Consider the following 144179-nt stretch of genomic DNA (forward strand, 5'->3'; position numbering starts at 1 on the left):
GGCAAATGATGTTCCTCCATATGAAGTGCTCTATGTCCGTTTGAGTTGTGGTCGTCTTGGGCTCTGCTCTTACCCATTTGGTGAAGTAGTTGGTTGTCACGATTATCATGCCTCTGCCCCTAGTAGCAGGCGGCATAAGTCCTACCAGGTCGATTGCCTACTGTATGAATGGCCAAAGACTCGTATGCGGGTGTAGCTTGCTGGCAGGCAGTGCTGATATAGGCTTGTAGCGCTGGCAGCAGTCGCACTTTTGTACTAACTTTTTAGGATTTTGGTGCATGGTAAGGAGTCATGGAGCTGCGTCCATGTTGCACGTAGCAGGAGATGCTCAGCTGCCGGTATTGGACCATTCTAGAGTTAAATTATGGAGCAAGGGTCGGCTAGGGCCATGTGACGCGCATCAGGAGGTAGTAGCTTAACTGTCGGTACATGTTGCTCCTATGTAGAATCTTTTGGGGCGACGAGGACAAAGCTTGCTTCCGAGTGTGTCTTTCCAGTGTTCGTCTGCCCTTGGCGTGTCTTTTGGGCCAAGTTGTTGCGTTCGTCAGAAAACTTTGCATCCACCAGGGTCTACGCCTTTATCGTCGCACGTTTGGATTGGGTGGAATAATGCGTCATGAGGATGATTGCGTGCGTTTGAAGGTAAAACTTAAGCTTTCGGGTTGCAACTATCACCAAAGTTAGCTTTTGAATTTCTAATAGCATCGATGAGAGCTTTTCAATTATGAAATACAGGTAGTTGGGCCTCCAGCTCTTCTCGTATGATGGTAGAGCTTATTATTGCTTCAAATACCATCAAACATGTGAATTAGTCCTCCTCTGCTTCCGGTTTGGATAGTAGGGTGGTGATGTCGGGTACTTCTTCAAGTCCTTGAATGTGCATTGGCAAGCCTCGTCCCAAAGTGCATGCTTCTCTGATAAAGCAAAAGAGTCTGCTAGAGTTAGATCTTCTTTCATGATTAATTTTCTGAATAGCGGATGGTCTGTCGGAAGTCCTTTTTGGAAGGCTGCTTTAGCTATCAAGTCGTTGCATCCGAATATCCTTGCATTCTCTACTTTGAACCTCTTCACATCGTCACAAAACTACTCTTTTGGGTTCTTCTTGACGTTAAACAAATGGTCGGACTTCTTTTTGATTGAGTGGTATGATCAATATTCTTTGGTGAAAACCAACGAAAGTTCGTAGAAACTTCGGATGGATTGTGGCGGCAGGGTGTAAAACCAATCTTGCGCCTCGTCTTGTAGAGTGATGGCGAATATCTTGCACATGAGATCATCATTGTCTCAATAGAGGATCATTGCACCTCGGTAGGTCTTTAAATGTCTCTCTAGGTCTTCATCCCCTTTGAAAGATGTGAAATATGGCACGTTGAACTCACGTGGAGACTCTGCATACTCGATCTTATCCGTGAAGGGCGACCTACTTATGTTGGTCATGTTCCGTCGTAGTGCCTCGTCTGTGACCTCTTTGCATTGGAAATCACACAATCGCTTAGTCAAGAGTCTCTCTACTTCTTCTAGGACTTGTCTTTGTTGGGTAGTGAAGCTCTCGGCTGCCCTCGGCCGTGACTTGCTAGTCTAGGTTGCTCTCTCATATGTTTGGCTCGTTTATGCTGCGGATGCAATGAGTGTGGTATGTTCCTAGTAGGCAAGCAAGTTCTTCGCAGGTTGCCGATTGAACTTGAGCCGGATTGAGTGACTGTTTCTCTCCGTCCGTCATTCTGCTTACTCCGATGTGAAGTGGAAGATGCTTTATGTGGGCTTAGTCGCGAATAAACATTTCCACTGGAAGGCTGCTCATGTTGACTATTGGAGTGTGACCCTAACCATGAATGTATTATCATCCGTGGGCCTAGACGAAAGTGCACGCTCCTCCGCGCGCTAAGACGAGAGTTTACGCTATCTCGGGGGCCTAACCGGGAGTGTACATTGCTCGAAAGCTCGGTTCGTGGCTGGTCGAGTGGCTGCTTGCCGGGACGCTGTTGGAGAAGTTCTTCGTCTGCCCTTGTCCTACTTTGGGACACCTCGTCTGGGGCACGTTGTATCTCGGTGCGCTGCAAGAGCTGTTTCACCAAGGTCGTCTGCTATGCAAGGGCGCTCGTCAACTCTATGACTTGTCGAGACAAGTGTTGTTTTCCATTTGGGTTGGAAGAGTTTGGAAAAAATGTATCTCCTTGAGCAGTGGAAATGTGGCAGACTCCGGGCACGAGATTTGAGTTGGGAAATGTCAAATTCATAGAAAAATGTGGTGAAAACGCTCCTGGCTCGATCATCGGTTCGAAAATTTGGAGCAAGGGCGGTTGAACTAATCTTAGACCGATTTGGGCTGCTAGGAAGGCCACGGGAGCAGGCTGGGCCACGAGAGTGGGTTGCTCAGCAGGAGTAGGCTGTGCCACGAGAGCAGGCTACTTGGTGGGAGCAGGCTGCTCGATGTGTGGCGCACAGTGAATGCGAGGCTCGGGCTCGGGCCCGTGCAAGCTTGGATGGCATGGCTTGGGCCATGGTGAAACCTCGTAGTAGTGGTGCCACTTCGCCTATGACCACATTTAGCCTCGTGGATCGCCGCGGTCCCATTTCTTAAGTATTGGAATTGTCACTTGTGGAATTTTCTCTAAATTTCTAGCCATTATATTCCTCTTTTATGTTTTACCAAAGAATCTTTGCAAATAAAAAAAATTTCTAATAATAAGAACGTATGAAAAATACAAAAGGACTAGAAAATAGAAAAAAAATAGAGAAAAAACCTTTTTACGCGAGAGTCTTCTACGAGTATGGATATCAGCTCTCAATGAAATCACCAATTTGTGGATGCAAATTTCTTCCTCCTTGATCTTGGACAAAATTGCACTTACAAAACAAATAACACCTTAGGTCAAGGCCAAAAGCCTCACGCGCCCGCGATGAATTGGGGGGGGGGGGCTTAGGACAAAGAACCTCCGATGCCAAAGTTAGAATTTAGAGAGAAAAGTGTTTGAGAGTTTTAGAGAATTTTAGCAAGAGTGTGGAATCCTCTTTTGGTGAAAATGGGAGCCTATTTATAGGGATAGGCCGGTCCTCTTTGGAGAAAAAGTGGCCGACCATTAGGTGGGTTTTTGGGTTTAATTTTGGTTTAATTAGCCAATTTCAATAGGTATTAATTGGCTAATTAAACATAAGGGGAATGTTTTGGTGATTATAGAATATTTAGAATAAATGGATAATTAGGTTATGTAATAATTAGCTAATTGATTTAGCTAAAAAAGGGAAATTAGGTAAAAGATATATGGGGTGAAATAAATTTTAGGGATTACCTTGTAGAAGGATTTGATGAGATGAATTTTTGAATTGTTACCTATTTTGGGCATTTTTTACTTGGTTGAGGATGATTGCCCGCTACTCGGGCGTACGAATCCTGATATGCCTCAAGGGTATTTTTGTCTTCTTCATCAAAAAATCCACATGTCGCCTTGTGAATATTTTTGGCTCCACACCAGCCACCTCACTTGCTTACTAGAATAATCTAGAACATTCATCATGGGCTGGACCATATACCAACAATCTCTCATTCCAGTCCATGAGGGAGGAATTCCAATCATGACTCCAAGTTACTTGGAGTCCAACGCTAGCAACCTTAATGCAGAATTCCAACTTTGATTTTGTGACTACCTCTGTCAACATGTCTAAGGAATTATTATCGATATAAGTCTTCTTCAGCTGTAGCAACTTGTTCTCAATAGCATCTCTAACCATTGATAACGAATATCAATGTGCTTGGTGCATGAATGATATGTAGTGTTCTTGCTCAAATCCAGAGCACTCTGATTATCACAATAAACGCCATAATCACTTTGCTTCAAACTGAACTCTTGGAGAAACCGCTTCAGCTACATCAATTCCTTGCATGCTTCTATAGCGGCTATGTATTCAACCTCGGTTGTGGACAAAGCAACACACTTTTACAGCTTGGATTGCCATGAGACGGCTCCCCTTGCAAAAGTAAACAAGTACCCAGACGTAGATTTTCTACCATCCAAGTCACCTCCCATGTTAACATCTGTAAATCCTTCCAAGATTGGTTTGGAACAGCCAGAGCATAAGAACATCTTAGAAGCCCCCTTCAAATATTTGAGAATCCACTTAACAACTTCCGAGTGATCATTCCCTAAATTAGAGAAAAACCTGATCACCACACCTACTGCATAAGCAATATCTGGCCGTATGCACACCATTGCATACATGATACTTCCTACTACTGAAGAGTAGGGAGCAACTGCCATTTTCTCCTTTTCTTCATATGTTTTTAGACACGACTATTTGCTCAACTTGATATGATTGGCTAAAGGTGAGCTTACCGGTTTGGCTGATTTCATGTTAAACTTGTCAAGCACCTACTCAACATACTTTTCTTGTGACAGCCACAGCTTCTTGGATTTTATGTCACGAATTATCTCCATGCCCAAAATCTACTTGGCTAGGCCCTAAGTCCTTCATGTCAAATGACTTAGATAACTCTTCTTTGAGCTTTTAATCATAGAAGCATCTTGACTAACAATCAACATATCATTAACATAAAGCAATAAAATGATGAACTTACCTCCAGAAAATTGTTTGATATAGACACAAGAGTCAGCATAAGTTCTCTTGTACCCATTACTCACTATGAATGAGTTGAAATTCTTATTCAACTGTCTCGGAGCCTGTTTAAGACCATATAAGCTTTTCTTGAGCTTGCACACCAAATTTTCTTTACCTTTGACTTCAAAGGCTTTGGGTTGCTTCAAGTATATCTCTTCTTCTAAATTGCCATGGAGAAATGCAGTTTTAACGTCTAACTGCTCGAGCTCAAGATCCATACTTGCTACCATACCAAGGATAACTCGAATAGACGTCATCTTCACCACCGGTGAGAAAATCTCATCAAAGTCAACTCATTTCTTTTGACCAAAACCTTTGACAACCAAACGAGCCTTGTACTGTGTCATGTTGTCGTCTCTTTTCAACGAACACCCATTTGTTTTTCAATGCTTTTCTGCCCTTTGGAAGCTCCACCACCTTATAGGTATCATTCTTTAATAAGGAATCCATCTCTGACTTCATTGCTTTCATCCATCTGTCACTGTCGTTATGAGCTCTGGCCTCCTCATAAGTTTCGGGTTCTCAATAATTAGTTAACATGATATACTCTGCTGGATCTTTTGAACTGGTCTTCATTCTCTTGAAGGGCTAGAGGCTCCCTTGATTGGGTTCCCCTTGAATCTACTCTTCAGGCTCCCTTTGATTAGCAATTTCATGGTCTGGCTCATCTTGATCAAGCTCCTCCTGATCAACATTATCTGGTTCTACATGCACTTTATTGGTAGCTGCTTCAGGGATGTCACCGTGACTTTCTTCATCTGAAGTTAATAGATCAAATGCTCTGACTGCGCCATCTAGCTGTGCTTCTTTATCCGAATCCCCAATTATTTGATCTTCATAAAAGATTACATCTCTGCTTCTGATAAACTTCTTCTGGTATGGGTCCCATAATCTGTAACCAAAATCTTCACCGCCATAACCAAGAAAGATGCACAATGTAGCTTTGTAGTCTAACTTCGATCTCTGCTCTTTGGGCACATGCACAAAAGCTTTGCAACCAAACACCTTCAGATGATAGTACGATACATCATTACCAGTCCATACTCTCTCCAAAATATCAAGACCTAATGGTACTGATGGAGATCGGTTGATCAAATTGCAGGCTGTCCTTATAGCTTCACCCTAGAACTTCTTAGATAACTTTGCAGTCCTTAGCTTACACCTGACTTTCTCCATGATGGTTCGGTTCATTCTTTCAGTAACACCGTTATGTTGTGGAGTTCCAGAAACTGTCTTCTCATGACGTATGCCATGTTTCACACAATACTCTCTAAACTGGTGAGATGTGTACTCGCCACCGTTGTCGCTACGAAGGCACTTGAAAGGTTTCCTAGTTTCCCTCTCCACCATGGCATGAAACTCCTGGAATGTCTGAAACATCTGGTCTTTGGATTTCAACAAAAACACCCAGACCCTTCGTGAAGCATCATCAATATATAAGTAACAAAATATTTATTTCTTCCAAGTGACTCGACTTCCATGGGACCACACACATCTGAATAAACAAGATCTAACAAATTTCCTTTCTTTGTAGATGGAACAGAAAAACTAACTCTTCTTTGTTTACCAAATGAACAGTGCTCACAAGAGTTTAACAACATACCCTTGGCCTAGCCTCTTATGCCACAAGTGTAGAGATGAGTCCTTCACAACATTCAACTCACCTTTCAAAATCTTGGCATTTGACCGGTACAACGTACAACAAAGTCATGCTCTTCCTACCACCATTAAGCCTTTAGTAAGCTTCAATTTTCCTTCGCCAATATGGTGATAATAACCTTGTCGATCAATGGTACCAATGGATATCAGATTGAGACGTATATTAGGAATATGTCTCACATCTTTCAACATCAACTAGCAACCGAGATTAGTTCTTAGGCAAATATAACCAATTCTAAGAATTTTGGAATAGCCTTCATTCCCCATCTTCACTATTCCAAAGTCACATTCTTTGTATGTATTGAAGAACTCCCGTTTGGATGTAGCATGGAAGGAAGCTACATTGTCAAAGATCCATTCAATGTGTCTGTCAGAATCACCCATATGCAGACATTCACCAACAAACAATATTTTTGGTACATCACCACATAGGACTGCAGTGGTATTACTAGTATCATCTTTCTTTTTATTATTTCCTTCCTATTGCTCTCTCTTCCAAACTCGACAATATTTCTTTATATGGCCTTTTTTGCCACAATGATGGCATGCACCCCTGAACCTTGACTTGGATTGGCTAGGACTCCTGCCATGACACTAGGTCCTCTACTCTTGCTTCTTTCGCGATTCTCTGTGACAAATACTTGGTTGTTATCTATGCCAGAAGACTTTCTCCTTGTTTCTTCATTAAGCATGTTATTTTTAACATTATCAAGAATAAGAACACCATTAGGAGCAGAGTTACTTACACTTACCACAAAGGTCTCCCAACTGTCTGGCAAGGATCCAAGTAACAAGAATGCTTGCAGCTCGCCCTTAATTGGCATGTTTATAGTAGCCAACTGGTTGATGATATTTTGGAAATTGTTTAAGTGCTCTGCTATACTTAAACCATCCTTGTACTTCACATTGATGAGCTCTTTGATCAAGAAGACTTTATTGGCTGGGGTCTTCTTCTCGAACAAGGACTCAAGCTTCGTCCAAAACTCGCGGGCATTGGTTTCATTAGACCCATGGTGAAAAACACTATCGTCCACCCATTGTCTAATTGTGCCAATTGCCTTGTGATTCATCTTCTTCCACTTGGCATCGGACATGCTCTCGGGCTTAGCGGCATCTCTGCAATAGAGAATGTCCTCCATCCTTGGCTTCCATGTTACCCCATTGGAGTTAGTGAGTTTGACCATAGTGCCACTTCCTTCCATCTCGTAGTATGAGCCAATGGGGTTCTGATATCACTTGTTCGGAATGTTGGTACTACAAGATAGAGAATGCACAAAGTAAAGTAGAAAATGGACACCAAAAATTTATATGGTTCGGTAATTTTATGCCTATGTCCACGAAACAAGGATTAATCTTCACTATATGAAAAAGATGCGTACAACAACAGTAGTCTTACCAAGCCAAAAACAAGGCTTGATGGATACAAGAAAGTATAACACACACTTTCTATCACTCTAAACTTCACTCACACAATGTGTAGTGGAACACTCTCACTCTCACTCTTGGAATGGAACTCTAGCTTTGGACTTGATCCTTTTCTACTCACTTCTTTCTTGATTGGTTACATCACTACAACATCACACCCATATTTATAGGTGAGGGCTTGGCATTCTACTAGTTTCTAATTCCTTCTACAAACTAGAACTAGTTTCTAGTTTCTAGTATATTCTACAAGCTTCTAGCTTAGATAATTCTAGACTAGCCACAAAATTATGGCTTCTAGATCTTTCCATTTGCAACCAAGGAAACTAGTACTTTCTAGCTTTTTTCCACCAACTTAATAACTTGCTAGAATTGTCTAGCATGCTCCAACCACCTCACTTGCTTACTAGAATAATCTAGAACATTCATCATGGGCTGGACCATATACCAACATTAGCTTCTGGGAACTCGGCAATCCACCCATCGGTTGCCAAAGCACAATCTAATCGTTGTTGAATTGGCCCCTCATCCTGCCAATTCCTCAATGTATAAGGGTACCCTACAAAGCCCAAATTGAACAGCCCACTATTAACCACAAAGTTTCCAAAGTCTCTTCTACTAGCCGTTGAACTATAGTTACCACCCTCATTTTTTGAGTCATCCAAAATATCATTAAAATCCCCAATCACTAGACAATACTCCCGTGACATAAGTATACGTTGAGATAAGATCTGCCATTATTCCTTTCAAGTTTTGTCATCCGTACTAGCATACTCCCCGAAAAGCCACCAATTTTTATCCTTCCATCAGTTATAAATTCCAACCTCAATGAAAAAGTTTGCATATTCCACTAACATCACCTGGTGATAGTTTTTCAAAAACACATTATTCTCCTCCAATTCCTTTTGGTTCTACTGCATGCATAAATTCCATACCTAGTTATCCCTTCAAGTAGGCATACCGATGGCTCCGGTTTTTAGTTGCCAAGAGCATCACTATGTTAGGGGTATGGAGCCTATTCTGCTCCAATAAATTATCAACTGTTAGACCACCCCTAATCCCCTGACAATCTAGTAGATCATCTTCATGGCGCTCTGGGAAACCCCTCAAGGCTGGTCTTCTCCTCCTCATAGAAAAGTGAAACATCATTTGCACGAATACTCCGTGCATCCTCTGAAACCTTGCTAGGTGCCTACTCAACATCTTGGAAAAGTCTCTTCTTCTGCTTTCATGGCTTGGAAAGTGTTTGATGCGAGAATTATACGCGCACAAATTAACCCTCTTGTTGTCAAATTGTAGTAAGTATGTAAGTAGGGATCGTTCTTAACCGGGGATTAGGAGGGATTGCAAATCACTTGGAAACTGACTCAAAAACGTAAAATAAAGTTTAAAACACTAAACTAGACTCAAAGAATGCGAAACTAAACGCTTAAAATACTAAAACAAACCAAAAGACTCAAACATCACCCAAAACACTCAAAACTGCCTTAAAAACACTTTCTGGGCAGTTTTGAGCACCTTGGTGAATTTGGACGAATTTGTGCAACAAATTGAATCAAAACACTTATAAACACAAACTAAGACACTTTCTAACTAATTTGGACAATAAAGTAAAGGGGGATTGGTTTTGGATGAATTTGAAATTAAAACAGAAACTTGGAAACAAAACAGATTGTAAAACGAATTTGATGGAATAGAATGGATGGGATGGCTAGCTAAGGGGTTCATCTCCACACATGTTACACTTGCATATAAAACGATTTCCAATTGCTTTTCAATAAACCATGATGCTCAACACCCCAAGTTAACCGTGATGCACTAATTAACTCTCAAATTTTTCTTATGTTATTGAATTGGATGATGCATGCGACAATTCAAATCATTCTCCAATGGTTCTCAACATGAATGCATAGAAGAGATACAATGAGAGATCATTATGCTCTATGAAAATTATAAGTGTTGACGAGGCAATTGTAACTATGAATGCATGATACTCTTGCCAAGAATTCATTTAACGCGATTGTTTATAAGCAACCTCCACTACTTGTGAATATAAGTTCATAACTATTAGGTGAAACTCACTTATATTCTAGCGTCATATTCATGCATGAAAATTAAGTGTGCACTCTCAATAAACATATATAAATAAGTTATCAATCAAACAGTTAAACAAATTGAATTCACAACTTATGAAACGTAATTAGAAGTAATCAAATCATATTGCAAGCATAAACATATATTTCGAATCCCCCCCTAGCCAAGGGGGGGTTTAGTTCCTCATACGCACAAAACAAAGAGAATTGAAATTAAACGTTGAAATCAAGGAAAAGAAACACCTAAAAATTCCAACAACTCAAACTTGAATTGTATGAACGTTTAGGCCCTTCTCCTCCTCTTTGTTGCGGCACAAGGTCTAAGGATAGGTTTTAGGGGTTATGGATGGTGTAGAATGATGTGTTTAGGATAGGGATGGATGTAAGGGACTTCAAGGCTTATTTTTGGACAGAAATTATGAAGAATGGTGAAGTATGGATGTGTTATAGAGAGGGGATGAATTTCTGGCGTGAATGGTGAATGAATGGGAATCGTTTGTATGAATGCATTGCATGGTTTTATAGGGAGAGAAAGGGGTGAATGTGCATGTGGCTGCAAGGTGTGAATGATTATGGGTGCATGTGGTTGAAATAATTAAGGGAATGCATGTGCAAAACAGCTAGGAAAAGTTCTTTTGCTGATGATTGTGTTGGTGATGAATGTGGAGTGGCTGGAATGATGAAAGAATAAAGGGTGCATGTTTGAATGATTAAAGGGGCATGTGGGTTGGAAATGCATGTGGAGTGGCTGGAACAAAGGGGGAAGCATGGCACAAAGGTGGAATGACAGCTAGGTTATGATGATGAATGCATGTGGATTAGGTTGGAATTGCATGTGGAATGGCTTAAAGGATGGAAGTGCATGTGGCTCTAATGTAGCCTTCTAGAAATCAGGTTTTTAGGCCCCCTTGCAACTCCCTAACTGAATTCAAGCCTTTCAAATTCGTCCATCCTCATGCCTCCATGCTTGCACTATCCAATCTTGGCCCAAAAATGCTCTAGAATGCTCCAAATTGCTTCTTTTTGCATACTTTGACACTAAAACTTGAAATTGCACGAAAATAACTTTAAACACTATAATTAACATAGTTTAGCTAATTAAATGCAAGAAAACAAGCTAACTAAGTCGTATAAATATGCTCCTATCAAATTCCCCCACACTTAGCTTTTGCTAGTCCTCGAGCAAAACAAAACAAAAGAAACCAAAAACAAAACAAAACGAACAAAACACAACCTACACCTTCCAACATTTGCCTCAGGGATTTCCAATGCACATGACATGTTAAAAATCATCATTCCCACAGATTTTAGTCATCTTCACACTTAAATACATTCTTAATCATAGTCACCACATACTAGTTCACAATTAAGCATTTAAAACCATGTTTTGAATGTAGTAACATGCCTTAGAGAATTTGCTCAATTCCTTACAAGATATGCACTCAATTTTCACTCAGATTTTCTAACTACACACCCTAATCTAGTTACATGTGAGAAGATTGATGTAAACATGAAAACGAACACTCACATATATGTATCACAAAGAAAGCAATTTCTGGAGTTAATAAGCATGTTTAGGTATGATCTCATGAATGGAATGCTACTACTTAGATGCGAGAACCAGTGACACCATATGCTCATACCAAGTTCAAACTCCGCAAATTGAAACACATAACACTCAAGATTGAAGTCACGGGTTGTAACCGGGCTTGGGGTGTGTGGATAACAAAGAAGGGATATGGAAAACAAAGGTTCTTAAAGAAATAGTGAGCAAAGCACTTGAATCAACTTAGAATTCCTTTTGAATGAAAACTCAACTTTTGAACAAAAAGGGAGAACAAGCTCTTTTCCTTTCTTTCTTTCTTTCTTTTCTTTTCCGTTTTTCTTTTTCATATGTTTTTCACAAATTTTTTTTTTCTTTTCTTTTGAATCTCAAAACATACATATAAACTTAAGAACAAACTTTCCCTCCCCCACACTCATTTTCTTGCATAATGTAACTCAAAAGGAATTCATTTAAGTCATGCTCACTATCTTTTAAGAACAAGGGTGTGAATTGTCCTAAACTAGGCTAGGTGAGGAAAATGTGGGTTAACAAAGAATAAAGGCTAAACAAAGCTCAACGGGGTTAAAACTTACAACATATACAAAATATGGGACGTAAGGCTATTTGGTTATGGTGGCAACTACACAACTTCATCTTGATATATGTTATGCAATTCAATGTCATGCTTTGAATGAAACGGATATAAGTTCTAGCATTTAGTTCTATCATGATACAATTGCATTCTAAGTAGCAACCAAGCAAGGAATAATGAGATCATGCAACAACTTTAGAAAACAAAGAATCACAGATTATAACTCTCCAAAGAAGGTAATGGCTCGAGTCTCACAGGGTTGTAGCGTTTGTTTGAGTTCCTTCCTTCAAACATGTTACAAAAACGAATTTTTCTTTTATGATTGCATGTGAAGTCATACATTATAACCATAACCAAGCATATACCAAGAGTAAATCAAACTTTTCTCTATGTTTATAACTCTTTTTAACAGTCATGCAATTACAAACCAAATCCTTATCATTGTGTTGGAAGGTACCCTAAGACACAAACACACAAAAACGACTCAAAACACTCTTTTTAGGCTTTTCAAAACATGTTTTTCAAATTTTTATGTGATTTTCGGAGTTATAAAACAAAACATACTAAAACACTCTAAAACATCTTAAAAACACCTTAAAATAGCAAGGAACAACATTTGAAGTTATGGGTGATAAAATCCCACGAATTTGTATCAAATATACTTAGTTACACCCCCCCCCCCCCACACTTAAATCAAACATTGTCCTCAATGTTTTAAGCATAGATTCACACAAAACATAAGTAAACACACAAACAGCACTTAAACATACTAAACATGGCAGAATGTATCTAACAAAGAGAAGAGTTTAGGGATGCAAATCTGGTTATGGAGTGTAAATTCCATCTTCTCCTTGGTGATTGCATTGAGGCTTGATCGTGAGTTTTTCCACAGGCTAATCTTGAACTGGGCTGGAGGATTCTGACACATGGCAGGCAAGCACGAGGTGGAGGTGATGACCTGTTTCTTTGTTCAATCTTTCCAATTCGTATTGAAGAGGGTTAGAGGATAACTCAGCATATGCAGTTGTTACGTTTGCTGACTATCCACAAGATTGATGTTTCCTCGTCACTCGTCTTAGCTGTTCTCCAAGCAGATGTGGTCCCTTCTCTGGAAGTGTATCAACCGTTGAAGATGACTACTCGAGAGCAACGCTAGGTAAGCAACCAGGGAATAGATTCCAGGTAGTTGGTTCCAGATCGGAAGACTGACTCCAAGTGCCGGCTGATTGCTTCTTTCACTTTGCCATACAAGTAATAACAAAGACAAAGGAAAAGACAGGGAAAGAGCATGATATGAGATACTTTTGCTTTTGACCTTGATGATATGAGATACCTTTGCTTTTGAAGAAGCGGTGAATGAATCAGCACATGTATTTGTTGTGCTTGTCTCTATATGCTTCGATCTACCGTTTCCTCCTGGCTCATCTGTGCTCCAGGCATCTGGTACCTTCTTTGGGGGATACATCAATGGTTGAATTTGTGATCTCAAGGGAAGAAGAAAGCATGTTGAGAGGGTTGGTTGCATTTACATTTTCGGCCGAGAAGAAGAGTTATGCGTTTGTGGGTGTATGCCTTGCCATGAATGTTGTTGTATATAGGAATTGTAATGGCAAGTGGCAGTGCGGATGCGGCAATGTCCTCCACCCGTCTTCTGAAAAGCCGGGAGCTTTTGACAAAGTTGCACACGTTTTCTGAAAAGCAGGGAGCTTTTGACAAAGCTGCACACGCTTGTCGGCAAAAGTGTGCAGCTGCTTTCTCGCCCTCCACGCGTCTTCTGAAAAGCCGGGAGCTTTTGACAAAGTTGCACACTTTATCTGAAAAGCCGGGATTGCGTCTGAAGAGCTAGCGATCTTTACGCCGGAAAATCCGGCTTTGAAGAGTGGTGTCTCTTCATTTCTGAATCGGTGAACGCCTCTCCTTTAATAGAGGTGATCGATCACCTCTAGCATGCACACTTTGAAGATTGCCCAAAAATCGTCTCCGGCCCGTCAAGATTTTACTCCATCCAATCCTTCTCTTTTAACTTCTTGAACAATGGCTAGCACATCTAACCCATCTAACCTTTGCTTAGATTTGAGTCTCAGCAGTGATCCGGTTGCGCCTCGTCAGGGTAAGGTATGGTGCCCGTCTTTCTTATCTTCTCATGGCCCTCTTACAGGTGAAGACTCTGTGATGACGGATGCAACAACAGCTACGATAGTAGCTCGGAACCTTCAAGTGCTTTTCACACCCAAAAAGATATTCTCAAAAAGCGTTTTTAGTTATTTTAAAAGTACATCGAAATGAGCCCTAAATCGTTGGAACTCTATGCGCTCTTGATTTCCCTCACATGAAAATGTGGGAAAAGTAATCACAATGTCAGTAATCCGGAAGCATATATGGTATACGAGTAATTTGATTTCAGAAGATTAGACTTGTTGTAAACTCAATGTCTTTTATTTCACATGAAAGGGAGTTTGCCCCCAAAATTCTCCATGGAAGGCTGGGAATTTACATGAACATGAATTTAGAAATTGCAAGAATGCCACTTAGGAAAAAAAAAAGGGAACCCGATTTAAGCTACGAATGCAAATTTGTTTGATGAAGGAAATGTTTACTCGGTTGGGGTTTTAAGCAATTTGATTGATTGAGAGATCCTTATCGTTTAGCCTTTGCCTTTCTTATATAGGGATCAAACCCTAAGGAAATGAACATGTTGAACGATGCAGTTCCACCGGCCATACTCTAGGGTTTATGAATGAGATAATATTAACTATCTTGAGTAGCAAAAAATTATCTTGATGATACCAACCAATAACGAGTAAATTTTAGACAAATTTAGGCTCAAAGATAGGGAATCCATTGAGAATGACAAAAAGATACAACCAGCGGTGTGGTCCGTGTTGGACAGAAGTCCACATGTACCCTGAAAACACAAAACATTTGAACAGCTGTTGAGGATGACCTCCGGCCGCCAACAGTGCAAGGCAGGAATTCAATCTCCAGTGTTTCATTTGCTTCATATGTCATACAACATCTTGGAGAATGATTTCATGTGCTCAGGTTGCAGAGTAATAACCAGCGATAAACTCTGATAATTTGTTGCACTTGGTAGTATGAAAGAAATTCCCTCAAATGGCATTGTGCCAGGTCCCATGTAAATAGGTCGTCCCCAACCAAAAATCAGCATCGTGAATCGGCAGCCTAATCCAACTATTTAAATCAAGATTCGGGCACCATATAGACGAAAACCCAGTGACAAGTTCACAAAGACGAGGACGATTAAGCTCAAGGTAGTTAATAATTGATCTAAGATAATCGTTGTCCACGTGCACCAAAGCATCATGCATACAGCTTGCAGCATACCATGTCGGTTTTGATAGCAGATCCCCTGCTGCAGCAATTGGTGTGGTTCTGAAAACAGCATTGCTAAAGTAAGCAGGTGGGAGCGGGGGTTGCAATCTAGACCTTCCATCAGTTGTAATATGAAGTTTGGTGTCTTGATCGTCAGGAAGTTGACGTGCCTTGCATTCACATCTCCAAATATTCTCCCAACATCTCAAATGAGCAATACCTTATTGTATTCCCGCCATCTTCTGTAGACTTGGCCTTCAAGATGTTGAGCTGCTCCCGCGTAAATCTGAAAATGGAGGTTGTATTATCAGTAATACTTATGCTCTGTGGATGAGGGGTTTTCATTTGGGTAGAAGGTTGGCATTCGACATGAGGGAATGCAGGCTGAGGTGGGTCTCGAGAACGAAGTAATGTCCTGTCCATGAATGGTGGAACTGTAAGATCCAGACCACGAGCCATATCAGGCCATGTATTTATAAAGAAGAGACCTGAAACTCCATTTGCTATGAGGTGTTCCATGCCAACACCAAGCGACACTCCGCCGCATTTGAAGTGTTTGACCTGCATGCATATCAAGAGACTCAATTTCAGAACCATACTTTGTAAACACAAGGTCTCGCTCGGTACACAACGAGTTGCTCTCAAAATATTGTGGTAGAAGATATTAGGTCAAACACAAATTCATAGTGTTAATTAGGTGTGTAGATTAGGGGTGGGTTCAAAAAACCGAAAACCAAACCGAACCGAGGTCGAAAAAAATCGAACCGAAAAAAAAACCAAACCGAAACTACCAAACCGAACCGAACCGAATTGAACCGAACCGAAAAAAAAAAATTATATATAAATACTAAAAAATACATGTTACCGTCGGGGTTTGAACCCTTTCCCTACGGGTTAGATTGGTTGTTGCAAGCCAACTTGACTGTAGGCTTTGTGTTGTTATAATTGTACCAGTAATTTATTTATAGGTTTCTTATGTTTAATGCTTTATAAAATTTCTTAACTTTACAAACCCTAGCTGTCTCACTCCCATTTCATTTCAGATCTCAAACACCTCTCTGTTCCGTCCGCTGCTTCCTCTTTGCCTTTGCTTCCTCTCTTTCTCTCTCTCTCTCTCTCTCCCTCCCTCTCCCTCTCCTTCCTCTCTTCCTGCAAATCACTCTCTCTCCAATCTTCTCCTGTCCTCCTCGCGGATTCCTTCTTCCAAACCATGCTTTTCCCTCGCCCTTTTCTAGATCCGACAAAAAGAGGAATTGAAAGAACTTGCGACGATCATGGCTATATCGCTGCAACAAAGGTTGTGGTTTTATTTATTTGTCAGTTCATAGGTTTTTAATTGTATGGTTACCCATTTGAAATTTATGTAATTTAAGGTGAAAAAGTTTGTATTTTTCTCTAAATATGTTTTGGAATTTTCTAGATCTATTGTGGACTTGACTATGAATTTGAATGTGGGCATTGGGCACGCGCTATTGAAGTCCGATTATGGTATTTAGAAGAACCCAATTGCTTTTTTTTTCTTTTCGATTTGCATCGATCAGTTAATTTGTTGAGTTATTTCATGATTTTGTAAATTTTAAAGTTTTTGAATTTTGAATCCTGGCGATGTACATTTCCTTGAAGAATATATGTTTATGTATTTGCTTAACTTTTGAAAATTTGAATTCGTTCTGCTTGATCACAAGTAGTTGAATTACTTGAATATATTCAGGATTTTGAGGCTCTCAATTCTCTGATATATGAGAACTGGGATGTTGATAGGTAGGTTCCTTCCATTTACATCATTTAAAAATAAAAATAAAAAACCGAAAAAAAACCGAAACCGAAAAAAACCGAACCGAAAAAAAACCGAAAAAAAAATGAACCGAACCGAACCAAACCGAAATTTCGGTTTGGTTTCGATTTTGGCAAAAAACCGAACCGTTTTGAACCGAACCCACCCCTAGTGTAGATCCTCGAGTAAATTTGCAATCCAATTGGGGGACAAAATTTAGTAACACGTTTAGTATTATTTGTTAGAATAGATTTGGTTAATTCGGAATCTTCTCCGTATAGTCCATATTGGAATGTAATTATCTATAATTATTTAGAATTCCTTTCACATATGATTTTTATCAAACTCTGTTTGCTCCCTAAATTCGCCATAGGCCTTGCGGGCATGCCAGGAATTTACTTAAACATGAAATTGGTGGGTGCACGCATGCCACTAGTAGACGGGATCTGAATGATTGAGGTTGCGCCTGAATTTGACTTCAAACTAATAGATTGTGTCATTGAGTGCGAGTGGCTCAAATCAAGGTTCTTTGTTTGCCTTAAAGATAAGGACTTTACTTATAGGGAGTGATGGAACAATATGTAAATGGCAAGGTTGCTGGAAATCTAACTGACAGAGGAAAGTAAATGATTGGTATTGTAGATTGCTTGTAATTTAAATGATTGAAAATGGGTTGTACATGAACTATAAATGAGATCGATACTACTAGTGAGTAGCAGAGCTATTAAACAAGGAAACCAATGGATGCTTGGCTAAAGCTAAATGTCTAGAAGGAAGCTGATGAGCTGATTTGAGTAGAGTTGATTGATTGGTTGTTTGAGTGTCCATAATCCTTCTGCCTCTACTTTTTTATATAGAGATCTGAAAGAGCCCCATTGCTGAGAACAATGATCTTGCCCAAAAGAAGCTTGGCCCGCTTGCATTGTGAAATAATATTAAAAGGGGAACTTGCACTTCCACCACATGTTTTCATCACATGTCTCCACCATTTGCAATAAACTAATAATTAAAAGAAGCAAGCTGGCTTCTTTCACATGACATCTGTCAGAATGTCTGTGTCTTCCCATCCACTTGCATTAGGAAAACATGCAATTGTTGTTTAAACAAAGCTATTGGCAAACCTCCACCACCCAAACAATAAGGAAAAACATTATTATAATATCAAACTATCCCACTTGCAGCCAAATATCTTTCCAAGTTCAATGTATTTGTCCCATCATCCTCCAAAAGCCATATTTGCCACGTTTAGCCCTGAATGGCACATTTTAGGTGCAAACAAACTCTACATATATATTAACTTATGACTTCGTGGATTGAGAGGGATTCGAACCCTCGGTATTCCTATCAATACTTCGGTTTTCAAGACCGACTCTTTCAACCACTCAAACATCCATCCTCTTCGTGCTTCCTTGCCCTATCTATCCGCACGCTGCTAGGTAAGGGCTTATCTATGTGATTCACTATGCTTGCTTGCACATATCGACGGACTCTATTACCTGCCGGTTAGCGAAACTTTTCTGGTAGTATGAATCACTACGCTTCGCTTGTTTCTATATGATATTATGCACCTTGGTTGCTACGCTCCTCGCAGGTAATATAAGGAGAGTGAAGAACGAATGATCCTCCAAACAAAAAAGTGATTTGAGTTCGACTTAAGTGAGTTAGTGAAAGGCATGGCAAGAGAGCGAGTTCAACTCGCGAATGATCGGCAAGAGTATATGTATGTGTGTGTGTGTGTGTGTGTGTGTATCTACACACACACACACACATTATTATAAACATTGTATCTAATTAATTCAAAGAGTCATATTTCTACGACGCATGAAATCTAAAATTGAGTCTCTTGATATGAATAGCGCACCCATTAATTTTGTTTTATGTAATCCATCCTTGATCACTATTTCTTTTTCAGATTTCCTGTCTTCCCTTACCATAATAACCATCGCTACTTTCTTGTTGTGAGGATATCACATCCCATGCTTTGATGGATTTTCTTTTATGAAGATAAATCTATTTCTCAATTCAGATTTCCTTTCTTCAACCCCCACAATCTATCAATAATTGGGATTGTGAAGATATAGCTACTTTCTTCAAAAATCAATTGGCATTAAGAGAGTATCTCAATTCTTAGAAGCACATGTAAGTTTCCAAAAAGTTTGGATGTGGGACAACATTCCGCATTCTCAAACGCCCCTCTGTGTGGAGACACTTTAGTCAAAAACATGAATAACATTTGATGTGGGACAACACTCCATATCTTCAGAAGCCCTCTCATGTTTGGCAACACTCAAACCAAACACGTGAATCATGTTGGAAACTGAAATTCTACTGTAAAATCAATTAGCAATAAGAAGAGTAGCCTAATTCCTTATGATCGCATTCAAGTCCCTTAATTCTTCAGTGTGAAAACAAAATTAAACAATTTGATTATGAAACTTTTATGAGTATTATAATATTTGATTTCAGTACACCAGCAACTACCTTCACAAAATATTCTTATGGAGGAAAATCAGATCAAATACAAATCCTTTAGTGTTAGGTACACAATAATCATCAAAGTGTAATAAATCATCAACTATCCTAATTAATTTTCAATTTAAAACATCCAAAATAAAAAATAAATAAAATTAGAATAATATGTAACCATTAATTTAAAAAAAAAAAAAGATTTTCAATTTTTTAATCTTAAATGTACCTGTTAATATAATATTTCAAATTTTTTAAATCTTCAATGTACTCATTCTTAAATATACCAATTTGTTATATGTAAAATGTAACATTTTTGTGATATAAAATGCACCTTTATATATATATATATATAATGATATATATCTATATCAAAATTTTCTATATCTAAACCCTATATATATAATCCATTCAAATTTTTTATTATCCATTTTTAAACTTATATGGGTATATTCTGTTTCGTTGATTTGAGAATATATCCATATCAATTTTTTTGGTACAATAATTTTTCAGTCAATTTTGATGAATGTACCCACAATATATTAGAGAGTATAATTTATTATTAATATTTTTAATCTCATGAATTACGGATTTTTATTTAAAATCTCATAAATATAATCAACTACAAATTTCAATTTTTAATTTAAAATATAATAACTACATAGAAATGCATTATTACATTAATATTAGGGAATTCCATAAAAACTAAAAACCAACAAGTTTCCAGTCAAATAACATTGATAGCTAAGAAGCGCATCCAAATTCTCCCTGAAACAATTGATATAAAGTGCATAAATTTTGAAAGTGTTAATAACAGCTTTCTTTTTTAATATATACCTGTAATACCAAAATAGAATATGAGGATATCCCAGCAGAGTAATGATCGGTACGAATGAGCTTTAGGAAGTCAGGAGTGGGCGTAAAATCGCCAAAATCATCCAGGACGGAGCTGTTCTCTGCCACAACAAAGAGCACTCCCTCCGCGTTGCAATCAACCTCGATACGACCATTCTCACCATTGAGCTTGAAGCCTGCTCTCTACCACAACAAAGAGCACTCCCTCCGCGTTGCAACCAACCTCGATCCGACCATTCTCGCTGTTGAGCTTGAAGCGGCCTTCCAATGGGTAGCAGGGCACAAGGGTCTTCCCGAGTGCTTTCTTGAGCAAACCCAGGTCAAAGAAGTTGTCTGCATCACTGGGTCTATAGAAGTAGACACTGGACGTGTGAAAAGACGACAATCCCCGGTCGGAGTTCGAGAGCCATAGTGTATGTAATCTTCATTTAGTCAGTTAATACAAATCCTATTTCTCTCTATAATCTCTTTTGTTTCTCTCTATCATCTTCCTATTCCTATGTACCAATTCTTTATCTTTTACAATGTAGTTAACATGGTATCAGAGCCACCAGGCTCACGCTATGGATTTTGGTGGTTTCTTTTTGTAGTAGTATACATTTTTTTTTCTTAGTTTAGTTTCTCTTCAATTTCCAATAGATTTTTGGTGCTTCCGCAATTGTTTGTGGGTTGATTTTTTGATGTTTTCCGGTTGATTGTTCTCGTTGAAGGAAGATTTGTGAAAAACATGTTCATTTAAGCAACATCAATAGCATGCAATTAACAATTAAAGGCGGAATCATGCTTGTATGCACTTAAAACAAAACATTTACCCATGAAATTCAAAGCCTAGTAGATAGGTGAACCAAGACTCAACTCAAAACAAAGTGAGTTGAGAAATCAATACCTTTGTAGATTCCTCTTTGCATAAGCAAAGGCTAATCACCCAAAGAGAGGGCCTTCATTCCTTGCATCTTAGATCCATGGATTTGGATGGATGAAAAGGTTTCTCCAAGTTCCCAAAATTGAGAACCTCTAAGTCTCCACACCAAGGTAAGATTGAAGAAGAAATGAGTGACCTTGAGGAAGTAAGATTGCTAGATGTTTTCCTCAAGGATGGCCGAAATTTTAGAGAGAAAAGAGAGCTTGTGTTCTCATCCTTTCCCCCAAAAATAACCCTTGGTAAATTTTAGGCTATAAAGTCCTTTATATAGTCCCTTCAAATAAGTGACCTAATGGACCAAAAGCCCTATTCTTTTAACATGGCCGGCCTATAGGTTTATTGGGCTTTCAAGCCCTTTGTTATTCAAGTTGTCATACAACTTGAGTTAATGGGCTTGACATTCAAATCCCATTGGGCCTTGCGGCCCAAAACTAACCCGAGCTCTTTAACGAACTTATTCGTTTGATTAATTAACATATTAATTAATCCTAGCCTTAGATAAATAATTAAACCATTTAATTATTCTTACTCATCTCCGTTGTTTCTTCAAACTCTACCTTACTCGGTGAACGATCCATTAGGTTCCTTTTAGCGAGGCAGTGGGCGATTAAAACTCTTTCTAATCAATTGTGAATTGAAACTTACTTTCAATTCTCCCGTTAGTGATAATACACTTTTAGGGCTTCCACAAACCATGGTTGACGCCTAGCAGCATGTCATGGTTACCCAAGCTAATCAGAAGAGGTGGAGAACCTATTCAGTTTTAGGATTACAAATGCAATACGGTCTTTCTCTAATACAGTACTCTTGACCACATTGTTTGGTTTGATAGTTTATTCATGTCTACTATCCAATGTGAGTCTTGTGCTTATATGATTACCTTGAATGTGATTTGGAACACATTCCTAAATCTCATTCATACTTTGGCCAAAGATTCTTAATCATATCATAGAGTAATCTCCCTCAAACAGTTTGAAGGTTAGAGATCCCTTGTTGCGCATTCACTTGCCTCCATGGCTAAGTGGCTTAACCCCGACGATGCCGTGGACACCCTGATAGAGTGACTTTGACATAATCAAAGATCAAGTACCTAACCACAAGACAGCTGTGATGCCTCAGGTCAAAGGACTACTTTGCATTATCCCAACCATGAGTTCTCATGTGACATGAATATGAGAACTCCTCGTTAATCGTGTTCAGTGAACTCATTCTCTATTGAGCACCTACATGCTTGTCTTGGTGTCACTCACACCAATGACTCGAGACTAGTCACTCTCCCTGAGAGAAGACACAGCACGTACTGATCTTAACGGACTGTCAATGCCCAATTGGCAATCCTATGATCAGGAACGTTTAGGATGTGTCTACGAAAGAATGGTCTCATGAATCTAACTTCTTTAGATCGCATTCTCCCAATCACATATTCCTTGGACTTTATCGTTTAAGCATATAACATTTATATGAGACGGCTCAAACAATAATGTTTGCCCTTAATATTAAACTAGATTAGTTTAACATGTGAAATGTCCATAAAGTATCATCATATGATTGGTTTTAGGGCATATTTCCAACACTCGTTGGGTTGATTGTTCTTGGGGAAACCGAGTAGCGGCCTTGTTGATGACAGACTTGCCATAAAAAAATTGAGATCTGTTGGTTCCTGGACCAGTGTTGGCCATGGTTCGTACGCGGCGGAGTCCAATGAGTACTAGGCAGTTGCTATCAGTGTCTAAGCATAAGGAATACAGAACGACAAAGAATTGAAGGACGGCAAGCGGAAGAAGAAGTTCAAGATCATGCCGAGGAAGACGAAGGACCAGAATGTGAGCTTGGTAAGCAAGCCGTGCCGGCAGAGGTGGTGAATGTACGGCGACAAGTAAGCTCCTTTCAGCTGTTTCTTGGAGAAATGGGTTGTTTGGATTTCTGGGAAATAGGTCGATGCAAGACTAATTCTTTGCACTGTTGATTGAGATCTTGGATTTTTGAATTCTATTTTCTGCAATTTTGATCCATGCTCTGTTCTCTAGTATGGAAGAACGTTTAGACCTATGTGCAGCCCAAGTGTTTGACGAAATGTCCAGCTCATAATTTTTATGTGAAGATTGGTGCAAAGTTTGTTTCAAATCGGAGTTGTTCGAGATGGTAGTGTTTGTTGGTGCTGGAGATTCTTTCTTCTTCGCGTTTCTTGGGGCTTTGCGATTTTTTTCCTTCAAGATGGGTATTTGAAAAAAATCTGGTTCAAAGGTCTCCTTTCTTTCCCTAAAGATGTTATTTCTTGAAGCAATGGTTATGCGTTTGGAAGCTATAGACAATCGTGAAATCAGGTCATTTCTTTTCGATTCTCAATAAAATTAATCAGTTCTTGAGGTTAAAATTTGGGCACAAAGCCACTTCCAATCTCTGTAGTTGTTGAAAAATGTTGAATTGTTTGGAAAATTGTTGAGGCACAAAACCATATGTTTCTTGCCTATGAAAATTGTTGATATGTGGAGTTATTCAATTGATATGGAGTCATTCATTTTCTGGGTTCTTCCAGTTGGTTGTGATATTTGCTTTGTAGATTCTTTATTTCAAGATCAGTGTTTGTGATATTTGGGATATTACAAGTGACAGAGTTACGAATTCTATAGCATGAACCTATGCCTCGTTCTCGTGTCTGTTGGGGCATGCCTTGTCGTGCTGCAATGGCTTCTTGGGCATATAGGGGAGCAGCAGGTTCTTGAAACTGAGTGGACTCTCAGAGGCTCAGGATTGGTGACAGGTGATCAAGAGGTACATAATTCCCATATGACCAACCTAGTCCAAGTTCATGTTGTTGTTGTTCATGCATTCCTTGTGTTGTATCCTTTCTTATTGCAACATATAATTTCAAAGTCTAACCAACTCAATTGTTAGCATGAATCTACAGTAAGTTCGATTATATGATGAAGTTTGAAGAAGTTGTAAACGGTAAATCTCACGAAGGGTAATTCCATGATGTGAATAGGTAAATCCCACAAAGGGTAGAAGAAGTTGTTAACTGTAAATCCCACGAAGGGTAATCCTACATAGATGTTGATTTTCAGTTGTTGAAATTGTGAAGGCCGATGCCATTGTTCAAAGAAGGTGTTTTTTTTGTAAAATCCACAAAGGGTGATCCTGTGGTGCTATAGTTAAGGCCAACGCCATATTATAGTTTGTTAATTTTCTGTTTTTGTAAATATTAAAGGCCGGAGCCAAGTTGAATGAGGTTATTGACGGTAAATCCCGCGAAGGGTAAACCCGCAAGAAATTATTATAACTGGCATGAGGGTGTGTTACAACTTTACAAAAGGCTATTATTTGATTGAAGCTCCTGCACAAGGCAGAGGAATATTAGACTTTTGGATGTGCTTCCTATTGAGCTTGCAGATTGAGTTTGTTGTAGTGAGTCAGTGAATATATTTGGGGCAGATTGATGTTCACTGCTGCTCCGAAGCTTGTATATGTCATAAAAGGTTCTTGTTGATATAACACTCGTGTCTTTGCTCTACAGCTATAACAAACTCTTTATTCATAAAAGGTTCGAGAGAATTTCTGTATTTGCAGAATCAAGGTTGTAGTTGGTTCAAGCTGTTCTATTTTTCTGGGTTTCATAGTAGTGATTGCAGATGTTCGTCCAATCTCAAACTGGGTTTCCCCAGTTGAGATTGAGGGGGAGTATTAAGGGTAAAAGAGTAATATAGTTCGTAAGGTTGTGAGGATTTCTTTTATAAAAACAGTGTGTAATCTTCATTTAGTTAGTTAATACAAATCATATTTCTCTCTCTAAACTCCCTCTATAATCTCTTTTGTTTCTCTCTATCATCTTCCTCTTCCTCTGTACCAATTCTTTATCTTTTACAATGTAGTTAACATTTAGGATTAGAGAGGGAGAGGGCCGGCGGCAAAAAAGAGAAGAAAGAGAGATGATATAGTAGTAGGATTTATTTAGTTCTAGTGACCAAGTGTTCTTTTTTTTTTTTTTTTTTTGTTTATTTCTCGTTAAGTTGTGTAATTCCCTCTTTTGCTCATGTACCCAAAGACGAAGACGTGAATCCCTCTTTTACTCAGAATTATTTCTGTTTTTCCCTTGTTATTACTCTCTGATTTCCCTTCCTTTTCAGTTATTGTTGCCGGTGTTGGTTTTTTTCTTTTTCCAACTGTGGTTTTTTTTTTTTTACATTTCTCACTCACACATGTTTTAAAACCAAATTATTTCTCCGAAGATGGAATAAAATGCCTATAAGGATGAGCTAATTTAAGCTAAGCCACACAATAAAATCATTTTGCTCTAGCCCGTCCTTCATGGGATTCAAACCTATTTAAAAAACTCAATATCTTTAATTTCAAGAAAACATGGAGGCAACTCAGACAAGAAGTTCGCCACAAGAATACAATACCAATGAAGACACAAACATGTCATTTTATTTTCAGGCTGATGAACGAATTCTTCACGCATTTGATTTCCTCATATGTCATACAACAACTTGGCAAATGCTTTCATATGGTCAGACTGCAGGGAGATGGCCACTGATAAACTCCCATCATTTGTTGGACTTGGTAACACAAAAGCCAACCCCTCGTATCCAATTCCACCAGGACCCATGAAAATAGGTCGACCCCAACCAAAATCTGCATCGTAGATCGGCAGCCTAGCCCAACTAGTTATCCCAAGTTTCGGGCACCGAAAAGTATGAGCTCCGCGAACAAGGGCCGACAGATCAGGTTGAACCTCAAGAAAATCAAGAGCTGATCTAAGGTAATCGTTGTTCATGCGCACCACAACATCATGTATACGGCCCGCAGCATACCATGTTGGTTTCGATTTGAGATCCCCCGCTGTTGCAAATGGTGCGCCTGCGAAAACCACATTGCCAAAGAAACCAGGTGGGAGTGGGGGTTGCAGTCTGGACCGTCCATCAACCGCAACATGCAGTTTGGTCACTTGATCATCGGGAAGATTACGTGTCTTGGTTGCACATCTCCAAACATGGCCTGCCAACATCTCATATGTGCTGTAGTTGATTGAGTTCCCTTCTTCCTTAGACTTGGCTTTCAAGACGCTTAGTTGCTCCCGCGTCAATCTGAAAATGGAGACTGTTGTGCTCTCAGCATCACCATCTTTTGTGCTCGGCGGAGGAGTTTTTAAGGGCGGATCAGGTTGGTATTCTACGTGGTCGAATGTTGTCTGAGGTGGGTCTCGGGCACGAAGTAATGCCCGGTCGATGAAAGGTGGGATTGTAAGGTCAAGTCCGCGAGCGATATCAGACCATGTATTTACAAAGTGGAGACCTGAGCACCCATCTGCCACCCGATGTTCCAGGCCGACGCCAAGTGACACTCCACCGCATTTGAAGTATGTGACCTGCAAACAGTGTAAATGGAGAGAAATATATTGTTAGAGTAACCCATGTTCAAAAGAAAGTTAGGCAAAAGTTGGTTTTACATGTAAAATTTAGTGATGAATTTGTTTCAAACTAATCTCGCACAATTATATACGCATTAATGGTATGAAGTTATCAGTCGATTTACTTTTACTTTAGGAAACTTAGTTGAAGACCTTCAGACGCTTGCAGAAATTGCATTTGAGCGTGAAAGTCTGAGACTAACTGATCACCGACATTCACGCTCTAGCTCATCATGGTACAGAAATTATTATTTTGACTTCGAATAAAAAAACAAGAGTGTCCTTTCAGAATAGCATGTGACATGGTCCATCTTCAAGGAGCCCACAACTTTTAGTTATATATAATTCCAAAAAAAAAATATTTCTAATATATGCATAACTGATTACGTACAAATTAAAAAAATATCCAAGATATTTTTCGCTTTGTATAATACCGTATTTTTTATATGCTTACATTTTTCTTGCGTAAAATTGTTATTTCTTTGACATATATCTTCCTTTAAATTCTTCTATATTTATTGTTAGATGATATTAATTTTCATACAAAAATTGTACTCATAAATATATCATAGAGAAATATACTTTCAATATAAACAATAATATTGTGCATAAAAGAACCGCATTTGAGAAATGCTAAGAAGATTTCTTTCAAGTAAAATTCTCTATCATCTTATAATTTAAAATTCAATTTCGTATTAACATTGAAACATTATACTAAAAACACGATCAGATAAAAGTGAGAAAGTCGGAGTCTCTGTAGCGTTTCTCGTGTGGTTGTAATCTTAAAAAGCGCTCGTGGTATCTAAAGACGTGCTCTCACGGCCACCTGCATTTTTACATTGAAAGCCTGAAAAGAATGCAGACCCACACATGCTGCTGCCTCAATTGATGACCAACTGTATTCTCATCAATGACAAGTGGACAAGTAGGTAGGCAATTTTCCTACCGACATTCTATGTTGGCGACCAAAAGACTTTTCTGTTTTTTTTTTTTTGTTTGTTACTTTTGTTTTTAACTTTGGTTAACGAGTCCACCATCAAATTAAACTTCTTAAAAACATGTTAATGCAAGGCCAAGATTTTTTCTGTTCTTTTTTTTACTTTTAATTTTACTCTGGTTAACGACTGGTCCGTCTAATTAGACTACTTTAAGCATTGTACATCACATGCTCTGGTGCACAGTTGAACGTTTAGAGCGATTCTTAAATTGAGTTACGAGGTTTTAAACTTTTCGAACTGGACTTTTAAGTTCTAGAAAATTGTTTTTAATTCATACATTTTGTCCAACAGATTATTCACATCTTCATTAAATTAATGGTATGATGAGTGCGTAATTTGTAATTCGATCGATGTGTTGTTATATGGATGAACACCAACGGGTTGAACGAGTTCAAAAAAATAAGAAAAAAAATTAAAGGTATAAAAATACAGAGGTATATTAGAACTTTCAACTTAAAACTTCAAAAAAAAAAAAAAAAACAAAAAACAAAAACAAAAACTTAAAAAATAAATGAAAATTATTAATGAAATCTATAACTTAAAACAAAATGAAATCTGAAGTATAAAAATACTAAATAAAATTGATTGAACTTTGGAAACTTGTAAATATTAGCTAGGCAATGCTATTTGAAAGTTGGTATGAGATCAAACTGTGACCGGACTTAAACAATTAACAAATCACATATTAAATTACAGGAAAAAAAATTTATGTATTCCTTTTTTTAGAAAATAAGAAATATGATTTTCTTAGGTCTTCTTTTTCTCTCATTTTTAATTTTATTTTGATTGATGTGTAATGAAATTCTTAATATACCTTAATTTTAATGAAAAATTAGACAACGTTAGCGAAAATGATCAAGATACAACATATTGTTAAGTCTGAAAACTAAAGAAACTAACACACACACACACGAGAGTTTATTAACTAAAGTAAAACTATAAGTAAAGTTCAATAATTAATATATATATATATATGAGAGAGTTTATTAACTAAAGTAAAACTATAAGTAAAGTTCAATAATTATTGCTACAATTAACTCTTAAGTTATGAGATTGTTCACTGCCTCAAGTGATGATGATGCTCATCATCCTATTTTTTATTGTTGGATGAATTTAAATTTTAAGATCTGTACAGTAAATAAACACAAATCTCAAAATTTAAAACAATCCAATTATAATAAATACAGGTTAGTATTATCACCACCTGACGCGGAAGCAAAGATGCACTAGATCAACATATACATACCTGCACCACCAAGAGGGGATATGTGGAAATCCCAGCAGAATAATCAACGACGGGGATGAGCTTCCGGAACTCAGGAGTCGGCGCAAAATCGCCAAAATCCTCGAGGACGGAAGCGGTCTCCGCCACAACAAACAGCACCCCCTCCCCATTGCAGTTGATTTCGGAACGGCCGGTTTCGTTCTGCTGGAGGCGACCCGCCAATGGGTAGAAGGGCACGAGGGCCTTGGCGAGGGCGCGCTTGAGCACCGCCGGGTCGAAGAACGAGTTGCCATGATGGCTGCCGGTTTGGCTTCGCCGGTAGAAATATACACTGGGGGTGTGCTTGCCCAGAATTACCAAGTCCAAGTTGGACATCCACAGAACCTCCTTCGGCGTCTCCTCCGTCGGCTTGACGATTGTTGACTCCCTCACGCTAACGTTTACCGCCATGTTTTAGTAAATTGGTGAAGGCCAGAGATTATTATGCTGTTAGCTTCATGCAATGAGCGCGTCTTATATAGCTGATAACATACTGGTAATGGTATATTTACTATAATTTTATATCATATTTCTTTACCATTTTAGATAATATATGAGTTGTGCATAGGTCTTCAGTTTTAGCGAGAATTTAACCATATTATTGCTAGCCCATTGTGACTCTAAGCCTACCTCCTCCCTTAGTGTAGATAATATCATTCAATCAAAAAAAAATCTATGGTTTCCCCACAATTTGTGACTCAACCAACTCCGCCGAGGGAAAATTCTAAGCCCCAAAGGAAGACAACTGGATGTACACATTTTGGTGACCCCAAGCATAACGGTGATATGTGCTTCATGTGCTTCAAACTTCATGATGATGGGATGATCATAATGCAAGGGTAAAGGGGAGAAAAACCTCCAGTTTGACCTGCCTTCGCATCTCTTGCAATTCCTTGGTAACTTAACCGTTAAAGGATGGTTTAGGCAAGCCACTGGAATCGGCCCAATGGTAAGGGGCGTAGGGTAATGGATAAGAGTAGGCTAGCTTCAGGGTTTAAAACCCGTCATTGTGTCCGAAAAAAGATTGTATAGATGACCACATGAGCAACATGGTTTTGTTAAAAAATAAATAAAAATAAATAAAACAAGGACCAACTTCATGGGCATTATCATCTCATGAGAATAAGATTTAATTCGCATTTTTATGATAAAATAAAGCGTTTTTTTGTGAGATTTAAGTGTTGTTGGGATAAACGTAAAACAGTACAAGAGAGGAAAAACAAAAGCCAAACCGGTATTTCCCTCTTTTTCCACGAAAGGCAGGATCCGCTTAGCAACAGAAGAAAGAGCTTCATATATTTGGGGGTGGCCAAATCTTCTCAAAGAACTCCTCAACGCGATTTGCTTGATTAGCATAACCGTCCAGTCCACTAGCCAGAAGTTCCACGGCCGCAGGTCCCACAGATGATGCAAAGCTTAATTGATCCCACTTGGTAAGCTGGACACAAGGAAAAGATTAGTTAATAAACGCAAAACTAAACGAACTTTGATAGTCTGTTCAGATTATATTTTCCACCAGAGAGGCATCTAACTGATATAGATTATTCAAAACCCATTCCAGAACTTAAATTCTAATAACAGAAACCAGAATTTTGTTGAGCATTGAGAAATTATTCTTGAAAGTATGAGAAGCTTCTTATTCACCACTTTGCACTTTTTCAGAAAGGCTATAACAAGAAATGTGTCCATGCAAGCTGATCTAAGCTTAAGCAATCCAATCAACGATAATTACCTTCTACGTGAAAGCAGAAAGCATGCACCACACATATTGTCTTCAGCACAACTATGGTGGTGCTACTAAAGGGTCATCTGTATTCGATGGTAACGTAGAAAACAAAGACATAGAATAAAAAACATATGTTGAAGTCGTTCCAGTGGCAAAAGCGGTTTTAGTAACGAGTGACCAGCCGGTGACAGAAATAGTGGTCTGCCTGGTGGCAAACATGGATAATATAGAAGAAATTTCTCCACATCATTTTTGTACCAAAAGGATATGATGAGAACACCAGTTGGTGCACTCAAAATATTTTCATTTGCTCACTTGTTCCCTATTAAAGGAGGAGAACACCAAGAGGAATGGAACCAAGAAGTAGAATCCAAAGAGTGAAGAGAATCACCAAACACAACACCCACATGCAGAATCCTTCAACACCAAAGCTGAAGATTACTCACCACTTGACACTTCTCTCGGTCTTGAAGTGTTCAAGGTCATCGCTTGACAGCCATTGGCCATACCCCAATTCCAATTCAAGAACAAGTGCTTGCCACCCTTGAATCAAACTCAAAACCGGAGATCACAAATCTGGCACGCCTGGCGGGACAGCTCTGCCTCTTTTCTCTTCCTCCAGTTCAAAATTGATGGGTCCCAAGAAAAGTCAAGCCATTCCCTCGACCATGGACAGGAACATGAGTGCCTCCACCACGACCAGAGACTATGATGGTGTTATCACTCATAACAAGGCAAAGGCATCATCCTCAGTTCAACATATCAACTCCTCGCCAATTCGGCCTGAGTCATAAAGCATGGACCAAAAGCACAGACCAGTCATCCATTGAGCTTTGTAGGGGGCAGATAGCATGCCTTTGAAAGGAACTGGATGAGTTTCCATGAAATTAAGAAGGGTTTAAAGAACTCAACGCACCGATCACTCTCACCGATTTCAGAATCCAGACTTAAGCACAGGGCCATACCATGAATCACTGACTGATGACCAAATTAGGGAGTTTCCCTTGATACCCCTGGTATCAATGGGAGGTTCAGATTCCAGGCTATACAGCAGTTTATGTTGACAGGGTTCATTTCTGTTGAAGAACAACTAGCCAAGAAGAAGGAGATGATTGCCAAATTAGCAAAGAAGCTCGAGGAAAAAGATATCAAGATCTAGAGAAGTGTGTGTTGAATTACTCTGAATCCAGTAAGAAAGAGTCACACCAAGAAACTGAACCTAGCAAGAAATTGAAGTTAAAGGCCGAGACTTCCCCAGTGGGTTCCTTATCTGTCCAACAAATTCAGGACATGACTATGAACAACATTAAGGAGAACGGGTTTCCCTCTCAAGACATGGAGCCTAAGTCTGAATCTCGCTTCCATAGCACTCAAGGTACTGTAAGCATGATGGAGCTTGTGAATACAAAATAGTGGGAGGACGAACTGGTCATGGATTGCATCTAATGATGGTACTCATTAAGCAATAAATGTAAACACAGGCTTTGCAAAGTGTCAGCGGTTGAGATGTGCAGGCAAGGTATGCATTGGGATTACTCAACATCCTCTAAGGGAATAAGCCCCAGACTTTGAAGAGTTGGCCACTCATGTGCTTGACATGGAGTTGAGCATCGCCATCCATGGCAGGAAGAAATACTGTATCACCAACCATTGTAAAGAGACAAGGTTCTCAGACATAAAACGGACAAATACATGAAGAAACTTACCAAAGAAGCACTGACTATCAATAGAGTTGTTTTCACAATTTTTATTTCTTCTAATCAAAAAAAGAATGCTCTCTGTGGTTTATTCTTTTACAAGAAAACCAAAGAGGAAGGGGACCATGAAGTAGAAGTCAAAGAGAGAAAGAAGGGGGGAAAATAAGAAAGAGAAGAATTTCAAAAGAAGGAAAACCCAAAGTGTACCCAAACCAAACACAAAACACCCAAAAAGAAACCCCTTGTATTGTGTTCTTCATCAAGCTTGCGGAGAATCACCAAGCACAACACAGGGCTGCTGATTCCTTCACCACCAAAGCCGAATATCACTCTCCACTTGATACTTCTCATGCTCCCGACGGGTTCAAAGTCAATCCTCAACGACCCCTGACCATACCCCAATTCCTATTGAAGAACAAGTGCTTCCCACACTTGAGTCGAACTCAAGACTGGAGATCGAATCAAATGAGTATTCTTATATAAGAAAGAATAGACTACAGAGGTTGTAACTCACAAATGATTTTAAGTACACAAATTATTTTTGTACATGTGTTCTTGGTTGATTTGAAGTAGGAAAATCATGTCCGCAATAGTGACATTCCTACCTATGGGAAGGACAATGATGGTGCAGCCATAAATTGGTGATTCTAGAGGTTTCGAGTTATTCCATCTCCACGTTCATTCTATTTCTAGTAATAACAATAAAATACCGTCCGAGCTGTAGAGCTTGCTTCCAAAATGAAAGACTTTAAAATTTAAAGATACTGTCATGGGTAACTAAGCATTCTTTGTTGTGATTCTCTATTTTGATCTGGTGTTGTGATAAAATTGAAGAACAAGGAATTGAAGAGATTAACAATGGAGTAATTTCGAAAGGATTGTTGCTCTCTGCAAAATCTAGCAGGGCATATTCTATTGCTTCTCTCTCTTCAAAACTCACACACTCGGTGTTTACATGACCGTTAGAATCCAAGGTGGATTCTCACTCAACACAAAAACAATCTCAGCCCTTCATCTAGCTAGTTGCTAGACTTACAACACCTGGCATTATTTGCCTTACTATCATATAACTTCTACTTGGTATTTTAACTCAAGTGCATACACACATTAATACACAACTTATTCCTAATCAGCTATAGACTTATAATTCAACATTCTCATCATCAATTGGCAAGGTTTATTAAAACTGACAGCTCAAGAAGAAAAGAGGTTCAACAACAACAACAATGCATTTTCCCACTAAGTGGGGTCGGCTGCATGAACATTTACTACTTTTGACACTCAACATCTACTTCTCAAAGGAAATAGAGTCACTCATAATCTTACCACTATTTGGTTTTTATATATAGCTCTATCAAAAACGGCGCCATTTTGGCCTTGTCACATGAAATAAGAGACTGATATTAAATTACCAACAGGCAACAGCAATACACACAACACGCAGGTGCCTATTAACCTTATTCATCCTTTGCTTCACATATATTATAGAGGAACCTTGTAAAATTCATTTAATTTTGTCATGTACTACCCCCCACCAATAGGTTAGAATGAGAAACTCCTGACGCAGAATTAATAAACCGAGCACAGGGAGAAAGCATACCTCTTCTTCATTGAACTTGTAGGTGGCAGCGGTTTGTGGAGATAGCCTCCTGATGAAAGAGTACTTCTCTTCAGGGGTAGTAACTGATTCTTTGAGTGACTGCAATACCTTCAATGGTGCAATGATGTAGTCAACCCTGAACACATAACAGACAACATGAGCAGGAAGTTGATGCCTTACGTTGATTTTTGTAGGACCTCATAGCTACAAAAAAATACAAAATTAAAAAGTGGGTATATAAATTACCCCAAGAGACTGAATAGATCCTGCTTATTCCGAACTGCTGCTGCCATCAACTTAGATTTATGTCCATATTTGTGAATGTAGTTATATGCCTTTGTCACCTGCAAAACCAGAAAACATCTTATTATTATATAGGAACAGTTTATATTCAATATCTTCCTTCACAAAAGCTCCATTGTCACATGAGTAATTCTTGACAAATATTCTTTAGGCTCATTGCTAATTGGGGAAAGAGAGTTCAATCAGTGATGCAGAAAGAGAGTTTGAATAAATTCTTTACGCTCAATGCTAATTGGTTATGACTTATGAGATATAAGGATATGAAACTATAACTTGAAAAACACAAAAGTACACACCAGTTTATATTTAGCAATCATTTGTAACTGAGATGAATATAAAGGTCAAAAATGAGAGATCGAAATAAAAGTTTATTCGTTTAAGACCATGACAAACAACAGTGCACAACAAAATATAAAAAAACCACAACATGAGAAGTTTCCAACTTACCAAAGCTAACCCAGGATCCTCCCCTCTTTTGAGAGCAGCTTCTATCTCAGGGTCACCAGAATGGTTGCGAGACCAATCCTGAATGATAAATTTGACCTTTAGAAACTAAAAGTTGAACTAAAAAAAATTCCATTATGCAATTGTGATTGAACATTACCCTAAGACGGCCAACAAAAATCTGGATAACAGAAGCACCAGCTTGGGCTGCAGCTGCTGCTTGAGCAAAGCTGATGAAAAATGACCCAAACCATCACCAAACACAACTTAAGAATTAAAATTGAATTCAACTTAGAAGACCAAAATGTGTGTTTAAAGAGCAAGGGTAATGGCAAAGTCGCCTTACACAAAGTAACTTTAATAAACAAAATAACAAGGCAGCATTCTGATTTTGTTTTCATCATCAGAACCTAATAGCTTCTGCTATAGAATTTTAGATTGACATTCACGCAATTTTTACTGCCACAATAAGAAAACATGTCATCCACGTAATAATAATAATGGCACCTTTAGACATCACCAATTGTTTTGGACCATTTTCAACACATTGGCAAGCTATCTTGTCTCCCGACCAAAGAGGAAGAGAGGCAGAAGGGAGGGAGAAGGTAGCATGAAAAATTATATCCGCTAAAACCGTATAAAATCGTGCCTTTATAGAATTTGGTAACTTGGTACAACACCAAGCATAATATTTCAAACAGGTTCTTCAAGCTTACACCAGTTAATTGTAAGAAGCTTACCTGTACACAAATGTCAAATGTGTCTGTATGCCCTCAGATTCTAGTAATCTTGAAGCCTCTATTCCCTGTACAAAAACCCAACAACCAATGAGCAACAAAAAAATGTAAAACAATCGTGGCCTTATTGTATCGTGTCAACACAGAATGTTCACTACAGGCATAATTTTATCTAACACTTACTTGCCAAGTTGAAGGAATTTTGAACAGCAAACGCTCCGGAGGAACATTAACTTGATTGTACAACTTCAGCAAGTCATGCACCTGCATATTATAGAAACCAATTGTAACAGACTGCAACGAAAAGATACAAAATAGTCTAAACAGTGCTCTGAAATGAAAAAGTCATCTAGTTACAAACTATCAAATCTAAGCATTTTACATGAGTTCTGAAACTTCAATGCAAAACAATTGCAACAACCATTATCACTAACAAGTCATAAAGCTGCTCTAGATACAACTAAGAATGAGCTGAATGCATACACGATTAAGATAGAAACCAAAAAATTATACTTGAACATGCGCGATTAATTATACAATATGATTAATTTCCCAATAATGTGTTAGTTGAAAATAATAGATTGCTCACCAGGAAGAACGAATACCTTTTGGATAATTCCATGCATGTCATAAGCAAGACGTGCATCCACCTCAGTAGACACTCGGCCAGGAACTAGTTTTGCCAAATCACCACCAACATTCACTAAAGCCTACACACCCAGGACTAAAGTTTAAACCCTATGATCAATCTAACAAGGCATATGCAAGTTAAATTGTTAATGAATAATATAGAGAAAACCAACCTTGTTGAAAAAACATGACAATCTCACTTTGGAGTTTTCATGCAGATTACACTCCGAATCTGCCAACGCCGTATCCACAGCATTCTATAGCAAAGAAAAATTAATCAGAAAATACTACATGTCTAATGTCTTCCCATATTAGCATTAAAAAGCAACTTGAAGTTTTCTAATTTTTCAATTGAATGCTTACTCTAAAGATGGTATCGGGGAGGCTACAAATACCCAAGAGTAGGGAAGAGCTCACTGTTGCAGCAGTTGGAGGAAACCTATATACAAATAATCAGTAAACAGCCAAAAAATTCAAAAACACTAAATTAAAAAGAAGAAAATCCTTCATGTAATTCAGCTAGATGGAGATGATTCACATGTACCTCTCAAAATCATCGAAAATCACGGTGTCTGGAACGATCTCGCTGTAGCTAGAAACAGCGTCCAATTCAGTGGTTGAACCTGACAAGCCAATTAATTCAACAACAAATCATTGTCAAAACAATATCTGAAACAAAAAATAAAAATAAAAAAAAAGGAAAGCTGAGGAGTGAGTGAGTGAGTGTGTGAGAGTTACCAGTGTCGAGAGTGGAGGCGCGAATGAGAGGAAAGGATCGCTGCGGGTTGAAGTGTAAATTGGAACGTGGGGATCCATTGGAGAACCTCAGCCTCGTCCGCTGCCGTGATTTAATTTACAGTTCGTGCAGTAGTTAGTCAGCTAGCAATAAGAAAATCTGAGAATCTAGAGAGAGAGAGAGAGAGAGAGAGAGAGAGTGTGGAGTTGGTGAAGCTTACCTGGAAGGAGGACGAGACGGCTGAGGAGGGCGGTGATTGCAAAGAGATTGACATTGTTTTTGTTTTGGTTTGGCAGAAAATCGGTTGCAGTTGGAAGTTAATTGGGCGGAGGATCAACGAGGTTCTCCTTTTACAGAGACAGACAGACACCTCGTTTTGGTCATTTATCGCAACTCTCAGCTTTAATGATGTTTTTTATATGGCAGCGTTTTCACGAATTCGTCTCGTCTATGCTAAATTTTTCATTGTGAGGGGAATATAGGTAGTAAATCACGTATTTTTATGTAAATTATTGAAATTTTTATCTTTTAAGGTATTAATTTTTTAACACACAAATCCTATCATTTGTATAGTGACACGTGGTGTACCACCTCATGTGTCAATCACATTGAAAAATCTCCCTCCTAACTGGATATTTGTCCAAACTAAGGTTATAAGTAAGGGTGGTTTCGGTACTATTACTGTATCAAAATTATCGTATTAAACTTTCGATTTAACAAAATCTATTACCATTACCATACTAAATTTTCGGTACACCGAAATTTGGTATTGCCAAATAGTTTGATTGGCATGGTATGACAATGGTAATTGCCACGTTGTTTTGGAACAAATCTGTTTTTGTTTTTTTAACCCAATTCAAGGGCAAAGTTTTTTTCTCTACCTTTATGTCATACATTGTAGCCTAAATTCATCTATTATTCATCATTAATAATTCACTCACACACACAATAATTCAAATGATGGAATCTTGATGAAAATTAAGCTTATAATCCAAATAGAAGTTACGAATCAAAACAAATAGAAGTTAAAGTTTCAAACCCAAATAAAAATTGGAACTAAACTTCAAAAAGTAAAATTCATTGATCAATTCTTCAAACTTGAGATGTTGAAGCTTTTGTAGGAGTTTACTTCATCCACCCTAAGCCAATCACTAGTACACACTAGTGCTTCTACCATTTTAGGATTCAAGGATGCCCTAAAAGGATCCACAACCCTCCTCCCTAGTCTAAATGCATTTTCACTAGCAACGGTAAAAGTGAGGATTGCAAAGATATCATTGGCTATTTGTGAAAGAATTGGGAACTTTTTTATGTTTGATTTCCACCAACTCAAGAGATCAAAGTCACCAACAACAATGCTAATATAATTAGGGTCTTTTTTTTCCAAATTATTGGAATATTATAAAAATATACATACATACATACATATATATATATATATACTACAAATATGTGTTATATAATTTATGAATTATATTATATTTTTTGTACGGTACTGTAATACCATGGTAATGGTATCAATTACCAATATCGTATCATGAAATTTTGGTACGGTACAATATCGTACCATTACTAATTGGTACAAAAAAAATTGGCACAAAATTGGTATGGCACGGTTGGCAATTCAGTTAGCACGGCAATTTGGCAAAAAAAAAAAAAAAAATCCACCCCTAGTTATAAGACGTTACGCGATAATCAGGCAGTGGCCTGGTGTTTAGCACTTAGACGGCTTGACGAGGCCTAGACGAACTAGGCGGGATTTAGGTTGGTTTAAGTAAATTTATTATTTATTGTACAAATAAGTGCTTGCTTATACGTAAAAATTACAAATAAGTACAAAATAAAATGACATATGGATTATAAAGTATTAGAACATAATACAAAATATAAAATTTCTTTATTTTCTGTCTAAGTGAGAGTGGCAACCTAGACGAGTCTAGGCGGGCGCCTAAGCAAGTCTAAGTGCCGATTTTTAATTTTCAAACATCTAAGGACCACTTAAGGCGGTGGCTAGCCGCTTAGTGGCTAAACGGAGCTAAGTGGAGATTTTTAGAACAATAATCCAAACATTTAAAAGCTATATTTTTTAAAAAAAAATATAAGACACATTGAGAGATCGTCACATATGTTATGTTATAATTCACCCCAGTTGTAACATTTGTACTGTTAAATGTTTGAAAATATTAATAATTATCCACATAACTTATACACAAATTATGACTGAATGTTTAGAAAGATCAATAACAAGTTAAAACTAGTGTTATAAGTTAGCGTTTCAAGTCAACTCTTTACAATAAATATTCGAAAATCTCAATTATAATTCAAGTGATGAACGTGTTAAATCGTCCTACACTATTATTTATGGGTAATAACTCTTTATTAGGAGGGGTGAGCCTATTACACGTGTTACAAAGTAGTGTTGTTATTTAGAGAGATTTGAATCGGAGAGTACACGTTGACTACCATTGAATCTAGAATTCTCGATATGCTTTAGATCATAGTTTTGGAGATAATATAGAAAATGAGATAATGGATGCAGGTGAGAATAACGAGGAATAATCATTTTCAGGTACTTTAGGATGGGGACAAACTATTGTATGGTATTCTTCGCCACCCAAATACCGGATCGCTAAGGGCCTAAAACTCCATTTCATTAGGCGTTTTCAAGGTGCAGACCTTGCGTCCGGACCTTGTGTGCGAACCGAAATCTAATGGTTGTGATTTGCTGAGCTCACGGTTGTAATTAAATTTTATTTTATTTATTGGGTATGTTTTTATCGGAGAGAAAGAGAGAGGCGTGAAGTTGGAGGATTATTCACCCATTGAAGAGGGAAAGAGAGGCAAAGAGAGGGAGCTGGGGTTAGAAATCGATTTCAAGTGGATTGAAGCTCCGTTGTGATTATGATCTAGTAATCTTATACCTTTAATTTGTTTTAGTTCACTAGGTGTGCTTTTGTCAGCAAAAGGGGGAAAGATTAGGGTTGTCTTCGTGGGAAAAAAGAGGCAGAGAGGGGTTGGTGAGGGTAGGAGTGTTCGATTTTCAGGTGGATTGATCACGACCTAGTAAATCCTATACCTTTATTTATTTATTTTGTTCACTGGGTGTGTTTTGTCGAAGAGAGAAGGATAGCTAATGGTTGTATTCTCAAGGAAAGAGAGGCAGAGAGAAGAAGCTGATGAAGGGTGTAAACGCTCAATTTCATGGGGATTAAAGTTGTGCTTGGATTGGAGTTGACAGTGGTGGTTTATCCAGAACCTCTGAAGAAACCCAGATTGTGAAGGTCAATTTCTGAAGAAATCCAAAACCTCTATTATAATCCATTACCATTCCATTTTGGTATTTATAATTCTGGGAATTAAATCCATAATGGTGGGCGGTTGCCACTAGACTTGGTTGAAATCGTGAAATTGGATTTTAGATATATAGGTGTAAAACTTGTGCTAGGTTGTCATAAGTTGTGTTGTAGTTGAGTAGATTTGTGGCAGGTAGACATTGAAGTGTAATTCAATGGGGGATGAGTTAGAAATAGAAAAAATTATGGTGGAGTGAAAGGATGTAGATGCAAGGGATCAATTTGGTGCAAGGAAAGTTGAATGTGTGCTACCAACGGTAGATAATGAGTTGGAACCCAAATTGAAAATGGAGTTTGATTCGTTAGGTGAAGGATATCACTTTTTACAACAATTATGCACTTGCAAACAAGGCAAAAGAATTTAGAAGCATAGTAGTAAAAAGTCCAATGGTGGTGATTGTTGGTTAAGGAAAGAATTTGTTTGTTGCAAACAAGGCAAAAAGAGGGTGGGTGCTAATCCCAAACCAATTAGAATCATAGGAGGGGTGATGCTAAAACTTAGTGTAAGGCAAAACTTGTGCTGGATAAGGGAATTGGTTGTGAAAATTTGGTTATAATAGTTTTCAACGACACAACCACCATATGTCAAGTGCCTCACACTTAATTAGATTTTAGAGGTAAAGAAGGCGATGATTAATCAATGTATGTGGCCAAACATTTCCATAAATAAACAAGCGGGTTTATTAAAGGTGCAAAGTGGAGGAATTGGAAATATTGGTTGTAGCCCATGGATATGAACAATGCCAAACAACAATTGCGAGTTCATCTAATTGGTCATGATGAGAAAGAGAAAAAAAAATCATTCTATTTCAAATTGAAGATTGGTAAAGGTGGAATACTCGGCAATTTCATTTTGGTGGATGCTAAGTCATGACATAGTTATGACCATTTTGGTGATGTGATTGTGTTTGACACCACTGTCAACACTAATATGTACTGGATGATGTTTGCTCCTTTGTTAAGAGTTAATAACCATGGTCAAACCACAGTATTTGGTTGTGTATACTTGAAAAATAAAAAAACCGAGAGCTTTGTGTATACTTTCATACAAATTGAGTTCCGGCATTTTGTAAGCACAGTTTTTCCGTCGGAATGTCGAATAGTCAATGTGCGGAGCATTCTCATATCTTTTTCAAACAATATTTGCATAGAAAGCGCTTTTTTATTGAATTCATTATTTGGTTTAATCGAGCCCTTGGACGGCAACATCAGAAAGAGGTGATTGCGACTACAATAATGAAAATTGTGTGCCTCTTTTGCAGCTGCGCACCCCAATGGAAGTTCAAATGGGCAAATTCTACGGTAAGCATTTTCTACTATACGCAGTATATATATTTTGGAAACTATACTTGTTTTACAGCAAGAAGTAATTATGTTTTTTAAAAAGTTTTTACAAAGCTTTATTTTTAGGCCCACTCACCCTTGTTTTTCGCTCCTCCAGGTTTTAGTGGCTAAGCTTTCATGTCGACGAGGATTTCTGGCAAACTGTTGTTATGAGAATACTATCGACGGTATAATTCCTCATTTATCTTTGATGTACTTTACTTATACTCTAACATCACGTGTGAAATGGGTTCATTCCTGCTCACAAGCGCTCCTGGTGTCGACCAGCATAGCTTGATTTAGACATTCCGGGTTGGGGTGTGTCAACTAACCTCTTCATCTCCGTCACCCTTGCAGCCTTCTCAAGTACTTCATACACTGTCTTATTCCCATTCCCTGACTTTTCCCTCAAGAAACAAGTCACACTCTTCAATTCCTCCACTTTAAACTTTTCGAACATAAACTGAGTGTACCTGCATGTAACAACCCATCCATAATTTTATGATTTTATTCATTTTAAAGGAGTGAATTGACCATAATACCCTTAAAAGAAAGATTGTTGACTTTCTTTGACCGTCTCTCCGTGACTCGTATGAGCTATTATTTTACTATATTCTCGAAGTACCTAATGGTACAAACGCATAGAAGCAAGCGAAACTGAATTTGGAGTTACGATGAAGATTTTACAGACTTACAAACGTGAAGGGTGATTTGGTAATTTCATGTGAGATATTTTATGGCTTGTTTTGTGAGCCACGTGGGGCCCACACCCCATTCCTCCACCTCTCTCCTGTGTCCCCTCCATCATTTTTGGGAGCTCTCTTTTGTTGTTAAGACTCTCTCTTTCCTTCTCATCTCACATTTCTCATCTTTCATTTCAAACCCTTTCTTTTTACACTTTATGTACAACACAAAATAGTCGATCCTCATCGCCATTTTCCACTTTCTCCGACAAGCCCAATTGAACCAACTGTTACTGCAGACCTCGTAACAAGTCAGCATCAACATGGATGCTCCATCAACAACTCATCTTCTCTCTACTCTTTAACCCTTCCTTCTTTGTAAACCAACAAACTATCCATCTTTAAGCTCTTTAAGCCTCGAGATTATATAAATCACTTCCCTTTTGTTGTTGGATCTAATGATGACCTTGAATACATGTTTTGGTGAAGTTTAACAAGAATTTGACTCGGTGAAGAATTTTCCCAATACTCTGGAAATCTGGACCGTGACCATCAGGCCCCTTTTAGGTCGTTCTCCAGGCCAACTCTAGCCACAATTGGACCCCAAATTGGTATAAACCTCTTCCTCACATTCCTAGCTTCTAATTGGCTTTTGAATCATTACATTTGGTTGAAAATTGAGCTTGAAATGAGCTCTAAAAGTCAAGGGGAAAACTTGAAAAAATCTGGAGATCATGGTGACGACGCATAGACGCGCGTGGCTGCCTAAGCAGCCACCTTGTGGTGGCGCTTAGCTACGCTTGTGGCAGCACGTGGAGGAACCCGAGGTCCTTCCTTAGGTTTCTTCATGTGCCGAACCCAAATCTGCCATTTGTTTATCGATTTACTATGATTAAAATTTTATTTATTACTATCATGTTGATGTGAGTTATCGATTTTTTGTTGCGTGATAGTATTTACGTTATCTGCTCATCGTTGTTGCACCGGTGTCAGTACTCGCCTGGGCTAGGGCCAATCTTTCACGTGTATGTGCACATCGCACTGTACGCTCACTTTGGATCCATTGTAGGTGCCAATCCTGTCCTAGATTGCTATAGGCAATAAGGACTCGTATGTGCTGCGCATAGCGCCAATCTTCACGTGATTGTAGTACTAAGGCGCATATTATTGTTAAACTCAGTCTTGTTTATGTCAGAATATCTCTACATGAACTCGTGTGTCAGCATATGTCGATGAGTACTCAATACGATATGTTTGTTTATGCGAGATTATGTGATTACGAACGTTATGTGCTTACTTATGAAATATTATGCCGTATTAAATTCTAGAGATTTTGCAGGCTAGGGTAAGTATTTTCTTACTATACGTAGTATGTATATTTTGGAAACTATACTTGTTTTATGGCGAGGGGTTATTATGTTTTCAAAAAGGTTTTTACAAAGCTTTGTTTTTAGTCTCACTCACCCTTGTTTTTCGCTCTTCCAGGTTTTAGTGCTAAGCTTTCATGTCGATGAGGATTCTTGGCAAATCTCGGTATAGGTGGCTATCTTTGATGGTATAATTTTTATCCTACCTTACTGTACTTTACTTTTGCTCTAAGATCACATGTGAAATGAGTTCATTCCGGCTCACAAGCACACTCTTATATTTAGGCACTTTTAGGTTTAAATTTATTCACATTTACCACATCACTACACTTTATGGCTCCATCACACCTCGATTAAGAGTCCAGGTGGACATTCTGGGTCGGGGTGTGTCAGTTTGGTATCAGAGCATAAGTTTTAGCAGTATTGCATTCATCACACACATGATGTAGCATTCTTGGTTCTTGAGCCTAATTTTCAAATCTTGCCACCTCGTCGAGCACAAAAAATGTGTCAACTTTTTCTAAGTTTTGAGTGACTTTGACGACTTATCAACATTCTAGAACATCGTTTTGGTGGACGCCTTTAGACATTAAATGAAGAAATCAGTTGCCGAGGAAAATCCCAATTTGGTATGAGTTAAAGGCCCCGAAGCAAGGCTAATGTATCGATAGTTGTGTACCACCGGAGATTTACTCGTCAATCCCACCACTATTATCATGTCATCATTACCAACCTTTTCAAGATAGGAAACCAAAAGTAGTTTTGATTTCTTAACAATATCCGTTAGTATACCATCTATCAGAATTCCTACGAAGTTTACTTTCTTGGAGATTCCAGAAATGTCTTTAGCGAAAACTTGGTGCTAAAGTGGTAGTACTCAACGAAAAAACATCTGGGGGACAACCACTTTTGGTCCCCGATAACACTAATCTTTTCAAACGCACTAGTGATCATTACGGATCTTCAGGAGGAAGATCAACTTCCGCTTAAGTCTATTCTAAAGTAGATTATTAGCAAATTCTTTTTTCAGCCTTAGGACATTCCAACCAACACTAGTTTCAATGTTGTACTCATCATTTCGATAAGTATAGGCTTGTGAGTATGAGTGGTTATACCTTCGGGTAGCAGAAATCTCAAAAGCAGTAATCAAATACCCCTAGAATCATCGAAACCACCTCATAAGGCCAATTTCTAACCAATCATCCGAAACTATCCATCTATGCAGGCTCTAACTTGTAATTAGCCTACGGTGGTACTACTAATTGACGATATTGTCCGATATCCAGGAACTGTCAACCAGTATTAAAGTTGTATGATTTCTGATACCGGACAGAGGTACTAGTATTTGTGAGCGATACCTTTATGCCAGAATGCCGATTCACAGTTTCAGGGTAGAGAACAATATCAAAATAGCATACATGAGTTAATTAGCGGCGCTACTGATAGATCGATAACAGTGACTATCTAAGCTGAAGAAATTAAAATCGTGGAAATTTAGGACCAAGCCTTGTTTAGGATAGTAAATTCATAGTTGTGTTAATCATATTACCCAGTTAGGTAACTCGAATATTCTCGACCAGTCATCCTTGAGGTTGCTTTCACGGACAAACATTAGAATTTGAGCACGAGTTAATTCCCGCTATAAAAGCGAATTGAGTATTGGGAAAATTGTGAAGACCTTTTAGTACATGGTGTATAGAAAGGAAGTAGTATGGTACGTTTTGAGGGTGCACATCTTTGGCATCACTTGACAAAATTTTACTAGGGATATCACCAAATTATGAAATGAAGTACACCATCAATCCATTTTCTCGTACTACACCAGTTTTTCTTGTGGCTTTCAAATGACTCCTACATTATTTAGAGAACTTAGTTACAAAAGCTTACCGATTAGGAATTTATCCAACCAAACCCCTTATCTAGGGAACCTCGAACCTATTTGTGAAGGCGAAAGACGGAATCTTAGGATCATACGTAGATTCTAACAACACAATCAGGTGTCGATTAAAATCGTTAGCCCATACTTTGAATTGATGGTTCACCGACCAACTTTTGGAACTCGAGTTTTCTTCTGTAACTTGTCGAATTTGTAGTGGTCTTACCGATGACCTTCTCACTTACCCTAGCAACGAGAGCAAATTTTCTGAACACCAACAATCAATTTTATACCAAATTCCTCAAATATTACCTTTATTTAGATTGATACTTTTCCTAGGAGATGTGATCTTAGTAGACGATATTCTTTGCTTTTTCCCAAAAGGTTGTACTAGAAGATAGTTGAAATTCCCACAAATTATTGTGAAATATGCAATATCCTTGACCTTGTCGATTTTTGTCAGAAGTTTGTTAGCAACCTTTCAGATGTGGCATTTTTGTTCCTTTCAAGGTGGTTGAGGAAAAATCTGTTTAATTGAGACATGAAATATGATTAAAGTTGTAACAACTAAGGTATTGTTTATTTTTCACCCTTGTTCGTACACTTTTCGATAACATCGATAGTTTTGACATCCATCATGTCGTTTCTTCTTAATGATTTGGTTGCGTGCTGATGCAGCATGGCGGAGTTTCGCTTATTTTTCCAACTGTTGGTATTGTACGAAATGAACCATCTTATTCATGACTTAGAGTCAACAATTATTATTTTCATTTGAAAATCGGATGGCACTTCTCTGTGGATAAATGTGTCCAAATCTTTACCAACCTTAGACTTCTCAAATACATCTTCATTTGAAGTGAGCTAAATTTTAGACAACGGTGATGGAAAAACAAAATCAACATCTACCTTTGCACTATCATGTATCACCTCAGTAATGCAAATGTAGTTATTGTTCCCCACAGCAAAAGACATATATATATATATATATACACACACACCCTTGAACACCTTTAGTCTGTCCTACCTAATTCCAAGTAGAAATTCATGAGTATTGATGTGGCGTTACCTACAAATCATCAAGAAATCGTTCGAGTGGTAATAATCACTTTCTATATTTAAATGTAGTTGGAAAATATCACCGTAGACTCCCAGTACGAGGTATCTTGCACATATCGAGATTATGGTGATGTTTCGGTGATTATTGATCGACTTGACAAATCAACCCACTTTTGTTGGTCTATAGGGACTACATTTTAGATCACTTGAGAAAATTTCTCCTTTTGAATTTATCAGATTTTTTGGTGTTTTGATCAACGTCTACTTTGACTGTGATTCTATATCACCTTCTTGTGCTGGAAAGCCTTTCAGTTAACTGTGGGTGCGTGTCTACCCCACTGCACTTCATATTAATTTTTGAAGCAGTTAAACCGTCTAAGAGAATCGCTCAGACCTTATAATTTTAATTATGACCTTTAATTCCTCAATCACCCAACAAATACTCTGTTGAACGAATCTTTATCGTTGGTGATTAAATATTTCGAAAAGCTACCATTGTAGCGACATGTTATGCATTCAATCTAGTATCTTGTACTCTAGATTTGATGGACTTGTTTTGACTCTCAAATTCTTGAGTGTTCTTTACGCCTTCTTGACATAATTTTTGGCTAAATTCAAGAGAAATTCAATATAAATATGCTCACTATGGCGTTGTGAACTGCATTGTCTGACTATATACTGTGTGTGTCACTACTGCACCTCAAAGTGATACGTGTTTCACTTCCAAGTCTTGGGAAGTCTTCTTGAAGACTGTGAGTACAAAGTTGTTGTCTAGTACCACACTTCACCTTCAGACTAACAACTAGTCTGAATGAACTATCTGAACCTTCGTGGCATGGTGCGTTTATCCATTCTGTAGTTTTAATATGATTGTAGTAGACACTTATCTTTGTTAGAGTTACATGTAACTACAATTTTCAGTTTTGGGTATGGCACCGTTTGAGATTTTGTATGGAGACTTTATGCACAATACATGATCGACAGAAAAGTATTGCGAACAAGTATTTGAATGATCGAGATTGCAATGTAGCAAATGGTGTGCTATTGACGATGCCGCCCGAGAAGGTAGTACGTGAGCACAATCAAGGCGTTATTCAATTGACTTATGCATATTTTCCAATGGGGGACATGATGGTAATATTGCACCCTCGAGGATTTATTACTTGCTTGTCGAGACAACAATGAGTTGTCGGTATTGCAAACTGCAGATCGTAATGTCAATAACTTATTCGTTGGATTCGTTAAGCAAGTGGATAAGTAGGCGCGTTTACGTTAATATTTTTATTTAAATATTTATTTATTTATTTTATTGTTTGGGCTTGACCCAAAGATACTACACACTTATTCTCGGAGTACGTGACGCTACAAGTGTGTAGGTGAAATTTTTCTATGTTCAGCTTTAATTTTAGTACAACAATTTTAAATTCTACGTTATATTATATACGTATTTTGATGATATGTTACTATATATCTATTTTTGACTTCATGTTTTCAGAAAGGATTTATATTTTAGTATTGTATTAAAGGAGGAGGAAAGTTTGAGTTAGGAGCATGAAAGAGGAATCATTACAATCCGATCGCGATAGAATGGCAATCTCTTTTATACAACCCCTCTAGCTTGATTTCTTCTTTATGTATTTTCTATCTATCTCTGAGTATTTTATGTCTAGCAATTTATTTCAAATTTTGAGGATGAAATTTTTTTAAGGTGGGTAGATTATGACAACCCGTCCCTAATTTTACGATTTTATTCATTTAAAGCAGTGAATTGACCAAAATACCCGCAAAAGAAAGATTGTTGACTTTGGAGTTACGATGATATGAATGCATAGGCGCAAGCGGAATTGAATTTGGAGTTACGATGAAGATTTTACGAACTTACGAACGTGAAGGGCGATTTGGTAATTTCATGTGAGAGATATTTTGTGGCAACGTGGGGCCCATGTCCCATTCCTCCACCTTTCTCTTATGTCCCCTACATCATTTCTGGGAGCTCTCTTTTGCTGCCAGGACTCTTTCTTTCCTCTCATCTCTCATTTCAAACCCTCTATCTCTGCACTCTATGCATAACACAAAATAGCCAATCCCTATCGCCATGTTCCACCTTCTCCGAGAAGCCCAGTTGAACCAGTCGTTACTTGCAGGCCTCGTAACAAGTCACCATCAATGTGGATACTCCCTCAACAACTCATTCTCTCTCTACTTTTTAACCCTCCCTTCTTTGTAAACCAGCAAACTCTCCTCTCTAAGCTCTGTGCACTGCACAGAAGGTGCAACAATACCAGGTCCATCACCATCACCACCCCAGCGAGTTTAGGCCACCACCACTGCTATGTTTCTCGGCGATTTTCTTTAATTATTAACCAAGGTAAGCCTCAGGGTTCTGTAAATCACTTCCTTTTGTTGTTAGATTTGATGATGACCTTAAATACCTGTTTTGGTAAAGTTTAACACGAATTTGACTTTGGGAAGAATTTTCCTAGAACTCTTAGGCCACTTTTAACACGAATTTGACTCTAGGAATACCTGTTTTGGACTGTGACCATCAGGCCACTTTTAGGCCGTTCTCCTAGCCAACTCCGGCCACGATTGTACCCCAAACTGGTATAAACATCTTCCTCACATTCCTAGCATCTAATTGGCTTTTGAATCATTGCATTTGGTTGAAAATCGAGCTTGAAATGAGCTCTGAAAGTTGAGGGAAAAACCTGCAAAAATCTAGAAATCATGGTGACGGTGCTTGGACGTGTGTCGTGGCCGGCGCGTGCAGGGCGTGGCTGCCCACCTTGTGGTAGCGCATGGAGGAACCCGAGGTCCTTCCTTAGGTTTGTTGACATGTCGAACCTGAATCCGCCTTTTGTTTTCTGAAATTCAACCTTTTTAAAATAGTTCTTTTATTAGCCGCACTTTGTATGGAAAACGTGTTTATACGTTAGTACGTTAATGGTTTTGTTTCTAGGTGCAATGCATTAGAAGGATCTTCGAAGCCCGCGAGGCGGGTTCGACCCGAAGACATGATTTGTGAGTAGGTCTTTGCTTTTAAATATTATTATTTATTTAGTTTCCATTATACATTTGAAAAAGGATTTCCTACGTATGCCTAGATTAGACTAATATTTATAAGAATTAACAAAATAACGAAAATTACGAAATTATCCTAAATCCTTTGGGATGCACATGTATGCGTACTTTTATGGGATTTTAATTAAGACCATGATTAATATTTAATTTATTACTATCATGTCGATGTGAATTATCAATTTACTGTTGCATGATCATATTTACGTTATCTACTTGTCGTTGCTTGCACCTGTGTTAGTACTTGCTCGAGCTAGGGCCAGTGTTTCACGTGTATGTGCACATCGCATCGTACACTCACTTTGGATCCATTTTAGGTGTCAATCCTGTCCTAGATTGCTATAGGAAATTAAGACTCATATGTGCTGCGCATAACGCTAGTTTTCACGTGATTATAGTACTAGATCGTATATTATTGTTACACCCAGTCATGTTCATGCCAGAATATCTCTGCATGAACTCGTATTTCAAAATGTGTTGATGAGCACTTGATATGATATGTTTGCTTATGCAAGATTATGTGATTACGGATGTCATGTACTTACTTATGAAATATTGTGCTGTATTGAATTCTTGAGATTTTATAGGCTACGATAAGTATTTTCTTACTATACGTAGTATGTATATTTTGGAAACTATGCTTGTTTTAAGGTGAGGGGTTATTATGCTTTCAAAAAGGTTTTTACAAAGCTTTGTTTTTAAGCCCACTCACCCTTGTTTTTCGTCCCTCCATGTTTTAGTGCTGAGCTTTCGTATCGACGATGATTCTTAGCAAATCTCGGTATAAATGGCTATCTTTGATGGTATAATTTTTATCCTACCTTACTGTACTTTACTTATGCTCTGACATCACGTGTGAAATGGGTTCATTCCCGCTCACAAGCACACTCTTATATTTAGGCACTTTTAGGTTTAAATTTATTCACATTTTCCACATCATTACACTTTATGGCTTCGTCAACCTCCTGGTGTCGGCTAGCACACCTCGATTTGGAGTCCAGGTGGACATTCCGGGTCTGAGTGTGTCATTTACTATATAGTGGATACTACAATCTTGTCTTTGGCTTTGTAAATATCATTAACGTGTACAGAACTAAAAAAAAAAAAAAATTGAAATGTTAATCTAGAGCACGAAAAGTACATTTAGTGTATTATGTACGTATTTCCACATAAAGTTTAAATATTTAAAACTAAGTGAAACTTTTTTTTGGCGATGAGTTCCACAAATAATAATACTATCTTGCAATCTCCTTATAAAAATGCATCAAAATTACAAATGAAGTCCATAGAAGAAGTTAAAATTCCTAAAAAATTTATATGGAATTTGTAGTAGTTTTGAAGTCCTATCGAATCTTTTAGTTTTAAAATTCTAAAACTTTATCACTATGTTCTATCATCATATCAGTGAATTTTATAAGATTTTTCATGTTAACAACATGTTGACAACTGAATTTATGTAAAGGCTTAAGATTCTACAGGTTTAAAAACAATATTAAAGGGAGAAAGAATCAAATCCAAAAATGAAGAAAAAATGGAAACAGCAAACAAAAAGTTGACAAAAACAAACCAGTGGTGAAAAGTTTTGATCTGCATGGTGTCTTAACATTATAAATCCACCATGGGCGCTTGTATGAAAAGCAGTTAAGGTCTTGCAGAATGAATGTAGTTGAAATCGTAATGGCATAGGAGGGAGGGGTTGGAGGGCCTATTCTCCTGTGTTGTCTTCTTGCTAAAATTTATAAGAACCTCATACTATCAGAATCTCAACAGATAATCATTTTTACCTACCCACAATAAATTAGAACCTTCAAGCCAAGAACTTACATTTCATTAAGGAAGTAAAGTGACTTGTGCAAATACTTTGTTAGTGTCTGGTTTAGTCTACAATTCAATAGGAAGAAACATGTTATTGACTCACAAAATGAAATAATTTGAATATAAAAGATACAGCTAAACAATTAAATGCATAATTGACAAAAGAAGCTAGTAAAATTTGACAATTAAAACTTGAAGACTATATTGTTTGGTAATTTTGAATAACACATGTGTGCAATTTTTCAAGCTAAACTCCTTTTTTGTCATGCATTTGATAAACTTGTAAGATAATTAGTCTAATCACCTAGCCTTTTTTAAGATGCTGCACAGTTTGAGTAAAATGTTAAAAACCACCAACATGTAAAATTAAAGTCAAATATGTAAGTTGTTTAACATTTTATCAATAACTGACGAAAATAATATAGACAAAAAAGTAAATTACTTGAAATTGCAGCTATGCTGGTAGTAAATTAAAACTGAACATGGTGTTCTTTTGTTTCTGGTATACTTTTATGAGATGTAAATAAGACTGAAGTAGTTGAAACAAACCTGCGTAGGAAAATAGAAAAGAGTTAAGAGTTTATAAAACCAGAAACAAATAGAAACACATTTGTTAGCTTCTTTAAACCTGATTTTAAGAGCCATGTGAAACAATTTTGTTTTTGCTTGATAAATATAGGATTTCATTTATTTTTAATGAATGAATAAATGTGTAAGCATGATTTAATAAAATTAAGAACTTTCTTGCAAATTTTGTAAGACATCTTTAAGCACAATATTTATAGTATAGTTCTTAGCATTGTTTCTCCATTTTCTATCAAAAAATTTAAACCCTCTCTTGATGTCAATCTAGACAATGCAACATACAACTAACCATGTGTAAAAACAGGTCCTGGAAGATATAAACCAACTTGTTTCATAGATTGACCTTGGCTTTTATTAATTGTCATTGCATAACCTAGTCTAACTAGAAATTGGCGTCTTTTAAAAATGAAAGGCCACTTGCTCTTGTAGCTATAAGAGTGATTCTTGGTATGAAAACTTTGTGATCAATATTGCTTCTAGCAAGAAATTTAGCTTCAATAATTCTATTAAATAATTGAGTAACAACTAATCTAGTTCCATTACATAAACCTAAACACTAATTTAAATTTCGTAGTAGCATAATTGGCATTCCTATTTTTAAAACCCAATTATGTGCAGGCAAAACATTAAAGTAAAGCTTGTTTAAAAATTCAGTTTGATACATTATTTCAAGGTTTTCAACATTTTCATTTGAACAGCATAAAGAATCATAACTTAAAAATGAGTAATGCTCTCCTAGTAATAAATTAATTATATAATTATTCACATCTGAAACCACTACAACAGTTTGGGTCTTTTACGACGTGAAATATACGGCATACAATACTGGCATGCCTTAAATGATATTATTCATGACATTCGTAAAGTTCATGTCGTAATACTTGCACATAATCTAGCATTCACGGCAACACTTTTGTACAAGTTGTTAAATAAAAATATTTACGGCTTAAGCATTATGTGTCATATTTGACAATTTACATGTCGTAAAATGAATTTTCTATATATTTGAGTCCCTACCTTTTATGGCATGAATGACATAACATAAATAATGGATTCTAGCTTCGCGTCAAAACTTTTTTTTAAATCTTTCATATTTACAAAGAGATGTGTGCAGGCATCAACAAGGAAAATTGAATTCCCGCTATAGCACTCCCGCTATAATTTTCCAGAATTTTCAAGTAAGACGCCATTTTATTCACTTTTTCCCACTGACAACCCAAACCATTTCCAAGTGTTAGGAAAAAAAGACAAAACGTGATCCCCGTTGCTTCATTTAATCTCTCTTTCTCTCGTTCAGACACACTCTCCGTAGAACGAGAAAGAATTGAGGGCGATGCACTCTTGAGTGTTCTGAAACACTCTACAAACCCACTCTTGCTGGTCAATGACGATAGTGGTAACTGGTAAGCTCTGGCCCTCTTCTCTTCTCCAATCCCCCTTTTCTTCATTCTCGTTTCTGACCTCTAACATTGATCCCCTTTTTTCCCTTCTCTCTTTTGTAGCTTTGCACTCCAATTCATCTTTTCTTATTGGGTCCACTTTGTTTCTCTCTTTCTATTTCCCTTTATGTGGAAATTTTGTTCATAAATAGACCCGATTAAAACTGAACTTAATTTAATTTTTGCGATTTTATGCACGAATGGTTATAGGTGAAATTTTCTTCGGATTTTAACCTACAACACGAATTGCCCATTTGTTTAAAATAACAAATTGCTGTCTCTTTCCATTTCACCTACAATACGAATTGCCCATTTATTTAATTAAGCTTTTTCTATGGGATTTTATCTTTATGTTGTAACTTTGTCTTTGCTAATGTTTTAATTGATATGATTCTAACCAATTTTTTCATTTGTTATTTAGGGTATAATCGTGCATTCTTGGAAAAAGGCTTTGGTAAATTCTTTACAACTTTGTTTTAATGAATCGAAATTTCATTTGTCTATCTATTTAATTCATGTTTGGGTGTATCTGGGTTTGCATTTGTTTACTAGGTATGCCATATATCCCACTAGAATTCCTCTGCACTCCAAACACTCTAAATCTTATGCTCAATAGTTTTAATTTTCCTAATGAAAACTCCATATTTGATATGTAGTACAACTAGAGGGTCTAAAGTCTTTTTATGGTGTCCACGAGAGGTCACTCTCTCTGCTCATTCTTTTTATGGTTATTTAACCTCATGTTTGTTTTTTATTGCAGTGATTAGTAATTCAAATACATGACCACATGTCACTCTCTACTTATTGTCTCTCTTTCTTTCTGACTGCCAACCATTTCTACCATGACCTCTTGTAAGTTTTAATTCAAAACAGCTGATTTTGATCAACTAAGGGTTGTGTTGTTAACTTATATTTTTTCAATTGGCAGTAGGAGAACTGTAATTCTAGTTGGAAATCATTAAGTATACCATCTGCTTTATCTCCTCTTAGGTAAGTTGTTTGACTTCTAATTTTATTGTTTTAACCTCTCATGTTTATAAGATATAGATAACAGTTTTAGCAATGGATCGAAGTTGGATGTTCCTTAGACATAGATTTTGTGATGCATTCACTGATAGTGATAGTGAGAATCATGATGATCATGAGACGTTTGAGATGTTACGTAGTTTTCAAAGGGCAATAGATATGGAAACTAATGTGATGTACTTGCATGTTTTGATTTTTGCATTTTCATATAGTTATGGCAATTGGAGAAGCTACTAATGTGATGCATAGTTTAACTTTGTTAATTTTTCTTCTTGAAGAATATCACTATGGCAGGAAAGAGGAAGCGAATCCATTGTGACTTTTCAAGTGAGGCATCAATCGACAATCCATAAATTAAGGTTGTTGCTGTTATAACTTCAAACAGTAAGGTTGCTGTTGTTATAACATCAGGAAGTACCCAAGGGAGTGCAAATGTTCCCCTTTTCTTTTAGGTTGTTATTGGTGTTTTCAATTGGTTCTTTTTTCCTTGGTCCTCGTCCTGCATGCTTTCTTGTTGACAAATTGGTTAAGTTTTCATGGATTATTGTAATACTATGGTGTTATTGCAGCTCTTACCCATTTTCTAATTTTTAACTGTTGTGTCAAAGTGTCTTTTTGAATGTATCTTCGTCACGATGTAGTGTGAACTGGTGCATGAGTTGATTATTTCGGTACTAAGGATGCTTTTTGTCACTTGTTGATATTTCTTTGAGTTTGTTGGTTATGAGTATTATATCTAACCAAAGACATGGATGATTTGGATATGTAAGTTGTAGCCTTAATGTCAATGGAAGTCTACTTATGCAGGTTGTCTTAACAACTTAAGACATGGATGATTAATTTAGTTGAGTGACTGTCACTTCAGATATTTCTTGTTTTTCTATCACTTACTAAGTTATATATTTTGGTCCTACATATTTGAGAATTAGCCTAGCACTTCTTAAGGAATTGCTTTGTTTTTTGTTGGTATGGTGCTCTTTTTTGATCAAATTGGATGCTCTATGGGCAGTGGACGTGGAGGATGAGCTTGGGAGATTGCTTGTTTGGGGGTGATGCTGCTTCGTAGTCATGATTTGTTTCCTCTGTCAACTTTAGGATGTGCATCAATTGTAAAGAGGAACAAAACATTTTTTGTTTGTGTCAAAACTTCCAACTGTACTGTAATTGACAATTTCTACTAATTAATTTAAGTATTTGGAGTTTAATGTGTTTGTGGTGATTGTTGTTGTCGTTCTTTTGTGTTCCTTACAATATTAATTTAGATGTTATGAAGTTAGGTTTGTTTAAAATGAATTGTTAAAAATAAAAATAAAAGTAAATGTAAACTACAGCTGCAATATTAGTAGTTGTTGATGGTAGTTTTTTTTTACGATGTACAATGTGTGCCGTAATTGCTTTCACATTATTACGACATTCAACAGGCGTCGTATCAAATATAAATTACGGCACACATGTATGCCGTAATTGTTTTTGCAATATTACAACACTTTATTAATGTCGTATTTAATACCAATTAAGGCGCACAAGGCACGCCTTAAAGAGCATTTACGATGTGTTTTGCTTAAATTATTCATGGCTACTAGAGAACGTCGTATTTGACAAAACATATTTTATGACAGAGGCTTTTATTGGGGGCTCACGTCGTAAATAACCATTTACGGAGCTCTTTGTGCGCCGTAAAAGATCAATTATGTTGTAGTGAACAGTTGTATTTTGAGGTGCTATAATAGCTCGTTTTCTTAAATACACAAAATTGTCAAAAAAAAATGTTCAAAATTGGGGTAAGTTGCAAAAAGATTGAATGTATAGGATTTGTAGAAGAATTGATTATTAAATCTTGAGATATTTCAATCAAAGATGTATCTCTATCATTTGAAATATCCATATTATTTGTGTTATTCATTTGTCTATTAGCTACCAATTAGCAACGGAACTTTTTTTATTTTTTATTTTCAACGCTCAATCCATTTTTTGACAATCTTACATTTCCTTTCAAATGAAAAATTTTGAAATGTGATCACAAATTATATATACTAAAACTCAGTTGAGTTTTAGCACTGTTCAACAATAGTAAAAGGGCAGAAATGCCCCTGATTTTTTTTGTCATCCGTGTGCTTTTTGGTTCCATCTTCTTTTTGGTTCTATCCTCTTATACACATGTTGCTCATTGTTTCCCTTTTAGGCTACACGCGTCGATCATCGTTGAAGGCTCTGCTTCGATTTCTTCTCGACCTTTTCTTTCGTGTTTCTTTCTCTCTCCCACAACATTTTGCTTTGTTTCGAACCTGGTTTTCTTCCTCTCTCGCACTGCCCCTTTTCCTAATATCTATTGTTTCCGTCTTTGTCTCGGCGCGATCATCCACTGTCGTTTTTGTTGTTGGAATAGTCTTCTGCTCCTGCGAATTTCTTTGGTTCGAAAGCTTTAGGTGGCTACAAGCTTTTGCCGTTTCAATTTCATCAAAATCATTTTTTTCCTTGCGTGACCTAGTGTCTTATGGTGAGTTTTAGGCATTTTTCATTGTGCCTAATTTAATTTGTTTTCATTTCTTTTTTGTGGTTTTCGATTTGCAGGTGGATTTTGTGTTTGGACTTTTTTTTTCCTATGATTTCGAGGTTATCTTTGTGTGCTTTGATCTTGTGTGTGGTTGTCTAATTTGATTCGTTTTTTCTTTCAGGAAACACTGGTCATGAAATTTTAGAGCTTTTGTGTGCAGCGTTGGTAGCCCTTTGTGCTGAGTGTATACAATTTTTGTTTTTCCTTTTGTGTCTTTTGTTTAAGAAATTTTTTTATTTTTTTATTTTTGGTGGCCTTTGGTCTACAGATACAACTTCGGTTTAAATTTTGGTTTTTTTTTTTTTTTTTTTTTTTTTTCAAATTTTGGTTGCTTTTGTTTATGTGTTTAGATGCCTGATTTTTTGACAAGGCGATTCTGGCCGATAACCAAAGAACTAGACCTCGCTACTATCAGTAAACGATTCCTCTTACTCCCATGACAAATATTCAGGTATTGCATATTGGATTTCATTTCAGTTTTTAGAAAACAGACATGTAGTTCTTTGATTCTACAAGTGAAGATAATACACATAGTAACAAAGCACTCCTACACCTCTGAATAATGGGTCAACAATCCAACTCCAAACTAGCAAGCAACAAACCATCCCTAACCCTCACAAAGTCGCATGGGCCACCATCAAGAAGGCCCCTCCAAAACCTCTGCATCAGCATCCAGGTAAATCCCACTCATGCTCTACTTCACAAGTTCATTGTTATTTTTTGTAATAAATTCTGATTTCTAGAACTGTAAATTCGGATGTGGAAATGAATTTTCCGTGCAAATTTGGATATTTGAATGTTGTTAAAATTAGGGGAATGGCTCCGATTTTGTTAGTCAATTAATTTAATTTTTTGTTTATCTCAAGCTTCTAAATGATTTCCTACATCAATGCTTAGTTTTACTCACTGAAATTTGAGGGGTGAATTTTTTTACCTTATGACCTCATTTGTGATTGTCAAGTGCATAATTGTCTTTTGATCAGATTTCCTTTGAAGTCAATGCCAAACTGTAGTGTGATGTTCAAACTTTGTGGCCTTTTGAAATAAGTGGGAGCATAATTCATTCTACTACAGATTGTTCCCCTTTCCATTTCCATGAGGTAAAAGCTCAAATCCCTGTATTTTTGTGTTGGAGAAGTTGGTGGAACAAATTGTGCTTTAGTCTACATATGACCAATAGTCTATGATTTTACCTATTTTGATAATGCTTGAATTATGCTTCTTGGTTTTTAATTGGGTTTTTGTGTAGTGATTTGGATAGATAGTTCATAGCATAGGTTTGGTTGCATATTTATTGGAAAAAGAAAAACACAGAGAGGCACAACACACTGAGGATAAACTTTTTCTCTTTAGGTTAGCACTACTTCTTTTTCCTACCAGTCATAGGTGTGCTAATAGTGTTGAGAACAATGCCTAATTTATTTTAACTCTTCTCATTTTGATAATTACCTTTTCCACTGCCTTCTTGAACTTGGAATTAGTTTGATAGCATTTTGGTTTTAAGCGTTTATAAAAGTATTTCATTCCAATGAACAAGTCATTGATCTATTAACTCTTATTTTGTTGAAGATTTAGTGCTAAAAGTTAGGAGATACAAGTATTACATTCCATTCACCAAGTCATTGATATATTAACTCTTATTTGCTAGAGGATTGAGATTTAAACTCTTCTCATCTTTGTTGCAGTTATCCAATAATAAGAATAAACATTCTCCATTGCTTCGCCTGCTTCTACCAACAAATTGAAACCTAAACATTAAAATTTCATCATTACGATTTTACCCATTTATCATAAAACTAGTAGACATAACTTCATACCATCTCAGAGCAGAAATTAAGGTTTTAATTTTCTTTTACTCCATTATTGCTCATTCTCTGTTTACTTTTCCTTAAGTCTCCAAACAAGGTACCGTTTGTAAGTTGACACACCCCGACCGAGATTAGGGCATGCTGGCCGTCACGTGGAAGTGACGTAACCATGTGCATAGTGCGGAAGCTAATAAATTAATAATAAAAGTACAAATAATTAAAAACCAGCTTTACACAAAGTAAGAACATACATGTGCAAGCGTAAGTGTGAAAAACGAAGTTCAGAGCACGAAGACCTAATGCAGTCCGGGAGAAATAACACTACAAAACACACCCCAAAGGTGGTCCTACACTGGTGATAATCTGTCAAATATGCCAGGGAAATCCTCTGGGAAGCCACCAAAAGCGCTAGCCAACTAGAACCTGGAGGGGCGCAAAACAAAAAGTGTGAGTGGGCAAAAACAAAGCTTTTCAAAAACCATTTCATAAACAAGTTCTAACCCCTCGCTGTAAAACTTGTATACTTCCCAGAAAAATAGAATATATATATATATATATATAAATCACGCTCAAAAAGATGCCATGCCAAAAACCTCAAAATGAAATGCAAGTGCTCAGGAAATGTCAAATCAATGCCATGTAATCTGTCAGCCGGAGTCACCTAACGTGATCTGTACGGCTGAATCTAGAGCTCAAATCTCCATCTCACTAACTATACCTGCACACGAGTCGGAACCACCTAAAGTGGTCTGTACGACAGGACTGTGCACCTAACTTGGATCCAAGATGAGCGTGTGGTGCGGGAGGTGAACATCACGTGAAGGACTGTGCTCAACTCTGGGCGGGAGCACTAACACCGGGGGTGCAGGTTATGAGCTCTCAATGCATCTCAAACCACTACTGAATATAAGCATAAATCATACTCACCTGGCACTTACCTGTGCGCCCGCAGCACCAACAAATATATATATAGGCTACTAACAATGCATAAACAAACGGCAAACATAATGCATGGCATAAAAATGTATAAACGTTTCAATTCATTTTTTGGGAAAAACATCAGTATATAGGTATATACGGAAAACAAAAGCCCACTCACTGGTATGTAGAAGGGTCGTAACCCCCTTGCCTCGAGTGACCGCGCTCGTCCTCGGGATAGGTCTCACCTATATGCGAAACAACTATAAAAACGTTAATTTTAAAGCACATAACCAACCTTAAGAAATAGCTTCTCATACAAAGCTCAAATGGGGTGTATGAATACACCAACGTGATCTACTCAACCTCAGGAACATCCCCATATTTTTAGAAAAATTTTCCACCGCCGCACGTGCCTGGCACACTGACGGCGTCAATTAACGCCGTCAGGAATATTCCGTTAACGCTGTTAGGAATATTCCGTCCAAACTGACAGAATATTCCGTCATCTTCTCCGGCGAAGCTCCGCCGCCGGAAAATCGGGAAAACTTTAAAACCTTGTATCTCACTCGTTTTTCAACCAAATTTCACAAAATTGGTACCAAAATGAAGCTTACAACGAGAGGAACAAATCCATACCACTTTCAAGCACTAAAACCCACGGAATCTCGACGGGAAAACACCACCAACTCCGGCCAAGCTTGTAACTCACGATCCCGACGTCCAAAACCTTCAAACGAACCACCTTGAGCCTCCTAAGGACCTCACCAAGCTTCCTACAAGCTTGAAATTCTCAAAAACACAAGAATTAACGTGTGCATGAACAATGACCAAATCGGGGTATCCCGAGTTCGATGTGAAAATGAAGGTATCCTTACCTGAAATGGGTATGGTTGAACTCCTACGGTTCCTACGGACCTCACGAGCACGAATATGTAATTTGTTTCCTTGATTTGTGAAGGTTTCAATGGTTTTGGTTGTCGTCCGTACAAAGAGAATAGGAAAGGGAGAGAGAGAGGGCTTGGGACAGGGCAGGGAGAGAGGGTGAGTGAGTGTGGTGTGTGTGTGGTCCAAAACCAGCCAAGCAACACCCAAAAACAACCACACTAGGGGTAAAAACGTCATTTCACCCCTACGGTTTGAAAATTCGAAACGGGCTGTCACATAAGTCCTATCAATCTTCAATTTTTATTTTTCTTCCTTTGATTTCAGTTTTTTATTACTAATTTTAATCATTTGTGTCCACTACTAATATCTTGGTATGTTAGTTTGAAAACGTGTCCCTTCGAATTGTAAAATCTGGCAAATTATTTGAAGCAATTCTGATTTCAGCTTTTTGGACTTTACAAATAGGAAGATGAGGAGACAAAAAGAAGTACAAAGGGATGCATTTAGCCTCCACTTTTGAGGTTCCAGGCACGCAAAAACTACCGACTAGTGAGCTCAAAAAAAAAAAAAAATTCTCAATTTGATATAAAGTTTGGATTTTCAAGTCTGGATTGGATTTAATTGTACATTTAATTTGAATTTTAATCCTTCAAGAAGATTAAAATTAAAAAAAAAAAAAAAAAACACCTGGTGTTAGATTAATTATTGATTTTAGACTCTTAATGTGTACTTAATTCAAATTCATATTATATTTTTAGACTCTTTTACATTAAACAAACAAATGTGCACATATGCATTCAAGAAGCTAAAAGTTACTCAAGGATCAACGTTGTTGTCGTATACTTATTTACCTGTCCATTCTAGGTAACTCATGTATACAACTTACAAGTATACTCCTATATTAATTTGTTTAGTTAATATGATAAATTGTTGTATGAGAAAATTGATCATCCATCTCGTACAAGCTAGCATTTTCTAAAAACAATAATTTTTCAATAGACGTGAAGAAGAATCTTTGTTTTCAATCTTCCATCATTTTGGTAGAAAAACTTTGTCCTCATAAAAAGTGAATGGTATGTCCCTCAATTGTTTTTGGCCAAAAAGGAAGCACATTTGTCACCATAATTATTTCTCTTTTTAGCCAATCCGCTTCCTTTCTCCTCGCCATCATAGCCATCATAGACAAGAGGACGTATACATACTATAAGAATATAAGTGTGTGTGTGTGTGTAATATAGGCAGGTCACACGTCCTATGAAACCGATGGTGTTGAAAACACCTTAACCATTGATTTACGAAGATAAAGAAAAACCTGTGAGATATAAGTTTTATATGTCCAACTTTGGTTATAGAAAGTCTTTTGAAGATTTTAAGTGAGAACTTCTGCGTCAGTTATGTTTGTTCTTTTTAATTTTTTGTGTGCATGCTAATCTTTAAATTTGGCCGAAACGTCCTCATTTTGGAGCTCAAGGGTTAAGCATATTGGACCCTTAATTTCAATAGGGTTTTTGAATTTTAATCCTTCAAGAAGATTAAAATTTAAAAAAAAAAAAAAAACCTGATTTTAGATTGATTATTGATTTTAGACCCTTAATGTGTACTTAATTCAAATTCATATTATATTTTTGTTTTTATATTTAATAGAATATTTTTTTGTCAAAGTTTTTATATTTAATAGATAACTTATTTAATGTTATTCATTAAATTTTAAATTTATTATTATACAATTTTATTTAACCTTCTCCAATTAGTGTACCTAAACACATATCATAATATATTTTATTAAATTAGTGTACCGAAATGCCCATACCTAAATATATTATAGTGAATTAGTGACAGATAAGAAAATATGTAAAAACATAAGTGTACCAAAATTCGATACCTAACTATATGATACTAAACTAGTGTACCGAAATGTCGGTACCGAAATATATTATACTAAACTAGTGTACCGAAATGTTCGTACTTAAACATATTATACTAACCCATTGTACCAAAATGTTCGTACCTAAATATATTTTTATGAATTAGTGGCAGATAAGAAAATATGCAAAAACATAAGTGTACCAAAAAATCTCTACAAAAATATTTTCTTATATAAGATGCCTACCATAATGAGAATTAAAATTGATGGCATTAAATAGAGTCTATGGACTAAAATTAATTTTTAATCTTGTATAAGACATTTTTCTAAACTTCATTTTATTTAGGGATTAAAATCTAGTTTTCTATTTGATTTATATGGAAAGACTTTTGCTTTTATTAATGCATAAAAGTAATTGACCTATTATTACAAAGTATTTACAACTTGACAATATTCAAATCAAATCAATAAATATTATTACTCACCTTAATTATAATGAACAATTACTTATTGCACATATTATTACCCCCAACACACACACAAGTTCAAAAGTATATAGTGCTATTATAAGTTATATATATATATGCACAGTACTAACAAATATGTTAAAAAAAATATTATAGGTAATTAATTTACCTATATGTAAATTTATGATTATCAAATAATATATATTTTGTAGGTAAATTAATAAGATATATGTCCAAATAATAGGTAAATTATTATATGATAATAGGTAAATTAGTATTAAGTAGGTAAATTATTAGTGTTAAGTAGGTATTATTTGGCATATTTTATTATTATATGTACAAATAATAGGTAAATTAGTATTAAATAAAATAAAAAATATTATTATGTAGGTAAATTGACACACCCCGACCGAAATCAAGGCGTGCTGCCCATCACGTGAGGGTGACGTACCCATGTGCACAGTGCGGAAGCAAAATATAATAATAAAAGTACGAATAAATAAAAACCAAACTACTAAACGATGTAGTTAACGTACAAGTGCAAGTGTAAGTGTGAAAAACAATATTCAGAGCACAGAAAGCCTAAGTGCAGTCCAGAAGAACGAATATTAATTACACCACACCCAAAGATGATCCTACATTTGTGATGTTCTGTCAGGACCACCGTCAAGTCCTCGTGAACCACCAAAGCTGATTCTAACTAGAACATGGAGGGGCGCAAAACAAAAAGTGTGAGTGGGCAAAAACAAAGCTTTTCACAATCATTTCATTATCAAAGTTCGAACCCCTCGCCGTAAAACCTGTATCGTTTCCTAGAAAATAGAATATACACATATATCGAAAACATGTTCAGAAATATGCCATGTCGAATGCTTCCACATAAAATGTAAGTAACCCAGGTAATGACAATCAATGTAAGTAACATGTCCGCCGGAGTCACCTAACGTGACCTATACGGTTGAATCTAGAGCTCAAATCCCCAACTCACTAACTATACCTGCACACGAGTCGGGACCACCTATAGTGGTCTATACGACAGGACTGGGTGTAAATAAATACGCTCAAGTGCTACGATCACGTGAAGACTGGGTGAATAATTACGGGTCACCTATGAGTCGGAACCACCTATAGTGGTCTGTACGACAGGACTGTGCACCTAACTTGGATCCAAAATGAGCATGTGGTGCGGGAGGTGAACATCACGTGAAGGACTAGGCCCTACTCTAAGCGGGTGCACTAACACTGGGGGTGCAGGTTATGAGCTCTCTATGCATCTCACATAACCACTAATTCACAATCATAAACCATAAACTTACCTGGCACTTACCTCTGTGTCCGCAACACCAATCATAAATATATGCAACTACTAATGCATAATTAAATAGGCAAACGCTAAGCATGACATTTAAAACATATAAATATTCCATTTCATTTTCTGGGAAAAACCACAAGTATATAGGTATATACGGAAAACCAAAAGCCCACTCACTGATATATGGAAGGGTCGTAACCCCCTTGCCTCGAGTGACTGCGCTCGTCCTCATGATAGGTCTCACCTATATGCGAAACAACTATAAAAACGTCAATTTAAAGCACATAACCAAAACTAGGTAATAATTTCTCATACAATGCTCAAATGCGATGTGTGAATACACCAATGTGATCTACTCAACCTCACGAACATCCCCATATTTTAAAAATAATTTTCCGAGGCTCCACGTGCCGCCACGTGCCAGCGAGGGCACGGCCCTACGCGCGGCCAAAACTAACGGATTCCCTAACCGCCGTTAGGGAATATTCCGTTAAACCCTAACAAATTCCATTAAAACTAACCTGGCACTGTTAAGAATATTCTGTTAACTTAATGAAATATTCCCTTGTCTTCTCCAGTGAGTCTCGCCGGCCGTCGTTGTCAACGCTGCCGTCTGCAACTCGAATTCTCGCCGGAAACTGGAAAATTTTCAAAACTTCATATCTTCTTCATTTCTCAACCAAATTCCATGAAATTGGTACCAAAATGAAGCTTACAACAAGTAGAACAAAACCTTACCACTTTGAAGTCTTAAATTCATGGAATCTCATCGGAGAAACCACGAAATTCCAGCTAAACCTGCAACTCATCACTCCTGGCTTTCCCGACGTCCAATTTCTCCCAAAATGCTTCCCCGAGCTTTGTGAGAGTATTCTAAAGCTTCCTATGACCTTAAAAACTTCTAAATCCCCCATGATCACGTGTGCATGAACAATGCACAAAATCGGGGTTCCCTGGTTCTTAGGTTTTCGAGGGTTTCACGTCTAAAAACTGGTATAGATGAGTTCGTAATGACGAGATGAAGGTGATGGTACTGAACACGGGCTCAATCTGCACAGAAATAGGTTGGTTTGGTGTTGTTCGTACAAAGGAAGAAGAAGAGAGAGAGAGAGAGTGTTCGAGACAGAGGGTGGTACACAAGAGATGATGATGGGGATGAGGGTGTGTGTGTGGTCCAGATGCAACCAGCCAAACAACTAAACAACACACCAAAAAGGCAAATACCCACCAAGGGCAAAATCGTCATTTCACACCTACGGTACAAATAATCCGGGATGGGCTGTCACATAAATTCTTTTGCATATATATGGTTTGTTATTATGTAGGTAAATTATTTTTCATGTATTCTACATATTGGGTTTTTTTTTTTTTAAGCAATCTAACATTTTAAAATTTTAATAGTAGGTGCACTATTCGAATCAAATGTTTTTTTTGGGTAAATTATTTTGCATGAATTTCACACACTTAAATAGGTAAAACATAATTTTATTGACTTAATTAAGAATGTATAATAACATATTAGACATGTTTTATGTTATTATATATTAGTCAATGAATTTATAACATTAATGTTGTTTTTAAATCATTAATTCTCCCTTACAATCCATCTGGCATTAATTATGTACATCAAACATTCAAATAGAGTTTATAAAATAAATAAAAAAAATCAAATAGGGGTATTTTAGGCATCCGAAATTTTCTAAATGTGTGAAGTTAAACATAATTAATGAATTTGCTGATGTGGAATCTAGTCAATGGTTTTATTCAAGTAAAAAACTTACGCCAGGTTTTATGTACTTGCAGTTTCTGACGTTCACTTTCAATAATGTAGGAAGTTGTTTATGTTATTTTTGTACATATACTCTTTACATTTATGCACATTTATCAATGCTCTAACACTGCATGCATTGTAAAAAGAGTGTATCCCACATTGCGCACTCTTAGTTTAATATATTTTGATACGAAAAAAGACAGTTACATTAGTAAGGGGAATAAACATTACCCCATACAAAACAAAAATAATAAAATAATAAATACAGGAAATGAGGGGGGTGCATAAACCTTACCCTTCTTGCAAAAGAAAATACAATTAAAAAAAAGGGACAAGGTAATATACAGTGAGAGAGAGATAGAGAACTCGAGATCAGAGAGCGAGAAAACGTGAGGATTGAGAGGAAGAAAAACGCTTATGAGACAGGGATGGAAAAGGATGGAAGGCTCGAGAAGACCAACGCAGCGACATCCTATGGAAGCAGACAGACACGTAGCCCTGGGAAAAATTGAGAATTTACTGTACAAAAAAAGAAACAGAATAACAAAGAAAGGAGAAGCCGAGGACATTTTCGTCAAGTAAAACAAATGAGTGACGCGTGGAATGAAAAGGCTAAATGGTACAAAAAAAATCGGAATACAATAAAGTCGAAGGCCATTTATGTCCTTGCACTATTAAAGAAAGGGTAAAACGGTAAAAAAAATTGAAAACATAGAGGAACTAGAGGGTAGTTCCGTCTGTGCACTGTTAATGAACAATGTTTTTTCACTTGGGTTTTAGTATAGGTATAATATGGTTTGAAAATGAGAGAGAGAGAGAGAGAGAGAGTGAGAGTGTGTGTGTGTGTGTGTTCTAGAAAAGTGGGAGACACGAGAGTGAGGGGAGGAGTGGTGTGGGCCCCACTTGGCACACAGTTTAAAGTCACCAATGAAAATACAGGAAAAAATAGCTCTCGTCATGAATTTACCAAAACATCCTCACACTCTGTAATTCGTAAAATCTTCGTTGTAACTCCGATTCTAGTTCTGCTTGCGCCTACACGTTCATATCGTTGAGTACATCGGGAATACGATAAAATAATAGCTCATACGCGTCACAAAATAACGGTCAACAATAGTCAACCATCTCGCCTCAAGGGGCTTTTCGTCAATTCACTACTTTAAAATTAATAAATCGTAAAATTATAGACGGGTTGTTACATTTTCATCATTAACTCCGGATGGTACTGGTATAAAATCTCCTAAATTTTAATGTGGAGTATATGGAATACATGTAAAGTGCTAATAAAAAAACCCTAAATAAATTAAAATTTTTGTTTGGTTAATCATTAACATGTGATAACGTGCTGAAAAAATTTAAAATTCCATTGTTGATGTATTAGCCAAAGCTCCACCCCAACATCACCACCGCCACCGCCACCCCAACTAACACCAACAAACCCCACCGACATAAACGCGTCAAACCCCACGTCCCATGCACTCAAGCAGTTTAAAAAAAAACAACCTCGTCATTTTTTCTCTCTACACAACAACATTTTTGTTTTCTTGTTGGATTTCCATTTTTTAACCCAAAAAAATAAATAAAACAAATAAAAAAATGCAGTTTTAACAGACAAAACTAATCTTCCTCCCAAACTGGAAAGATAAACAGGAAAAGATAAAACAAACAAAATTACCATAACAAAACAGAAAAATACCCAAAACCCCTTAAAACCATTTCAAAAGTTTAAAGAATTTAACTGTAAAAATATCCCCATAAATTACCCCATTCTCTCTCTCCTCCCCACATCTCTCTCTCTGAGTCTCCTCCAATGGCCTCCTCCAAGTCCACTTTACTAATCACCACCTCCTTCCTCCTCTTCTTCTTCTCCTCCACCACCACCACCACCATTCGATTAAGCTCCGCCCAAGTACCCAGAAACAATCTCGACCCAAGTCAATCCGACTCCGACTGCACTGGTCGTTGGATCCACATCCGACGTCTCCCGCCGGCTTTCAACCTCGATCTCCTCTCCAACTGCTCCGGCTACCCTCTGTTCGACGACTTCTGCCCTTACTTGGCCAACCATGGCCTGGGCCAGAAAACCCATAATCTTTCTCACAGCTGGTACCGAACCGACCCCTTGATGCTCGAGCTTATTTTCCACCGTCGGATGCTCGAATACCCATGTCTCACCTCAGATCCCCAATCCGCCGACGCCATCTACCTCCCCTACTACGCCGGCATCGACGCCCTCCGCTACCTCTACGGCCCCGATTACAATTCCAGCTCCGAGCAGGGCCTCAATTTGTTCGAATTTTTGACCCGGGACGACCCGGAATTGTGGAATCGGAATATGGGTCACGATCACTTCTTGGTTTTGGCCCGACCCGCTCTGGATTTCTCTCAGCCGCTGAGGAACGATCCGCGGCTGTGGGGAACTTCGCTGCTCGAATTGCCGCAGTTCTTCAATGTCACCGCTCTGACGGTGGAGGCGCGTGCCTGGCCGTGGCAGGAGCACGCTGTGCCTTATCCGTCGTCATTTCACCCGCCCAATTTGTCTTTATTAGAGGCGTGGGTGCAGCGGGCGAGGCGGTCCCGGAGGACAACGCTTATGATGTTCGCCGGCGGTGGCGGTGTCGGAAACAATCCGAACATTAGGAAGAGTATTAGGAACGAGTGTGAAAACAACACCATAGAAAACAATGTGACGTCAAACAACAACAATTTGGGGATGTTTGGAAGTGGGGTTGCCGAGTACACAAAGCCTTGTGACTTTGTGGATTGCTCGAATGGTATATGTGAGCATGACCCAATTAGGTTCATGAGGCCAATGTTGCAAGCTAATTTTTGCTTGCAACCGCCGGGCGACACCCCGACAAGGCGGTCCACGTTCGACAGCATTGTGGCCGGCTGCATCCCCGTATTCTTCGAGTCCTCGTCCGCCAAAGTGCAGTACGGGTGGCACTTGCCGGAGGATCAGTACGGGGATTTCTCGGTGTTTATACCCAAGGAGGATGTGGTGTTCAAGGAGACTAGGGTTTTGGATGTGCTTAGGAGCATTCCTAGGGCTAAAGTGAGGAGGATGAGGGAGAGAGTGTTGGAGATGATACCAAGAGTTATGTATAGAAGGCATGGAAGCTCAATGGGATTGAGAGCCAAGAAAGATGCTTTTGATCTTGCAATTGAGGGTGCTTTGAAGAAGATTAAATCTAGGGTTCAAGTTCAACCTAGAGGTCAAGCTTTTGCTCAATGACCTACTTTAATTTTTCTTTTCTTGGCATTTAAGTTACTGTAATTATTAATTACGTTGAACTTGTATTTAGCTATTTATCAATGTGCTCCGCCGTCTGTACCCAAGTTTAGATTTTTATTTTCGTGGTTTAGATTTATGTTATGTAATTATCTTATCACTTGTAAAAAACAAAAATTTAGAAAAATTATCATTTCAAACATGAGATTCAGAGTATTAGAATTTTTTTAGCATCGACTGGTGGCTCAAGAAAAATAAAAATAAATAAATTATTGGGCGGGAGAAAAAGACAACAATTTTACTGAGGTCACCTCCAATCCTAGGCTATGGGCTAAATTTTCCCCCAAACTCAATCTAACACAAGGAAAAACTTTGGGCTAAATGCTAAATGGGGAATTGAGGCCAGATTCCGTCCAAAATTTAGCCCAAAAGTCGGTGTGGGCCCCACCGAAGGGATTGCTTTTCAACGTTTGGGCGCCAAACGCAGCCCACGATGACGCCTAACGTGCGAGGCTTCCGACTGCCAAGGACCCACCCACGTGGGCCTGTCGGCCACATTCCGCATGAGCCCCAACGGCTCCTTCCATCCAACGGTCGTGATTATCAAGCCGTTGGTTAATCCAACAACCTAGATTCAATTTTTTTTTTTTTAATATTTATATATTATTGAATCCAACGGCTGAGATCGAATATAATCAAATCTAATAGTAAAATAAAAGATATAACGACCCAAATTTAAATCCAACGGTTAAAATAATTAAAAAAAAAATTTTAACTCAAAATCGAGACTTGCTATCATGCCAGGGAAGCCTTTTTTGTCTGCCTTGCGTAGTAGCCTCTTCGAGTCTTCACGATTTGGCTTGTGGAGGTATATGGCTCCATATATGACTTGAATTGCCTAACAAAAGCGCTTCATGTTCTCAATAGCAGTACTCTCCGCAATTCGGCAATACTCGTCAATTGAGTCTGCAAAGCACCCATTGGCTAGCATCTGAAATGCAGATGTGAGCTTCTGATGAGATGATAGACTTTGGCGGCCAACAACATCTACCTTTCTTGCAACGATGGCTAGATTCGCCATGGTGCACTGTTTTCTTTCATCATTCGGTCATGACACTGTTTTCTATCATGCTGCACAAATGAATGTCCTGTGACAGAACAACGATGGCTAGATTCGCCATGGTGCTCATATTGCATAAGCAAGTTTACAAGTTCAGCTTCGACGTTCATCAATTTTGCATCCTCAATGTCAAGCCTTGCTTGGTATTGTGCCATCTGTATTGCCTTGCTATGCCTTCTTCTATCACCCATTGATGAGATATTGAGGATTTTTTGGAAACAAAAACTCTTTGAAAGTTGAAAGATTGGTGAATATAGAGGATGATTGAAGGTTGAAAGATTGTGTGATCAACTAATATTGAACCTGTGTTTATATAGAAGATGATTGATGAAGGTTGAAAGTTTGGTGTTGAACGATTGGTCAAAGTTAGTGAAAGTTGAAAGTTTGGTGAAAGTTGAAGACTTGCTTTGTGGAAAATTTAGTGATTTTTCAATATTTATCAGAATTTAAATATTTTTAGATTAAAATGTTTATAAAATTAATTTACAATAGCCTACATATTTATTTTTATTTTTTTAAATTAATTTATGAAAAAAATTAGCCTAAGTTCATTCTTTAATAATCCCGAGCTAAAATTTTAGACTAGAAGGGTTAGAGCAGAAAAATTGTTTCTGGGCTAAAAGCTAAATTTGCCGGGCTAAAAAATTTGGTTTTTAGCCCATGGGTTGGAGATGGTACGAGGGTGCCAGAAAACTAAAGGAAGAAAAAAGCAGAGACAAACAAACAAAAAGGGAGCTGATGGAGATTATGATGCAACAATATCTAATACATTGGAATTTGAGGCGAGTATTGCAAAATTGCGTTTCAGTGTGCATCGCCTCAGGTTTCGGAGCAGGTCTTATTCTGTCTTGGCCGGAGGCGATGAGGTTTCAAGTTCAACCCCATCTGAAAATGGTAGAAGCCCAAGTAAGACCTGCTGCGAAACCGGCAGCTGCGATAGTATGGCCTGGTTTCACCTTCCCACTTCTCACAGCTTCGTCCAACGCCAAAGGTATGGAAGCAGCGCTCGTGTTTCCATAGTTTGCCAAGTTCGAAATCACCTGCTCTGAAGGGATTTGCATGCGAGTAGAAACCGCATCGAGGATCCTCTGGTTTGCCTGTGTTATTGATTTGTTTTTGTTATAACCCATCACCTTTGATCCATCACCATTATCAAAACAAGAAGTACCCCCGTCGCTTGTTTGCTAGGATAACCTTAAGTCGTTAAGAAGCTACCGTAAAGAGCTATTTTCATTCAAACTTCCCATTACAAAGAATGACAGTAGAGCAGAGCAATCATTTTAATCAGTAAACCCGGGGTAAACTTTCCGAACGATATCATTCGTCATACATGATGGAGCAGTAACCAATCAATGCTAGATTGAGGGAGACCGGCTTTTGCAAGAGAAGACTCAAGTGACTGTGGCACGGTACGCACAGCAAAGCGAAAGACCTCTTTAACATTCATTTGAAGGCAGGAATATGAAGGGGGTCTTGGAGGGAAGCCTAGGACTGAACCATTAGAACCATTAGAACCCAATTCATCATCTGTTTCATTTCCTTCAAAGGCGGCAGTGAGATGTTTAAGCAACATAAACGCACCTGAACTAATACAGCCCCAGCAGCATCCCCGAAGAGAATACACGTTCCTCTATCAGTCCAGTCGACAATCCGAGAAATAGCATCAGCCCCAATAACTAGAACTTTTTGAATCCACCAGCTGTAGTTTGCGCAATATAGTTAAATCAATTAAACATGGAAAATAACAGTGGTGTACTGAGTAAAGTTAACCAAGTCGTTACCTTTAATGTGACAAGGTGCTTATACAAGACCCAAAATAAATCCGCTACAAGCAGCTGTAATATCATAAGCTAAAGGGTTCCTTCGGCAGCCAAGCGCTTTCTGAACCTGAATTACAATATAACACAAATTCAAAATATAAGCATTACTGTATTAATAAACAGCATAAGTACTAAGAGAGTAATATTCAGTCGTTCTTTGATTATATTACGGGTGATCGATATAGTTCAGTACTTGGTCAAAGTTCGTGCCATGGAAAAGCATAAAACTATTTAAGCACAACAAACTTAATCAACAAAATAACCTACTAGAAATCTAAGGACGAGACCTGAAAAAGCCACAGTTTTCAAAAGTTGGCCAGCAGTAGTCTGACCAAATACCGAACAAAACAAAAAAAAATGCCATATTTAGTACAAAACTCCAGTCCGGTCAAGATGAATCATGATAATGGGAACTCTTCTATAGTTCTTAGACATAGATGCCCCAAGGAGGCAAGAATCTACTTTTGTCCGAAATAGGACCCCTTTATAAATTAAGGCAGCTAGCAATGATCTGTTCCTTTTTATTTCTCTAATAAGAAATGGTCTTTTCATTAGTCGTAACAAATAAATACATACCTAGATAGATGAAATTTTGTTCATCACTTAAAGATTTATAAACCCCTAAAAACATGAAGAATCAAATCTAATAGAAATCAATATTGGCATAACAATCATATAAGGCACACCACTAGTGAAGCTCAATCCCTATTTCTTTTTTTAAATCCCGACGACTTAATCCAGATACCACCTAGTGACCTATATACCTGAGGAGCACAGCCAAAGACATCATCAGGCGTAGATGTGCACATCATGATTAGGTCCACATCATCAACATCAACCTGTGACATCTCAAGTGCTTTATGCGCTGCCTCAACTGCTAACGTTGTCAGGCTCTCTTTGCCTGTAATTTTACAAGGAAGTCATTCAAATATCCTGTCATTTTAGAAATGATAGCATAAAATATCCAGTACACCTAGAAATGAGGACCAGAGAAGAGACAGATAGTTGTATAAAATAAGTGTTCAAATAAAAGGTAGAAGCATCCAAACATCCAGTACAACTATAAGAAAGCCCCCTTAGGCTCTTACACATCTTACACTACCAACATCAATGAGGTCAAACCCCGCCATATGCTTATCGTTTCAGTTGTCTGAATAGAATGGTGAAGCCACAGTGACTATGTAACAGATATTGTTCAATAGGGGCAGAGAAAAAGGGTCATGTATAAGCAGCTAGCTGACAAAACTAATCCTAGGTAAGATTCAAATCGTCAATCTGAGAGGTCCAACAGATAGTTTCCTCTTGTAACGCAGTGCATGAGACTATGAAGCTGAATTTCGCAAGTTAAACTCATTGCATGTGATTTAAAACATGAGGCTCAACACAGGCTAAGTCACGACTAATTGCTTACCAAATTTATGACATTATCATGCACAGAAAAGTACAAACTGACCTGAAAGAACACATCGATTACGAATCCCAGTGCGAACAGGTATCCATTCATCATTAGTATCTACTACTTTTGCGAGATCGACATTTGAAACCTTAAGACTGGGTATTGCTGAGCCGCATCCAATTAACTTGCAGCCTTTACTGACAAGCCTGAAATAATAGAGATTAATTAAGATCAGTCAGATTATATTTTACCAGCTTGTATTCATACCCCTATTTAGCCAAAATGCAATCTCAGTACTGACAGTGGCTCGTGGCAAAGGGACTCTGCTTATTACATCAAACACACAGCACTGGCCACGGTCCAACCCAGGATAACTTTAAAAAAGAACAATTATAATTAGACGCAGGAGACAATTTTAAAAGATCCGTCCAAAGCCATGAGCCATTGGTAGGAATTGCTTTTTAAATTTTATAAAAACACAAATAAAATAACCAACTCATTCAGGACAAAGTTCAATAACACACTAGGCATTTAATAAAGGGATACGGCAATTTGGTAATGTTCTACATTTAGCACTCTTTATCATAAAAAGGAAATTTGATGTTTTTGCCAAAAAATGATTCACCTAAGCTCGTACCCGCAATCCGACTTACATCAATGAAAATGCTTCTAACTTAGTTGCATCCTCTAGTTAGTCCTAAAAATGGTTTGTTAGACGGTTACTTTACTGTGCCTTAAACATCTATGTATGTATGCATACTTCCCTCACTTTGAGGCTTATATTGATTGTAATTACTAGAAAATTCGGCTTCATTGATTCGGATAGATTGTAGTCGGCTTCATTGCTTAAGCCTAGTAAATCCTACTCCAATGGAGATGAATAACATCACCTAATTCTCAACTCCTAGTGATTATATCCAAACCGAAATTTAAAAACTTTGTGCAATAGAAGTTTAAATATGGGAATTTAAACTCCTTCCCTTTCATATATAGAAGCTGGCTATGCAATGACATGCCAACCATAACTACAATCATATTAAAACAAATCGAGCCGATACAAGTAAATCCAGAAAACTAAACAACTTTATGACAAAATGCACATCATGAAGCTTTCTAACAAAGATGATAAATCAAATTCAAAATCCAACATACAAAATAATGAAGGGGCAAAAAAAACCAAAACGAATGGAAGAACGGAAATTGAACTCACTTGGGTGCTCGAGATTCAGAAGGAAGCTCCAACATGCTTCTCTGCGCCTTCAAAAATGCTGGAGCTGAATACCCTCTGGGGAACGGAACCCAGATCCAAAAATGCGTATTGAAGGTTGAATCTTCCTCCTCGGGGTCGGAACCGTAGGAGCAGTGAAGAACCCAGATGCATTGGTTGCCATTTATTTAAACCCACAAAGCAAAATTTCAGACCCAAAAAAGAAAAATCCAGAGCCCCATTGAGATTGAATTCAGGTAATATAAAACCAGAAGCATGCAATGAATGGCGTAAACGAAACCATGAGAGGGATAGATCAACAGCTATGGCGGACGAGGGACCCTTCTTTCTTCGGAGGATCCAAAGCAAGACAGACAGAAAGAAAAAAGATGAAATTTTTACGAAATCAATAGGCTTTAGGCGATTACGTCAAACCCAAATGAGCAAACTCCAATGCTTTCAATTTTCTCTCTCTAAAAGTTATTAGCAGGTGCAGGGGAGGAGAGAGAGAGATGCAGTCATATGCCATGCTATGCTCCTTTCCGAGATGTTATTGTTCTACGGCAAAATTTAAAGGGCAGTTAAGGTTTTTGACACAACCAAAGAAAGTGGTAGAAAGTTTATAGAGAATTTTTGGGAAAAAAAGAATTTTTTTTTATTTTTATAAAGAATGACTTACATGAAACAAAATAATTTCACTGTTATTGTGACTTTTCGATTTAATAAAATTGATATTTTTTAGAATAAATAATATTATCAACATTAAGGTGGTGGTAAGTGAGTTAAGTCTCACAATGGACTAATAATAATACGGTTTAAATTCACCTTTACCGAGAATCAAACTAAGTCTTACATGATGTTATATATAAGTTTTTCTTAACATAAAACTATTTTATATAAGTTGTTCTATAAAATTGATTTCTCTTGACATGATTTTATAAGATTGAATTCAAACGCCATGTCACGGCATACTCATTTTATATAAATTGTTATCAAAATCTATAACATTGATTAGTCTTCATTGGTCCCGTGGCTTAATTTTGTTGGTCCAAGTTTGACATTTTAATGCGTTGGATTGTAGGGGAGTGGGGACCCTCTCCCAACTTCCACTATAAAAAAAAGAAAAGAAGGAAAATATTCCAAAATAGGATAATTGTTTTATCTTAGGACAAAAATAGGACAAACCGGTCATGGACAAGTCATGCACACCATGTACAAAACCGAAATTACTAAAATACCTATATATAAATACTAAAAATCATCAGCCCATTCCATCACTGTTCTCATTTGGAAGAGAGAGTTGTCGAGAAAGCTCTATGAGCTTTGAATTTCTAGGTTGAGCTTAGATCTCTAAGCTCCCATTTCGAAAAGAAGGAAGTCCAATGAGAGGCAAGAAGAGTGAGCTAGGTTTTGGGTTGACTTCATACCTCTGATTTCGAACAAAGGGATGCAAGAGAGAGGTGAGAAAAGTGAGTTGAATTTTGTACCATATTTTCTATTTTGGCTGGAAAATTCTATTTTTTCCAACAAATAAAGATTCGGTAAGCATAGTAATGTAAGGTGTTTAGTTCCAAGTTCCTTCATCAATGATTTATGGATAAATGGGTTGTTTGTAAGATGATTTAATACTTGAAGTTAAATTAGAGTTTATGTTTCATGTTGGGGTGTATGGGTTGTGGAATAAAATTCAAGTTTTGACGTGCTAGAAACTAGAATGAACAATTTCTGGTTCAAGTGTCCAATTGCAAATATTTGCAAAAAAATTCCGTAATATGCATGTTGTGTGCAAATGGTGTGCATGTCTACATATTAAATATAAGAAGATGAAATGTTCACTAGTTATGATGCATGTATGTTGTGCCCCAAAATTTAGCGAGTATGACAACAATCTAGTTGGCCAAGGTGAAAAACAAAATTAAAAAAAAAAGGGCTTAGAGGACGTTAAGAGTCATGCGTGTCCATGAAATAAGGATAACGAGTATTATGTTTTCTATGTGCACAGTTAAGTGGTAGTTGATATACGTAACAAGACTTTTCAAACTATCACTGTAACTTTATATACGTAACAATTATGTTTTAATTGTATCCACTATACCAATATATTTCCATTAAAGTTTCTCCCGCTCTGTGCATATCATGTGCATATATTGTACATATTATTTGCATGTGGTGTGCATATAGTGTATATGGTGCGTATTTACATCTTTGATACTCTTCACATTTACGTAATTTACTACTTTTTCCTTTGAATCAAAGGCAGACCCCTGCAAATACGAAAAAAGTGAACGAATTCGTGAAACAATTTTTTTTTATTCAATTGGGTTCTTTCGTGCCCATTCAAACTGCAATTTTCAAATCCTTGAAATATTTGAACCCAATCAAATTTGATACCGAATTCTGAATCTTTGATTCTTCATATAAAGTTTAGGGTCATTTATATGATTGTGTCATTTTTTCTGATTTTGAAGAGAGAGCAGTGAGTTATGAGTTTTTGGGTTGAATTTAGATTTGTGCGCATAAGATGTGCATGTCACGTGCATGTTGTGGTACATACAGTGTATGAGTGAGCTTAATACAAAGAGAGCGAATGAGTACGCGAAACAATTTCGTTCATATCCTTCTCTCTTCCTTCTTTCCACTATGATTTCTCTCTTTTCCCTCAAATTTATCTCTTCTCCAAAAGGCAACTGACCTTTAATACGTCTTTTCATTTAATTGTAGTAAAAGCCAAACCCTCTTTTATTGCTTGTAAATTTGGATCGAGAGAGAGGGAGAGAGAGAGAGAGAGCAGAGGGGGGAGAAGACAGAAGAAATAAAAACCCTCGTATAAATCAGAGAAATAATAAAAAAAATAAAAAACCATAAATGAAGGATTTGGGTCTCCTCCAAGAAATACTAAACCAATTACTTCAACTCCAAAAATTCATCAATCAAAAAACAAAATTAAGTAAATCCAGTTCACAAAACCTACAAATGAAAAGGTAAAAATTGAAGAAGATGGGTGGTTTAGAGAGAGCTCTTGTGCATATTCGAAATATAGAGAGATGAGAGAGAGAGAGAGGGTGAAAGAAAGAAAGAAAGAAAGAAAGCTTGGATGAAGAAGATGGGTGGGTTAGAGAGAGCTCTTGGATGAAGAAGATGAGTGGGTTAGGATTCTTCGAATTGGAATTGGACAAGAGAGATTATCTCTTTCTCTTCATTGTTTCACTCTCTACAAAATGAGAAATGAAAGCTGTAATTTCTGGATAACTCATTTATATGTGAGGACAATTTGGTAGTTTCAAGGTGTGGGAAAAATCTTATTTTTGTCCGAGTGTTGTGCATGGCGTGTGCATATTCGAAATGTCCTATTTTTGTCCCTAGATTAAGAAATGGTCCCATTTTGACGTATTTCCCTAAAAAAAAGCCTCTCCCAGCAACATACATGTGGAGCCTAAAATAATCCCACAAATTCTAGACGCAACAAGTGAACTTTTGCTCAAGAAAGACAAGATTGCCCTCATTAAATGAGCATGCTCCTCAGATACTCCCACGCGCAACTCACACCACTGAAGGTCCCAGCAGCTGAATACTAGCTACTGTCCATAGCTCACCTACCCTTGGCAAGGAAAAGTCAAAGCATTAAAGATAAGGATTAATTACTTATATCTTATCTTCAATATATTCCCAAATGAAGATTGACTCCATTCAAGTAAGTAATCCCTATTTAAATCAATTAGGAATAATTACTCCATTATCTCAAAATATTATTTCCTATTTAATATCTTGAGAATATTTCTGCTTTAAAACCTTGGCCAATAGGATGCCGTCATGTGTATGGTAAAACCCTAACACTATGGCTGGCCCTCTCATCCTATATATACCCCATATTTTACCAAATTTCGATAAGCTTTTGCTACCCCTAAAAGCCCTAAATACTTTACACTTCTCAGAGAAACTAACTTAGGCATCGGAGATCCATTGGCCTAACCCCCCTCACCTCGTGGGTGCGTGAGGCTTAGGTCTTTGATCAAAGGTGTTGATTGTTTTGCATTAGCATTTTCATCAAAGCTAGAGACTGCGGAAATTTGCATTGACAATAAAGTTAAACTATTTTCTCAAGTCAAGAAAAAGAAAACCAATTTGTTTATATGAAAACCAATTTGTTGTTACTTAGCAGTACAGTTTAGCGGTATTCCTCTTCACTTGTAAGTGAGAATGATGTGATATAAACTAACACACAAATTAAACCCTCTTTTTGATAGTTGTAGTATGTGAAAGTAGGGATTGTTCTAGGCCGGGGTTTAGAAGGGATGCTAATCAACACAAACTAGACTTAAAAACACAAAACTAGACTCTAATGACTCAAAACTGACCAAATTAACTCAAAACAACACAAAACAAACAAATTGACTCAAAACAGGAACTAAAGGATGATTTGGACGAATTCTAAACTTATGTTGACTCAAAACACTAAAAAGAAACCCATTTAAACATATTCTAACTAAAAGACATGAAATATAAGGGGGGAAGTGGTTTTTGACGAATTTAAAGTAAAAACAAACAGATTTAAAGACTCTAAACAACTTTGGACAAAATTGGGTGTTTGAATGGGTGAATGGCTAGCTAAAGTGTTCATCTCCACACATGACATATATGCATACAAATCAATTTCCAGTTATTATTCCTATAAACAATGAATGACAATGCCCCAAGTTAACCGTAAACTGCACAAATTAACTCTCAGATTTTCCTAATTTCATTGAATTGGACTCAGCGACGCAATCAAATTATTCATATCAAGTTCCCTATATGAATTGCATAATAGACATACATATCAAAGATCATTAAGTTCTATGAAAATCATAAGCATTGACATGACATTCGTAACTATGAACTGCATGATACTCCTGCCATAGATTTACTTAACACAATCATGACTAGTGACTTCTGCTACCTATAAATATAAGTTCATAACGATTAGGTGAAATTCCCTTATATTTTAGCATCAAATTCATGCATGCAAACTAAGTAGGCCTCCTTAATCAATATACAAGAATAAGTTATCAATCAAACAAATACGTATATCGCATTCATGTTTTACGAAACAATAACTGGAGGAAATCAATTCATAATAAACATATGTTCATGGCTTCAAATTCACCTCTAGCTAAAAAGAAATTAATTCCACATGTTCATCATAATTGAAAACCAAATTAAAATAAACATTGAACTAAAACTAAGGATAGAATACACCTAGAAACACTCCAGCAATCCCAAAGGTCTTGAATGGCAGGCACGACTCTAAGCTTCTTCGTCTCCTTCCTTCCTTGTTGCTTCAAGTATCACCTTCCAATCAATTTTATGCAATCAATTTCATCTTGTTATTTGTTATGCAATCAACTTCATCTTGTATTTGTTATGCAATCAATTTTATGCTTTGAATGAAACGGGCATGAGTTCTCGTATTTGGTTCTATAATGATGAAAACGCATTCTAAGTAGCAACCAAGCAAAGAAATAATGAGATCATGCAATGACTTTAGAAAACAAAAACATCACAGATTAATAACTCTCCAAATAAAATTTAGGCTCAAGTGTCTTAGGGTTGTAGCGTTAGTTTGAGTTTCTTCCTTCAAGCATGTTACAAAAACTAATTTTTTTTCTTTTTGTGTGATTACATGTGAATTCGTAAACGACAACTACAACTAAGCATAAACCAAAGAGCATATCAAACTTCCACCAATGTTTGTAACTTTCTTTAACAGTCATGCAATTAAAAACCAAATCCTCTTCATTGTGTTGGAAGGTACCCTAAGACACAAACACACAAAAACGACTCTTTTTGGTTTTTTTCAAAACTTTTTCGATTTTTTTTTTCAAATTTTATTATTTTCCTTTCAAAACACATTAACACACCTCAAAACACAATAAAAACACTTAAAAACAATGAGTAACAACTTTAGAAGTGATAGGTGATAAAATTCGAAAATAAATCATGAAAAGCATCTATTTACCCCCCACACTTAAACCAAACATTGTCCTCAATGTTTTAAAAGTAGACTCACATGCAAACAATCAAACAACGCAACTAACAAACATGACAATTATGGCAAAGTAAAAGCAATAAAGAGTAGGGTTAAGGAATGCAAATCTGGTTGTGGAGCCGGAGATTCCTAGGTCTTCTTTATTTAAACGCATGGGTTGCCTCCCAAGAAGCGCTTGCTTTAACGTCTTCCAGCTGGATGATACCTTCTTTTAAGTTCCCCTAGGGTCCACGGCATGGAATTGATCTTTGAATGGAAGGTGATACTTGAAATGATTCGACAATGGTTTAAATTCTAGAGTGGGTGCTTGAATCATCAACACCTTGTTAGTAGAAAACGAAATTGAAATCCGATGAGGTGACTTACTTGTGTGCTCCGACAAGAACTCAAGGATAAACACCACTTCTTTGAAAGTTCCAAGAACTTTGCACTCAGCCAGATTTGGTGTGAGGGTTTGACTTGTCTTGTGTCATAAAATCCAACTTCTTTGGGGTTGGTTATCTCAAGTACATCCTCTTTGATAAATTCTGGATATTCCCCAGCCACTTCTTTCTCTTGAGTCATTCTTCTTATTGTACAAAGTTCTTTGAACAATTCAACACATTCTGGAACTTGATTTGTTGTACCAAGAATCGGGATATTACTTTGCACCTTTGGAAGGGCTTCCAAGATGTCTTTTTCACCGTCTTCTTCGTTGGAAATCATGAACTTGCAAGGAATAGGGACATTTGGTGGAATAGGGTTAGAAAGATTTGAATTTGGAACAACCTTACTTGAATTGGATGGCGTAGGAGCCTTAGAAGGCTGCGGCAAGGGATGTTCTTCCCTTGTCGTGGCCTTGTCTACCTCTTCTTCTTCTTGCAGCAACTGTTCATCCACATTCTGACTGTGTTTGGACGTTTTTGGGTCAACTCCAACCTCTATACTACTTCCCAAGGTGATAGCTTCAGCGATTTCAAAATCTCCTATTGAATTTACAATAGTTGAGTTGGAAAGTTCACTTTGTTCTTGAATTTGCCCCATGAATTCTGCAATCTCTCTAAGTTGATTTTTCAATTCACTTATCTCCTTAGCTTGGTTTTGCATCTCCTTGGTTTGATTTTGTAAACCCTAAGTCAAAGAAATGAGTATTGGAAGAATTTTATCATAAACCAATGACGAACCTGAATTTGGTTGGGATTGTTGTGGGGGAGGCTGTGGTGGCTGCATAGGTCTTGAATAGAACTCCTCATATGGCTGCTAATATCCTTCTTGTTGAACTTGTTGAGGTTCGCTCCACATAAAATTTGAATGATCACTCCCACTTGGATTGTAAGTGTTGGAAAACAAGTTGTTCGTTGATTGATTGTTGCCTTGATAACCCCAAGCATTGACATTATCCCAACCTCCATTCTCAATTAATTGAGGATGTTGATTAGTTTGATATCCTTGCCTATAGGACACACCAAATGTACCAACGCTTTGCATTCGGGACCTTTCAATATACTGTGACAAAAGAGAAGTAAGATTCGCTATTTGAGCTTGAACACTAGCAATTGTTATGTCTTGCTTCTCTAGTTCCTAAAATCAAAGAAAGAAAACTAGATCAAATATCACAAGTAAAATAAACAAAAAACAAAGGGATTAGCAATTTTACTAATCCCCGGCAACGACGCCAAAATTTGATGTGATATAAACTAACACACAAATTAAACCCTCTTTTTGATAGTTGTAGTATGTGAAAGTAGGGATCGTTCTAGGTCAGGGATTAGAAGGGATGCTAATCAACACAAACTAGACTTCAAAACACAAAACTAGACTTTAATGTCTCAAAACTGACCAAATTAACTCAAAACAGTACAAAACAAACAAATTGACTCAAAACAGGAACTAAAGGATGATTTGGACGAATTCTAGACTTATATTGACTCAAAACACTAAAAAGAAATCCATTTAAACAGATTCTACCTAAAAGACACGAAATATAAAGGGGGAAGTGGTTTTTGACGAATTTAAATAAAAGCAAACAGATTTAAAGACTAAACAACTTTGGATGAAATTGGGTGTTTTAATGGGTGAATGGCTAGCTAGAGGGTTCATCTCCACACATGACACATATGCATACAAATCGATTGCCAGTTATTATTCCTATAAACCATGAATAACAATGCCCCAAGTTAACCTTGAACTGCACAATAATACTCTCAAATTTTCCTAATTTCATTGAATTGGACTCAGCGACGCAATCAAATTATTCTTATCAAGTTCCTTATATGAACTTCATAATAGAGATACATATCAAAGATCATTAAGTTCTATGAAAATCATAAGCATTGACATGGCATTCGTAACTATGAACTGCATGATACTCCTGCCATGGATTTACTTAACATAATCATGATTAGTGACTTCCACTACTTATAAATATAAGTTCATAACGATTAGGTGAAATTCCCTTATATTTTAGCATCAAATTCATGCATGCAAACTAAGTAGGCCTCCTTATTCAACATACAAGAATAAGTTATCAAACAGATAAGTAAATCGCATTCATGTTTTACGAAACAATAACTGGAGGAAATCAATTCATAATAAACATATGTTCATGGCTTCAAATTCACCTCTAGCTAAAAAGAAATTAATTCCACATGTTCATCATAATTGAAAACAAAATTAAAATAAACATTGAACTAAAACTAAGGATAAAATACACCTAGAAACGCTCAAGTAATCCCAAAGGTCTTGAATGGCAGGCACGGCTTCAAGCTTCTTCTTCTCCTTCCTTCCTTGTTGCGGCACTCTTTGTATTTTTCTCGAAAATTCTCTCTTAGGCTCTTGTGCGTGGTGATCTGAATGGTTCGGCTGATGTGGGTATTTATAGGGCTAGGGGGGCACAACAAGGTTGTTTTGGAGAAAGAGTTTGCACTCCAAAGGTTGTGTTGGAAAAGGATTGCACAGCACAAACCAACAGGGACAAGGATCCAAGGTGTGGCAAATTTCTAGGTTTTTAGAAAGGGTGCTGCAGCATAGATTTAGGGGAAAAGATAGGGCTTCTAGAATAAGATATTTAGGTGATTTAATGTGCCCTTTGCAGCTGGAATTAAGGTAGCAAAAGAGTAAGATAGGATAAGATAAGGTAATTTGGATAATGTTTCCTTCTTCTTAGCTGATTCCTTATCTTCAATGTCTTGATTTAATTCTTCCAGATGTTAAGCACATTCTTAGCCCTTCTTGAACTTCAAATTCGTCCATCCACCTTACTCCATACTTATGTTATCCATTCCAAGCCCAAAACTGCTCCAAATAGCTCCAAAATGCCATTTCTTGCCAACTTTGCCATTTGGACCTACAAACACACGAAAATAGCTTAAAACACTATAATAAATAGAAACTAACTAAGTAAATGCAAGGAAATAGGCTAACAAAGTCGCATAAATATGCTCCTATCAGAGAGGTCTTAACCCCAAAAGCGAAGTTGAACCATGTTATTACGGCAAGCCCATTGTAAGGATTAATCCATTTTCTCACCCGTTAATGTAGATATTTGTTCATAAAAAATTATTAATTTATTATGACAAGTTAATTGTGTGGTTATAAGTCTAAAGTTTATACTTTCGAGGTAAATATATTAGAAAAATAACTTAATTTATAATATCGTTCATGTTGCACCATAAAATTTAACCGAAGATAACAATATGAGCCTTCACAAAAGTATGATATTGATGCAGATGATGTTTTACCGTAGCTAAAAAAAAATCATGTTTATGTACCTTGGTACTAGTTTGATTCCCACTTATTTCTCTTCTCTTAAAACAACATTATTTTAAGACATCTTCAAACGTAGGCTAATAACATAGTTTGATTAAATTTTGTCATACCATGTCTCATATCGTGCATGTACTTTTGTAAAGCAGTGAACATACACTAAATTAGTTCATCAAATCTATGCCCAAAATGATGACGTATATTCTATACCATATAAATTTTTATTACAACTTGAATTAAAACACAAATTTAATTGATGTCAGATCATTTCATGCACAAATTTAGTACATAAATTTGGTGTGCCTAGCATTGTTCATTTTTGCATCTAATACATACACAAGTAACATTCCATCCTTTAAAAAGCAACATTTCTTTCTATCTTTCTTTTTTCTTTTGGGTTTTTGTCACATAAGGTCCCTGAGATTGTTCAAACTCGTCATTTTGGTCCCTCACTTTCAAAATCAATCAATGTCGTCCTTGACATTCACTATCGCCCATCAATTTGGTCCTTTCGTTAAGATTCCGTCAACTATTTTGTTAGTTTGTATGTGGAACCCACAACTCCAATGAAATGGTGACACGGAGATTACACAAAATAAGGGTTTTTTTTTTATCGCAAATGGTCCTTGACATTGATCTAACTCATCATTTTGGTCCTTGAGTTTCAAAATTTGATAAATTTGGTCTTTGACTTTCAATACGGCACGTCAATTTAATCCTTTCATTAAAGTTTCATCAATATCTTTTGTCCCACTAATTCAATCATATGACGCCACGTGAATTCACAATAATAAACCTTTTTTTTTTAAGATTTAAAACTAAAAGTAAAATAAGAAACTAAAAACCAAAATTAAAAGAAAAAAAAAGTCATCGTCGTCTCCATCAAGGTATGCTAAAAAAGAAAGGGAAGGCCCCATGACACCATTAAAGTATTTGGCCATATGAACTCACTCCTCATTCTCTTTAGTTGGTTATAATCCTGTCACATTTGAATTGAATTTGGATTCGATTTTATCGAATTTAGATTGAATTTTTTTCCAATTAGGGTTGTGGGATATGAGAAAAATGTCAGATCGGGATACTCGTCCGTTGGTTCACTCTTAAAAAAAATAGTTTGGTATAGTTAATCCATGTGGAGCTATATGATTGGATTAGTGGGACCACATTAGCACATAAAAGAAAAATATTGATGAAATTTTGACGGAATGACTAAATTGATGTGCAGTAGTGAAAGCCAAGAACCAACTTTATAGATTTTTGAAACTCATGGACCAAAATGAGGAGTTGGATCAATGTCAGGGACCATTTGCAATGAAAACCCTTATTTTGTGTATCCACGTGTCATCATTTCAATGGATTTATGGGTTCCACATACAAACTAACAGAATAATTGATGGAATGTTAATGGAATGACCAAATTAATGTGCGATAGTGAATGTCAGAGACAACATTGATTGATTTTGAAAGGGAGGAGCCAAAACGATAAGTTTGACCAATCTCAAGGACCAAATGTGATAAAAACCCTTTTCTTTTTCATTCTTATAAGGAAAATGTGTATCACCGTTGGTTGAGGAGTAGTGGTTTAATGCTATCTTTTTTTATTTTTTTATTTTTTAAGACAAATCCTCATTCTTTTCGACTTCTTCCTACTCCAAGCTTTTTCATTTCGTGCATGTTCTTCTCTTCCTTCGGCTTAGCTTCCTACTCATGTTGCTTTGTTTTTTTTTTTCTTGTCAAATAATAGATTTTGTTAGATTAGCCACCGATGGGGTTCGAACCCACACTGACATGTAGGCCTGGCAATTTCTGACACGACCCGATAACCCGACACGACACGACACGAAATTAACAGGTGTTTGGGTTGACACGATAATGAATCGGGTCGTTATCGGGTAACCCGATAAGCACCTGTTAAGATAACGGGTTGGTTCGGGTATACACGTGGGTAACACGATACACGATAAACAGAATATTATTTTTATAATTTTATAACCCTAAAAAAATACTATAATAATTATATACATTAATTTTACAATTTTATACCCCTAAAAATTATAATAAATATATATATTAAATTAACTATAAATTTTATAATAATTATAATAATTATATATACTATAATAATTATACCCCCAAAATATTAAGTCTATCTATAATAATTATATATATATATATATATATTAAATTTTATAAAAACTATAATAATTATTAATTAATAATTTAATATGCATGATGCATTGCATGATTTTGCATCCATTGAAATTTGATGTGATTTCTTTCCATTCAAATTTCAATAATCAATTTCTTGCCGTTGCCAACTTGCCGCCCTTTTTGAAAAAAAAATGGAGGGAAAATGAAAATGTTAAGAAAAGTTGAAAATGAAACAAAAAAGTGAGGGAATTAGGGAAAGATGTTGGAGGGAAAAGTGAAAATGATAAGAAAAAGTTGAAAAGGAAACAAAAAAGAGAGGGAAAAATGAAAATTAATAGAAGTGGTGAGAAATTTTTTTTTTTTTTAAGTTATTAACTTTTTATCACACATATGACTGTCATGACATATCTCACTATTTTTATAATGACACACGTGACACGTGATGTATGTACTATTCCGTGTACCAGTCAATTGTGACATCCCGTCCCGGAAATACCGAAACGCACATGTGAATTTACGACTTTGCCCCTAGTTCGTTTTTGTCACGTTGTGGATTGTTTTGTGTGGTGTGGCATGTGTTGGGCCACACACACACACACACACACTCTCTCAGACCCTGTCCCCCTCTCTTTTCCTCTGTCTCTTCACTGTCTCTCTCTCTCCCCCGAGCTCCATTCTTCCTTCTTCTCTTTGTAAACGTACGGACCAAACACAAAACCCACCAAATCTTTGCAGATCGAGGGAACCAAGTACACCATCGTGTTGGTGAGGCTGAGATAAGTCTAGTGGTGCCGTTTTCAGGTGAGAAACCAGTCGTTTTCACGTCGATCTCGTAAGCTCCGTTTTGAACACTGTTCATGCAAACTTAATCTAGCTTGTTTTTGGACTTTTGAAGCTTGTAGTTATGTTTGTGAGGTTCCCAGGAGCTTAGGAGTGCTTCGTTGGACAAGTTTGGACGTCGGGAAAGCTTGGTTCGAAGTTGGCCGAGTTTTGGAAACTTGGACAGGTAATTTCTCGTAGTTTTAAGCCTTAAAACTTGTAGGATCGTGTTCTACTAGTCCTAAGGGTCAAAATGGTGCAAAAATCATGAAAAACGGTTGAAAAACGAGTGAGATATGGCTAGTTGCAGGTTTCCGGCGACGGCGCCGGCGACGGGGGTTGGCCGGAGAAGACAGGGGAATATTCCGTTAGGGTTTAACGGAATATTCCTAACGGACGTTAACGGCGTCAGTCAAGGTTAACGGAATATTCAGTCAGATTCCAGGGAATATTCCTGACGGCGTCACTTGACGCCGTCAGCGTGCATGTCACGTGGCCGCGCGTGGGGGCGCGTGGGCCCGTGTCTGTGCTGGTGCGTGGGGGCGCGTGGCGTGTCCAAAAATTATTTTAAAATTATGGTTGTGATCGTGAGGTTGTGTAGATCACGTTGGTATATTCATTTGTCCATTTTGAGCAATGTATGAGAAGTTATTTTGAACGGACGGTTATGTGCTTTAAAGTTAACGTTTTTATAGTTATTTCGCGTATAGGTGACACGTATCCCGAGGACGAGCGTGCACATTCGAGGCAGGGGGGCTACGACCCTTCTACGTATCAGTGAGTGGGCTTTTGTTTTCCGTATATACCTATATACATGTTATTTCCCAGAAATTAGTATAAATGCCTCGTTTTACGCCATTAATTTTATATGATTGATGATTATGCATGATTAGTGGCATATAAGTTGGTTTATATATTTATTCTTACGTCATTTACATATATGTTGGTGCTGTGGCGGCCTAGGTAAGTGTCAGGTAAGCGTTGTTTTACATTCGCATTAAATAGTGATTTGAAGTGCTTAGAGAGCTCATAACCTGCACCCCCGGTGTTAGTGCTTCCGCCCAGAGTAGGGCACAGTCCTTCACGTGTTGTTCACCTCCCGCACCACACGCTCAGCTTGAATCCAAGTTAGGTGCACAGTCCTGTCGTACAGACCACTATAGGTGGTTCCGACTCGTAGGTGACCCGCGACTATTCGCACAGCCTTCACGTGATTGTAGCACTAGAGCGTTTATATGTATTACACCCAGGCTTGTCGTACAGACCACTATAGATGGTTCCGACTCGTGGGCAGGTTTAGGGATTGAGTTGTGATTTGAGCTCTAGATTCAGCCGTACAGGTCACTTAGGGGACTCCGGCTGCCAGTTTATTATGCTATTGATGTGTTATACATACCCGAGCACTTGCATGTTATTATGAGGCGTGGAGCATGACGGCATACATTTGAGCATGTTGGCATACCCTTGAGTATACTTGGCATATTTATACCTATGTTTATATGTTTATTTTCTGGGAAGTATACAGGTTTTACGGCGAGGGGTTATAATATGTTTTATGAAATGGTTTTCTAAGAGATTTGTTTTGCCCACTCACGCTTTTGTTTTTGCGCCCCTCCAGGTTCTAGTAGCTTAGCGGGTTTGGTGGTTTCCCGGAGGACGTCCCGGCATTCTGACAGATACTCACCTACGTAGGGTCACCTTCGGGTGTACTTCTGTTGTACTGTTTCTTTTGGTCTGCTGTAAGCCTTAGGCTCTGAATTCAGTGTCTTAATTACGCTAGTACATATTCTATCACTCTATATTTGCTAGTTTTTAAATTATTCGCACTTTTATATTACTGTTTTAGCTTCCGCACTGTGCACATGGCTACGTCACTTCCACGTGACGGCCAGCATGCCCTGATCTCGGTCGGGGTGTGTCACAATTATAATTTATACGTACAAAATAAATAGATTTAAATCTACTTAATAAATATATATATACACACACACACACACACACACACACACGGAACTTGATTGATGGCATACGAATTCTCCAAAACTAATTTCAACGATCCAAACCGTCAAAATTGTTTGTACATGCTTGGAGATCACATCAGCAAAAAATCACAAAAGAAAAAACATTCAGAGAACAAGTAACGGGACACAGCTTTTCAACAGTTATAAACGAAAAATCACGATTTAACGGTTATTTTAACTCCGATTTTGATGATTTTTTATAACTACACTCCTTGACCCTATATGAATATAATGAATGAATTCGATCTTCAATTTAAAATATTTACACAAGTGGATACCACAAAATCTTATGTTATACTTAATGAAAGTATAAATAAACTCTAAGTGTTAGTCAATCTATCATTTTACGAATTCTCCAAAACTAATTTCAACGATCCAAACCGTCAAAATTGTTTGTATATGCTTGGAGATCACATCAGCAAAAAATCACAAAAAAAAGACATTCAGAGATCAAGTAACGGGACAAAGCTTTTCAACGGTTATAAACGAAAAATCACGATTTAACGGTTATTTTAACTCCGATTTTGATGATTTTTTATAACTACACTCCTTGACCCTATATGAATATAATGAATGAATTCGATCTTCAATTTAAAATATTTACACAAGTGGATACCACAAAATCTTATTTTATACTTAATAAAAGTATAAATAAACTCTAAGTGTTAGTCAATCTATCGTTTTACGAATTCTCCAAAACTAATTTCAACGATCCAAACTGTCAAAATTGTTTGTATATGCTTGGAGATCACATCAGCAAAAAATCACAAAAAAAAAACATTCAGAGATCAAGTAACGGGACAAAGCTTTTCAACGGTTATAAACGAAAAATCATGATTTAACGGTTATTTTAACTCCGATTTTGATGATTTTTTTATAACTACACTCCTTGACCCTATATGAATACAATGAATGAATTCGATCTTCAATTTAAAATATTTACACAAGTGGATACCACAAAATCTTATGTTATACTTAATGAAAGTATAAATAAACTCTAAGTGTTAGTCAATCTATCGTTTTACGAATTCTCCAAAACTAATTTCAACGATCCAAACCGTCAAAATTGTTTGTATATGCTTGGAGATCACATCAGCAAAAAATCACAAAAAAAAAAACATTCAGAGATCAAGTAACAGGACAAAGCTTTTCAACGGTTATAAACGAAAAATCACGATTTAACGGTTATTTTAACTCCGATTTTGATGATTTTTTATAACTACACTCCTTGACCCTATATGAATACAATGAATGAATTCGATCTTCAATTTAAAATATTTACACAAGTGGATACCACAAAATCTTATGTTATACTTAATGAAAGTATAAATAAACTCTAAGTGTTAGTCAATCTATCGTTTTACGAATTCTCCAAAACTAATTTCAACGATCCAAACCGTCAAAATTGTTTGTATATGCTTGGAGATCACATCAGCAAAAAATCACAAAAAAAACATTCAGAGATCAAGTAACGGGACGAAGCTTTTCAACGGTTATAAACGAAAAATCACGATTTAACGGTTATTTTAACTCCGATTTTGATGATTTTTTATAACTACACCCCTTGACCCTATATGAGTACAATGAATGAATTCGATCTTCAATTTAAAATATTTACACAAGTGGATACCACAAAATCTTATGTTATACTTAATGAAAGTATAAATAAACTCTAAGTGTTAGTCAATCTATCGTTTTACGAATTCTCCAAAACTAATTTCAACGATCCAAACCGTCAAAATTGTTTGTATATGCTTGGAGATCACATCAGCAAAAAATCACAAAAAAAAAAACATTCAGAGATCAAGTAACGGGACAAAGCTTTTCAACGGTTATAAACGAAAAATCACGATTTAACGGTTATTTTAACTCCGATTTTGATGATTTTTTATAACTACACTCCTTGACCCTACATGAATACAATGAATGAATTCGATCTTCAATTTAAAATATTTACACAAGTGGATACCACAAAATCTTATGTTATACTTAATGAAAGTATAAATAAACTCTAAGTGTTAGTCAATCTATCGTTTTACGAATTCTCCAAAACTAATTTCAACGATCCAAACCGTCAAAATTGTTTGTATATGCTTGGAGATCACATCAGCAAAAAATCACAAAAAAAACATTCAGAGATCAAGTAACGGGACAAAGCTTTTCAACGGTTATAAACGAAAAATCACGATTTAACGGTTATTTTAACTCCGATTTTGATGATTTTTTATAACTACACCCCTTGACCCTATATGAATACAATGAATGAATTCGATCTTCAATTTAAAATATTTACACAAGTGGATACCACAAAATCTTATGTTATACTTAATGAAAGTATAAATAAACTCTAAGTGTTAGTCAATCTATCGTTTTACGAATTCTCCAAAACTAATTTCAACGATCCAAACCGTCAAAATTGTTTGTATATGCTTGGAGATCACATCAGCAAAAAATCACAAAAAAAAAAACATTCAGAGATCAAGTAACGGGACAAAGCTTTTCAACGGTTATAAACAAAAAATCACGATTTAACGGTTATTTTAACTCCGATTTTGATGATTTTTTATAACTACACTCCTTGACCCTATATGAATACAATGAATGAATTCGATCTTCAATTTAAAATATTTACACAAGTGGATACCACAAAATCTTATGTTATACTTAATGAAAGTATAAATAAACTCTAAGTGTTAGTCAATCTATCGTTTTACGAATTCTCCAAAACTAATTTCAACGATCCAAACCGTCAAAATTGTTTGTATATGCTTGGAGATCACATCAGCAAAAAATCACAAAAAAAAAACATTCAGAGATCAAGTAACGGGACAAAGCTTTTCGACGGTTATAAACGAAAAATCAAGATTTAACGGTTATTTTAACTCTGATTTTGATGAATTTTTACAGCTACACTCCTTGACCCTATATGAATACAAAGAATGAATTTGATATTCAATTTAAAATATTTACACTAGTGGATGTGGATATCACAAAATCTTATGTTATAATTTATATACTTAATAAAAGTATGAATCAACTATAATATTAATAATTATATACATTAATTTAATAATTTTATATCCCTAAAAAGTAAAAACTATAATAATTATATAGATGTAGGTGTAAATTGAATACAATTTAATGATGATCGATGTAAATTGAAGATTTTGTAAATGGAGGTGTAAACTTTTGAGAAAGACTTACAATCTTAAAAACAAAAACTCTTTATCCTTGCACATTTAATATTTGTAATATATTAGTAGTGTATGTATTATTTTTTTTATTAGGCTTTTATTTTCGAGTGTAGATATAGTACTTGAACGAGAAATGTTTTAATGTTTTGAAGTAATATTTATGTGGCAATGTGTGGTATGTGCAAATTTAAAAAAAATATATTTTTTTCTTAACGGGTCATAATGGGTCATAACGGGTCGGGTCACTTTACCCGTTGGGTAAAGTGACACGACCTGTTAAGGACCCGTTAAGATAACGGGTGTGACACGACACGACCTGTTAAGATAACAGGTGTTACACGAAAACGACACAAACACGATAGACACGACCCGTTTGCTAGGCCTACTGACATGCAAGGGCTTAAACAACTTTCCACCACTACAATAAAGGGCCGCTTGCCTCCTGTTGCTTTGTTGAAAAAAGAAGTTTCGCAAAATTTTCTTTTGTTTTTTTTATCAAGCAACATGCATAAGACCATCTCCAAAGGAGATTTCAAAGATGCCATATAGACATATAATGGTAACAAATGACGTACCATTTACTCCAACCAGGATGTCAAAGATGACATGGAAAAGAAAGCTAAGTTGACATGGACAAAGAGATGTCAAATTTGAAGCTGCCTTCAAATTTGATTTTTGCTATTTCCAAAGACATTCCATTTGCCTTACCTTAAATGCTACCATATGTAATTATTATATTTTTATTTTTAAACCAACAACAACCCAACTTTTATTATTTTGACTTTTTAGCCAAAATGATCCATGAGATTTGCATAACTCCTCAACTTGGCTCTGATATTTGAAATCAATAGAATTAGTCCATGAGTTTGTCCACAATGAATCATTTTGGTCCTTCCATGAAAAATCTTCATAAAATACCCTCAAAATTTGTCAAATCATTTGGTCTGTTGTTTATTATATTGAGGGTAATGTTCTCATTTAGATCCTTATTTAACATAATTTTTACCGATGGACCAATTGATAGCAGACAATCTCAAGGACCGCTTCTATTAAATTTTAATTCTTAGGGACCAAAATGAGGAGTAAGGCAAATCTCAGGGATCATTTTGGCTAAAAGCCTATTCTTTTTGTTTGAAAAAAATTGGAGATGCTCTAATTAACCTTAAATACGAAATTAATTATTCAAATATAACCGAAATAACAAAATTTATTTCTAGGGTTCCAAATTTCCAAACTCACCAAATTTCAAATTGACTTTGTGAAATGAAGTATGACGTCAAGTATTGGGGAAGCAAAGACTTTGGGCCCAACTCGAATCAAGCAAGGACTATGTCCTTTCTGTGGAACCGATTGGACAACCTCAAACCAAACTGGCCTAATTTTCTAAACAGTTGTGTGGAAGTGTAGTGAAGCCGAAGATGAAAAATATATTACAACTACGACTAAGTTTCGAACAACAAGAAAATTTTTGAACGGGAACAACGTTTTTGACGAGAAGGAAGTTTGAAATCGCTCGCGGGAGATGGAAAGTTTTGGCCGTTAAGAAGGTAACTGCTGTTGGGGAGAGGGAGTTTAAATCCAAAAAAATTTAAAACAATTGTCAAGTACTGTTGTGAATTAATGACGAGTCATTTATGACCCTGTTTCACCCTAAACTCATTTTGATGAATCTGTTTTTAGCTGTTTGAATTTGGTCTAACAAGTATAAATCAGTCCACACATAAGGTCCACCTTATAAAACCCAAGAAAATAATGCTTAGCTCATGCCACTTAGTATTACAGTCTAGTGATATTCCTCTTCACTGGTAAGCGAGATATCTTAGGTTCGATTCTCGCTAAAGGTGAATTTAAACCATATTAGTGCTAGTCCATTGTGAAGTTTATCTTACTTCCCCACCCACTTAGTGTAGATAATATCGTTTGTTCAAAAAAAAATTTTGCCCACCCCTAGATTAAACCCAACCCAACCCTGTAAACACAAGCCGATATTAAGTAAGTTCGATAAAGGGTTAATTGTAGTTCATTGGTGGTCAAACTAATATTGAATTCCAACCAATGTGCCCAAATGAACGCCTTCTTGTTAACGACATTAGTTTCCGTTTAGGAACTATAACTCGACGATCTAAAATCTGTTTAGTAGGAAAAAAAAAATAGAACTGCAAAAGGTTAACTTGAAAAAGCTCGATGACGGATGTCGGATGTCAGTAATTTGTTATCTAATCCAGGTTGGCCAGTTGACTAGGCTTGGAGTTACTAGGGCCCAAATTCTGGATTCTACGTACAGTACCGTGGTGCAAGCTCAAATATGTAACCAAAGAGCTGCAAAGAATATGGTGGCCTTGGAGGTATCTTAGACCTATTTTTTAAAATTGCTTGAGGTAACTTAGTGGGATAAAGTTTTATTGTTGTTTTTCTCGTGCACATGTATTGAAAATGCTTTATAAACTTCTTTTTTCATCCCTTGCCTGAAATCAAAGTATTCAAACTTTGATGCGAGAGATTCACGAACAAAATGAAATGAAAAAACTATGACCTTGTTAGTTCCTTTGTCATTCTTTCTGTACATAAAAAGAATAAATAAATAAATAGATAAGATGTTGTTTCTATTTCCATTGTCCAATATGATTGGCCTATGTTAATGTATGAGTATTAGAATAAAGGGAGATGAAAGAAAAGGATGGCTAGATTGGTGCGGAACCAGAGTGAAGGCTTTCCCAAATCAATGGATGTTTTAGTCTTTTAGTCTCTAGGTTTTAGTATTTTAATATTTAGGGTTTTAGTCGCTTGACTTCCTACTTTTATGAGGACTAAGATTATTTCTAGTTGATTAGGATTAGATTGCAAAATTCTTGGTGAGAGTCCAAGAACGGGTGTGATGCCCCCGGAGTGATTCCATTTGTCTTTTATTATTGTTTTCCATTAAGTTTATGTGTTTTCCATTAAGCTACATCATAGATGACACACACACACATATGCACGCGAGTGCGCGCGCATATATATATATAAGTCTTTTAAGGGAAGAGATCCTCATTTTTCAAAAAAAAAAAAAATGGAGATAACTTCGTAACCATTATATTTGATTTTAATGAAATTCTGTAATTGAGATTAAATCACAGATCATAGAATCTCAACTACAAAATTTCATTAAAATCAAATCTAACGGTCAAGAGGTTGTCTCTAATTTTTTTTGAAAAATAGGGATCCATTTCCTTGAAGGCTTCCTATATATATGGGGAATTATTATTAGCACTCCAAAAATCTTATTTGGCACTCCAAACTTTCTATTATTAGAAAGAAAAATACACTTGTGAGAGAGTGTAGAATTAGATTTTTGAAATGCTAATAACAATTCTATATATATATTTGTCGAGGACACCAAATTGATATTTATTAAATGATTGGCTAATTGATTTGCAATGATCCAGATCAACACAACCACCATGGTAACAGTTACTATCCAGAGAAGAATGCTGATGGCGAGAAAAGGGATCAAATAAGATGGAATGTTCTTAGAAAGGATAAGGTTAACTTTCTTGTAAAAACTGTAAGTATACATATCTCAACCCTTTCCGATCATTTAAATTTACTTAACATTGTATTCTTAGTTGAACGTTTGTAATAGAGTGAAAATTTGTGGATGTTAGTAGCCAACTGATACTGGATTTAATCAAAAGCTCAAGTTTATACCTTTTTTTTTTTTTTTTGGATTCGGAAAAATAGGTAATCAGTTCTACGGACATGTCTCAAAGAGAAATATCTAAAATAGGTAATCAGTTCCAAATATCGTACACAACATGATTCTTTAAAAATTTGTGCACAATGATTATATACGTCTGTGTTCGTTTTTTGTATTTACTTTTCTGAATCTTTATATAAAAATCCTACGTGTGTTAATAAGTTTCCAATATACATTAGGACCTGGATTGTCTTTCCTCCCCATCTCATACCCTTCCCATCCTCTTTTATTTCTGTAATCATGGTTAAGCCACGTCAACATTTTATATTCCCATTGCTTTTTGTCTTATTATTTCTATAAAAAAGTTTAATATAAAATGTTGACGTGGCTTAATCGTGACCATAGAATATAAGAGGGGATGGGAAGGGTATGAGATGGGGAGGGCAAACAATCCAGGTCCTATACATTATAAACTTCTCGACTTTTAAGGTTCTAGAGATGTGTTCATGACGTTTGGATTGGACTTCCTTAACTGGTTATTTGCCAGTGGGCGACAACCCTATCTTGTACTCAAGGTTCTAAAAGACTAGGTGAAAGTCGGGCAATAGGCTGGAGCCTAGAGTCTAGGCGGATTTAAGTAAATTTATTGTTTATTGTGTAAATAGTTGCCTATTTATACTTAAAAAAAACATAATTTATACATAAACTGAAAATAAAATGACATATATATTATTGTTAATATTTGAGCTACGTTTGAGCTAAATTTTTCTATGTATTTGTAATCAATTCAACAAGTAATTGAAATGGATTCAAAGATTGAATATCAGAGATGAAGTTTTGAGGAAGAAGAGTAATTGAAATGGATTCAAAGATTGAATATCAGAGATGAAGTTTTGAGGAAGAAGGAGTACGTTGCTCCTCGAATCTACATTGGATTCGGTCCTCCAAAGTTGGCTCACATGGTGGGCTTTATAGCCGTTCCATACCCACACTTGCACATACTTGCAACGTGACTATGATCATATGCTCAACACATGTTTTCATTTAACTTTTAACAAACTAGACACGTGGTAGAGATGATATAATCCTGTTCATTTATTACATTATTTGAACTTCAGCTATTCTAACACTTAGAACCTTTCGAACTTCATTTCTTCTTTCCATTCTTCAACTGCAATGCTTGTGTGATCCAGCTTCCAGGCTTATCCACCAACACTCCCTTCTAAGCTGGTAGCTAGTTTAACTCCAAGCTTCTCTGTGTGTGTGTAGAATTGATGTTTTGGCAGGGCCTTGGTGAAAATATCTGCAAGTTGATCTTCAGACTTGCAATAGATTAGCTTTATCATGTTTGACTGCAATGCTTCTTGAATGTAATGATATCTTCTTCCAATATGCTTTGTTCTCTGATGGAACACACGATTTCTTGTTATAGCAATGGCAGATGTATTGTCACAATAGAGAAGAATAGCTTCAGCTTGTTCTTCACCAAAATCTTGAAGCACAAACATCAACCACACAGCTTGAGTGGTTGCTTCAGTTGCACTCATGTACTCAGCTTCAGCTGTTGATAGAGCAACAATATGTTGTTTAACCAAGGCCCAAGAGAAAACCCCACTTCGAAAAGAGAAAGCATATCTAAATGTGCTTTTCATATCAATTTCATCCCCACCCTAATCATTGTCACAATAGCATATGAGAATTGATTCTTTGCCTTTCTCATACTCAATCCCATAGTTTAATGTGCCTTGTATATATCTGCGAACTCTCTTTGCTGCTCCCAAATGCTTCTTTGATGGTCCATGCATGAAGCTAGCAAGTAGGCTAGCTGCAAACATAATGCCTAGTCTTGTTGCAGTTATGTACAACATACTCCCAACCAGTTGCCTATACACATTCTCATCTGTTTTCTCACATTCATCCACTTTCTTAAGTTTGTTACTCACAACCAATGGAGTGCTAACAGGTTTAGGTCCTTCAATCCAAATTTCTGCAGCAAATAAACTACATATTTCCTTTGATTAATGAAGATCCCAGATTCAGATTGTAATATTCCCATGCCAAGAAAGTGATATAACAGACCCAAATCTGTCATTTCATATCTGTTCACCATGTCATACTTGAACTCTTCCAACAACTTAGTGCTGCTACCTATGTAGATAATGTCATCTACATAGATAGAGATAGTATTGCTTTCATATTCTCCCTTTGACTTTATATACGAGGTTGCCTCACTTGGACTTTTAGTGAATCCACAATTGTGCAGATGAACATCAATTCCTTCATACCATGCCTTTGGAGCTTGCTTTAACCCATACAAGGTCTTCTTCAGTTTATATACTTTGTCTTCTGCACCCTGCACTACAAATCCTTAGGTTGGTCAATGTAAACTTCCTCTTGCAACACTCTATTAAGACAAGCTGATTTCACATCAAGTTGAAATAGCTTCCACTTCTTTTAAGCTGCTAAGGCAATGAGAGTTCTTATGGTATCCAATCTTGCAACAGAAGCAAATATTTCAATGAAATCAACACCAGGTTTCTGTGTATAACCTTTGGCAACAAGTCTTGCCTTGTGCTTCTAAATTTTCCCATCCAGATTCAATTTGGTCTTGTATATCCACTTCACTCCAACAATAGGTTTGCCTAATAGTCTATCAACCACTTCCCAGGTGTTGTTTTTCTCTATCATCTCAATTTCAGCATCCATTACTTTCTTCTAAGCTACTTTAGTGGCTGCATCAATGTAGCATCATATCTAGCATATATTTGACTTAGTGACTTTTCTTTAACTGGTGTGGTGTTAGCAGAACTAGATTCACCACTCTCAGTTTGAGAATCAATGACCCTTTGAGTTTACAATCACTCCCTTCTGGTTGAATGTCATCTCTCAGTGGTAATGGATCAATCTCAGGTAAATTCAGATTGACAGGAAATGATAGTTTCTCACCATTTTCTACATTCCAACTCCAAGTACCATTCTCATCAAATACAACACTTCTAGATAGAAATATCTTCTTGGTACGTAAGCTGTAAATCCTATATCCTTTCTCCATCTTCCTATATCCAACAAAAAATACCTTTCATAGAGGATTCATCAAGTTTCTGTCTTAATTGTCTAGGTATGTGACCATAATAGATACACCCAAACACCTTTAACTATTGAATACCTAGCTTCCTGCCACTAAAAGCTTCAAATGGAATTCTATGTTCCACAGCCTTGGTTGGAGACCTATTAAGTAAGTAAACAGTTGTGTTAATAGCTTCTCGTTGTGTTCCTTCTAAGTACAATATATGGTTAGTATAATGGCACAAGTAAGGGTGTCGAACCACGTGGACTGATTAGACCTCTATAAATTACTAGCCTTGAAAGAACCCTAACTAAACAATGAAAATAATAAATTGAATGTAGGTTTTGTGCTATTAATGAGAATAACTAAAAATGCAAGAAAAAATGTAACAACGAATGATATGTTAATTGAGAAACGATGAGGATAGGTCTAGGGATTTCGAGTTCACCATTACAAAATCAATTCCATGTTTATAAAGTTAAACCATATTCCATTATCAACCTGTTTTCGGAGTTCATTTTACATATATGATCAGCCATATGATGTGTGGTTTTGATCAAATTCTCCTAATCTACAACCTAATTGGGATGTTCAACTTCGGTTCCAAATTAAGAGTCTTTAGCATGCAAGAAAACGTTAAAGAACCAAAGAAAATACATGGCAGGATGTTTGCATAGCATTCTCTTCGTTCATTCACATGTTTACCAAGATTAAGCATGATGTTTACTATAATCTTGATCAAATGATATGTAAGAAATCCTAATGGTGATCAATCATTAAAATTAACAAACAAATTTAACAAAAGATTTAGTGAATGAAACAAGAGACAGATTGATGAATTGAATATTTTAACATAAAAACTTGGATCAATTGTGCAAGGCTATATCAAAATCCCTAGCTATGAATTTAGTTAGACATCATGTTCACAGAGATGAAATTGGAAATACACAACATGAGTGAAAATAAATCAAAGAGAGAGGAAACCCTTTGAAGCAATTTTGATGTTGAACTTCTCCAAGAATAGTCTGTCGGGATGAGTCTTCGGTGATGTTGGAATGTATAGAATGGGTGGAGTTTTGAGTGTGGATGAAAAGAGAGAAAAATAGTGACTGGAGTTGTGAAATTCGCTTAGAATGAAAGGTGTGTGTGTAGTAAAAGTGGCTGAAATGCTAGGTTTTATGATGTTAAAGAAGCTGTTACAGATTACCAATACATCTCAGTAATTGGGTATTTAATTCCCACATTTTTTTTGCTGTTGTTGGTCTTATAAAGAGCCATATTCATCACCATATTCAGTTTCCACTTTTAATTCTTTGTCTACATCACCATCCTTATTCAATTCTCAATTTTTAGCACCATTGTGCCTTATTTGTCATCAACTGAGCTCTAAAATATGAAAGCTACACAATAACACAAAAGAGGGTAAACAATGCAACTAGTTCAACTCAAAAATATCACAAAGGGACTTGGAATGGATGGCATGAATGTATGAAATATATCAGTTATCGCTTCTCCTCAGAACTCATAGGGTAAATGTTTGTCATGAAGCATACTTTTAGCATTTCAACAATGGTTCTATTCTTCCTCTCAGCAACACCATTTTGCTATGGAGAATAGGCCATAGTCAACTGTCTCTCAAGCCCTAAGTCTTCATAGAATTGAATAAACTCATGAGAGTTGTACTCTCCATCTCTATCACTTCTTAACTCTAGAATTTTTTAGCCACTCTGCAATTCAACCATGACTTTGAATTTCTTGAATAGTTTGAACACTTCTGATTTGTGATTTAGAAGATAAACCCAACACATTCTAGTGGCATCATCAATGAATGTCAAGAAATATATGTTCCCTCCAAATGTTGTGACTTGCATTAGTCCACACACATCTGAGTGAACAAGTTCCAGAGGCTTGCTTGCTCTTTAAGTCAACTCTTTACTGAATGCATCTCTATGCTATTTTCCAGCAATACACCCTTCACAGACACTAGTTGATTTCTTGAGTTTAGGTAGACCCAACACCATTTTTTATCAGACAATAATTGCAAGCTCTTAAAATTCAAATGCCCTAGCCTTTTGTGCCATTCCCAAGCCTCACCCTTAATACTAGTCTTTAGTGCAGAACCATTCATATCCTCCATAAGTAGTGGAAAACACCCATTACTAGTCATTTGTACTATAACAACATGACTCTCCAAACTTCCATCTTCAAAGATTGCAACCTGGTCATCTCCAAATAATAAGACATAATCATGCTGCATCATTTTCCCCACAATGAGAAGATTTTCATCCAATCCTGGCACTAGCAATACTTCTTTAATGTGTTTGGTACCAAGGTTCCTTTTGAACTAGCTTGAACAATCTGTCCATTCCCCATTTTGATTCTTGTTGAAAAACTTCGGTCTAGATTAATTAACATAGACTCATGTGAAGTCAAGTGGTTGCTGCATCCACTGTCAATATACTAAATATGCTCACTTTTGACTATTACATCAGAATTACAAGCAAAGAATATAGAGGTTTCCTCCTCCACTTATTATGCCACTTGAACTTGTTGAACTGGTTACTTCTGCAATCTCTGGCAAAGTGATTAAATCTGCCACAGTTGTGACACTTTTGGCTTTCCCTTAAATCTGCATTCACCATAGTGTATATTCCAACATATTTTACATGCCTCTCTTGTGTTCTCCTTGTTAAACCAAGGTTTGACAGCATATTGAGGCATATCATTAACCTTAAAATCGCGTTTCTTATATCTAAATTTGAAAGGTTTCTTCCCCTTGTACCCAGTGGTATGTGAACCTGTTTGGGCCCAAAATATTATTGGGCCGAGCAACAGGATGCGCTGGGCCCAATGTAATGACAAATACTATGGGCCGAATAATGAAACTTGGGCCAGTTGGCAAGGTCGGCCAGATCCTATCCTAAGTAGTCCAGATGAATAGGAAAGGTCGAGGAAATCCTGGTGTGACCAGGATTCTCGACCAACGAGGAATAAAACCCCAAAAGGGAGGAAAATTCAGAATCCCAGTAGGAGTTGGATTATCCGAGTCAGAGGTGAAATGGGACAAGGACTCCCAATCTGAATCAGAATGCGAATTGATCTCAAGGAATGGGGTGCTATAAATACAAGAAATCACGTAATAGAAAGGACCTTCAACATCAGCATACAATTGCCCTGTGCAAAACCTCTCAAACACCTTGAGATTTTTCCTTTTCTTTTCCTGCCGACACACCTTCAGTTTGGATAAACAGCACTGTGGAAGCAACCGGTGAGCACCTTCAGTTTAGATAAACAGCACTGCTGCCGCAGAATCAGCCGACCGAGGAGCACCTTCAGTTTGGATAAACAGCACTGCGTCGAGGTCGACCGATTATCTATCTAAGTCTCGGCCGAGAAGGGTTTTCGAACTCTTGTTGGTAGAGGTCATCCTACTAAGCCTTTCCGGCATAGTTGGGTGTTACGAATTGCATTGCTCGGCGTATTGGACGCCGAGTGAGTTTATGATTGGATACTCGCAAGTAAGTTTCAGGGTTCGGCATTCCGACGGCCGAACTACGTTTACTATCAAGACGTATATCACATTCGAGTACTTGTGCCCGTATAGTTTGGTCTCGATTCGGCGTGCTTATACTCTCACGAATATAATCACGGTGACCGAACCAGGCTTCGGCGATTTGTGAACTCCGTAGAATTAGTAGCCTTGTCTTCAGGCTATAGAATCCAGAGACCGAGAGCGTTCCTTCCTCGGTCGCAATCGCAAGATACAGAAGTCAACAGCGCGCTCAACGCGAATACATCAAATTTCTCCTCGGCCGAGCTCGGCCGACGAGTTGGCACGCCCCGCATTCGACGAAGGACGTTAGTTAGCTCATTAGTTACTCGGCCTGCGCGCCACGTAGGTTTTGTAAATTTTAGAGTCAACAGAACCACTTTTGTTTTGAATACTAAGACTGCTAAATGCCTTATCACTCACTTCCTCATCTTTAATATGTCTTTTCAACCTCTACTCAAATCCTTTTAGAGTTGCAACGACCTCATTTGGAATCTCATCCAATTTCTTAGTTTCCTCAATGACAGAAACAATGTTATCATATGCAGGAGTTTGACTAATTAACATTTTCTCAACTAGTCTCTTGTTTGGAAAAGTTTCACCAAACATCTTCATCTTATTCACAAGACCAGATAATTTAGCTAGAGTATCAGAGATATATTCATTATTTCTCATCCTAGCATATTCAAAATCACAGCGAATACCTTGTAATTTCACAACCATGACTTGAGCATCACCCTTGAATTCTTGCTTAAAAACATCCCAAGCATCCTATGCAATCTCTTGATTTGCGATTCTAGGAAAGATCTCATCACTCACAGCTCCTTATATCAATCCCAATGCCTTTGCATATATGGAGATGAGATCTTGATCAGTAAGGATTTGTTTCTCATTCGTCTTCTTCCCTTCCTTCGATAATGTGAAGCCATCTTTAATAAAGCTCCATAGATTGTGAGACTTGAATATGGTTTTCATTTTGATACACCAAAATTCATAATTGACTCTCGTGAATACTGGTGCACGAAGATCGATGCTAGATCCAGCCATTTTTATGCTTCTGAGTTCTTCATTGAAAATCCAGACGAACACTCACATATTCACTCCCAGATTCAAATCCAACCTGGCTTTAAGGCCATGTTAATGTTTGAGCTACTTTTGAGCTAAATTTCTCTATGTATTCGTAATAAATTCAACAAGTAATTGAAATGGATTCAAAGATTGAATATTAGAGATGAAGTTTTGAGGAAGAATGAGTACATTGCTCCTCGAATCTACGTTGGATTCAATCCTCCAAAGTCGGCTTACATGGTGAGGTTTATAGTCGTTGCATACCGACACATGAACACACTTGCAATGTGACTATGATCACATGCTCAACATATGTTTTCATTTAACTTATAACAAACTAGACACGTGGAAGAATATACACCCTAAAGATGATATAATCATGTCCGTTCATTACATTATTTGAACTTTAGCTATCCTAACACTTGGAGCCTTTCGAACTTCATTTCTTCCTTCCATTTTTTAGCTACAATGCTTGTGTGATCCAGCTTCCAAGCTTATCCACCAACAATTATAAAGCATTAGAACATATTGAAAATTGGGGAACAAGCTTATAATAAGTGTTCATCCTAGTATTGAACAAGTCTTTTACATTTTATTGAAAACATAAAAAGCAAAATGAAAGTTATCGATTTTCTGTCTAAATAAGAATCGCAACCTAGGCGGGTGCCTACGCATGTTTAGGCGGGTTAGGCGCACTTTCTTAATTTTCAAACGGCTAAGAACTAATCGGGGCGGTAGCCAGCCACCGAGTGCCTAGAAGGGAATTTTTAGAATAGTGCTTGTACTAGAATGATATACTAATTTTATTGCCTCTAATTATTGCCTAAAAGGTTGAGTGTGATGTTTTTGTTTGATTCTCATTTCAAGCCCAACTCAAGATAGTTGTTAAATAACTCCCACTTTTGCAGCTTCTATAACTTAATGACAGTAAAGAGGCTGTTTACAGTGCTCTTGATGGATGGGTTGCATGGGAGGAAGACTTTCCCTTTGGAAAAATTAGGATGGCGTTGATTGCTCTTGAGAAGGGAAAACAATTGCAAGGACAATTCTACACAAACTATTCGATTTGGGAATACTTTTCCTAGAAAAAAGTTTTTATCATGTATTGAAGTGCTTCGCATAAGGATACGTGGAATAAGACTTTGTTGTTGTTATTGTTGTTTAACCCCATTAGGTAATCAAATGGATGCTAAGCAAGGGACAAGGAAACACAGTGGGAACATATGGGCAACTGATCCGAGCTTTAGATATAGACTAGAGACCCGAAGAAGCACACAAGTTTTGGGAGAAGAAGATTGACATGGATTTGCATGCAGTTCCATGGTAGTTATGCAAAAGTCTGATAGCTATATACTATCGAAACAACATGTTGACGAATCTTGTAAAGGTACAGTTTATTTTATCTAGACTTGGTTAATCAGTGTTCTAGAGTCGATCGATGCTTGGGCATTTCAATTTTATGTCTTTTTGATTCAACTACTTTATGTATTAGACTAGGCTAACCTGCCATAATCATGCTTGCATTCCAAAGCTTTTCGAGGGCCTGGAAGTTTTCGATCGCAAGCCTCCAGAGAAGTCAATAGTCCGAAGAGTGGAAGATGCATATGAGATGTTAGGCAGGCTTGAAGACAAAGATAGGGTATTGCAGAAGTACAACTATCTTTTAACAGACAATGTAGTACTCAAGAAATCCAGAATGGCCTTGTCTAAGAACAAGAAGAAACTCGGTTAGAACTTCGATTGTTGTTTAAACTAGTCAGCCAATCTATATGCCAAATTGATACTACTGTATGTGCGGTTTTGAGAAAAAGGCAAACAAAACTGTGTAACTGTTAAATGAAAAGCCCTTTTGGGAATTTGGTGGTTGAACCTCTGTTGGTGTGATGATTCTGTTTCTCTAAGCCGATCTCAATTCTCAACTCGCCAATTTTAGCTCGTTTGGTTTGATTTTTGTTCCAAATATGCGTTTCATTTGTAAAGTTTGATTCTGAATACATCTGAAGATGTACGAATCAGTCATTTTGCACCTTATTGCAAGTGAACTTTACACAACACAACATTCATGACTTGAATCTTTATGTTTCGGGCATGACCGGGTCTTGAACCACCTGCTTGTTGGCCGTGTTGATCAACTGCAACCATTGCTTGCACTACACGGTGGGCATGTGCGTCTCTCTACCTTTTTCTTCGGCACCTCTACTTCTTCGTGCTTCATTCTCTCCCTCATGGAGAATGTAACACCCTCCTCATGTTAGACATTGAAAGAACTCATCTTTTTAAAATCCAAGAATTGAAAAGCAAAGAGGACAAAGATGATTGGTGTGAGTAGATGAGGTAGTTTTAAGGGTTTTTATTGAGAAATCAGATGAAATTAAAAATGCAAATAAGGACACATGGCGCTGTGACGAGACTGGTCGAAATTCTTATCGAAAATCTGAACAAAGATTCTTCATGAATAGTGACACGTGATGCGCCAAGAGTGGGTGAAAATTTTATAAAAATTCTAGGGCGATAATGATACGTGGATGATAAGATCAAATAAAAAAATATTAATGCAGTGTCTAGGAGGATAAATATTGTCATTGTTTAAAATTAATAAACTTATTACAGACGAAGATAAAACATCACTAAATTGTAGTAATAACTACAAAACTTCAGAAAAATAGAGAATCAACTAAAACTTTAGTGAATTAGCTACATTCCTCAGGCAAAAACTAAGAACAATACAATGCACCAAATGTATTCTAGATATTAACAACCATGAGCTCAATTACATTACTAGTTTAGTACTACGGGTGGGTTGGAAAAACTGAAAATCGAAAAAAATCGGACCGAAAACTGAACCGAGACCAAAAAAAATTCGAACCGAAAAAAAAAACAAACTGAAATCGTCAATTCATATCTAGTTGGTTCGGTTTTGGTTTTGTAGGTCCGGAAACTGGACCGGACCAAACCAAACCGACATATGTAAATCATATATAAATACTTAAAACTTGGTGGTGTGAGGATTCGAATCCCTTCCCTAAAGTTTGAGAATAGCTGCTTCAAGCTAATTTGACTGTAGGCTTTGTGTTGCTATAATTGTACAAGTATAACATTTATAGGTATTTGAATTTTTAATTCTTTATAAACTTTCTAAAGCTTACAAACCCTAGCCGTCCCATTTCACCTCTTTTGTTTTCTCAAACACTCTCTCTCCCCTCGTCTGCATTCTTCATGTATGGTCTCTGCTTCCTCAGTCTCTCTCTCTCCTTCCTCTTTTCCTCCAAATCACTTTCTTTCCACTCTCCAGTCTTCTCCTATCCTCCTCACTGATTCCTTCTTTCAAACCATGATTTTCCCTCGTCCCTTTCGAATCGGCACCCCTCCAAATTGGAAGATTCTAATCCGGATTTTCCGATCTCTCATAGGTAATTTTCAAATCAAAACGAATATGATTTATATTTTGATTTTGCTGAATTAAAATGGATTTTTCTTTTAATTATTTTGTTGGGGTTTTGCATATTGTTCATATTTTGGGGTTTTCCATATTGACATCTGATTGGGTTATGCTGCACCTGTTTTGCTTTTCTTGATTGTGCATGCCTCCCTCCCTGAATGGCAGATCTTGAAGCTGCAGGGTCCATTAAAATCTGAAATTTTATGTACCCAAAATTGCAGTGTGCAGATTAGAGCAATGCAGGAGTGTTCAGAGCAAAGAAGAATCTAAAAATGCAGATAAATCCCATTTTTTTTTTTTTATCTTGATGTAAAATCCAAGGTTCCCAAATCAGAAATCCCAAACTTTTATAAAATCCAAATCAATGCATGTATGCAAACGGCGTGGTCGTCTGCACTGAACCGGAAAAATCGAACCGAAAAAAAAAAAAAAATTGAACTGAACCGAACCGAAATTTTCGATTTTAGCAAAAAACTGAACCGTTTTGAACCGAACCCAGCCCTATTTACTACAGTAGATATTGATTACTTTCTAATTTCACACTTCTTATTACAAAGTAACATTTGCATTATAGTACAATACCTAAAAACCTTGGGACATTGCCCGGAACTCAAATTCAGTTGAGTGAACGAGGTAAATCTGTGTGATTGTGATTTGATTTGAATGCCAACAACATTACTAAATTACATACATTTGTGATTTGAACCTTCTAAGGAACAGCAACAGGTCGAGGTTTCCTTGTTTGTTTTCGCATGTTTCAACTCCATCTGGGAAGGACAGAGTTCGGATATCACTTATCCACGACCCCAACTCCATTTACGGTGTAGTTTGTGAAGTCCTGATGCGCTTGCAATACTAAATGGTGATCTTCCAACTCATCCCGGTAGGTCTCTGGTTGTTTATGCAGGTTCTCTAGAGCTGCAACGTACATTTGTTTTCTCCATTCTTCAAAGCCTGGACACCCACACTGAGCTGCAAGCCACTCATCATACCCAAACTGCAGGAAACAAAAAACAAATATTTCATCGGTTCATGACATAAAGATACAAGTGTGGAGACCAACAAAATTTAATAGAAAAAATTTGTTGAATAGTGAATGAGGACTACTGGCATTAGCTAAGAAATCATTGTTCATATACATAAAGCAGATGTTTCAATCAGAGAAAACCATGTACCACACCTAGACAATACAACATGTACGCTTTTGAAAACGAGTGTGAATGAACATTACGGTGTTTGATTAGCAAGTGTCCGCAAATAATGATAATACCAAAAAACAAAACCAGCAGCAACAGAGATTATATAATCCATTCCCAATAGACAGATGAAGTTGCATTCTGCTGAAGGCCAAGAACCACAATAATTGGTAGTTAAAGATCTCAAATATTATATTTAGACAGCATAGACACGCTTAAAGTACGTTATCTGCATAAATTTATCATGTGCGGATCAGTCAAGAAAATATGAAACAAATCTTCTGTCATCAATTACCCCAAAGCCAGTAGTCTCAGGTCTCAACCTCTATGATGAATCAACTTCTGGTGAGGTCATGAGGGTTTGGAGACTAGATAACAACTTAGGCAGGAAACAAAGATATTGAATTTACCTTGTAACCAAAAACGTTGTGAGTGTAATGCTTAGGGATGCCCAAAGTTTGAAGCGAAGAGTGGAAAGCCTTGACATCCTCCATCATCTCCTCTTGTGATGGAAGTGCAATACGGTTAGACAAAATGCCTGCTATCCATTTGCTTTGAAATTCAAACATGGGGAAAGGCGCAATCTAGCACATGATATTCAATGATTTACTTCAACCATCAATAGAAGAGCGAACCAAAAGAAGCGCAAAAATATGGAAAATAATTTATAGAAGAGAAATACCATCCATGGTAACCCTACAAAGGAAAGTGATGGAGCCAAAGCACGTGGGAAGATGTGCTTGTACAGTGGGCCAACACAGTTATCATCGACGGTCACAATGTCATTGGTTTTAAGGAATGGGAAATGATATTTGTACCTTGAAAAGTAAAACAAATATTACCACTTGCTGCTCTTTCATTCAATACAGAAATTTACATGATAGCTTGAAGTCCTAAAATTAAACAAAGTAAGTATACCCTGTGCAGTAAAGAATGATATCAGCAACGACGAAGCTCCCATCTCGGAAAACAACACTACCATTTTCATGGACACTTTTGATCTGCATTTGTTCAAACAATATCAGCAACTTAGGATAAAGCGATCTCCAGCATCTGGCTTAAACAAAATTGAAAACTCCATTGATAAACTTCTCATCATAGCACCCAATTCTTACCCTGGGTGAAGTCTATTACCATAGAATGAAGCCACATGTTATCATAGCCGGGCTGCTTTTCATTGGTTTCATCAGGGAGAGATCTAGACGCAATGTGAACTTCTTTTGCTATTCCAGCTATTTCCCGTGAAATATCAATAGCACTAGTTGCGCTCCCAATCAAAACTACAACCTATGCACAGCATGGAATGAATACGTTAAGCTAAAGGACTGTATAGAGTCTATAGACTATAGATGTAATAGAAAACAAAAAACATGTGTTTTATTGTTACGATTTCCTAAATAAGTTCTAGATGTTCCTTCAGAGTATACAGGATGTGACATGTACAGACCTGGTTTTGAAATGGCGCAGGGGTACGATAATTGTGGCTGTGAATTTGCTTCCCTTTCCATGTGTTGATGCCTGCAAATAATGTACATGATGCAAATGGAAAGGAGTTAACCAACGTTTTTTTTTTTTTTTTACTTTCGATTTTTTCAATCCTGCGATTTCAGTCATTCGCATAGACTCCGCATTTAGAGAAAATCCTTTACAAGTGGTTTTCGATTTTCCTCTACAAATACATATCAAGGCAGGAATTGTAATTTCTTCTCCACCTTTACAACCATTTCTATGCAAGGACTTTACAAATGCAATTCAAGTTTGGAACCTCGAAAACTCATTTCAAGACGACAATCTCAAATTGCACCTCTAGTAGTCTTTCGAAAGTACTTTTAGCTTGATGTTCAAGAGCGTTTACCTTTGCACCCGTATTCTCATTCCTTGGTTTGAAATTCGAAAACCCCCTCCCCAATCTTGATTCTTGGATGATAAAGGTAAATTCATCCCCTCGATCAATACAAGATATACAATGCAGAATCAACTTAGGTAACTAAACCAGCTCAAAATGTGCAAACTTCGAATAAATTCTAATTCGCCAAATACTACTTTAAAAATGTAAAAATTTTAAAAACGAACAAAGTTTACCACAGTGGTGGAAATGTGTTGAGTCATTGCATAACTGTATGGGTTCAAATCTCGTCCGATAACTAATCTAACATCTAATCGAACAAAATCTATCGTTTAACAAAAAAAAAAAAAAAAAAAACAAACAAACAAATTTGAAAGCTGTGAAAAAAGATAAGTTCATACCTTGAATTTGGGGAAGACGAGGTTCAGTATGATGACCAGAACACACAACCACGGCATCATAAATCTCATCTTCCACATCCCCACCTCCCTTACTCCTCGACTTCACCTTCCACTTCCCGCCCGCCGCCGCATCCACCAGCACCACCTCCGTCTCCAACCTCACAATCTCCGATATCCCAAACTCTCCGGCGAAGTCCTTCAAGTACATTAGCACCTCTCTGTGAACCGGAAACCTTCTCGGGTCTCTCTCTTCGTCTCCTTTTTTGGCCACAAATGGGTAGTCCCGAAACCCCATGGCCTCTCTCGGCAGGTTTGTCCTCAGCGACTCGTACATGCTCGAGTGGACCAGGGTCCGATTTGGGTTGACTCCGATTGGGTCGGACTCCACATTCGGATTGTAAACCCACGTGCCTCCCAATTGGTCTCCTCGCTCGAAAACAATCACTTTGTGACCTTCTCTCCGGAGCTCACGTGCGGCGACCAGGCCTGCTGCGCCGGCTCCGATCACTGCCACATGGCGGGAGGCCAGATGATGAGATTGGGGTTTGTGGACAAATGAGTTTGAGTATCCACTCATTATCATTGATGTTTGCTTGGATTCATGAGATTAACGGAACCAAACTTGTCAAGAAGATGCTAGAAGTGAGTAGTAGCCAAGGCCTTGATAAACAAATCAGCCAACTGATTATGACTACGAGTAAAAATTATTTGAATAATCTTGGATTGAACTTGTGCGCACACATAACAGTAATCCACCTTAACATGCTTGGTGTGTTCATGGAAGATCGGATTCGACGCAATGTGTATCTGTTTGGGTCTAAAATAATATTGGTAGGCCACGTATAGGTTTATGCTCGGCCCAAAGCTGTTTCAAATATACTATGGGTTGCTTGGTGATCTCGGGCCATTCAGTAAAGATGGTCGAGTCCTATCACAAGAAGAAGTAGTTCGGATAAGCAAAGGGGTCGAAGAAGTCCTAGTGTAATTTGGATTCTCGACCAACAATAAATATAGCCTAAAAAAGGGGGTGGGTTCAAAGTCCTAATAGGGGTAGGATTGATCGAAGTAGAGTTGGAGCAGAACAAGAAGTCCCAATCCAGATATGATTTTGACTTGATCTCAAGGAGGATTTGGTGCTATAAATACAAGACATTATGCAACAATTGGAGGACCTCCAATTCAACACACAACTGCCCTGCGCAAAACCTCTCAAACATCTTGAGATTTTTTATTTTCTTTTTCCCGCCGACACATCTTCAGTTTGGATAAACAGCACTGTGAAGGCAACCGGCGAACACCTTTAGTTTGGATAAATAGCAATGTCACCGTAGAATCAGCCGACTAAGGAGCACCTTCGGTTTGGATAAATAGCACTGCGTCGATGCCGACTGGTTACCTATCCAAGTTTCAGTCAAGAAGGGTTTTCGAATCCTTATTGGCAGAGGTCATCTTATTAGCCTTCTCAGCGAAGTAAGGTGTTACGAGTTACGATATTCGGCGTATTGAACGCCGAGTGATTTTATGATTAGATACTCACAAGTGAGTTTCAGAGTTCGGCATTCTGACGGCCGAACTACATTTACCATCAAGACATACATCACCTTTGAATACTTGTGTCCGTACAGTCTGGTGTCGATTTGACATATTTATACTCTCACGGATATAATCACTATGACCGAATGCAGCACCGACGATTTGTGAACTTCGCAGAACTAGCAGCCTTGTCTTTAGGGTCGAGAATCAAAAGGCCGAGATTTGTTCCTTCCTCGGCCACAATCGCAAGATAAAGAAGTCAGCAATGCGCTCAACGCAACGTCAACAAATTTTATTCCTCGGTCGAGCTTGGCCGACGAGTTGGCACTCCCCACATTTAACCGAAGAACGTAGTTAACTTATTAGTTACTCGGCCTGCACGCCACGTAGGCTTTGTAATTTTTAGGGTCAACATTTTGGCACGCCCAGTGGGACCTTATGCTAGACCTTCGGAGTTCATAACCATTGAAACACGGTTCGTAAAGAAGAAAACAATCATGTGAAAGTCAACAACTGACTTACCAGTGCAAGGCCCTGAACAAGATTTGTCTCAAGCACAAAATCCCATCATTGTTGCACCACCCGAGGCTACAAGTGCGACACGCCGAGATAAGGAAATTTGTCTTGGCGGACAGCCTCGCAACCTATAAATTCTCAACCAAATGGCAGGCATTTTCGTCGAAGGGATAATGGAAGATTGCGACGAAGATGATGGGGAAGGTTCTGATCCGCCAACTAGGTCGTTTCTTCGAAGACGACTTGATGAACAATCTTGGCAGGTCGAGCAGTCGATTGGCCAGAAAATGAATAATTTACTTGACGCAATACAAAGCAATAGTGATACACAGACCAGGATGCTTGAACTATTGGTTAGTAAAGCCTTCGAAGATGGCCACGTCGGCCAACCTCAATAGCCTCCTTTTAAGAATGTTCCATTGCAAGCCGAAAAAGGATCTGCTCGGCTACAACCAATTGACTTGGAAAAAAGAGGCGGATCAAGCATTAGATTTGATGAACCTGACCAGGGAGTAGAAGCAACATTCGTCAATATGACTGAGGTCCAAAGAATGACTCGACCTTAAAAAAAGGGCCGAAGTTCCCAAAATTCATCCATCCGTACCCGACTTATGTGGAAAAGTTCGAATACCCTAACGGCTTCAAGATCCCCGACTTCAGTCTGTTCGCCGAAGAATCGTCCTTATCCTCGTTAGATACTGTAGCTTGGTTCACGGTGCAATGTGGGGACGTCAATAGCGACTTCCATAAATTACGGCTATTCAACTTTTCACTGACGGACTCAGCTTTTGCTTGGTACATTAATCTCCCACCAAACTCCATCCAGAGTTGGGAGGAATCGGTCGAGAAGTTCCATGAACAATTCTATCGACCAGGGATGGAAATATCCGTTTCATCGTTGGCTAGGATGGCTCAAGCTTCAGACGAATCGCCAATGAAATACTTAACAAGGTTCAAGTCGGCTAGGAATTGGTGCCGAGTACCTCTTCCTGAAGTTGAATTCGTCAGAATTGCCTTAAACGGCCTGGACGTGGAATACAAAAAGAAATTCCTAGGGGCAAATATTCGAGATATGTACGAACTTGCTCAGCACGTTGAGCAGTATGATTATTTGCTTCGAGAGGAAAAAATATCGAAGTCCCCATCTTGGGGAACAATATACAAGAATCCTACGGTCAGCTACGCATTGGCCGAAAACGATTACCCCCAATACGCCAGTGTGGACGCGGCTGAAATAGTGATAGATAAACCATACGTTTGCAAGACATTGGCTCAAATCAATCCCAAAGATGCCAAGATCCACTTGGCCCCCGAGGAGATGATTAAAACATCAAAAGTTTACACTTTTAATATTACCAAAGCCGATGCAATTTTTGACCAGTTGTTGGTAGCAAAAATCGTCAAACTTCGACCAGGACACAACATCCCTAAGGCCGAAGAATTGAAGGGCAAAACATATTGCAAGTACCATAATTCAAACAAACATGCTACCAATAATTGTGTGGTATTCCGTGATGCGATTCAAAGTTGGGTTTGAGAAGGGTAAGTTAAAATTCCCGGAGAAACAGATGGCGGTTGACGTCAATCCCTTCCCCTCGACAACAATTGGTATGGTAGATGCTCATCTCCCTAAAAACAAAGGAAAGGGGAAGGCCGAATTCGTCCTGGTGCAGCATGTCCGTAAGCAGAATGGTCAGTCGAGACTGAAGATTGATTTATTTTCAAATGCACCACCTACGGAGTCTTTAGGGCCGGCCATCGTTGAACCCACGTCAAGTTCTAGTTCCGAAGAAACTGATGAATCAATGGTTTTATGCAACCACTGTAAAACACGAATTGAACCTAAAAAAAAAGTATCTCCGGCGCCAACTTCATGTACGCCATCCACAGTCGCATCAAAACCACCGAAGGAACTCGGTACTGGCCCACGACGACAAATGTTTGAGAAACTTGGCCCACAGGTACAAGAAAAAGACCCAACCCCAGTCAGACGACGTCTTGACTTTGACGCGCCATTCTATAATGAGGACTATTACTCGTGCAACTCAGGCAGCTTGAGTTTATCAGTAAGTCGAAAAACCTTTAAGCCACCAAATACACGTGACCAACGTTGGTATAGTTACAATTCTTCAACTGGCCTGTATATGGTGTTATCTAAGTCTCAAAAATGTCGTCGCCAGTGGATAGATTGCATGGCTCGACGATAAGAAGCACAGGCTTATTCGACTACCCGGTGGCAGCCAAAAGAGGCCGTAGGAAGTGGCGACGATTGGCCTACCCCAACCATTGTGGTCGAATTACTTCAAGAGAAAAAGGCAGTTGATCGCGACTTGGAGACCACCATTAAAGAGTCCGAGAAATGCATCAAGCTTTTTCTTTGGCTCGGAGAGATGAGAGCTCGTCTCGAGCATTTTAGACAAGAAGCTGAAAGTAAACTTCCCTCGCTACCACCGTAGGAATTGTTAGTAAAAGTACGGTGCAATCTGCACCCTCTATTCCTCAGTGAATTCTTGGAGTACATGCGGGAATTTCATAAGAAATATTCTGCTAATGACTTATACGGACTACCAAAGGCATGTCAGGAAGCCCTCGACCTAGCACTAACTTACCTTGATGCTGAGCAAATTATCCAGAAAACTTTCGATCCGGCAATGAAAGCTAGGTTCCAGCATATACGTGAGGCTCGAGTCCTCGGCTTTGAGGTCGACCCATACACAGATATAGACACCGTCGAGTTACCTTTTTCACTCGAAGACCTTCAGCATTTGCGATATCATTTCGAAGTTTTCTTGGCCGTATCTCTTTTCGGCCTTACGACCGATGAGGAAAATTGTTGGTGCATTTAGACGCATACCTAGACACAAGGAACGCTCGAATCACCTACGAAGAACGAGCCTGTAAAGTATTACAAGAACGAAATCAATCTTCGGCAGTAAACACGCTTGAGGAAGATGACCAGAATAGAATAGATTCAGTCCACACGTGATGTGATAAATAATAGCACTCAAATTAAACCCACTTTTTGACAATTGTAGTATAGATATAAGTAGGGATCGTTCTAGGCCGGGGATTAAGAGGGATTGCTAATCTAATGAAAACTGACTCAAAGATACAAAAATATGCTTAAAAACACTTAAACAAACTCAAAGATTCTTGACTAAACTTATATGACTCAAAACAAACTTAAAAGACTCAAAACAGTCAAAATGACTCAATTTAGACTCTAGGATTAAGTTTCGACGAAAATACAATTGGTTTTGACTCAAAAGACTCAAAAACACACTTTTGGATAGATTTAAAACAAGCAAGTAAAGGGGAATTGGTTTTGGACGAATTTAAGAGAAAAACAATTAATTGAAAGACTTAAAAGAGATTTGGATGAATTTGGGAAAAACCAATGGATGATTAGATAGCTAAGGGATACTTTTCCACACATGATACATTCAAACATAAATTGATTTCCAGTTGCTTTTCCGATAAACCATGAACCTCAACACCCCAGATTAACCGTGACATCACTAATTAACCCTCAAATTTTCCTTAAGTTATTGGATTGGATGACGTCATACGACAACCCAAAGCATTCTTCAAAAGTTCCCTACATGACATCATAATAGAGATACAATCAAAGATCATTACGTTCAATGAAAATCATAAGTATTGACAAAGCACTCGTAACTATGACATCATGATACTCACGCTAGAAATTTACTTAACATGATTGTGAAAACAACCTTAACTACTTGTGAATATAAGTTTGTGACGATTATGTGAAACTCCCTTATATTCTAGCACCAAATTCAAGCATGCAAATTAAGTAGGCCTCCCTAATCAACATATAAGAATAAGTTATCCATCAAACGGTTAAGTAAATTGCATTCACAATTTATGAAATCACAACTGGAATTAATCAAGTCATATCATAAATATAATCATGGTTTCAAAGCCTCCCCTAGCTAAAACAAGTTTAGCCTCTCATGTTCACAACAAAACAATGGAAAATTGAATTAAACATTGAAAACGAAAGATAGATTACACCTAAAAATGCTTCAACACTCCAACTTGAATGCACAAACGTCCAAGGCTTCTTCTTCTTCTCTTCTTCCTTGCAAGGTTGCGGCACAAGAGGTCTCGGGTGATTTGTGGACAGATTTCTAGGTTTTGAATGGATTTAGGATGGTAGGGTGGTGTGGCAAAGGTTGGGAATGGTGTATGGATGCTTGGATGAAGGTATGAATGTGTATGAATGGTGGAAGAATGGTTGGAAGACTGCGGCAAAGGTTGGTTTATGTGAATGATGGCAGATTGTGTGTGAGAGTGATTAAGGTTCAATGAAGGGTGCGGCTTAGGTATTTATTTGAGAGCAAGAATCCCTAGAGTTTATTACATAGTTTAGGAAAGGATTTCCAAATCCATCAGGAAAAGGAGTCATAAAGTCATAAATTAAAAGGGAAAAGGAAGGAAACTTGCGGCAAAGGATAGGAAAAGGGAATGTGGTTTAATTCTGAAATTAGGCAAGGATTTTGGGATAGAAAAGGTATGTGAGGTGTGGCTGAGATTGAGGTGAAAAGGGAATGTGTTTTAATGACTTAGAATAGGAAACAAGGACCTCCCTTGCACGGTAATGAAGGGAAAGTCAATGGGGTGCATGGCAAGGCTTGTTATGTTGCAAGGAAAGTTTGGTTTATGTCCTAGAATGTATAGAAGTCTTTAATGTTGTTGAAACATGGAGTCTTTAAGGATTAGGAGAGGTTAACCAAAATAGGAAACCTTGGCTTAACTTTCCTACTTCAAGTAGGAAACCTTCTTTGACTAGGATTCCTCTTTTGATTAGGAATCCTCTTGTGATTAGGAATCCTAACACCTTTTGGTCTTCAATTTCGTCCATTCGTTTTGCCCCAAGCATATGCTATCCATTCCAAGTCCAATTTTGCTCCAAAATGTTCCAAAATGCACCTTTATGCTTCCTTAGCCATATGAAACTAAAAACACACGAAAATAGCTTAAACTACTAAAATAAAAACGAACTAACAACATAAATGCACAAAAACAAGCTAACTAAGTCGCCTAAATATGCTCCTATCAACGCGCCTCAAGAGCAAGTACATACTGAAGCGCTAAATAGTCCAATTGAAGACACTCTAACGATTGATATTACATCTACTACTCTGGAAGACGATGACCAAGACCCGATGGGTCATTCGGTCATCAAGCATATGGAGATCAGTATGGTCCATGTCCTATCGGCTGAGTTTTAACCGAGAACCCATCAGTCAAATTTTTTGGATGGGGACGTGGTTGCCGAAGAAGCAACACAAGTGGATTTCATCACTACTGAAGAAGATGGGGAAATCAGTAAAGGCGACAACCTTATGGCAGCCCTGGCCGAATTGTTTCCCCGCTTTCCTTCTATTAACCTCCAACATCTAAAGCCATTATATGTCACGGCTCATATTGAAGGATATCCCATTTCCAAGGTGTTTGTCGACTGTGAAGCCACAGTCAACATCATGCCGATTTCCATCATGAAGGCATTACGCCGTTCTAATGAAGAACTTATACCATCAGGGATAACGATGAGCAGCTTCATCGGTGATAAATCTCAAACTAAAGAAGTGCTTCCGTTAGAAGTCAGCGTTGTAGGCCATAACCACATGACGACATTCTTTATAATTGACTCAAAGACTAACTATAATGCATTGCTCGGCCATGATTGAATCCATCAAACAAGTTGCATTCCTTCATCGCTATACCAAGTTCTCATCTTTTGGGACGGCAAATCGGTCGTAGTTCATCCAGCCGATAATCAACCGTTTGAAACCAACATGATTCAGACTCACTATTATGCCGATCACATCAGCTACATCACCTTACAGGGTTTTAACAAGGATGGACAGCCGACTCAAATTTCAGTTCAGAAAGCCATCGAGGTAGGCGCCGAGACTGTATAGCAAGATTCGGCGAGACTCAGTTTGGCTGATTTAATTATCAATATCGATGACTGACGCTGCCAAACAAGAAAGGCGTCGGGCTGCGGTTTCATCCACCATGAAACGTCTGCTGGCTCATTGGTATGCCATTGCTAAGCAACCACACTCGAGCATAAACATAATAGAATTTTTGGCCGAAATGGATAAGGGCCTCGTTTTATTGTTCGATAAAGTTCGGGCCGTACCAGCCGAACTCGAAAATAACCGGCCCCAGGTCAAGAACCAATTGGAAGAAATAAATGTTGGCACCGTCGATGAGCCTCGACCGTTGTTTATCACTGCGTTATTGCCACCCCCCATGAAGGTCGAGCTTTGTCAACTACTCTATGAATTTAAAGATTGTTTCGAATTATCATGAGATGCCAGGCTTTGATTGAAACCTCATCGAACATGAATTACGCATCCAAGAAGGGTGTAAGCCTTTTTGACAACTCCCACGCCGGTTCTCGACAGAAGTACAACTCAGCATAAAGGACGAATTAGTTCAGCTTTTGAAAACCGGGTTTATTCGGACTGCTCGATACGTCGAATGGTTGGCCAATATTGTCCCGGTGTTAAAGAAAAGTGGAGTCCTTCACATTTGCATCAATTTCTGTAATTTAAATTTGGCCACTCACAAGGATGAATACATAATGCCAATCTCGGATTTACTAATTGATGTCGCAGCCAATCATGAAATGTTATCCTTCATGGATGGCCATGCCGGTTACAACCAGATCCTTATCGCTGAAGCTGATGTTCATAAGATCACATTCCATTGCCCAAGGGCACTCGATACCTACGAATGGGTCGTCATGCCATTCGGCCTCAAAAACGCCGACGCCACATACCAGCGAGCTGTGAATACGATATTCCATGATTTGATTGGTATGGTCGTAGAAGTTTATATCGATGATGTGGTTGTGAAATCGAAACACCGCCGAACGTACCTGGATGATCTTCAGCAAGCATTCCTTCGTATGTGTCAACATAATCTCAAAATGAAATTGGCCAAATGCGCCTTCGATGTATCGACCGGTAATTTTTTGGGCTTTCTAATGCACCATCGTGGCATTGAGGTTGACGAAAATAAAGCTCGCGCAATCATTAGTGCTCCACCCCCGATGACCAAGAAGCAACTGATAGGAGCATATTTAGGCAACTTACTTAGCTTGTTTTCGTGCATTTATATTGTTAATTCCTAGTTGTTTTAGTAGTTTAAGCCATTTTCGTGTGTTTTTAGGTTCATATGGCTAAGGAAGCAAAAAGATGCATTTTGGAGCAAAATTGGGCTTGGAATGGATAGCATATGATTGGAGCCAAAGTGTTGGACGAATTTGAAGGCCTTGTATTCACTTTGGACATAAAACAAAGGGCCTAGCCCATTCTCTCTTAAACCAACCCCAAGGCCATGCATTTCCTTCCAATTCCAAAATCCACAATCACTTCAAAAGCCATGCAAAACCTTTCAACACCCTAAACTACAACCATGCAGCCACACATTCTTTCTCCACACCTTGCCATGCATAATCCACCACTTTCCAACCTTTCCACATGCAATTTCAGCCACATGCATTCCCTTCACATTCACCCACATGCACATTCATCATTGCACCACAATTCAACACATGCATCCAACACACATTCTCTCCCAAAAACCGTACACACCATTCACCCTAAACTACAACCTTGGTCATGCTTTCCCATTTCATTATTCATTCACTTTGCATTCATTCAATTCAGCCACATGCACTTATTCTTTCATCATTGCACCACCAATTCAACACATGCATTCACACACCAACAACATCTCCATTGCCGTGCATTACATATCCATCCTAGCAGCCAATTCTATCCCTTTGCCGTGTATCCCATCCCATTTCCAGCTTTCCATATTCATCATTAAGCCACATTCACTCCCATTTCTATCCCATTAATCCCTTAGCCGTGCATCACACTTCCATTTTCCATATTTTCCCCCATCTTGGCAGCTTTCACATGCACACACATGCAATTCCAGCACCAACAACAAGTCTTGCCGTGTACCCCTTATGCATTTCCAGATTTCCACAACTTTTCCTAGCTATTTTGCACATGCATTCCCTTAATTATTTCACCCACATGCACCCATAATCATTCACACCTTGCAGCCACATGCACATTCACCCCTTTCTCTCCCTATATAAACCACACACACTTCATTCATTTGTCATTCATTCACTCTCCATTCTCATTACCACACACAAACACAAACACAAACACTTCATCCATTGCCGTGATATCCCCCTTCCATTTTCCAGCATCCTCCTTCCATTTCCACCACTCCCCATCCCTCCAAAACACTATCCAACCATCAACCTATCCTTAGACCTTGTGCCACAACGAAGAGGAGGAGAAGAGTGCCTAAACGTTCATACAATTCAAGTTTGAGTTGTTGGAATTTTTAGGTGTTGCTTTTCCTCGATTACAATGTTTAATTTCAATTCTCTTTGTCTTGTACGTATGAGGAACTAAACCCCCCCTTGGCTAGGGGGGGATTCGAAATATATGTTTATGCTTGCAATATGATTTGATTACTTCTAATTACGTTTCATAAGTTGTGAATTCAATTTGTTTAACTGTTTGATTGATAATCTATTTATGTATGTTTATTGAGAGTGCACGCTTAATTTTCATGCATGAATATGACGCTAGAATATAAGTAAGTTTCACCTACTAGTTATGAACTTATATTCACAAGTAGTGGAGGTTGCTTATAAACAATCGCGTTAAGTAAATTCTTGGCATAAGTTTCATGCAATTCATAGTAACGAATGCCTCGTCAACACTTATGGTTTTCAAAGAACTTAATGATTCTTGCTTGTATCTCTATTATGCAATTCGTGTAGGGAACTTGTGGGGAATGCTTTGGGTTGTCGTATGCAATCATCCAATTCATTAACTTAAGGAAAACTTGACGGTTAATTTAAGCGGACCTAATTAACCCGGGGTGTTGAGAATTCATGGTTTATTGAAAAGCAATTAGAAATCATTTTGTATGCAAGTATAACATGTGTGGAGATGAACCCCTTAGCTAGCTTCCCATCCATTCATTTCTGTCAAATTCGTATTTACAATTTGTTTTCTTTACAATCTATCCATTTTAGTTTAAATTCGTCCAAACCTCAATCCCCCCCCCCATATTTTGTTTAAGTCTTAGTCTTAATCTATCTTATTTTGTGTTTTTAAGTATTTTGAGTCTTTTGGTTTGCTTTGGTGCTTTAAAGTTTAGTTTTGCATTCTTTGAGTCTAGTATAGTGTTTTAAACTTGTTTTTACGTTTTTGAGTCAAATCCAAGTGATTAACAATCCCTCCTAATCCCCGGTCCAGAACGATCCCTACTTACATACTTACTACAATTGTCAAAAAGAGGGTTTAATTTGTGTGCGTATAATTCTCGCATCAAATTTTGGCGCCGTTGCCGGGGATTAGCAACTTTGCTAATCTCTTGGATTGTTTTATTTTCTTTTTTTTTTTTATTTTATTCCAAATTCTTAATCTTGTTTTGTTTCTTGTTTTAGGTACTAGTTTATGACTCGGAGTTCTCATCCGATTCGTGAACCTATCTCGGTCTTTGACGCCGATTTCGAGCGAGAATTGAGACGAAAGAAAAAGAACCCAGAACCTAGCGAATCAAGTGAAAGCTCCGAGTCCGTTTCTGAATCTGAAGAAGAGAAACCCAAGACAACAGAGGGTGAAGTAGACATGGCAGCGGACAACCGAACAATCAAAGAGCTTTCTGCTTCAGGATTGGCCAATGCCGCACCATTATGCATTCAATACCCCGCGGCTGCCCAAGGCAAGACCGATGAATTCGAGTTGAAGTCAAGCTTGTTGCACCACATTCCGAAATACCATGGGCTTTCCATGGAAGATCCCAACAAGCATCTCAAGGAGTTCGAGGTTGTTTGTTCGAGCATGACACCCATAAATGTCGACGGGAACATTCTGATGATGAAGGCTTTTCCATTCTCACTTTTGGAAAAAGCGAAGGATTGGCTTTTCGAATTAGCACCCGGAACGGTTACATCTTGGGATAGTATGAAAAGACCTTTCTTAGAGAAGTTTTTTCCAACTTCAAGAATCATTCTCTTGAGAAAACAGATTAGTGGCATCCAACAAAATCAAGGTGAATCGTTTCCTTCTTATTATGAACGTTTTAAATCACTTGTTGCTTCTTGTCCACAACATCAAATGAAGGAGGAGCTACTCATTCAGTACTTCTACGAAGGACTCCTTCCTATGGAACGCCAAATGCTTGATGCCTCGGCGGGAGGTGCATTGGTGGATAAAACTCCGGGGGCTGCAAAAGTTCTAATTGCCAACTGAGCACATAATGCACAACAATATGAAGGTGTTGGACAAAGAGACCCCCCACGGTAACACCAAGTCAATGAGGTAAGTGCCATAACCGAACTTCAAAATCAAATGGCTAACCTTACTACGTTGATTTCTCAGGTGGTGGAAGGTCCAAAAGTCAAAACCGTAGCTTCTTGTGGCGTATGCTCCATGCAAGGACACCCTACGGACACGTGCCCACAATTGATCGAGAATGGAGGGTGGGAAACACTCAATGCCGTGGGATATGGCAACCAATACCAATCACGTGGGGATCCGTTTTCTAATACTTACAATCCCGGTTGGCGTGATCATCTGAATTTCAAATGGCGAGACCCCCAACAAGGTCAACAACCCCAAGGAGGATTTAGGCAGCAACCACCGGGCTTTTATACAAAGCCATTCGTCCCTAATCAAAACCAAGTGCAATCCGCCCCAACAACCTCAGGTATGTCTTTGGACAATGATCAAGTTGTTAAGTTACTTACTACTTTGACGCAGGAAGTACAAACTCAAAATAAGGAGAGACAAATCCAAGACAAACGGGTGGACAACTTGGAGAAGCAAATGGGTCAAATTGCCGAATTTATGGGGCAAATTAGAGAACAAGGCAGATTGCCCAGTTCAACCGATATGAACCCAAAGGGTGGCTTTGAAATCGCCAATGCAATCACCTTAAGAAGTGGCAAGGAAGTTGGAACCACCTCACAACCACCAAAATCAAGTCAAGACGAGGAAGACAAGTTGTTGCAAGAAGAAGCACAGGGAGCAAAGCCCACGGCCAAGGATGACCAAACCTTGCCGAATTCATCTAGTCCTCCTAAACCATCCCAAACCACCAAGGTAAGTCCCAATTCGACTTTTTCTAGTTCTATTCCACTAAACGTGCCCTTTCCTGGCAGGTTTTTGCAATCCAAGAAAGAAGAGGACGAAAAAGATGTTCTAGAGACATTTAGGAAAGTTCAAGTCAACATACCCCTTTTGGATGCAATCAAGCAAATCCCGAAGTATGCGAAGTTCTTGAAAAAGCTTTGTACAACAAGGAAACGGATTCGGGAGAAAGAGGTAGTACATGTAAGTGAGAATGTCTCTGCACTGTTGCAAAGAAAGCTACCACCTAAATGCAAAGATCCAGGTAGTTTCACTATCCCTTGCGTAATTGGTAATACAAGGTTTGAACATGCCATGCTAGATTTAGGTGCTTCAATTAATGTCATGCCATATTCTGTTTATGCATCGATGAATCTAGGAGAGCTTAAAAATAATGGTGTTATTATCCAATTAGCCGATCGATCTAATGCATATCCGAAAGGAGTTTTGGAGGATGTTTTGGTGCAGGTAGACCATTTGATTTTTCCTGCAGATTTCTATGTGCTTGACATGGAAGATTCGGCACACTCTCCATCATCACCACTCTTACTTGGCCGACCTTTCATGAAAACAGCTCAAACCAAGATTGATGTGGCCAAAGGAGCAGTCACTATGGCCTTTGGTGGTGATATGATTAACTTTAAGATTCCTGAATCGATTAAGAATACTAATGATGTTCGTTCTTGTTGTGCCATTAATGTAATTGAACACATAGGGATGGAGTATTCAACAAAGATCAAGAAGGATGTTTCTCGAACTACCACCGAGAAAGAACTTGGAGTAAAGCACAAGGAGTGCATGGCTCCAACCTTGGAAGCACCGCAATTGGCCATAAGCAACCCTTGTTCATCCGTCCATTGTGCTGCCACTTCTTTGCCGTACAAAGGTAAGCCACCTATTCCAAATTCGATTCCCATTTCAACTAATAGGTTGTTACCTTCTTTGGTGCAGGTACCCAATCAATTACAAGGTGGAGGAGATCAATTCCATGCCGTGGGTTCCAATGGAGCCTAAGAAGGTCTCGTCCGGCTGCAAGACGTAAAAGAAAGCGCTACAAGGGAGGCAACCCAATACAGTGAATAAAACAAAGCTTGTTCATTGATTTCCGAGAGATTACAAGTGAGTACAAAAAAAAAAAAAAAAAAAAAAAAAAAGAGAGAATTTTGTATCTAACAAAGAAAGAGAAAGATGGAGCCTTCACAAGGGTTGTGTACGTGAGGCCCCACTACGTGGCAACACTCTAGGAGCGGGAGGCATCGGAGCAGAAGGCATCGAAGCGAGAGGCATAGGAGCGGGAGGCACCGAAGATAGATCATTCAAGGCCCCAATCCTTGGTGGAACGCTAGATGATGCAGGAAAGATGTGCCTCTGGAAGAAAGCCGCAAGCCTTTGACGGTCATTTTGAATTCGACCTTCAGATTCTTGCAGCTTATCAAGCTTCCTCTTCATGCCTGTCGAATAATTGTTGGCAAGCACGTGCAAACTTCGATTCTCGTACTTAAGCTGTTTGATCTCTTACTTAAGACACTCTACCTCCGCCATCAATGATTCAACCTGACGGGAGCGAGCAAGTAGGCGTTGGCCCATGTTGGACACAGAGCCAGCGCACTGAACACTGAGAGCCAGGGACTCTTGAACGGCCAACTCATCGGACCGTCCTGAAAGCAGCTGACTATCTTTAGGAGTGAGGAGGTTCCGAGCTACTATCATAGCTGTTGTTGCATCCGTCATCACAGAGTTTTCACCTGTAAGAGGGCCATGAGAAGATAAGAAAGACGGGCACCATACCTTACCCTGACGAGGCGCGACCAGATCACTGCTTAGACTCAAATCTAAGCAAATGTTCGATGGGTTAGATGAGCTAGCCATTGTTCAAGAAGTTAAAAGAGAAGGGTTGGATAGAGTAAAATCTCGACGAACCGGAGACGATTTCTGGGCAATCTTCAAAGTGTGCATGATAGAGGTGATCGATCACCTCTATTAAAGGAGAGGCGACACAATCACCAATTCAGAATTGAAGAGACACCACTCTTCAAAGCCGGATTTTCCGGCGTAAAGATCGCCAGCTCTTCAGACGCAATCCCGGCTTTTCAGATAAAGCGTGTAACTTTGTCAAAAGCTCCCGGCTTTTCAGAAGACGCATGGAGGCCGAGAAAGCAGCTACACACTTTTGCCGACAAGTGTGGGTGACAAAGCCGAAAGCTCCCTGCTTTTCAGAAAACGTGTGCAACTTTGTCAAAAGCTCCCGGCTGTTCAGAAAACGCGTGCCATTTTGTCAAAAGCTCTCTCACAAAGCTGAAGACGCGTGGAGGACATTGCCGCATCCGCACTGCCACTTGCCATTACAATTCCTATATACATCAACATTCATGGCAAAGCATACACCCAAAAACGCATGACTTCCCTTCTCGGCCGAGAATGTAGCTGCAACCAACCCTCTCAAACATGCTCAGTTTTCTTCTTCTCTTGAGAACACATTTTCAACCATGGATGTATCCCCCGAAGAAGATACCAAATGCCTGGAGTACAAATGAGGCAAGAGGAAACGGTGGATCGAAGCATGTGGAGACATTCGCTGCTTCTGCAAAAGCAAAAGTATCTCATATCATCAAGGGCGAAAGCAAAGGTATCTCATATCATGTTCTTTCCCTGTCCTTTCCTTTGTCCTTGTTATTACTCGCATGGCAAAGTAAAGTGAGCAATCAGCCGGCACTTGGAGTCAGTCTTCTGATCTGGAACCAACTACCTGGAATCTATTCCCTGGTTGCTTACCTAGCGTTGCTCTCGAGTAGTCATCTTCAAAGGTTGATACACTTCCAGAGATGGTCGGCTTGGAGAACAGCTAAGACGAGTGACGAGGAAACATCAATCTTGTGGAAAGATAGTCAGCAAACGCAACAACTACATATGCTGAGTTATCCTCTAACCCTCTTCAATACGAATTGGAAAGATTGAACAAAGAAACAGGTCATCACCTCCACCTCGTGCTTGCCTGCCATGTGTCAGAATCCTCCAGCTCAGTTCAAGAGTAGCCTGTGGAAAAACTCAAGATGAAGCCTCACTGCAATCACCAAGGAGAAGATGGAATTTACACTCCATAACCAAATTTGCATCCCTAAACTCTTCTCTTTGTTAGATACATTCTGCCATGTTTAGTATGTTTAGTTGCTGTTTATGTGTTTACTTTTGTTTGGTGTGTTTTAAGCTTAAAACATTGAGGACAATGTTCGATTGAAGTGTGGGGGGGTAACTAAGTATGTTGATGCAAATTCGTTGGATTTTATCACCCATAACTTCAAGTGTTGTTCCTTGCTGTTTTAAAATATTTTTAAGCTGATTTGGAGTGTTTTAGTGTGTTTTGTTTTATAACTCCGAAAATCACATAAAAATTTGAAAAACATGTTTTGAAAAGCTTAAAAAGAGTGTTTTGAGTCGTTTTTGTGTGTTTGTGTCTTAGGGTACCTTCCAACACAATGATAAGGATTTGGTTTGTAATTGCATGACTGTTAAAAAGAGTTATAAACATAGAGAAAAGTTTGATTTACTCTTGGTATATGCTTGGTTATGGTTATAATGTATGACTTCACATGCAATCATAAAAGAAAAATTTGTTTTTGTAACATGCTTGAAGGAAGGAACTCAAACAAACGCTACAACCCTGTGAGACTCGAGCCATTACCTTCTTTGGAGAGTTATAATCTGTGATTCTTTGTTTTCTAAAGTTGTTGCATGATCTCATTATTCCTTGGTTGGTTGCTACTTAGAATGCAATTGTATCATGATAAAACTAAATGCTAGAAGTTATATCCGTTTCATTCAAAGCATGACATTGAATTGCATAACATATATCAAGATGAAGTTGTGTAGTTGCCACCATAGCCAAATAGCCTTACTTCCCATATTTCGTATATGTTGTAAGTTTTAACCCCGTTGAGCCTTGTTTAGCCTTTATTCTTTGTTTACCCACATTATCCTCACCTAGCCTAGTTTAGGACAATCCACACCCTTGTTCTTAAAAGATAGTGAGCATGACTTAAATGAATTCCTTTTGAGTTACATTATGCAAGAAAATGAGTGTGAGGGAAGGAATGCTTGTTCTTAAGTATGTTTTGAGATTCAAAAGAAAAGAAAAACAGAAAAGAAAAGAAAGAAAGAAAGAAAAAAGAGCTTGAAAAAAAAATGAAAGAATGAGTGATTGAAGAAAGGGTCCAAAACACCAATTCTGGCCCTAAATTGTCTAAATTCTCCCTTTTTGTTCACAAGTTGAGTTTTCATTCAAAAGGGATTTCTAAGTTGATTCAAGTGCTTTGCTCACTATTTCTTTAAGAACCTTTGTTTTCCATATCCCTTCTTTGTTATCCACACGCCCCAAGCCCCATTACAACCCGTGACTTCAATCTTGAGTGTTATGTGTTTCAATTTGTGGAGTTTGAACTTGGTATGAGCATATAGTGTCACTGGTTCTCGCATCGCATCTAAGTGGTAGCATTCCATTCATGAGATCATATCCAAACATGATTATTAACTCCAGAAATTGCTTTCTTTGTGATATACATATGTGAGTGTTTAGTTTCATATTTACATCAATCTTTTCACATATACTTAGTGTAGGATGTGTAGTCAGAAAATCTGAGTGAAAATTGAGTGCATATCTTGTGAGGAATTGAGTAAATTCTCTAAGGCATGTTACTACATTCAAAACATGGTTTTAAATGCTTAATTGTGAACTAGTATGTGGTGACTATGATTAAGAATGTACTTAAGTGTGAAGATGACTAAAATCTGTGGAGATAACGAATTTTAACATGTCATGTGCATTGGAAACCCCTGAGGCAACGTTGGAAGGTTTAGATTGTCTTTTGTTTCGTTTCGTTTTGTTTAGTTTGTTTGTTTTGCTCGAGGACTAGCAAAAGCTAAGTGTGGGGGAATTTGATAGGAGCATATTTAGGCAACTTACTTAGCTTGTTTTCGTGCATTTATATTGTTAATTCCTAGTTGTTTTAGTAGTTTAAGCCATTTTCGTGTGTTTTTAGGTTCATATGGCTAAGGAAGCAAAAAGATGCATTTTGGAGCAAAATTGGGCTTGGAATGGATAGCATATGATTGGAGCCAAAGTGTTGGACGAATTTGAAGGCCTTGTATTCACTTTGGACATAAAACAAAGGGCCTAGCCCATTCTCTCTTAAACCAACCCCAAGGCCATGCATTTCCTTCCAATTCCAAAATCCACAATCACTTCAAAAGCCATGCAAAACCTTTCAACACCCTAAACTACAACCATGCAGCCACACATTCTTTCTCCACACCTTGCCATGCATAATCCACCACTTTCCAACCTTTCCACATGCAATTTCAGCCACATGCATTCCCTTCACATTCACCCACATGCACATTCATCATTGCACCACAATTCAACACATGCATCCAACACACATTCTCTCCCAAAAACCGTACACACCATTCACCCTAAACTACAACCTTAGTCATGCTTTCCCATTTCATTATTCATTCACTTTGCATTCATTCAATTCAGCCACATGCACTTATTCTTTCATCATTGCACCACCAATTCAACACATGCATTCACACACCAACAACATCTCCATTGCCGTGCATTACATATCCATCATAGCAGCCAATTCTATCCCTTTGCCGTGTATCCCATCCCATTTCTAGCTTTCCATATTCATCATTAAGCCACATTCACTCCCATTCCTATCCCATTAATCCCTTAGCCGTGCATCACACTTCCATTTTCCATATTTTCCCCCATCTTGGCAGCTTTCACATGCACACACATGCAATTCCAGCACCAACAACAAGTCTTGCCGTGTACCCCTTATGCATTTCCAGATTTCCACAACTTTTCCTAGCTATTTTGCACATGCATTCCCTTAATTATTTCACCCACATGCACCCATAATCATTCACACCTTGCAGCCACATGCACATTCACCCCTTTCTCTCCCTATATAAACCACACACACTTCATTCATTTGTCATTCATTCACTCTCCATTCTCATTACCACACACAAACACAAACACAAACACTTCATCCATTGCCGTGATATCCCCCTTCCATTTTCCAGCATCCTCCTTCCATTTCCACCACTCCTGATAAGAGCATATTCATGCGATTTAAATGGCTTGTTCTCGTGCATTTACGTTATGTTTCTTTAGTTATTTTAGTCCTTTATGCTTCTTTTGTGTGTTTTCAGGTTCTAAGGGCAAAGTATGCAAAATGGTGCATTTTGGAGTAGTTTGGGGCGTTAAATGGATTGCATATACTTGAAGCCAAGTAGATGGACGAAATTGAAGACCAAAGGAGGCCCTTTGTACCAAAAATTCACACCAACACATCCCATTTCAGATTGCATTCCAATCATTCCAGCCAAGCCACATGCACTCCCTTTAATTTATTCAACCTAGCTGTCAAAGCACATGCACATTCACCCTAATCATTCACATACACAATCTGCCATCATTCACACATTCATTCCACATGCATTCATCAACATATCTAGCTGTCACTCATATGCATTCCCTTCATATAAATCAGCCACATGCACCCATAATCATTCAACCAACTTTGCACATGCATTCATCATCATAACCTAGCTGTCATTCCACTTTAATCCACATGCATTCCCTTCACAAATCAGCCACATGCATCTCCCATCACCATTCCAGATTTCCACCAAGTTCCTAGCTGTCATATTCCCTCATTTTCACCTATAAATAAGCATCCATTGCAGCCACAATGGATTCATTCCCATTCATTCTCATTCACTCTTCCATATTCAGAAATTCATCCATTCATACACATTCACACCATCAAACTATCCTTAGACCTTGTGCAGCAAAAAAGAGGAAGAGAAGAGAGCCTAAACGTTCATACAATTCAAGTTTGAGTTGTTGGAATGTTTAGGTGTTTCTTTTCCTTTGATTTCAATGTTTAATTTCAATTCTCTTTGTTTTGTACGTATGAGGAACTAAACCCCCCCTGGCTAGGGGGGGATTCGAAATATATGTTTATGCTTGCAATATGATTTGATTACTTCTAATTACGTTTCATAAGTTGTGGATTCAATTTGTTTAACTATTTGATTGATAACCTATTTATGCATGTTTATTGAGAGTGTACGCTTAATCTTCATGCATGAATATGACGCTAGAATATAAGTGAGTTTCACCTAATAGTTATGAACTTATATTCACAAGTAGTGGAGGTTGCTTATAAACAATCGCGTTAAATAAATTCTTGGCATGAGTTTCATGCAATCATAGTAACAAGTGCTTCGTCAATGCTTATGGTTTTCAAAGAACTTAATGATTCTTGCTTGTATCTCTATTATGCAATTATGTAGGGGACTTGTGGGAAATGTTTTGGGTTGTCGTATGCAATCATCCAATTCAATAACGTTAGGAAAATCTGAGGGTTAATTAGTGCAATCACGGTTAACCTGGGGCGTTGAGAATTCATGGTTTATTGAAAAGCAATTAGAAATCGTTTTATATGCAAGTGTAACATGTGTGGAGATGAACCCCTTAGCTAGCCATCCCATCCTTTCAATTCCATCACATTCATCTTTACAATCTGTTTTTAATTACAATCTGTGCATTTTAGTTAATTTCGTCAAAAACTCAATCCCCCTTTACTTTAGTGTCCAATATAGTTAGAAAGTGTCTTAGTTTGTGTTTCTAAGTGTTTTGATTCAAGTTATTACCCAAATTCGTCCAAAGTACTCAAAGTGCTCAAAACTGCCCAGAAAGTGTTTTTAAGGCAGTTTTGAGTGTTTTGGTGCTGTTTTGAGTCTTTTGGTTTGTTTTGGTGTTTTAAAGTTTAGTTTTGCATTCTTTGAGTCTAGTATAGTGTTCTATATTGTGTTTTTACGTTTTTGAGTGAAATCCAAGTGATTAACAATCCCTCCTAATCCCCGGTCCTGAACGATCCCTACTTACATACTTACTACAATTGTCAAAAAGAGGGTTTAATTTGTGTGCATATAATTCTCGCATCAAATTTTGGCGCCGTTGCCGGGGATTAGCAAATTTGCTAATCTCTTGGATTGTTCGTTTTTGTTATGTATTTTAGTTTTAGTTTTTGATTTGTGTTTTGTTTGTTGATTTCAAGTACTAGAGAAGCACAACATGGCACTTGATAATGCTTCTCTTTTGTCACAGCTCATGGAAAGGTCCCAAATGCAAAGCGTTGATATATTTGATCTTCAATCAAGGAATAACGTGTTTTCCAATACTTACAATTTGGATTGGAGTGATCATTCAACTTCTATGTGGTGGGAACCTCAAAATGTTCAACAAGAAGGATATTCACAGCCACTTCATATTCAATATGCCCAACCAAACTCAAGTTCGTCAATAGATTATAATCAAAAGATTAATGAATTAATTTGTTTGGTGCAGGGCTCACAAAACCGAGTCGAGGAGGCTCAACAAGGAGAATATTGGCAACCATATGAGGAGTTCTATACTACACCTATGCAGCCACCACAACCTGCCCAAAGCAATGTAAGTAATTCAAGTGATAATGATACGATTTTTCAATTACTTACTACTTTGACGCAGGAAGTCCAAACTCAAAACAAGGACGAACAAAATCAAGAAAAGAAGTTGGGTAAATTGGAGGAGCAAATTGGGCAGATTATGGGGTTCATGAAACAAATTCAAGAGCAAAGTGAACTCTCCAACTCAACTATTGAGAACTCGAAGGAAGATTTTGAAATCCATAATGCTATCACTTTGGGAAATGCTATGGAGGTTGGAGCTGACCTAAAAATGTCCAAACATAGCCTAGAAGTGGATGAGGAGCTGCTAATTGAGGAAGAGGAACACACGCAACCTATGGCAAGGATGGAAACACCTTTGCCGCAGGCACCTATTGCTCCTACGCCATCCAATTCAGGTAAGGGTGTTCCAAAGTTAATTATTTCTAACCTCGTTCCACTGAATATCCCTATTCCTTGCAGGATCATGCAATCCAAGGAAGAAGAGGGTGAGAAAGGCATCTTCGAATCCTTTCCAAAGAATCAAGAGCAAGATGTGACAGGGGAATATCAAGAATTCGTCAAAGAGGACATATTTGAAACCACAAAACCCAAGGAAGTTGAATTTGATGACATTGGACAAGTCATAACCGTCACATGCAATCTGGCCAAGTCCAATATCCCTGAAACTTTCAAGGGAGTGGTGTTTGTCATTGAGTTCTTGTCGGAGCACACAGGTAAGCCACCTCCCCGAATTTCAATTTTGTTTTATACTGATATGCTGTTAATGATCCAGGCACCCACTCTAGAATTTAAATCATTACCGGATCATCTCAAGTATCACTCCCCATTCAAAGATAAATTCCATGCCGTGGGTTCCAATTGAGCCTAAGAAGGCTTCGTCCGGCTGCAAGACGTAAAAGAAAGCGCTACTTGGGAGGCAACCCAATACAGTGAATAAAACAAAGCTTGTTCATTAATTTTTGAGAAATTACAATTGTATCTAAACATGGCAGAAAGATGGAGCCTTCACAAGGGTTGTGTACGTGAGGCCCCACTACGTGGCAACACTCTAGGAGCGGGAGGCATCGGAGCGAGAGGCATAGGAGCGGGAGGCATCGAAGATAGATCATTCAAGGCCCCAATCCTTGGTGGAACGCTGGATGACCCAGGAAAAAGGTGCCTCTGGAAAAAAGCCGCAAGCCTTTGACGGTCATCAAGCTCATCAAGCTTCCTCTTCATGCCTGTCGAATAATTGTTGGCAAGCACGTGCAAACTTCGGTTCTCGTACTTAAGCTGTTTGATCTCCTGCTTAAGACTCTCCACCTCCGCCATCAAAGATTCAACCTGACAGGAGCGAGCAAGTAGGTGTTGGCCCATGTTGGACACAGAGCCAGCGCACTGAATGCTAAGAGCCAAGGACTCTTGAACGGCCAACTCATCGGACCGTCCTGAAAGCAACTGACTATCTTTGGGAGTGAGGAGGTTCCGAGCTACTATCGTAGCCGTTGTTGCATCCGTCATCACAGAGTCCTCACCTGTAAGAGGGCCATGAGAAGATAAGAAAGACGGGCACCATACCTTATCCTGACGCGGCGCAACCGGATCATTGCTTAGACTCAAATCTAAGCAAATGTTCGATGGGTTAAATGAGCTAGCCATTTTTCAAGAAGTTAAAAGAGAAGGGTTGGATGGAGTGAAATCTCGACGGGCCGGAGACGATTTCTGGGCAATTTTCAGAGTGTGCATGATAGAGGTGATCGATCACCTCTATTAAAGGAGAGGCGTTCACCGATTCAGAAATGAAGAGACACCACTCTTCAAAGCCGGATTTTCCGGCGTAAAGATCGCCAGCTCTTTAGACGCAATCCAGGCTTTTCAGAAAGCGTGTGCCACTTTGTCAAAAGCTCCCGGCTTTTCAGAAGACGCGTGGAGGCCGAGAAAGCAGCTACACACTTTAGCCGACAAACGTGGGTGACAAAGCCGAAAGCTCCCGGCTTTCCAGAAAGCGAGTGCAACTTTGTCAAAAGCTCCCGGCTTTTCAGAAGACGCGTGAAGGACATTGCCGCATCCGCACTACCATTTGCCATTACAATTCCTATATACATCAACATTCATGGCAAGGCATACACCCACAAACGCATAACTTTCCTTCTCGGCCGAAAATGTAAGCTGCAACCAACCCGCACAAACATGCTCAGTTTTCTCCTTCTCTTGAGAACACATTTTCAACCATGGATGTATCCCCCAAAGAAGATACCAAATGCCTGGAGTACAAAGGAGGCAAGAGGAAACGGTGGATCGAAGCATGTGGATTCATTCGCTGCCTCTTCGAAAGCAAAGGTATCTCATATCATCAAGGGCGAAAGCAAAGGTATCTCATATCATGCTCTTTCCCTGTCTTTTCCTTTGTCCTTGATATTACCTGCATGGCAAAGTGAAAGAAGCAATCAGCCGGCACTTGGAGTCTACCTGGACTCTATTCCCTGGTTGCTTACCTAGCGTTGCTCTCGAGTAGTCATCTTCAACGGTTGATACACTTCCAGAGAAGGGACCACTTCTGCAAAGGGGAGCAAGTAAGGCAAAGGAAAATGATACATTGAAGCATGAGGAGACAAGCATATGCTGAGCTATCCTCTAACCCTCTTCAATACGAATTGGAGAGATTGAACAAAGAAACAGATAAAAGGAGTAAGCTCAGACCTTCGGGGAAGACCAAAAGAATCCTGCTGCCCAGTTCAAGAGTAGCACAAAGGAAAATCAACGAGTGGAGGAGACCAAAAGAATCCTCCAGCCCAGTTCAAGTGTAAGCCTGTAGAATCACAAAGATCAAAGCCTCAATGCAATCACCAAGGAGAAGAGGGAATTTACACTCCATAACCAGATTTGCGTCCCTAAACTCTTCTCTTTGTTAGTTACATTCTGCCATGTTTAGTATGTTTAAGTGCTTTTTGTGTGTTTACTTATGTTTTGTGTGAATCTATGCTTAAAACATTGAGGACAATGTTTGATTTAAGTGTGGGGGGGGGGGGGGGGTAACTAAGTATATTTAATGCAAATTCGTGGGATTGTATCACCCATTACTTCAAATGTTGTTCCTTGCTGTTTTAAGGTGTTTTTAAGTGTTTTAGTATGTTTTGTTTTTATAACTCCGAAAATCACATAAAAATTTGAAAAACATGTTTTGAAAAGCCTAAAAAGAGTGTTTTGAGTCGTTTTTGTGTGTTTGTGTCTTAGGGTACCTTCCAACACAATGATGAGGATTTGGTTTGTAATTGCATGACTGTTAAAAAGAGTTATAAACATAGAGAAAAGTTTGATTTACTCTTGGTATATGCTTGGTTATGGTTATAATGTATGACTTCACATGCAATCATAAAAGAAAAATTCATTTTTGTAACATGCTTGAAGGAAGGAACTCAAATAAACGCTACAACCCTGTGAGACTCGAGCCATTACCTTCTTTGGAGAGTTTTAATCTGTGATTCTTTGTTTTCTAAAGTTGTTGCATGATCTCATTATTCCTTGCTTGGTTGCTACTTAGAATGCAATTGTATCATGATAGAACTAAATGCTAGAACTTATATCCGTTTCATTCAAAGCATGACATTGAATTGCATAACATATATCAAGATGAAGTTGTGTAGTTGCCACCATAGCCAAATAGCCTTACTTCCCATATTTCGTATTTGTTGTAAGTTTTAACCCCGTTGAGCTTTGTTTAGCCTTTATTCTTTGTTTACCCACATTATCCTCACCTAGCCTAGTTTAGGACAATCCACACCCTTGTTCTTAAAAGATAGTGAGCATAACTTAAATGAATTCCTTTTGAGTTACATTATGCAAGAAAATGAGTGTGGGGGAGGGAAAGTTTGTTCTTAAGTTTATATATATGTTTTGAGATTCAAAAGAAAAAAAAAAAAAAAAATTGTGAAAAACATATGAAAAAGAAAAACAGAAACAAGAGAAGAAAGAAAGAAAGAAAAAGAGCTTGTTCTCCCTTTTTGTTCAAAAGTTGAGTTTTCATTCAAAAGTGAATTCTAAGTTGATTCAATTGCTTTGCTCACTATTTCTTTAAGAACCTTTGTTTTCCATATCACTTCTTTGTTAGCCAAACACCCCAAGCCCCATTACAACCCTTATGCTTCTATCTTGAGTGTTATGTGTTTCAATTTGTGGAGTTTGAACTTGGTATGAGCTTATGGAATCACTGGTTCTCGTTCTAAGTAGTAGCATTCCATTCATGAGGTCATACCTAAACATGCTTGTTAACTCCAGAAATTGCTCTCTTTATGATACATATATGTGAGTGTTCGTTTTCATGTTTACATCAATCTTCTCACATGTAACTAGATTAGGGTGTGTAGTTAGAAAATCTGAGTGAAAATTGAGTGCATATCTTGTAAGGAATTGAGCAAATTCTCTAAGGCATGTTACTACATTCAAAACATGGTTTTAAATGCTTAATTGTGAACTAGTATGTGGTGACTATGATTAAGTATGTACTTAAGTGTAAAGATAACCAAAATCTGTGGAGATAATGAATTTTAACATGTCATGTGCATTGGAAATCCTTGAGGCAACGTTGGAAGGTTTAAGATTGTCTTTGGTTTGTTTTGTTCGTTTCGTTTTGTTTTGTTTTTCTGTTTTGCTCGAGGACTAGCAAAAGCTAAGTGTGGGGGAATTTGATAGGAGCATATTCATGCGACTTAAATGGCTTGTTCTCGTGCATTTACGTTATGTTTCTTTAGTTATTTTAGTCCTTTATGCTTCTTTTGTGTGTTTTCAGGTTCTAAGGGCAAAGTATGCAAAATGGTGCATTTTGGAGTAGTTTGGGGCGTTAAATGGATTGCATATACTTGAAGCCAAGTAGATGGACGAAATTGAAGACCAAAGGAGGCCCTTTGTACCAGAAATTCACACCAACACATCCCATTTCAGATTGCATTCCAATCATTCCAGCCAAGCCACATGCACTCCCTTTAATTTATTCAACCTAGCTGTCAAAGCACATGCACATTCACCCTAATCATTCACATACACAATCTGCCATCATTCACACATTCATTCCACATGCATTCATCAACATATCTAGCTGTCACTCACATGCATTCCCTTCATATAAATCAGCCACATGCACCCATAATCATTCAACCAACTTTGCACATGCATTCATCATCATAACCTAGCTGTCATTCCACTTTAATCCACATGCATTCCCTTCACAAATCAGCCACATGCATCTCCCATCACCATTCCAGATTTCCACCAAGTTCCTAGCTGTCATATTCCCTCCTTTTCACCTATAAATAAGCATCCATTGCAGCCACAATGGATTCATTCCCATTCATTCTCATTCACTCTTCCATATTCAGAAATTCATCCATTCATACACATTCACACCATCAAACTATCCTTAGACCTTGTGCAGCAAAAAAGAGGAAGAGAAGAGGGCCTAAACGTTCATACAATTCAAGTTTGAGTTGTTGGAATGTTTAGGTGTTTCTTTTCCTTTGATTTCAATGTTTAATTTCAATTCTCTTTGTTTTGTACGTATGAGGAACTAAACCCCCCCTGGCTAGGGGGGGATTCGAAATATATGTTTATGCTTGCAATATGATTTGATTACTTCTAATTACGTTTCATAAGTTGTGGATTCAATTTGTTTAACTATTTGATTGATAACCTATTTATGCATGTTTATTGAGAGTGTACGCTTAATCTTCATGCATGAATATGACGCTAGAATATAAGTGAGTTTCACCTAATAGTTATGAACTTATATTCACAAGTAGTGGAGGTTGCTTATAAACAATCGCGTTAAATAAATTCTTGGCATGAGTTTCATGCAATCATAGTAACAAGTGCTTCGTCAATGCTTATGGTTTTCAAAGAACTTAATGATTCTTGCTTGTATCTCTATTATGCAATCATGTAGGGGACTTGTGGGAAATGTTTTGGGTTGTCGTATGCAATCATCCAATTTAATAACGTTAGGAAAATCTGAGGGTTAATTAGTGCAATCACGGTTAACCTGGGGCGTTGAGAATTCATGGTTTATTGAAAAGCAATTAGAAATCGTTTTATATGCAAGTGTAACATGTGTGGAGATGAACCCCTTAGCTAGCCATCCCATCCATTCAATTCCATCACATTCATCTTTACAATCTGTTTTTAATTACAATCTGTGCATTTTAGTTAATTTCGTCAAAAACTCAATCCCCCTTTACTTTAGTGTCCAATATAGTTAGAAAGTGTCTTAGTTTGTGTTTCGAAGTGTTTTGATTCAAGTTATTACCCAAATTCGTCCAAAGTACTCAAAGTGCTCAAAACTGCCCAGAAAGTGTTTTTAAGGCAGTTTTGAGTGTTTTGGTGCTGTTTTGAGTCTTTTGGTTTGTTTTGGTGTTTTAAAGTTTAGTTTTGCATTCTTTGAGTCTAGTATAGTGTTTTATATTGTGTTTTTACGTTTTTGAGTGAAATCCAAGTGATTAACAATCCCTCCTAATCCCCGGTCCTGAACGATCCCTACTTACATACTTACTACAATTGTCAAAAAGAGGGTTTAATTTGTGTGCGTATAATTCTCGCATCAACTCCCCATCCCTCCAAAACACTATCCAACCATCAACCTATCCTTAGACCTTGTGCCACAACGAAGAGGAGGAGAAGAGTGCCTAAACGTTCATACAATTCAAGTTTGAGTTGTTGGAATTTTTAGGTGTTGCTTTTCCTCGATTACAATGTTTAATTTCAATTCTCTTTGTCTTGTACGTATGAGGAACTAAACCCCCCCTTGGCTAGGGGGATTCGAAATATATGTTTATGCTTGCAATATGATTTGATTACTTCTAATTACGTTTCATAAGTTGTGAATTCAATTTGTTTAACTGTTTGATTGATAACCTATTTATGTATGTTTATTGAGAGTGCACGCTTAATTTTCATGCATGAATATGACGCTAGAATATAAGTAAGTTTCACCTACTAGTTATGAACTTATATTCACAAGTAGTGGAGGTTGCTTATAAACAATCGCGTTAAGTAAATTCTTGGCATAAGTTTCATGCAATTCATAGTAACGAATGCCTCGTCAACACTTATGGTTTTCAAAGAACTTAATGATTCTTGCTTGTATCTCTATTATGCAATTCATGTAGGGAACTTGTGGGGAATGCTTTGGGTTATCGTATGCAATCATCCAATTCATTAACTTAAGGAAAACTTGACGGTTAATTTAAGCGGACCTAATTAACCCGGGGTGTTGAGAATTCATGGTTTATTGAAAAGCAATTAGAAATCGTTTTGTATGCAAGTATAACATGTGTGGAGATGAACCCCTTAGCTAGCTTCTCATCCATTCATTTCCGTCAAATTCGTATTTACAATTTGTTTTCTTTACAATCTATCCATTTTAGTTTAAATTCGTCCAAACCTCAATCCCCCCCCCCCCCCCATATTTTGTTGAAGTCTTAGTCTTAATCTATCTTATTTTGTGTTTTTAAGTATTTTGAGTCTTTTGGTTTGTTTTGGGGCTTTAAAGTTTAGTTTTGCATTCTTTGAGTCTAGTATAGTGTTTTAAACTTGTTTTTACGTTTTTGAGTCAAATCCAAGTGATTAACAATCCCTCCTAATCCCCGGTCCAGAACGATCCCTACTTACATACTTACTACAATTGTCAAAAAGAGGGTTTAATTTGTGTGCGTATAATTCTCGCATCAGCAACTCCAGTCGTTGCTCGGGAAGATCAATTTTCTCCGCCGTTTCATAGCTAATTTGGCAGGCAAAATGAAAGCATTCTCTACACTCCTCAAACTTAAGAACTCTGACAAGTTTGAGTGGTGCGAAGAACGTCAAACGTCTTTCATGCAAATCAAGGTCTCCCTTACCACGCCACCAGTACTAGTATCGCCTCGTCGCGGCAAGGCTTTCAAGCTATACATTTCAGCAGCCGACAAGTCCATCGGTTGCCTCCTCGCGCAAGATAACGATGCTGGGCGTGAACAAGCTATCTTTTATCTCAGCTGAAATCTGAATTTGCTGGAGATTAATTACTCACCCATCGAGAAACTTTGCTTAGCTTTGTTTTTTGCCACATCAAAACTTCGGCACTACATGTTCCCATCAGTTACATAGGTCATTATCCAAATAGATGTTATTCGTTACATACTTACTCGGCCTATTGTCAAAGGCCGAATTGGGAAATGGACAATGGCTTTATCAGAGTTTAGTTTGCAGTACGTACCCCAAAAAATGGTCAAAGGACAAGCCCTAGCCAATTTTTTGGCCCAACATCCCTCTCCTTATGGTTTTGGGGGCAGTGAAGTCGACATCGGCTTAGTCGAAACACGTGACACCTACTGGATGATGCATTTTGACAGCCCCAGCACCTCAACCTCGGCTGGTGTTGGTATCGCCATTTAATCCCTCGACCACTACCGCTGGTTTTTTTCTCTCAAATTAGATTTCAACTGTACGAATAATCAGGCTGAGTAGGAAGCTCTCATCGTCGGCCTTCACGTCCTGCACGATTTAAAAGCAACCTGTGTCTTCGTCCTCGATGATTCTAAACTGGTGGTTAAGCAACTTAACGATGTTTTTTGTTGCATGACTTGTACTTTGGCGTCTATCACATGGTCGCCACCTATTTTGCCGAGTTGTTTGAAAGAATTACATTCGAGCACATTTCATGTGTTTGAAACACTGACGCCAATGAGCTCACCCAAATCGCCTCCGAAGCATAACTCACGAGGGGCAAGCTAGGCTAGGTAACACCCACAATCCTACGCTCTTACCCAGCTTTGGTTAATCAGCAAGTTCTCCAGTGCAATTATGTGATACGCACAAGGGTGATGTCTTTACCATTGTTACTAGAGTGAGGAGACCCCATAGAAGTATGTGTTGTCGAGACACTACCAGACGATTGAAGAAGGGCGATTTTACGATATCTCGATAACCCCAACGGTAAACACGATCGGAGGACGAGGGTCCATGCCACAAATTACGTGTTATACTAGAATAAATTATATCAAAAGGGTGAGGATGGGTTACTATTACTGTGCCTTGGCCCACAGGAAACTGTCTAAGCAATGACCGAAATACATGAAGGAATTTGTGGAGCTCACCAATCAGGACGCAAAATGCGTTGGTTGCTCCAACGACATGGTTACTTTTGGCCGATTATATTAAAGGATTGCATCGAATACGCACAGGGATGCATAAAGTGCCAGATTCATGGACCAGTATAGAGAGCCTCGGCCGAATTACTCCACTTTGTTACCAAACCATGGCCGTTTAGAGGATGGGCAATGGACGTAATCGGCAAAATCAAACCATCTTCTGGAGCGGCAAAACACGCATGGATACTAGTGGTAACCGACTACTTCACTAAGTGGGTTAAGGAAAAATCATACGTCGAATTAACAGCCAAAGAAGTTTGCAGTTTTGTAAAGGAAAATATTGTGACCAGATTTGGCGTGCCAGAAACGATCATAACTGACAATGGCAAAATCTTCACAGCTGACATGTTTAAGGAATACACAGCAAGTTTGAATATCCGACTTGAGCAGTCTACGCCGTATTACCCACAAGTGAACGGGCAAGCCGAAACAAGCAATAAGATATTAATCGGCATTCTTGAAAAAATGGTAAGAGAAAAGCCTGGGATGTGGCATTTAAAGCTAAATGAAGCATTATGGGCCTACTGAACTTCACCCCGGTCCGCCACTAGAACAACTCCTTATACGTTAACTTACGAACACGATGCTATGTTACCAGTCGAGTTAAGTATAAACTCATTATGAGTGATCGAGCAGAGTAGTTTCTTCATTGCTGAATACATTCAAGCCATGAGACAAGAGTTAGAAGACTCGGAAGAAATTCGGCTCGACGCGTGTAATTTATTAGTAGCACAGAAGAAAATTGCGGAGCGAGCTTATAATCAACGTGTCAGACAAAAAACGTTTGGTGAGGGAGAGTTGGTTTGGCAAACTGTGTTGCCCGTAGGGATTAAAGACCCTAGGTTCGACAAATGGTCGCCGAATTGGGAAAGACTGTTCATCGTCCACAAAGTTCTCGGCAAAGGTGCATACCACCTTAAAGACCGAACTGGTTTAGTTCATAAACTACCAATCAACGGCAAATTCTTAAAGAAGTACTATCCAATCACGTGGGAGTTGCGAGAATAAATGTCATTGTATTGAATTCATAAAATGACGTACAGAGACATTTGAAAGGTTCCTAAAAATTCTAAAGGGTTGAGGGGAGGAAGGTCTCGAGAGCAGCCTTCAACTCTAGCCACCTTACTTCGCTCAAAATGATCTCAACCTGCCTCATCTTCTTATTAAGTTGCAGTTGTTGGATGTGCTTTACGCTGGCAGCGAAAGTCGTCAGTCGAGCCTTATTTGCCTCGAAATCTCTCTCAAGCTCTGAAACAGCAACTGACCGTTGTTGTTGAAGCTCAGTGATTTGATGTCGAAGCTCAGAAATCTGGCGATCAAACTTAGTCAGCTGCGCTTTTTTCACTTTTATGGCCTCCATCTCTGACCGACTGGCTTTATGCGCAATCTTTGCCATCTTCAGGTCGTCCTCGGCCCGTAAAGCTTGTTCGAAAATGATAAAGTGTTGTCGAGTCTGCTCCAGAAGATCAGACAAATACGTGATATTCTCCGTGCTTAAGAAACCACCGTTTGCGAGGTCGTTCAGGCACTCCCCTACGAAGTTAAGACCCTTGTATTGGAGGACTTGAGAGGCATAAAGGGACAGAAGCTCCTGCAGCTTAACAAAAGCTTGGGCTTCAACCACGGTCTCCATTGGTTTGGCAGAGGCAACAGAGGAACCAACCACGCTAGTAGTGCTCTGAAGAAGAGCGTCGAGCTCGACCTCCCACAAAGGCTGCACAGAAAAAGAAAGTTTGTGAGCAGAAGGAAAATTATATGGAATGCATAACAGAGGGAATGTGTTTCTAAACCAACCGAGAAGAGACTTCGGCCATGTTCTCTGGTTCATTGCTCGAACCTAGAGAACTTAATGGTCAAGCCTAGTGTCTAAGACTGCTTCTCAATTCACGCAGCCGATGGAGATTATCTACAGTTGATGGCCACTGAGGTGGCCAGGAAATATAGATAACACATTTCGGTGCATAGAATTTTCGGTGAAATGAACGTTCAGGCACCTGACATTTAATATTTTCTTGGAAAAAGAGGAGCGAGCCCTACAAAAGACGAGGTAACTTCTTGTGGAGGAATGTTGAGGTTTTCATCTTGGGGATGGAGCGGCGTTTTTACCGTCGCCTCAGGCTCGACCAAAGGTCTTTTCCCGCAATCGGTCATGGGAGGATGCTGTTGAAAAGCCGCCTTAACCACAGGGGCAGGATTGACGGAATAAGGGTTGGCTGGTTAAGGGCGACGCTCCAGCGGAATTTCGTCACCCTCGTTGCTC

The 144179-nt window shown here is 37.9% G+C and overlaps 4 protein-coding genes, 3 long non-coding RNA genes, 1 other non-coding gene and 3 pseudogenes across 14 annotated transcripts; 5 read left to right on the forward strand and 6 right to left on the reverse strand.

Moving 5' to 3' along the window:
- Positions 1–14919: 14919 nt before the first annotated feature.
- On the reverse strand, positions 14920–22955 carry LOC103945379 (annotated as a pseudogene).
- Positions 18343–18429, reverse strand: TRNAS-UGA. The gene has a single exon. It is a non-coding gene; the product is annotated as a tRNA-Ser (tRNA).
- A 2640-nt stretch (positions 22956–25595) lies between the features above and the next one.
- On the reverse strand, positions 25596–29356 carry LOC125475284 (shikimate O-hydroxycinnamoyltransferase-like). Its single transcript, XM_048579987.1, has 2 exons — positions 28928–29356; positions 25596–26641 (listed from the first exon to the last, which is right to left on the reverse strand). Exons 1-2 carry the CDS (start codon positions 29354–29356, stop codon positions 25745–25747), a joined length of 1326 nt encoding a protein of 441 aa, XP_048435944.1. The 3' UTR covers positions 25596–25744.
- A 703-nt stretch (positions 29357–30059) lies between these two features.
- LOC125475285 (transaldolase-like) lies at positions 30060–37213 on the reverse strand. Its single transcript, XM_048579988.1, has 13 exons — positions 37039–37213; positions 36821–36920; positions 36627–36705; positions 36446–36521; positions 36256–36339; positions 36058–36162; positions 35636–35716; positions 35456–35520; positions 34876–34945; positions 34719–34796; positions 34215–34312; positions 33969–34104; positions 30060–30383 (listed from the first exon to the last, which is right to left on the reverse strand). Exons 1-13 carry the CDS (start codon positions 37090–37092, stop codon positions 30237–30239), a joined length of 1173 nt encoding a protein of 390 aa, XP_048435945.1. The 5' UTR covers positions 37093–37213; the 3' UTR covers positions 30060–30236.
- Positions 37214–53019: 15806 nt separating this feature from the next.
- LOC108866920 lies at positions 53020–55624 on the forward strand. 5 transcript variants are annotated; one of them, XR_007256728.1, is made up of 6 exons: positions 53020–53132; positions 53252–53357; positions 53815–53847; positions 54154–54245; positions 54322–54383; positions 54698–55624. It is a non-coding gene; the product is annotated as an uncharacterized LOC108866920 (long non-coding RNA). The 5 variants fall into 5 exon arrangements; XR_001952828.2 differs by lacking the exon at positions 53020–53132 and having other exon boundaries at positions 53140–53357; positions 54698–54871; positions 55429–55624; XR_007256727.1 differs by lacking the exon at positions 53020–53132 and having other exon boundaries at positions 53140–53357; positions 54698–54778; positions 55429–55624.
- Positions 55625–56611: 987 nt separating this feature from the next.
- LOC103942619 lies at positions 56612–61521 on the forward strand. Its single transcript, XR_666667.3, has 4 exons — positions 56612–56916; positions 57095–57649; positions 57957–58073; positions 61053–61521. It is a non-coding gene; the product is annotated as an uncharacterized LOC103942619 (long non-coding RNA).
- A 6229-nt stretch (positions 61522–67750) lies between these two features.
- Positions 67751–69435, forward strand: LOC103942618 (probable xyloglucan galactosyltransferase GT19). Its single transcript, XM_009352800.3, has one exon. The coding sequence runs from the start codon at positions 67812–67814 to the stop codon at positions 69234–69236; it is 1425 nt and encodes a 474-aa protein (XP_009351075.3). The 5' UTR covers positions 67751–67811; the 3' UTR covers positions 69237–69435.
- A 1636-nt stretch (positions 69436–71071) lies between these two features.
- Positions 71072–75291, reverse strand: LOC125475286 (annotated as a pseudogene).
- Positions 75292–104272: 28981 nt separating this feature from the next.
- Positions 104273–105823, forward strand: LOC103932986 (annotated as a pseudogene).
- A 1317-nt stretch (positions 105824–107140) lies between these two features.
- Positions 107141–108065, forward strand: LOC125475288. Its single transcript, XR_007256731.1, has 2 exons — positions 107141–107501; positions 107696–108065. It is a non-coding gene; the product is annotated as an uncharacterized LOC125475288 (long non-coding RNA).
- Positions 108055–111743, reverse strand: LOC125475287 (flavin-containing monooxygenase FMO GS-OX-like 3). Of its 3 annotated transcripts, XM_048579990.1 has the most exons (7): positions 110974–111696; positions 110174–110244; positions 109861–110013; positions 109645–109727; positions 109409–109544; positions 109137–109310; positions 108055–108527 (listed from the first exon to the last, which is right to left on the reverse strand). In XM_048579990.1, exons 1-7 carry the CDS (start codon positions 111554–111556, stop codon positions 108321–108323), a joined length of 1407 nt encoding a protein of 468 aa, XP_048435947.1. In that variant the 5' UTR covers positions 111557–111696; the 3' UTR covers positions 108055–108320. The 3 variants fall into 3 exon arrangements, 1 of the variants encoding a protein (XP_048435947.1); XR_007256729.1 differs by lacking the exons at positions 108055–108527; positions 109137–109310 and having other exon boundaries at positions 109842–110013; positions 110974–111727; XR_007256730.1 differs by lacking the exons at positions 108055–108527; positions 109137–109310; positions 109409–109544; positions 109645–109727 and adding an exon at positions 110582–110713 and having other exon boundaries at positions 109945–110013; positions 110974–111743.
- Between the last annotated feature and the right edge of the window lie 32436 nt (positions 111744–144179).

This window comes from the organism of the source record quoted next, unplaced genomic scaffold, assembly GCF_019419815.1.
Source record: "Pyrus x bretschneideri cultivar Hongxiangsu unplaced genomic scaffold, Pyrus_bretschneideri_v1 Contig14, whole genome shotgun sequence".
NCBI lineage: Eukaryota > Viridiplantae > Streptophyta > Magnoliopsida > Rosales > Rosaceae > Pyrus > Pyrus x bretschneideri.

Coding starts and splice junctions, on each gene's coding strand:
- LOC125475284 (XM_048579987.1), bottom strand. CDS start 29,356: ATGGCGGTAAACGTTAGCGTGAGGGAGTCAACAATCGTCAAGCCGACG. Junction 26,642..28,927: donor ATCCCCTCTTGGTGGTGCAG/GTATGTATATGT, acceptor CACTGTTTGCAG/GTCACATACTTCAAATGCGG.
- LOC125475285 (XM_048579988.1), bottom strand. CDS start 37,092: ATGTCAATCTCTTTGCAATCACCGCCCTCCTCAGCCGTCTCGTCCTCC. Junction 36,340..36,445: donor TCCCCGATACCATCTTTAGA/GTAAGCATTCAA, acceptor TCTTTGCTATAG/AATGCTGTGGATACGGCGTT. Junction 34,313..34,718: donor AGGATCCTGGGTTAGCTTTG/GTAAGTTGGAAA, acceptor CTGGTTTTGCAG/GTGACAAAGGCATATAACTA.
- LOC103942618 (XM_009352800.3), top strand. CDS start 67,812: ATGGCCTCCTCCAAGTCCACTTTACTAATCACCACCTCCTTCCTCCTC.
- LOC125475287 (XM_048579990.1), bottom strand. CDS start 111,556: ATGATAATGAGTGGATACTCAAACTCATTTGTCCACAAACCCCAATCT. Junction 110,014..110,173: donor CTGCGCCATTTCAAAACCAG/GTCTGTACATGT, acceptor TGCTGTGCATAG/GTTGTAGTTTTGATTGGGAG. Junction 108,528..109,136: donor ACAACGTTTTTGGTTACAAG/GTAAATTCAATA, acceptor TGTTTCCTGCAG/TTTGGGTATGATGAGTGGCT.